This window comes from Aquarana catesbeiana, linkage group LG01 (assembly GCF_042186555.1).
Source record: "Aquarana catesbeiana isolate 2022-GZ linkage group LG01, ASM4218655v1, whole genome shotgun sequence".
NCBI classification, from domain to species: Eukaryota; Metazoa; Chordata; class Amphibia; order Anura; family Ranidae; genus Aquarana; species Aquarana catesbeiana.
The window spans coordinates 874,879,804-875,023,982 of record NC_133324.1 but is presented as its reverse complement, the minus strand read 5'-3'; the positions used below and the strand labels follow the sequence as shown (position 1 = coordinate 875,023,982).

Here is a 144,179-nt window from a genome sequence, read left to right as displayed (position 1 = left end):
ATTATGAAATCTGAAGACTACCAAAGAATTCTGGTATGCAATGTAGGGCCCAATGTCAGAAAGTTTGGTCCCTGTCAGAGGTCATGGGCCTTACAGCAGGACAATGACCCAAAGCATAGGTCAAAAAGCATCCAGAAATGGTTTAGGACAAAGTGCTGGAGAGTACTGAACTGGCCAGCAATGAGTCCAGATCTAAATCCCATAGAGCACCTGTGGAGAGATCTCATAACAGCAGTTGGTCCAAAATTCCAGTAGAGAGGTGTAAGAAACTCATTGATGGTTACAGGAAGCGACTGATTTCAGTTATTTTTTCCAAAGGGTGTGCTACCAAATATTAAATTGAGGGTGACAATAATTGTGTCCAGTCTATTTTTGGAGTTTTGGTTGAATGTGTCATATTTGGCTTTTTTTCCACTTTTTTGTGTCATACCAATACAAACAGAAGAAATAAACAGGAGAAAGCCTAAACATTTGCAATTGCATCAATTTTCTGGGTGAAGTGGTGCATTATCTGACAGAAATTCAGGGGTGCCAATATTTTGGTATGTGTCACATAGTAGGTGTCAGACATCCACAGTCTCTTAGGTTTGCTCACACCCCCTGTGGGTTTTATGTCAGCACTGTATAGCCACTATGATAAATGTGTAACTATCTAAAAATCAGCGCATATATATATATATATATATATATCTGCAGCCTTCCCCCAAAAAAAGGACTCCACAAAGTGGTGTCCTAAAAGATATGTGTGATAAGAACAGGGAAAAAATGCCCCCCCTGACCCAGTGGGGGTAAGGGGCAAAGGTGAGTGTTTACTAAATATACCCTAATGGGTTAATATTAATAACATCTGAATTCCAAACAAGTGTGAATTGCAATTCACTAGGCAGTGTATAAACGGCTAATAATGAATGAAAAAGCCTTTCTCACCAAAGAATGTAATACATGAACATACATATAAATAAAAATCAATTATAAAGTGAATCCTTGATCGCAAGATAAAGTGTCAAATGCAATTAATTGGTAATAAAAATCTGTGAATAATTCAAACTGGAAAAAATGTATGCAATATATATAACACTATAGAAAAAGAGAAAAGAAAAAAAGTCCATATATCAATATATAAATCCTTTCAGTGTCACATATGCATATTTCCATAAAAGTGTTTTGTGCTAATATCCAAATATGGCAACTTTATGTCCTCTTCTGTGCATCAAAATAAGGTGACTTATTGTGCTCCCCCTCAAGTATGTGCACTCACCAGAAGCCCCCACCCCTGCAGATGCATGATCTTATTACATCTTAGATGCATCGTATTACACGCTCTTTACCCCCGCAGGGGTGGGGGCTTCTGGTGAGTGCACATACTTGAGGGGGAGCACAAGAAGTCACCTTATTTTGATGCACTTGGTCACTTTATTTCATGCACAATAAGTCACTTTATTTTGATGCACAGAAGAGGACATAAAGTTGCCATATTTGGATATTAGCACAAAACACTTTTATGGAAATATGCATATGGGACACTGAAAGGATTTATATATTGATATATGTTTTTTTTCTTTTCTCTTTTCCTATAGTGTTATATATATTACATTTATTTTTTCCAGTTTGAATTATTCACAGATTCTTATTACCAATTGATTACATTTGACACTTTATCTTGCCCTGTTCTTATGACACACTATGATAACTGTATTCCCTAACATGCAGACAGTAGGTGATTATAATGATAATCCAGTTTAGTTTAGTTCCATATAAAACAATCTCCATGGAGCGAGCTGCACTATATGTCCTGTATTTGGAACGGTAAGAGAACTCCTCATCTCTGACACCCGCTCACAGCGCAGAGGTCTCCTCCCACCCGCCCAGCGTCCGGTTTCCATGGGGACCATCGCCGTGCTCACCCATACGTCACTTCCGGAGAACTCACTCCACAAAGATGGCGGCTTCGTTGGAGGAAGTAGATTTGGAGAATGTGCGGCGTCGGTTTGCCGAGTCCTTCCTGAGGGAGGCCGGGGTGACAGAGGCCGGTGTGTACACTCTCCCTCCTTACTATGACTGGGAGCTCTGACACTGCTGGGGCTTGTAGTGCCGGGTGGTGCAGCTCAGACCTTGGGTCACACAGTGCCAGTTGTGCAATTACTGGGGGTAGGAAATATCATTGGATATATGTGTTTGGTAGAATATAAAGAGCACATTATCATTTTTTTTCTGCTATGCATTGCTGGCTGGTTAAACTCTCAGATTAACCACTTCAGCCCCGGAAGAATTTACTCTCTTCCTGACCAGAACACTTTTTGCAATTCGGCACTGCGTCGCTTTAACTGACAATTGCGTGGTCGTGCGACGTGGCTCCCAAACAAAATTGACGTCCTTTTTCCCCACAAATAGAGCTTTCTTTTGGTGGTATTTGATCACCTCTGCGCTTTTTATTTTTTGCGCTATAAACAAAAGAAGAGCAACAATTTTGAAAAAAAAAAACACATTTTTTACTATTTGCTATAATATCCCCCAAAAATATATATAAAAAAAACAATTTTTTTCCTCAGTTTAGACCAATTTGTATTCTTCTACATATTTTTGGTAAAAAAAAACGCAATAAGTTATGGCGTTTACAAAATAGGGGATCGTTTTATGGCATTTTTATTAATAATTTTTTTTTTTTTTTTTTAAATAGCGGCGATCAGCGATTTTTTTAATTGTGTCTGCGACATTATGGAGGACACATCGGACATTTTTGACACATTTTCGGGACCATTGTCATTTATACAGCAATCAGTGCTATACAAATGAACTGATTCCTGTGTAAATGTCACTGGCAGTGAAGGGGTTAACCACTAGGTGGCAGTATAGGGGTTAAGTGTGTCCTAGGGGCATGTTTCTAACTGTGAGGGGCGTGGCTGTGTGTGACACGTCACTGATCTCTGCTCCGATGACAGGGAGCAGAGATCAGTGACACTGTCACTAGGCAGAACGGGGAGATGCTTGTTTACATCAGCATCTCCCCGTTCTTCCTCCCTGTGAGGCGATCACGGGTATCCCCCCGGCGATCGAGTCCGCGGGACCCGCGATCCGACTCACGGAGCTTACCATGGGCGCGCGCGCGCCCCCTGGCCGCCTCTTACAGGGGGATGTACAGGTACGTGATTCTGCATGGGTCTTGTTCACAGGGGCGTACTTAAGCATGTTTGCCTGCATGGGAGTGACAGGTGTTCAGTGTATCTGCATGCAGGCAAACATGCTTAAGTACGCCCCTGTGAACAAGACCCAACGCGGGCACAGACAGCAGTCAAAACCTGACAGGGGTTCTAACCCTCTCCTCTCCATCCAATACTAAAAGAAATGTATTTATTTATTTATTTTTTTGGGATGCAGCAGCTGCATGGACACAGTGCTCCCATTCTGACAGCCGTGCGAGTACATGTCCCTGAACACAGATGGTGTGCATTTGGGGACACACAGCCATCCAGTTTGACCCAATTGACATTATTGGAATTGCCTGGACACAGAACACCCGTGAATCCCATGTGATCAAACACGCTTAACCACTTGGCGAGCAGAAAGACAGCTACAGCGCAGGCTTAAAATGCCGGGAGGGCGTATATGGCGTACATGGATGTTCTCATGCACGCCCTGTGATTGGCATGTCCTTGGGACTCGGCTGATCACAGATCGTGATAAAGTACCAATCACGATTTTTCAAACGCTTTTTTTTTGGGGGGGGGGGGGAGTTTTGTGAATTTAAAAAAACGAAACAGTAAAGTTAGCCCAATTTTTTTGTATAATGTGAAAGATGATGTTATGCAGAGTACATAGATACCTAACATGTCACATTTTAAAATTGCGCACACTCGTGGAATGGCACCAAACTTCAGTACTTAAAAATTTCCATAGGCGAAGCTTTACATTTTTTTGCATGTTTAGAGTTACAGAGGAGGTCTTGGGCTAGAATCATTGCTTTTGCTCTAACGCACGCGGCGATAACTCACATGTGTGATTTGAACGCTGTTTACATATGTGGGCGTGACTTACGTATGCGTTCGTTTATGTGCGCGGTGACGGGGGCGCTTTCAATTATTTTTTCTTTATTTTTCTTTCTTTATTTTTCTTTTTTTCTTTTTATACTTTCTCTAAAAAAAAAAAATTGATCACTTTAATTCCTATTACAAGGAATGTAAACATCCCTTGTAATAGGAATAGTGCGTGACAGGTCCTCTTTATGGAGAGATGTGGGGTCAATAAAACCCCACATCTCTCCTCCAGGCTGGAAGGGCTGAGATAAAAAAAAAGAAAACAAAAAAACTCTGCCTTTCCAGCTGCGTCCTCAGCTTTGTTTACTTCCACTGGCCCAGACGTAACGTCATAACATCGTGCCCGGGCCTCCGACGGTCATAGAGATGACTGGGGGTCATCTGGTCACCAGAAATCTCTATGGTAAACTTCCAGCAGCGACTGATTCATTCTCCAGCTCACCAATCGCACGAGTGAGCCGGGAGAAGCACCAGAGGGCGGTGGGAGGAACGTCCTTTTCCGCCGACTGTAAGAACGATCAAGCGGCAGAACTGCCACTATGATTGTTCTTACGGTGCACAGAGTCACCGGCCGAAAAAGATGATATCTGGATGATGCCTGTAGCTGCAGGCATCATTCAGATATCCCCACTCAAATTCCATGATGTCAGATGATGTACCTTGGTCGGGAAGTGGTTAATGGCATCCCAGTCTTAGGCTCCATTCATACTAATGCGTTTTTTTATGCTTTTTGCAGAAATGCAGGGAATTTTTTTTAACATGGGTTCCTATGGAACACGTTCACATCAATGCATTTTTGTGCCTCTGCGTTTTTGGAAAGGGTCAGGGACTTTTTTTTTTTTTCTGCAAATTTTTTTGCGTGTAATAGACTTCAATAGACCCGCTTCCAAAATGCAAGTGCTGCGGTTTTACAGCGATTTGCGTGTTTTTTTTTTTTCTTTACATTAACTGTATATAGCTGATTGCTAAGGAGCGGGCCAGGAAGCCGACCATCGCGTCCTTAACTGATGAGTCATCAGCTGTCAGCAAGTTTCCCCACTGCCAGCTGAATGTAAAAAAAAAAATTGCCGGTTAAACAAAATTCTCAAAAAAAATGGTGTGGGGTTCCCCCCCTCCAAGACCATCCTGAAGGGTCTGGTATGGCTTTGGAGGGGACACCCCCACGCCAATTTTTTTAAAAAAATGCCGTGGGGTCCCCCCCAAAATCTATACCAGACCCTTATCTGAGCATGCAGCCCGGCAGGTCAGGAAAGGGAATGGACGTGCGAGTGCCCCTCCTTGCAAGCTGCCCCTGTGAGCCTCCAGTTCCACATGATATACCACGTTGGATGAGACTGGCTATCTTGACTTAAGCCTCGTACACACGTTTGGATTTTCCAACGGGAATTGTGTGATGTCAGGCTGTTGGCGGAAAATCCGACCGTTTGTACACTCTATTGGACAATTGTTGGATTTTCCATGGGCAAATGTCGGATGGCAGGCTTTCAAATTTTCCGCAGACAAATGTCTGTTGTCGGATTTTCTGAGCGTGTGGTGTCTACACAAGTCTCTCAGACAAAAGTCCAAAGTACAAACACGCATGCTCGGAAGCAGGGACGAGTCAGAAGCGGTCGGTCTTGTAAACTAGCGTTCGTAATGGAGAATAAACATTCGTGACGTGGCAAATTATGAAATCTCGAAATGCAGCGTACAATTCTCTTCTTCTTTAATGGGATAATAATGAAGCTGCATTGCTGGTGATACTAATGGAGTTATTGCAAACAAATTTTCAAAGGCTTTTTTTTTCTAATATCAAGAATAATATTATGCTTGTTTTTTTTTTGTTTTTTTGGGGGGGCAAGTTACCACAGCACCATTATCCCGTAGTTTTTAAGATCAGAGATACAACTATGTTGGTGTCCCTTGTTAATTTTACATTGTATTTTTTTAAAATATAACTGCCTACTCCCAAACTGTCATTTGAAGTAAAACACATAGCCAAGTATTATTCTCCACATTTTTTTTATTGTGCATTAAAAAAAGAAAGCAAATAAAATTAGACATGCTATCTGCCAATAGAACTTAACCAAAAAGTGCTTTCTATGCATCCAAAAATTATAGAAAATATACCAAATCAAATCATTATTCAACCAACAAATAAAATAAAAGCCTCATGCATGTGTCCTGCTTCCTAATATAGGGGGTCAACAATGCCAAGAGTTGGTAAAAGCAGGGGTCCGTCATCCAAGGATAATTAAAAAAAACATCCGGATTATTCTCCTGGAGCCCCCGCAGCAAAGGCATATGACATAATTGGTCACGATTAATAAAGCAACCAATTTTTGGTCCAAGAAATCCTCCTCCTGTTCCTGGACTGGACTTGGGTCAAAGCAATAACTCCAAGGCCAATAATAAATAACACGTTATCTCCTCCGATTCCACAACATGGTTGGTTGATGAACGGCCGTTCAGAAACAAACTGAAAAGCGTGAAATGAAAAGCGCGAATCAACACTCACCAAACTTCTACTAACACGAAATTAGCAGAATGAGCCCAAAGGGTGGCGCTACGTTCACGTTTGTTGGCGGACAATTGTGTGCGTTTGTATGCAAGACAAGTTTGGGGCCCTTCGGACAAAAGTCTGTGGAAAATCCGATTGCGTGTATGAGGCTTTAGAGTTTCTGTTGAAAAATTATCCCTGACTTGCTTTTCCTTTTTGGATGGCAATTCTCAGGTGAATGAAGTAAATTGGTGTGTCCTGTCCTTCTTGGGTATCCTTCTAGAGCTCTAAATTTAGTCCCCCTCCGTGCCTACCCCAAAGGCAGAGATCTACCTTATTTTTTTGGCCTGTGGTGTCACTTTTGGGGTTGGGTTGAGTGCCCTTTGTGAGCGGTGTGGACTGGATCTAGCTACCACTCGCTCTCTGGACTCTGGTTGATCTATGGCAGCAAAAATCCTTGTTTTTAACTAATGAGGATGTTTAGGATTCCTTTTTAAAAACCACATGATAGTATTGTTTTACCCATAACCACTCATCCCTGAAGAAGAGGAATAACGCTATATCTCGAAACTCGTTTGATATACTCTGTGTGTCCCACTACACAGAGCAAAGTGGTTATCTGTTTTGTAATTACTGTATATCATCACTGCACCCGCATTGATTGTAGTGTTTTAGCTTTACATTTTGATTCTCCTGTCTTACCATTTTCAAATAAAACATTTATTTTTATATCAATTACTCGATCCTTTTGGAGTTCATGCCCTTCAAAGTCCCACCAGAGGAATTTTTTGTTGCTTGTCTAATCTAGGGATGTGGGCATTCTCTCCTATTTTCCCCTATCAGCATTCATCATACCTTTAACTTTTTTTTTCATATAAGGGCGGTTACCAATCCAGGAAATCCCAGGCTAGTTCTTCACTAGCCTTCGGGTTCCCGTCACCAGCATCCTAACTGTGGGCAGCCGGCTTTGCAACTTTCGGCTGTGGCATGTGCGAGCCGCGTTGCACTTTGTGAATGATCTTGTAGTCTTCTGGGCCCTGTGACCTGTCCCAGAAGACTGCGGGGAAGGAGAACTTCAGCTCCAATCACCGAGGCGATCCAAGTGGGAGCGGGTACCTGTCAAAACCAGGTATTTGCTCCCCCACCAAAATAATTACATGCCAAATATGGGGGGGGGGTGGATTCAAAGGGGAACTTTTCCGTTTTGGTGGAGTTTCGCGTTTAAACAAAAAAATTTGTTGATGGAGTACGTATTTCCCACTCCCCTTGATAAACAATAAAGTTCTCTATTAGACTGAGGTCTTGTTTTTGAGAGGGCAATTGAGGCTTTGTGTGTCAAGCAATCTAGAGTCTTCTTGGGCATGTGTTTAGGGTTATTGTTTTGTGGATGGTGAACCTCCACCATAATTCTAGAGTAAAAATGTTTTTCTCTAAAATGTATCTGTATTTGGCTCCATGCTTCCTGCCCTCAAACCTGACCATTTTCTCAGTCCCTACAACTGCAAACATCCCTACAAACTGATTCTACCATCACCTTGTTTTTCCTTGAAGATGGTGTTCTCAGGGTGATGATTAGTGAGAATATATGGAGGAACCCATTGCAGACTCATCTTTTTGAAGATGTGCTCTAGAATTTCCCAATAGAGGGCTGCGCTGACTTTGGACTTGATAAAACTCAATGGGCCAACACCAGCAGGTGACATGGCTCCCCAAGTCATCACTGACTGTGGAAACTTCACACTGGACCTCATGCAACTTGGTTTCTGTGCCGCTCCACTCTTCCTCCAGACTCTGGGACCCTGTTTTCCAAATGAAATGCAAAATGTTCTACAGTCTGTGATGATTTGGGGAGCCATGTCATCTGCTGGTGTTGGTCTGTTGTGTCAAAAGACTTTTGACAAATTCCAAATGTGGATTTGACATATTTTTCAGTAGTGCTTTTCTTTGCATCATTCTTCCACAAAAGCTTGGCTATGTGCTGGGCCCAGGTTTTATCTGTCCCATTGATGGTTTCTCCCATATTTACTTTTGATATCTGCAGCTGCTTCAGCGTTAGTATTGGTGGCCTCTTGGTTGCTCCCCTGACTTCTTATTTTTTCTCCAGAACGTGATTCCTTTATCTGCTCCTGTTAAAGCATATCGTTGCATCATTTTATGAATTGTTCCATTCACCAGGAAAAAAGTTCAGGAGACCCATTGATTTTGGCTTATCCAGTATTACGGTCACTCCTCTGCACCGGTTGCTCATGAAACTTAGAAGTAAAAATTTTAATTTACACTGCAAGGATGCTGTTTTGTTGCGCTGGAATTTTTTGTTTTTAAATCTAAACATTGTAGTTATTATTTAATTTCTAGATGATGATGAAGATGATAAGAAAAAACAAAAACCTCTTCCTAGAATTAACATCCATTCCGTGTTTTGGATATTGGCGGCAGTTGCTGTTACGCACTATGTTGACTTCCTGCCGGCTGTCCATCTGAACTTACAAGAAGGCTGGTAAGATGTTTTATGTGAATAGCACTATACATATCATGGTTACTGTTGTGTGTTGGTGATAAAAATGAATGTTTGGATTAAACAACACGGATAATCATGTACTATGCTATGTATGTTTTTATTTTTTCCTTTGTGATATGAGGTTTTTTTTATACATGTATTTTTTTAATTAAAATTGTAAATAAACTAAACTAATGCGCAAACCAGTGTAGTGTATGTTCAATGAGTAGCTGCCAACATGAAATAGGTGTCTCCACGCAGTAACAATATATAAAGCAAGTAATGTGGCGCTTCCTCAATACAATAAATACATTAAAGTGCATAAACTAAAATAAATATACACATATACAATATATTAATCAAATGAAATGTCCATGTACACAATTCCAATGAAATACATAAAGTGCTCTGTGCAAAAAAAAAAGCTTCTGTGTAAACAATTCCAGTACAATATTAAAGTGCTCCTTGCAAAAATAAATAATCCTATAGTGATATCACCATCCACACATAAGTAATATTCAGAAATTCTTTCAAAGTGAGGAACTTCCACCATCCTTGATCATAGTGTGCCCCAGCTTCTCACCTCAGGGAAAGACCCCTACAGGTCTAGTCGCACTTCTAGTGTCGCTCTTTAGGTGTCAGCAGGCGCCACTATTCAGCTTCACTAGTATCATACTTCCGGTCTCGGTCGCGACCGGAAGTGACCGCACCCGGCACCTCCCAATGCGTTGCGTTATTGCTCACGTGACTTCATCAAGGATACCCTTGATGAAGTCATGTGGGCAGTGAAGCAACGCGGCGGGAGGTACCAGAAGTACCTGATACTACTGAAGCTGAATAGTAGCATTTTAAATGTAAGTTGATGCTTTTTAATAAAATAATTTTATTGTGATTCTGCACATGGGGATTCATTTTTATTACATGTGAGCTTCCTACGGAGGAGCGTGGAGGTGATGAGATATTAAGTATCCATTTGAATTCCCTGTATATATTGAGAAGCTGATGGTTGCTGAGTGTTTTAAGGAGAAGAAGCCGGCTTTTTTTTCACTGCCAACCATACAATAAACTGTCCTTTTTTTTTTTCTTTTTTTCTTTTTTTTTTCCCTCTGTTACTACTGATGTGGCACCCTTGCTATATTCAGTAGTTAAAAGTCAACAGAAGTTCTAATCCTCCCACACAACTAAAAAGAAAATAAGATTTTGGCCATAGTTGGGCTCACAGTATCCAAGAGCAGTCCACAATTGCATAGCTAGTGATGGATTTTCTTATTGCTTGCATTGAATACACTGAACAATTACAGGCAACCTGTTTTAAATGTTTGTAAAATAAGATTTTTTTTTTTTACAAATTCAATGTTAAAAAAAAAAGTTTCTATAATTATGGTATACAGTACAAATTAAAACCAATTTAAAAGTGTCAAGGACCCAACTCCAATTTTATATAAGAAAATCTTTGTGTAAATTAAAGCTGCCTACAATTACTGGGTGGGTTCTTAATATTGTCCCTTGGGGGTCATGATTGGAACATTATCCAAGGTGATGCATTGCTTTTGCTTATCGAACAATAATACCCATACGAAGGTCATTTTAGCCTCTCCATTGCAGCGCCTCACAGTATGCACATAAAGAGCTTTGTAGTAGCACATTAGCTGACAAGCTAATAGTAACTATTGAAGAAGGCCTCACTTCAACATAGAAATGCTGTTTTACTCTGCAAGAAGACATTTGTAAATTTGATCTGTAAAATATTTTATTTTTGACATATGTGCAATTAAATAACTGTTCTTTGTCTTGTAGTACATGGCTTCTTGTGGGCGCAGTGTCTCTGGTTGTCAGTATGTCCGTTGCTCTTTATTGCATCATTTATTTGGAATGGTATCGTGGGATTTGTGATTATGACGCTAAGTATCCGGAGCTTGTACCCGTTGCAATTCTAACTTTCCTAGTAGCTGCAGTATGGTGAGTTTCTATGCATGTGTAGAAAATAGTTATTGCTACATACAGCTAGAATGCACCCTAGTCTGACCAAAAAAAGAAAAAATGATTACATCATTTTAAAAAAATCCTCCCAGTTTATGATTAGCCAGTGTATCAGCAGTCTGCTCATCCATGTGTACTCTCCTGTAAATAAGCAGAGCAATAAAGCCCTAATTGGTTCTAATTCCAGACCCTCCCTCCTCTAGTCTGAGTGCTGCTGTACAGTTTCAGATATAAAAACAAATTGAATGAACACTGGATTAGGCCTCTTGCACATGAACATAATAATTTACTGATGTTTATACAAAGGATCTTGCTGGCAGAAACATCCTGAGTAAAAACCGCAAGTTATGTTGCGAAACTACCTTGCATATACATGTATACGTGCATAAAATCCATCTTCATCCTCTTCAAGCTGCCAGTGTTTCAATTGACATGTACATACTTGTGTGGTACTTCTGTGGGCATGTGTACACACGTAAATTACTGCAAGCAAGCTGTGAATGCATTGCTGCATTAGGGAACTTAGGGATACACAGCTGTGTGCGTTGTCCAATAGACCACAATGCACCTGTGTTCAGAAACTTAACAAATAAACATAAAAAACACAGCGTATTTTTCATCCATGTCAAGGGGCCATAAAGTGTGCTTTCTGTTATATCTGGTGGGAGTTGGCTTTTGCATTTACAAAAATGTTGACTTATTTACTGACATATTTAAAAGGAATTGTAATAATAACCTTTTCAGCTGAAACATCTTGTATGTGATCACGGTTGGTGCCTAATTACAGTTCATAATATCTATCATTTAGTCGAGGGCCAAGGGTGTTTAGATGAGTAGTTACCCTTTTCAACATTTGTGGCAAGTGTCACTAATAGTTTTCTTTATGTTTTCCTATCAGTTTCAATGTTTCCTTATGGCCGATGTGGTCATATTTTACCCCACTGATACTGTTTACACAGTTTATGGGTTTTGTCATGCTGGTCTCACTGCTTGGATGAGCACGCAGAAGGTAAGGAGATATTATTATATATGTATTGTATATTAAAGCAGAACTCTAGTTTGCAGCAATCTATATTTTTGTACCCCTTTCCCTAGCCTATTATGCTGCTTTCTGACTTTATTCTAACAACTACTGTATCTTGAGCTTTCTGCCTTAAAGCTAGAGGGACAAAGGGGTCCATGCATTTTTTTTTCTATGCATTCGTCTGAAGGAGGATTGAGGTGAGCTAGCACATCACTGCAGTAATGCCCACAGTGATTAACATTTTGCAGGCATCATGTCTTTTCAGCCTAATACCCACAGCTTTGCCTAAATGTGAATACATGATAATAAACCAGATGCTGTGTATTACATGTTTTATGCCACGTACACACGAACGGAATGTCCGACAGAAAGAGTCAAACGGAAGCTTTTCATCGTCTATTAAGATCGCGTGTAGGCCTCCTTTTTCCAGTCCCGTCGTACGTGTTGTACGTCACCACGTTCTGGACGGTCAAACTTTGGTGTGACCGTGTGTATGCAAGACCGCTTGAGCGGAATTCCGTCGGAGTTCCATCAACGGCAAAACCGGTCGTGTGTATGCGGCATAATGCCCTGTACACACGATCGGATTTTCCGACGGAAAATGTGTGATAGGACCTTGTTGTCGGAAATTCCGACCGTGTGTAGGCTCCATCACACATTTTCCATCGGAATTTCCGACACACAAAGTTTGAGAGCAGGCTATAAAATTTTCCGACAACAAAATCCGTTGTCGGAAATTCCGATCGTGTGTATACAGATCCGAGGGACAAAGTGCCACGCATGCTCAGAATAAATAAAGAGATGAAAGCTATTGGCCACTGCCCCGTTTATAGTCCCAACGTACGTGTTTTACGTCACCGCGTTCAGAACGATCGGATTTTCTGACAACTTTGTGTGACCGCGTGTATGCAAGACAAGTTTGAACCAACATCCATCGGAAAAAATCCTAGGATTTTGTTGTCGGAATGTCCGAACAAAGTCCGACTGTGTGTACGGGGCATAACAGTCCAAATCACAGTGCACAGCAAAGAAACCGCATAGTCTGCGCAAAATACCAAGTGCTATAGGGGAATTCCTGAGTCCCAACATTCATAACTTTCTCATGCAGAAGTATTTGGCCTCACAGAGGAGGCAATAGGTGTGATTGACACCCCCCAAAGCCCAGAGAATGTGGGTCTTGTGGGGAGGGTGGGCGTCGCACAAGCAGGAAATGTGCCTGCTGCAATTTAAAGTGGAGCTAAACTCTGCAATACTAAATGTAGAAAAATACATGGAGATAAGAAGGCTGCACACCCCAAATAATGTATTACAAAAAAGTAGAAAATTCCCCTGGGTTTTTTTTTTTTAGCAGCAAACAGATTATCAAATTTATATATATATATCTATCATGCAAAGAACAACAGGTATACTCAAAGCAAGTTTTTGGCAGTAAGTGATACCGCCCCAGACAAAAGCCCCAACGCATTTCGACCAAATAAGTCTTAGTCTTCTTCAGGGAGACTGTTATCTAAATACAAAGTTATATCAAACCTTGTAAGTACTGTACATGTTATCACAAAGCTTAGGATTGTCCATATGGATACACAAGGTATAATTACCTCCAATGGATGGGAGACAGCATTAAAACCAGAAACTTTCAACAGAGATTAATCCAGATTGCTCTTAGGTCATTTTAGCCACCCACATGGGTGCACTTTTTGCACCACCATGAGTTTACACATATATACTGTGAGAAAAAAAAAAAAATGTGTGCGTGTGTTACTTATCAAAATTTTTTTTTTTTTGAAGGGGGAAATGGTTCATCACTGGTGGCCCATTTCCATCCCCTTTTTGCTGCCAGCATGGTTTCTTGCAAGCCAGTCACATCTGGCCCCGCCAAGTGGGTGGCTAGAATGACCTAAGAGCAATCTTTGTTGAAAGTTTCTGGTTTCCATCCATTGGAGGTAATAATTCCTTGTGTATCCATATGGACAAGTCTAAGCTTTGTGATATCATGTACTTACAAGGTTTGATATACCTTTGTATTTAGGTAACACAGTCCCCCTGACTGCGACTTATTTGGTCGAAACCTGTTGGGGCATTTGTCTTGGGCAGGATCATTTACTGCCAAAAACTTGCTTTGAGTATACCTGCCGTTCTTTGCGTGCTATTATTATTAAGAACGATGGGTTATGACAAGAAACTTTGTAACCAGAGCTCATATTTTAATACCTTTTGTGGATTTTAAAAATTTGTACAATAAAGTACCTTTTTTATATAAGTAAATTTGTTTAATAATCTGTTTGCTGCTAAAAGAAAAACCCCGGGGGGAATTTCAACTTCGAAATACTTACCTTCCTTCAATGGTCCAACATCCTTCGCTGGCGCCAGCAATCTTCTACATGGTTTCTTCCGGGTGCTGGGCTCCGGCCGTCTTCTCCACTTGCTTTTGTCAGGTACATAAATCTGGCGTCATTGGCGACAATTTTTTAATTCCTGTGTCTTAAAAATTAGCCACAGGAGTTGATTTACTAAAACTGGAGAGGGCAAAATCTGGTGCAGCCGTGTATGGTAGCCAATCAGCTTCTAACTTCAGCTTGTTTAATTAAGCTTTGGCAAAAAAAAAATGGAAGCCGATTGGTTTCTATGCAGAGCTGCACCAGATTTTGCACTCTTCAGTTTTAGTAAATCAACCCCACAGTTTGCTGAGAAAATTTAGTAATAGCTGCATGATCTCATCGCTTCATCGTGAATCATAACTTGTCACCAGTGTTAATTTAGGTAACTAAAACGACTAAAACATTTTAGTCGACTGAATGAATACTATTTTAGTCGAATAAATACGACTAAAACTAAAACAATTGAGATGACTAAAATACGACTAAAACTAAAATGACTTTTTAGTCAAAAGCCTAAAATGGGACAAAAACTGAAATGGCATTTTAGTCAAAAGAATAAGACTAAAGCTAAATTTAAATTTGACTTCAAAATGAACACTGGTCTGTAGTGCATGTTCATACCTCAATACCATCAATAATAGCATATTAGATTTTTCACTCCAGCAGTATATAATAAGCTTGGAAATTGTAGAGAAATGTTAACTAATGCATTACAATTTAATTACACCCATTCAATTTTAGATGACTAAAATGTACTTGGAGATTTAGTCGACTAAAACAATTGCAGAAGACTAAAATGGGACTAAAACTAAAATGCCATTTTAGTCCTAAGACCAAGACTAAAACTAAATCGAAATTTGCTGCCAAAATTAACACTGCTTGTGACTTACATCAATCACAGTTTATAATTGTTGTCTTTTTTCATTTTGTAGCTGCGCCTAGAATTGGTGGACTTGGAATGATGTCTTATCCTTGCACTTGCAGTAGTCATCAATTTTTCTGATGATGTATCTATCGCTATCTGACACTTGAAGCAGATGATTCAGAAAAGCTGCAATCTCCCCTATGGGAATACCAATTACTGTTTTAAAGGAAGCCATTCATGGGCCAGTCCAAGTTGTATATACAGTGGTGGGATAAGTCCCTTTAGCACCCAAGGCATGCAAACAAAAGTGTGCTGCCCACCCAATAAGCTGTAAACTACTCCAGCGGTATAGGTTCGAGATCCTGTGCTTTTTGTTCCCCACTTCCTGCAAAGATACCCAAGGTAGCCATCTCTTCTGCCTATCCCTTATCCCATCCCTGCCCATATATACATAACCAATATATTGAAATGAATATTCAATTAACAGAAATGATACAGGTCCCTAAATGTGGAGTGGAAATTAAAGATTACTAAGCTGAACTCCAAGCTAAACACCCATGTGAAATGTATGCATTGGAAAATCCCCAGTTCTGTTTAACCAGTTTTATAATCCAAGAAACCCTACTAGACAGTACAGCCAGGTTCTGCACACTTTGCAGACTAAACTGCAGTTGAGCAAAGCAGCTTGGCCAGAACCTAGACCAGCCTGTGATTGAACAATGACAAATCAACATTCTGATGTTCTTACCACCTCTCATGATGTCCTTGCTGGGTGTCATTCATCCTAGAAGACTAAGAACTTCTCCAGGAGAAAAGGAATTACTGCGGGGGACGGTGTCAGAGTAGAGGTGCATTTTACAGCCAGAGCTGCTTTTTTATTCAACATCTTAAAGACTAAACCACATGAGCAAGTTTAATATTTGACTACTACTGAATTTAACCTCACCATGGCAATTGCCCCATTTGATATAAAAAATGTTACTACCCACTCAATATTGTGAGATTTGCAATTGTCCTTACAGCTGTCACTGTGAACAGTCCAACATCTTAGTAAAAATCCAGCAGAGATTGCTGTTAATTACAACTGCCTACTTCGTTGGCCCAAACTAATAAATACATAGTGAAAACTGGGGCGTCATGATTTATATTCTGTTTACTTGATTGCTTTTTTACAATAAAATTTGTTTTGGGAATATTGTTTACGGTTAATTATAAATTCTACTACGTTTTTGCAGATAAGATTGTATTTGATATAAAATGTTTTCTCAAACAAAATATTTTTATTTAGTTAATAAAAGTTTCAATGCATATGTATATGGTCAAATTTAATTATTGTGTCATAACGTTGACAGAGCTTGTCTGAAGTTCAATCACCTTATCCGCCCAAGCTCTCTCTATGCTGTGTATGTAATATATACGTGTGTGTGTGTGTATGTATGTGTGTGTGTATGTATATATAAATATAATATACACTCCCTACTATACAGGTGAATACATGAACCAATGCAGACATTAATTAAAATAGCTTTTGATTTGGTTCTGAATTTTTTTTAAATGTTATTTTAGAAAGTTTGTAAAATACATAGGGGTTGACTTACTAAAACTGGAGAGTGCAAAATCAGGTGCAGCTATGCATGGTGGCCAATCAGCTTCTAACTTCGGCTTGTTCACCTAAAGCGTTTAACCCCCCCCCCCAAAAAAAAAAAAAAAAAAACAGAGAGTGCGCATGCGCGCAGCGCCGAGGTCGGGCTTGCACTGACTAGGCTCCACACACCTCCGGCCAGAAAAGCTCTTAATTAAGAGATAGGGGACGAGCGAACCACCATCCGACCGATATCCGGAGCCCGGGAGCAGACGATGCAGCGGAGAGGGCTGGGAAGCTCAAACAGCTGCAAACCTCCACAGCAACTCAGGACATCCCACGCTTCTAAGGCCCTGCAGCAACCCCCCTCACCTAAGATGGCGCCGGGGAAGGGAGATACTGCACGCGGCGGCACACAAGCAAAGGGCCGAACCCCGCAATCCACAACGCAGCAAGGAGGGGGACATACAGAAGAAAACAATCCTCAAGCTCATTACCAGAACTGGGTGACTCAGCAGCCACAGCAGCAGCCGAAGCATGCAGCATCAGAGAAGGTTAGTCCCCAGACACAGCAGCAGCCCCTCCAGCCTAAGATGGCGCCTGACATAGGAGACTTATCATGTGAGGGAGGCCAGACACAGCAGAAGGAGCCAAACTACCCAGCAATTACCTTCCTAGCTGAAGTGCACAGAGACCCCTTCTCATCCCAATCCCAGGAAGGACCTCCATCCTCACAGAGTGAACACCCACAGATGTCCCCCTTTTCGGGCTCTTCGGACAGACCCCTATTGTTTACTGACTCCCCAGCCTCCTCCACAGATAGGCAAATGGCTGAAATTGCTGAAATAGCCATGAGCCAAAACAGTGGGACCTTTTCACAACCACCTGCCCCTACAACTGGGTATTCAGGAGACACAGTTCTCGCTAGATTTTCAGCACTCCTGCAACAGGAACTATCTAAAGCATGCACCATAATCACTACAGGTATGAAAGATGACTTTCAAAATCTAGGGGAGAGGCTGGACACAATCGAGTCTAAAATGGACGGGACAGTAAAGCGGGTGAACCAAAACTCCAAAATGATCACATCCCTACAGGACCAACTAGACCAAGCAAACGCAAAAATAGAGGACCTAGAAAACAGGTCTAGGAGGTATAACTTCCGCGTGCGGGGCCTCCCAGAATCAGAAATGGACCTGGAAGAATCGATCCATGACTTAATGAAACAACTGATACCAGACATTTCTCCTCACCAGTTAGAATTGGATAGGGTGCACCGGGCTCTGACAGCCTCTAGACCAGATGGCCTACCACGCGATGTGATAGTAAAGCCTCACTTTTACCACATCAAAGAAAAGATTATGCTAGAGGCCGGAAACCACAGGGACATAACTATCTCAGGACATTCGATTCAGATTTTTGCGGACGTAGCCCAGATAACGATTCAGAAGAGGAGAGCACTGAAGCCGCTTCTCAATCAACTCATCAACCGACAGATTAAATACCGGTGGTCGTTTCCATTTCGACTGTCATTCTCCTACAAAGGCAAATCCCATTCCTTCGCTACCTTCCAGTCCGATGAAGCTATACTCCGGGACTAGGGACTTCTATCATCAGAATCACAAGGGACCAGCGCCCAGATCGACGAGAGCCGACCTATTTCCCCCCTATTTTCTCAACAGGGAAGATCCAGAGCTAGGAAATCTCCGTCAGTTACCTGAATCCTACCCAAGAAGTAGCTTTAAACTTCGGTTCTTGAGGCCGAGCCCCTTATAGCTGGTCAATGACCAACCTTTGAAAACCCAGATACACATATCTGACTGTTCCTGCTGTTCCTGTTCTACACAGACTTGAAAGTAGATACTGTTTCAGGTTATAAGTTATAATGCCTATATCCCCCAGGAGGTAATTCTGCTACTGTCCGCGGAATTACCCCCCTCCCCCTTTTTATCTTTTTGTCTCTGATGTTCTAAGTTTTTATTTTTTATTGCTCATCTTGAAGAAGAAAGGGGGAGGACGACATTGCCTTTTGACCTCTTCGTTTTTCCCTTTCCAACCTTACGGCGGGTGGATCCCGCTCGTCCCTTCCGAAAGCTAGAAAAATAGTGCCGGAGGTGAACCACATGCCACTGGGAGTGAACTTGTCTCCACTGAAAGAGGGGAGACAACTTCACAACAACCACACAGGGGCTTGGTACCCCTGCAGCCACACTGCAATGCAGTGTGCAGGTGCCTTTTTGGTGCCCTTTTTTTTTTTTTTTTTTTTTTTTTTTTTCATTTATTTCTTTTTTCATCTTCTTTCATACCCTTTTGGTATTTTTTTTATTATTTACGGGTTTAACATGATATTACAACAAAAAACAGTGCTATATTATATGTGCTCCTATATCTCTAACTCTGTCCTTTTTCCTCCCCTTTACCCCTCCTATTCCCTGGATGCGCTCCTGCGCCACGCAAAGGTCCGAGAGTATGATCCTAAAGACTTCCGGACAGACCTCTTGAAACGTCCAAAACGTGAGTACAGCCTCCCGAACCACCATGACCTGTAGAAATCAACCTACCTACACTATACTGACACACAATACACAGGGCCTGAACTCCCCAATCAAACGGACTAAGGCTTTTCAGCAATATCACAAAATGGGGGCAGACATCCTGTTCTTACAGGAGACACACTTTTCACGAACCTCTGCCCCAAAGCATCTAAACGCAAGATATCCGACAGTTTATTTGTCTAATGGACCGGATAAAAAGAGAGGAGTAGCTATATGCATTGCCAAACGGGTTCCCTTTACTCCCACTAATGTGATAAGGGATAGAGAGGGCCGCTACATTATGGACGCTGGTAAGATCAATGATAGTGTGGTCACCTTTCTTTCTTACTACGCCCCCCAATGTAGGACAGTTAAATTTTTTTCACACAATGCTTGAAGTTATAATGCCCCATTTAGTGGGTCATGTGATGCTAGGTGGAGACAGCAAGGCTGATACAAAGACCAGGATTCCCGGAGAGTTTAACAGACAAAGGTGGTATACAATGGAGTAACCTGGTCAATTTGGAGCACATAGCTTAACCTGGAACAGTTGTAAGGATCGCATAAATCAGAGGAACGGCAGCAGAACTGGAGTGATCATCAACCACCCTAAGGCACCCACTCTGTTGCTCGGTACCCCTGTAGGGGTGATTATTTCTGGTGAGTGGGGGAGCACTGGGGGGTGAGCACTTCAAGTCACTACCTGAATTAAAACGCACAGAAGTCACTGGTGGATGCCCTCAAGGGCGAAATAAACAATATATATACTGAACTTAGTTTTTCCATCTGATTAAAAACTTTCTTACATGGATTATATATATATATATATATATATATATATATATATATATATATATATATATATATATATAAAACTTTTTAATTAAATAACTTTCTAGAAATGAACCATCACCTGCTATAAAAACACAAGAGACTGGAAATAATTGTTTATGCATGATATTTTTGGGATTGTATATTTATTGGATTTAATGCTCAGGGAGCGATTTACCTTGCATTTTACGTTATTAAGATTACACAAATAAGTAATTTTATTTCTAGCAGGCGCTCACCGTCACAATATTTTTGATTTTTGGGGTTAGTCACTACCCAATCTAACGTTTTGCAGAGAATATGTGAGTGGCAAAACAGACATTGCACTGACACCTTTATTCACTCATCTTTTTTTTTTTTACTAAATATAAACAAAAAATTTTTTTCTTAGCGCCATTTTGTCCCAAAACTTTTGAACTTTGGGGTCAATTTCAATTTTACTAATTGCACAGTTTATAGTATTATTTGTTTCACTATAGTCAGCACAATTTTACATGGCAGACAATATATTCTCACTGGGGTGACCTAGTTCTAATATTTATTAAGCAGTAATTAACATTTTTTGTATCAGTGGTGTTTTTATTTATTTCATTTTATTTTTTGGTCTGCTCCAATTATAAGGTCTTCTCTATCTTTAGACCGCATTACGGCATTTAGTGATGGAGTTCTTATATGTCATAGTCATTTGAATTTAGCGTGTAGTTTATGACATCCATACCTATAAACAATCAACATAGAGGGCAGCGCCTTTTATATCTCCTTGAAGTTATAATGCCCCATTTAGTGGGTCATGTGATGCTAGGTGGAGACAGCAACACCTCTCTTGATCAAATTCTAGATAAGTCCGAGCCCCGAAAGACATACTTGAAACATACCCCTAAACAAAGCAGTACCTTAGCACGTTTACTTCATAGTTACGATCTAATTGATCTTTGGAGAGACGCCCATCCTACAGATCGTGATTACACATTCTATTCACACGTACATAAAACATACTCGCGCATTGACCATCTGTTTACACTGTCCCCTTTGCTCTCATACATATCATCGACTAAAATAGTACCTATTGCATGGTCGGACCATTCTGCGGTCCAAGTCGTCTTAACAGATCTATGGTCTAAGTCAAGACAGCCTTCTTGGCGATTGAATGAATCATTATTAAGTGATCCTTTAATTGCCAAGGAAATTGAAACAGCCATACAACAATATTTCCAAGAAAACACCTCCTTGACCTCTTCCCCAGAGATAGTTTGGGCAGCCCATAAGGCTACCATACATGGCAAATTAATACAGATAGCTACCAAGGTTAAGAGGGAACGAACACAAACAATTCAACAACAAAAAGAGCTACATCGACTCACTCGCGAACAAAAATCTAACCCACATACTGATCTTAGGAACCAGATTGATATAGCAAGAACAGCGCTAAATTTGAGCCTCACTACCAAAGCAGAAAAATATGTTAGATGGGCTAAACACCGCTATTACACAATGGGAGATAAACCTAATAGACTACTAGCGGGAAAACTCAGTCCCAGGCCATATAACCCTGCGCTCCCTAAACTGAGACTGCAGACTGGACAAGTGACACAAAACCCTCAACTAATACTTCAGGAATTCTATACATTCTATTCTAAACTTTATGACTCCCCTAAGGACTTTAACGCAACTAAAGCAGAAGAATTCCTGAGGGACATATCACTCCCAACATTGTTTAATGACCATGCTGAGACGATGGAGGCAGAGTTTACGGCGAACGAAGTAGCGGCGGCTATTAAATCCCTGAACCCATCGAAGTCACCGGGCCCGGACGGATTCTCAGGCCACTATTACCGCAAATACACAGAAATTTTGGCTCCTCATCTCTGCTCTTTCTACAATTCACTAAGAAGGGGGTCCCCGTTACCACTCCATGAAAACAGGGCCTTCATACATGTTATCCCTAAACCAAACAAAGACCACGGAGACTGTACGAACTACCGCCCCATATTGTTGCTCAACGTCGACCTCAAAATACTGACAAAGATATTAACCATTCGCATGAACTTGTTCATATCGAAACATATTCATCCCGACCAGAAGGGATTTGTTCCACATAGACAAGCCCCAGACCAAACTAGACGCATCATTGACATAATTTCTGCTTTGAACTCGGGTTGGGATGGAGAGGGCCGGAGAGGGGCATTATTGGTCTCATTAGACCTGCACAAAGCATTTGATTCCCTATTCTGGGACTACCTCTTCTTTATTTTAGGAAAATACGGGTTTGGATCTCACTTCCTAACCACGCTTAAAACAATCTATAGTGACCCCACAGCAAATCTTGTAGTTAAGGGCTATCAATCTAAAAACATAAATATACTCAGAGGGACCAGACAGGGCTACCCCCTGTCTCCCCTATTATTTATTTTAGCCTTAGAGCCATTGGCCATCAAAATTCGTGAACATCAGGATATATTGGGAGTGAGATGTGGTGATCGTGAACACAAATGTGCAATGTTCGCGGATGATATCCTGTTACTCCTTTCCTCTCTGGTCACCTCCTTGCCCAATCTACAGTTAGTACTGAGACACTTCACAGAATTTTCCGGACTCAAAGTAAATCATTCTAAATCTCAGGCGCTTAACGGCTCTCTACAAACACACATAGTTCAAGCCCTGCAACAATCCTACCCATTTAAATGGCAGAAGGAGACAATGCCATACTTGGGCATCTTCCTGACTCCCACCCTTACAACACTGTACAAGCATAATTATCCCCCACTATTTAGGAAAATACTAGAGGATCTCAAAAAATGGTCGAATAATCCCCCGTCATGGTTTGGAAGGCTGTGCTCAATTAAAATGACTGTCTTACCGAAAGTTCTATATCTGTTCAGGTCTCTCCCAATAACAATAATAAGAAAAGATTTACAGAAATTCCAGACAAAGTTGTTAGACTATGTATAGGGACACAGGAGACCTAGGGTGAATAGGCGAACACTATATACACCAAAACTGAGAGGGGGCCTGGGTATGCCCGATTTACTTAAATATTTTCAAGCAGCACAAATGTCCCAGCTAATCAAATTCCACACAAGACAGCCTAGACCACTCTGGATGTCCATTGAATCCTCTCTATACCCTGATCGAGAGATTAGCCACTTCATGTGGATGAAGGCGAAGGACAGGCCGGTCATATTATGCCCGAGCTTGTCATTCTCCATGGATTTGTGGGATCAATTGCTGACAACCCATAAGTTTACGTCTCAACACGCCCCTTTAGCCCCTCTATTCGGAAACGCACTGTTCACCCCGGGTCTCCATCCCCAAAACTTCTTGTGGCGGACCAACAAAGGTTTAATGCGTATAGCAGATTTTTGTGATCAGAGGTGCTATATAGAAATCAGCATTACAGGAGAAATATAACTTTCCAAATTCAGAACTTTTTCGTTATACTCAGATAACACATTTTTTGGCGACACTGAATCGCACCTCCGATCTTACCACATTCACCCCAATGGAAAACCTCTGTAGGAATTTTGATAAGCACACTGGTCATATATCACAGATATATAACATCTTGCCCTTCGACTCCCCAAAAATTGTTCTACATGCACAAATGGGAGCAAGACATGGCCACAGATCTAGATATGGAAGAATGGAGCAAAATAATACAGAATGCATCTAAATCGTTTATTAATACCTCTTTGATAGAGGCTGTCACAGACAGAGCCAGAACAGAGGCTGTTGGAGAGGACTGTATGCAAGCCTGTTGCCCACCGATTATGGGCCCTAGCATTTGAGGTGAATGAGAAATCCAGTCTGAACTGTATTAATCGGACTCAGTCATGTATATATTGTATGGGGACTCCTTACTGTAGATTTGTGTCCCTGAAGAGGGAGGGGGGATTCCTCCAGCAGCCCCCTGCTGATAAGACTGATTCATTCTGCTGGGACACATCCTGTGAGGAGATGCTGGTGTTATCAACATGTGTTTATGTTAATTGAGAGAGCTGATCACATTAGCCACCAGCCCTGGCTAATAGACGAATGGTCTAGGCTGAGGAGGGGGGAGATTGTTGTTTGTATTGTTAATTGTATTAATGTGTGAAGCTCGGTGCCCACAAGACTGTCATCTGGTCTGGGTACATTTTGTAGTAAATTAGGTCATGTTAATTAGGTTAGCTTTGAGTCATCCCTGCTGTATAAAGGTCTGTGAGATCTCAAAATAAAGGTAGTTCTGATGTACTCCAAGACTGGTGTTGTCTAGTTCTTGGGGTTCCTATAGCCAGATCCATTGGACTTGTGTTCCAGAACTTAGGAAGCGGTATATGACGGAAGCACTCAAGCGGAGTGTGGGGCTTTCCGTGACAGAGGCAAACTATAAAGTATTGATGCGGTGGTATATGGTCCCAGAGAGGATAGCAACCTTCTTCCCAGGGGCGTCCCCCCGGTGCTTTAGAGGATGTAATACAGATGGCACTATGTTCCATACTTGGTGGACGTGTCCTAAAGTGAGGAGATTTTGGATACGTACGTATAATCTCATGCACTTCCTCACACAAGTGAATCTACTTAAATCACCTCTGCATGCGCTGTTGGGACGCCCAGTGGAGGGGGCATCAAAGCCAATGCGTAGACTCATCACATTCATATTTGTAGCGGCCAGAATTTCGATAGCCAAGTCTTGGAGGTCCCACGTGGTTCCTTTTTACTTACTAAAAGCTAAACTTTCATGGATAATGGTAAACAAATGCCTTTCGGCAATTTTGAAGGATAAGATCACTGGATTCAATAAAATATGGGATCCCTGGATCAGGTACCTTACCAATACGTAGGATATCTGGTAATTGAAGCATTTGCTATGAGACAGGAGTGCATCCACCCCACCTCCCTACCCCTTACCCCTCTTTATCTCTCGCCTCCCCCCCCCCCCCCTTTTGTTTTTTTCCTTTTCTCTCTCTTTTTCTCTTTCTCTTCTCAGGTCTTTTTCCAACACTGCTTCTTTCTTAACGGGTTGATGACTCGTCTCGAGTTCAACCCGTGTAGACGTATAATATAATGTATAAATTGGGTAGTACATAAGATTCAATAGTTTTATAATTCACCAGTAGAGTCTTATATAGGTACAAAATTCTTTATACCGGCAAAGACATTGGCATTTCCTTATCCTTGGTTTTGTTTGTGGGTTTAGTTGATAACATGAATAAAATACTGGTAGATAAATAAGTATTGACTTGTAAGGGCTGCACCTCCGCCAAGTTACAGCAAGCTCCATGGGGGTGACTGGTGGAGGAAGACAGTACCTCCTGCACAAGTTACAATCCCTACAAACCAAACAATTGTGATGTAACTGTAGGTTTAATGTACTACCTTGATAGTTGTTATCATTTTTATCAGTCTATGATGCCTGTTGAAGTATGACAAATACTGTTCACCCTTTTGTATATTCAAAATTTAATAAACATCATTGATTAAAAAAAAAAAAAAAAAAAAAAAACAGATCCTGTTCCCTTAAAGCATGTTATCCACTTGCCGACCGCCTCACGACGATGTACGTCGGCAGAATGGCACGGGCAGGCAGAATCGCGTACCTGTACGTGATCTGCCTCCCGCAGGCGGGGGGTCCGATCGGACCCCCCCCCCCGGTGCCCGAGGCAGTCGGCACTTGTCCCCCGGCGATCGGAGGTGAGGAGGAGGCCATCCATTCGTGGCCCCCCCTCCCGATCACTCCCAGCCAATGGGATCATTTCCCTGCCTCTGTATACTACACAGAAGCAGAGGAAATTATGTCATCTCTCCTCGGCTCGGTATTTTCCATTCCGGTGCCGAGGAGAGAAGACTGCAATGTGAGTGCACAACACTACACATCACAGTAGAACATGCCAGGCACACATTACACCCCCGATTCCCCCCCCCCCCGTCACACTGACACCAAGCAGTTTTTTTTTTCTGATTACTACATTGGTGTAAGTTTGTGACAGTGTGGTAGGGCAGTTAGTGTTAGTCCCCTTTAGGTCTAGGGTACCCCCCTAATAAAGTTTTAACCCCTTGATCACCCCCCGTCGCCAGTGTCGCTAAGCGATCGTTTTTCTGATCGCTGTATTAGTGTCACTGGTTACGCTAGTTAGGGAGGTAAATATTTAGGTTCGCCGTCAGTGTTTTATAGCATCAGGGACCCCCCTATACTACCTAATAAATGTTTTAACCCCTTGATTGCCCCCTAGCTAACCCTTTCACCACTGATCACCATATAACTGTTACGGGTGACGCTGGTTAGTTCGTTTATTTTTTATAGTGTCAGGGCACCCGCCGTTTATTACCGAATAAAGGTTTAGCCCCCTGATCGCCCGGCGGTGATATGCGTCGCCCCAGGCAGCGTCAGATTAGCGCCATTACCGCTAACACCCACGCACGCAGCATACGCCTCATCTGAAAGGATCAATATCTGATCCGATCAGATCTATACTAGCGTCCCCAGCAGTTTAGGGGTTCTCAAAAACGCAGTGTTAGCGGGATCAGCCCAGATACCTGCTAGCACCTGCGTTTTGCCCCTCCGCCCGGCCCAGCCCACCCAAGTGCAGTATCGATCAATCACTGTCACAACACACTAAACGCATAACTGCAGTGTTCGCAGAATCAGGCCTGATCCCTGCGATCGCTAACAGTTTTTTTGGTAGCATTTTGGTGAACTGGCAAGCACCAGCCCCAGGCAGCGTCAGGTTAGTGCCAGTACCGCTAACACCCACGCACGCACCGTACACCTCCCTTAGTGGTATAGTATCTGAACGGATCAATATCTGATTCGATCAGATCTATACTAGCGTCCCCAGCAGTTTAGGGTTCCCAAAAACGCAGTGTTAGCAGGATCAGCCCAGATACCTGCGTTTTGCCCCTCCGCCCGGCCCAGCCCACCCCACCCTACCCAAGTGCAGTATCGATCGATCACTGTCACTTACAAAACACTAAACGCATAACTGCAGCGTTCGCAGAGTCAGGCCTGATCCCTGCGATCGCTAACCGTTTTTTTTACAGCGTTTTGGTGAACTGGCAAGCACCAGCGGCCTAGTACACCCCGTTCGTAGTCAAACCAGCACTGCAGTAACACTTGGTGATGTGGCGAGTCCCATAAGTGCAGTTCAAGCTGGTGAGGTGGCAAGCACAAGTAGTGTCCCGCTGCCACCAAGAAGAAGACAAACACAGGCCCGTCATGCCCATAATGCCCTTCCTGCTGCATTCGCCAATCCTAATTGGGAACCCACCACTTCTGCAGCACCCGTACTTCCCCCATTTACATCCCCAACCAAATGCAGTCGGCTGCATGAGAGGCATTTTCTTTATGTCCTCCCGAGTACCCCTACCCAACGAACCCCCCAAAAAAGATGTTGTGTCTGCAGCAAGCGCGGATATAGGTGTGACACCCGTTATTATTGTCCCTCCTGTCCTGACAATCCTGGTCTTTGCATTGGTGAATGTTTTGAACGCTACCATACACTAGTTGAGTATTAGCGTAGGGTACAGCATTGCACAGGCTAGGCACACTTTCACAGGGTCTCCCAAGATGCCAACGCATTTTGAGAGACCCGAACCTGGAACCAGTTACAGTTATAAAAGTTAGTTTACAAAAATAAGTGTAAAAAAAAATAAAAATATATAGAATAAAAAAAAATTGTTGTTTTATTGTTCTCTCTCTCTCTCTATTCTCTCTCTATCGTTCTGCTCTTTTTTACTGTATTCTATTCTGCAATGTTGTATTGTTATGTTTTATCATGTATGCAATTTTTTATACTTTACCGTTTATTGTGTTTTATTGTTAACCATTTTTTTGTCTTCAGGTACGCCATTCACGACTTTGAGTGGTTATACCAGAATGATGCCTGCAGGTTTAGGTATCATCTTAGTATCATTCTTTTCAGCCAGCGGTCGGCTTTCATGTAAAAGCAATCCTAGCGGCTAATTAGCCTCTAGACTGTTTTTACAAGCAGTGGGAGGGAATGCCCCCACCGTCTTCCGTGTTTTTTTCTGGCTCTCCTGTCTCAACAGGGAACCTGAGAATGCAGCCGGTGATTCAGCCAGCTGACCATAGAGCTGATCAGAGACCAGAGTGGCTCCAAACATCTCTATGGTCTAAGAAACCGGAAGCTACCAGCATTTCATGACTTAGATTTCGCCGGATTTAAACAGCGCCATTGGGAAAGCATTTTATCACACCGATCTTCGTGTGGTCAGATGCTTTGAGGGCAGAGGAGAGATCTAGGGTCTAATAGACCCCAATTTTTTCAAAAAAGAGTACCTGTCACTACCTATTGCTATCATAGAGGATATTTACATTCCCTGAGATAACAAAAATGATAAAAAAAAAAAAAATGAAAGGAACAGTATAAAAATAAGATACAAAAGCAAAAAAATAATAAAGGAAAAAAAAAAAAGCACCCCTGTCCCCCCCTGCTCTCGCGCTAAGGCGAACGCAAGCGTCGGTCTGGCGTCAAATGTAAACAGCAATTGCACCATGCATGTGAGGTATCACCGCGAAGGTCAGATCGCGGGCAGTAATTTTAGCAGTAGACCTCCTCTGTAAATCTAAAGTGGTAACCTGTAAAGGCTTTTAAAAATGTATTTATTTTGTTGCCACTGCATGTTTGTGCGCAATTTTAAAGCATGTCATGTTTGGTATCCATGTACTCGGCCTAAGATCATCTTTGTTATTTCATCAAACATTTGGGCAATATAGTGTGTTTTAGTGCATTAAAATTTTTGAAAAGTGTGTTTTTTCCCCAAAAAATGCGTTTGAAAAATTGCTGCGCAAATATTGTGTGGAAAAAAAAAAATGAAACACCCACCATTTTAATCTGTAGGGCATTTGCTTTAAAAAAATATATAATGTTTGGGGGTTCAAAGTAATTTTCTTGCAAAAAAAAAAAAAAAATTTTTCATGTAAACAAAAAGTGTCAGAAAGGGCTTTGTCTTCAAGTGGTTAGAAGAGTGGGTGATGTGTGACATAAGCTTCTAAATGTTGTGCATAAAATGCCAGGACAGTTCAAAACCCCCCCAAATGACCCCATTTTGGAAAGTAGACACCCCAAGCTATTTGCTGAGAGGCATGTCGAGTCCATGGAATATTTTATATTGTGACACAAGTTGCGGGAAAGAGACAAATTTTTTTTTTTTTGCACAAAGTTGTCACTAAATGATATATTGCTCAAACATGCCATGGGAATATGTAAAATTACACCCCAAAATACATTCTGTTGCTTCTCCTGAGTACGGGGATACCACATGTGTGAGACTTTTTGGGAGCCTAGCCGCGTACGGGACCCCAAAAACCAAGCACCGCCTTCAGGCTTTCTAAGGGCGTAAATTTTTTATTTCACTCTTCACTGCCTATCACAGTTTCGGAGGCCATGGAATGCCCAGGTGGCACAAAACCCCCCCAAATGACCCTATTTTGGAAAGTAGACACCCTTAGCTATTTGAGAGGTATAGTGAGTGTTTTGCAGACTTCACTTTTTGTCACAAAGTTTTGAAAATTGAAAAAAGAAAAAAAAAATTTTTTTCTTGTCTTTCTTCATTTTCAAAAACAAATGGGAGCTGCAAAATACTCACCATGCCTCTCAGCAAATAGCTTGGCGTGTCTACTTTCCAAAATGTCGTCATTTGGGGGGGGGGTGGGGGTTGTGCCACCTGGGCTTTCCATGGCCTCCGAAACTGTGATAGGCAGTGAAGAGTGAAATCAAAAATTTACACCCTTAGAAATCCTGAAGGCGGTGATTGGTTTTCGGGGTCCTGTGCGCGCGGCTAGGCTCCCAAAAAGTCCCACACATGTGGTATCCCCATACTCAGGAGAAGCAGCTAAATGTATTTTGGGGTGCAATTCCACATATGCCCATGGCCTGTGTGAGCAATATATCATTTAGTGACAACTTTGTGCAAAGAAAAAAAAAATTGTCACTTTCCCGCAACTTGTGTCAAAATATAAAATATTCCATGGACTCAACATGCCTCTCAGCAAATAGCTTGGGGTGTCTACTTTCCAAAATGGGGTCATTTGGGTGGGGGGGGGGGTTTGTGCCATCTGGGCATTTTATGGCCTTCAAAACTGTGATAGGTAGTGAGGAGTGAAATCAAAAATTTACGCCCTTAGAAATCCTGAAGGCGGTGCTTGGTTTTCGGGACCTGTGCGCGGCTAGGCTCCAAAAAAGTCCCACACATGTGGTATCACCATACTCAGGAGAAGCAGCTAAATGTATTTTGGGGTGCAATTCCACATATGCCCATGGCCTGTGTGAGCAATATATCATTTAGTGACAACTTTTTGTAATTTTTTTTTTTTTTGTCATTATTCAATCACTTGGGACAAAAAAAAAATTAATATTCAATGGGCTCAACATGCCTCTCAGCAATTTCCTTGGGATGTCAACTTTCCAAAATGGGGTCATTTGGGGGGGGGTTTGTACTGCCCTGCCGTTTTAGCACCTCAAGAAATGACATAGGCAGTCATAAACTAAAAGTAACAAAATAATGGCCACCGCCCACACCCATAACTGGCCTTCACAGTAAGGAGCACATGGAGGGCATATACATACAAGAAAAAGACAATTCCATAGCTCAACTCACCAACCAGTCTGCTGACCAACCAAATTTACCTGTCTAACCGTATGTTAAAAGCAGGGGTTTAGTTAGCACACATTTGCAAACGCATGTGAAAGCTGCAAGGCCTCATCAAGGCACCCTGTATTACTTGCAGTCCTAACACTACAAAATTTATAAGTGTCTCCACAGTCAAAGCACATGCATTGAATGGATAGGTGTGAGACAGGTGAGCCAGGAGGCCGCCCTAGCCCCCTTAAAGGGACAGGAGAACACTGGACACCCAGCAAGAGCACAATGGCAGCAAAGGTGTCCAGTGTCCCCGACCCACATATACTAACAGTAACAAAATAATGGCCACCGCCCACACCCATAACTGGCCTTCACAGTAAGGAGCACATGGAGGGCATATACATACAAGAAAAAGACAATTCCATAGCTCAACTCACCAACCAGTATATGTGGGTCGGGGACACTGGACACCTTTGCTGCCATTGTGCTCTTGCTGGGTGTCCAGTGTTCTCCTGTCCCTTTAAGGGGGCTAGGGCGGCCTCCTGGCTCACTTGTCTCACACCTATCCATTCAATGCATGTGCTTCCACTGTGGAGACACTTATAAATTTTGTAGTGTTAGGACTGCAAGTAATACAGGGTGCCTTGACGAGGCCTTGCAGCTTTCACATGCGTTTGCAAATGTGTGCTAACTAAACCCCTGCTTTTAACATACGGTTAGACAGGTAAATTTGGTTGGTCAGCAGACTGGTTGGTGAGTTGAGCTATGGAATTGTCTTTTTCTTGTAGTCATAAACTAAAAGCTGTGTAAATTCCAGAAAATGTACCCTAGCTTGTAGATGCTATAACTTTTGCGCAAACCAATAAATATACGCTTATCGACATTTTTTTACCAAAGACATGTGGCCAAATACATTTTGGCCTAAATGTATGACTAAAATTGAGTTTATTGGATTTTTTTTTATAACAAAAAGTAGAAAATATAATTTCTTTTCAAAATTTTCGGTCTTTTTCCGTTTATAGCGCAAAAAATAAAAACCGCAGAGGTGATCAAATACCATCAAAAGAAAGCTCTATTTGTGGGAAGAAAAGGACGCAAATTTCGTTTGGGTACAGCATTGCATGACCGCGCAATTAGCAGTTAAAGCGACGCAGTGCCAAATTATAAAAAGTGCTCTGGTCAGGAAGGGGGTAAATCCTTCCGGGGCTGAAGTGGTTATACATCACAGTACTTGTGCTGTGTCATTTGCCCCCCTGTAACACCTGTATTACCTGGCTGACCCTGCCTGGCTATACCCTCCCCTCTGTAAACTGACCAGGATACATCATGGCTGCTGAACCCTGACATTGTGGTCAGTTTATGTGCCTCCGTCATCTGCAGCCCTGCTCTGTCTCCTCTCTGCTCCTGTGTCCTCCTCCCCCTCCCCTCCCTGCCTGTCTGCTTGTGTCAGCTCCTCCCCCCCCCCGGCTCCTGATGCGCTCATATTAAGTATAAAATGCTCCTATCCTCTCTGTAACATTACAATAAGTGCCTGTGTTATATAATAGATATGCTTTCTGTACCACTAAACACATAGGCTCCCGGGGATCGTGTGACTCCTTGGCTCTCTCTCTCTCCTCTCCCCAGCTGAAGTTAGCGGCAGTGCTCGGTCCCACCTGCTGGAACTGTCGGAGGAGGAGAGGAGGCATCTGAGCGCCGGGAGCTGATGTGTTATCGGTACAGATAAGCATATTTATTATATAACACAGGCACAGCACAGGGGAACATATTGTAATATTACAGAGGGGGTGGGAGCATTTTATATCAGTAGGTTAACAACCACTTTAAGCTTTGGCAAAAAGAAACCCGGAAGCTGATTGGTTTCGATGCAGAGCTGCACCCGATTTTCCACTCTTTAGTTGTAGTAGTTCAACCCCATAGGCTTTTGCCGCTATGTGCAGCGCTTGAAGGAGCCAAGAGCAGCGTTTTCTCTAGTGATAGTATTTCTTCCCTTCCCTTAGCACAAGGGACATAACTTACAGTCATTTAAAATGTGTTCCTTGTAAAGACTTTTCTGTTAGTGAAAATCTTCCTCTGTCCTGTTCCCACAAATCTAAAATTTTTCTAAAGAAATGCATATCAGTTGACAGAATGAACGCAGTTAGGCAGGCCATAGATTATGCAATTTTCTTTCCTTCCACCGTGGGTGGAAGGAAAAGAAATTGCTGGATTCCCCCATCAACACAGACAGTGTTGATGGGGAAATCTCTCCCACAGCGTTATTGTAGTTTGCTGGCAGGGAAAAAGACATTTGCCGCAACTGGCTGACTATACTGATTGTGGACCACATCTCTGATACATAGCGTAAAAGCAGGTTCCTTAAATTGGAACTTTAAACAGACCACAAATAGTATTGAGTAAAAATATACAAATTTATTGAACATTGATACCAATCGACGACATCAGAGTGGAAATAAAAACCACAAACACATATATTGGGAGCAGAAATGGAAGCAACTGCAAAGAAAGCCCAAAAACGGTCAGACAGAACTTCCAACGCGTTTTGAAAAAACAGAATGCAGATCTTCAGGGACAGAGGGCTTACGAGTTCCAAATCTGTAACTTATATCTATGATAACAAAATAGAGATATTATTAACGATTTATATAGCGCCAACAGTTTACGCAGTGCTTTACAATGTAGAGGGGGACAGCACAATTACAGTACAATACAGAAGGCCCCTGCTCGTAGAGCTTACTTTCTAAAGGGAGGGGGTGGTGGTACAAAAGGTAATAGATGTGGGGAATGATATGGTGGGGGGGTGGCTCAGGACAGTTGTTAGGTGGGTGTGGGATAGGCTTCCCTGAATAAGTGAGTTTTCAGGGATCTCCTAAACATGGACAGATTAGGGGCTGATCGGATATACTGGGGCAGGGAGTTCCAGAGGATGGGAGAGGCTCTGGAGAAATCCTGAAGACGAGCATGAGAGGAGTCCGTCAGAGCCGCGCACAGGCATCAGACCAGGAAGATAGCGACAGCCAGTGATCCACATAGGACAGAGTAGTCCCACTGAAGAGAGGCCAATAGCCTAGATAATTGACTGTGGTATATCTATATAGGTAAATGGATAAATTCACCAATTAGTTCAGATAAAATATCCTGAACTGTTGGCAAAAAATCGTGTTCCTAAAATAAATGTACAGGAACCACATATCAAGCAACAAAAACGTCATACCTGTACACTGACTCTAGAGGAGATGTACAGTAATTATCCCCCAAAAACACGGATCAGGTCGGTGCAGGATGCAATCTGTGTCTTGGATACAGGCATCCGAACCATCGCAGGCTATGAGCTAGTGCAGGGATCTACCTGATGGCTGGAGAAGCCCTATTGATCTAAAAATAGCCACAGAGAAAACTGTTGGCTACACAAGATACAAAAACTCCTCATGGCACTGTTATGCCCCGTACACACGGTCGGATTTTCCGATAGAAAATGTGTGATAGGACCTTGTTGTCGGAAATTCCGACCGTGTGTGGGCTCCATCACACATTTTCCATCGGATTTTCCGACACACAAAGTTTGAGAGCAGGCTATAAAATTTTCCGACAACAAAATCCGTTGTCGGAATTTCCGATCGTGTGTACACAAATCCAACGCACAAAGTGCCACGCATGCTCAGAATAAATAAAGAGATGAAAGCTATTGGCTACTGCCCCGTTTATAGTCCCGACGTACGTGTTTTACGTCACCGCGTTCAGAATGATCGGATTTTCCGACAACTTTGTGTGACCGTGTGTATGCAAGACAAGTTTGAGCCAACATCCGTCGGAAAAAATCCTAGGATTTTGTTGTCGGAATGTCCGATCAATGTCCAACTGTGTGTACGGGGCATTAGACTTGCGTTACAGTGACCCTCAAGTTAAATGAAATTAGAATGGCAAGCCCTAGCATCCCAAATGCATGATAAGCTTACCTTATATCCAAAATGGAATAGTTTGGCTGTTTGCGTCTGCTGGGTGGAACAGGGGCTGATAGAGACACTGGGCACTATATATGTATATTGGTAAATGATAGAGGATTGCAGACACCTGGGTCAGAATTGGGTCTGCTGGCAGGGAGCCTTTCCTGCTGACCGCACACGATTAGTCTTGCCAGCTATAGCCGGCGGCACTAATCTTTTGGGGAAAACCCGACAGGCTGGTTGTACACAAGTCGAATGATCGACTTGTGTACAACCAGGGTTTCCATACATGGATTGAAATTTGGCCAGTCCCTGCTGAACCAGCTGAATTTTGATCCATGTATGGTTGTCTTTATTTCTAAATAGCTGAAAAGCACTCTGCCTGACTCCTTTTATTTCGGTAGCAGACAGGAAGTTACCCATACTGTTGCGAGAACACCGCACCGCTTATTGTATGTGGTCACTGCTACAACAGTCCATTACTGCACACACAGTGACCTCATTGTTCTGTAATGGAAATAGTTGGTTTGGGCCAGCTTGGCTATTTTAACTGCTTAAATACAGGGCGCTTTCACCCCCTTCCTGCCCAGGCCAATTTTAAGCTTTCAGCGCTGTCACACTTTGAATGACAATTGTGCGGTCATGCAACGCTGTACCCAAATGAAATTTTTATCTTTTTTTTGAGAGGGAGCTTTCTTTTGGTGGTATTTAATCACCACAGGGTTTTTATTTTTTGCTAAAAAAAAAAAACGAAAAAAGACTGAAAATTTTGAAAAAAAAATTTCTGTTAGAAATTTTTGTAAATCAGTAATTTTTCTCCTTCACTGGAGGGCACTGATGAGGAGGCACTAATGAGGCACTAATATGCAGTACCGATGGGCACAGATAGGCGGCACTGATCGGCATCACTGCTGGGCACTGTTGGGGCTGCACTGATGATCAGTGCCCTGATTATCTGTGCAGGTCTTTCCTGAGAGGAAATGCCACTGATCAACTCTCCTCACACTCTGTCAGTGATAGGAGAGCCAATAACCAGCATTTCCCTGTTTACATATGATTGGCTGTGATTGAACACAGCTGATCACATGGGTAAAAAGCCACATCATGGACTCTTTACCGAGATCAGGGATGCACAGTCCCAGGGACACAGCACAATGCCGATCGCTGTGCTGTGTGCCAGGAGTGGGACGACGTCATATGACATTGTCCTAGAACAAGAGAGCCACCCACTAACCATCATTTGTCTATACAGCAGCCTGGAGGTGGTTGATATACATAGGAATCCTTTAGGGTTTCCTTTTGGCTTTGCTGTTATTTATTATATACGGTGTGCCCTTGACCGTGGTTTCTTTTTTTTTTTTTCCTTTTAGCAGTATTTTCCTTTTATGCCTTTATGTTTACCGACTGTAAATATATAGGTTGAGTCCGTGGAAGTTTATACATTAGTCTGGTGATACCTGTTGGGTAAGTAGTAAAGTGAGTAGTGAATCATGAACTATAAAAACCACACTTCAATTCTGGGATGATGGTGACAGCAGGTTCAATCAGCCACCAGCTTCTTATACCTTCCGGGGACCCCGATGGTGAGATTTCCTGCGCTAATTTGTGTCTCTCCCATTATAAAGGCCATAATGAATGCTGCTCTTTTATTTATTTGGTTTATTATTTATTTTTGTTTAGTCTACAAATTCTGATAAAGGAGAATTCATCATAGAGGTGTGACAAAGAAGGGATTCTGGTGAGGATATCCCATCACTGAAGTCACTAAAATAGGATTAGACAGCAGGTGACGCAAGTTGCCAGCCATGGCACAAAATGTAAATATCACGTGTGGGTGGAACTGACCTTAAGATTACTATAGTATTTAGAATACAATGGTATGTTCTGTTTTTAGGCTTCTGAATATTAGCTATTAACATGGTTTTTCTTGGCACAAGAAGGTAGTATTCATCACATGAGTAGCTGTACAGGAGTATATATATATATATATATATATATATATATATATATATATATATATATTGTGTGTGTTTATATACAGTGGGGACAGAAAGTATTCAGACCCCCTTAAATTTTTCACTCTCTGTTATATTGCAGCCATTTTCTAAAATCATTTAAGTTCATTTTTTTCCCTCATTAATGTACACACAGCACCCCATATTGACAGAAAAACACAGAATTGTTGACATTTTTGCAGATTTATTAAAAAAGAAAAACTAAAATATCACACGGTCCTAAGTATTCAGACCCTTTACTCAGTATTTAGTAGAAGCACCCTTACAGCCATGAGTCTTTTTGGGAAATATGCAACAAGTTTTTCACACCTGGATTTGGGGATCCTCTGCCATTCCTCCTTGCAGATCCTCTCCAGTTCTGTCAGGTTGGATGGTAAACGTTGGTGGACAGCCATTTTTAGGTCTCTCCAGAGATGCTCAATTGAGTTTAAGTCAGGGCTCTGGCTGGGTCATTCAAGAACAGTCACGGAGTTGTTGTGAAGCCACTCCTTTGTTATTTTAGCTGTGTGCTTAGGGCCATTGTCTTGTTGGAAGGTAAACCTTCTGCCCAATCTGAGGTCCTAAGCACTCTGGAGAAGATTTTCATCCGGGATATCCCTGTACTTGGCCGCAATAATCTTTTCCTCGATTGCAACCAGTCGTCCTGTCCCTGCAGCTGAAAAACACCCCCACAGCATGATGCTGCCACCACCATGCTTTACTGTTGGGACTTTATTGGACAGGTGATGAGCAGTGCCTGGTTTTCTCCACACATACCGCATAGAATTAAGGCCACAAAGTTCTATCTTGGTCTCATCAGACCAGACTCCAAACTCCATGCAGGCTTTCATGTGTCTTGCACTGAGGAGAGGCTTCCATCGGGCCACTCTGCCATAAAGCCCCGACTGGTGGAGGGCTGCAGTGATGGTTGACTTTCTACAACTTTCTCCCATCTCCTGACTGCATCTCTGGAGCTCAGCCACAGTGATCTTTGGGTTCTTCTTTACCTCTCTCACTAAGGCTCTTCTCCCCCGATAGCTCAGTTTGGCCGGACGGCCAGGTCTAGGAAGGGTTCTGGTCGTCCCAAAAATCTTCCATTTAAGGATTATGGAGGCCAATGTGCTCTTAGGAACCTTAAGTGCAGCAGAATTTTTTTTGTAACCTTGGCCAGATCTGTGCCTTGCCACAATTCTGTCTCTGAGCTCTTTAGGCAGTTCCTTTGACCTCATGATTCTCATTTGCTCTGACATGCACTGTGAGCTATAAGGTCTTATATAGACAGGTGTGTGGCTTTCCTAATCAAGTCCAATCAGTATAATCAAACACAGCTGGACTCAAATGAAGGTGTAGAACCGTCTCAAGGATGATCAGAAGAAATGGACAGCACCTGAGTTAAATATATGAGTGTCACAGCAAAGGGTCTGAATACTTAGGACCATGTGATATTTCAGTTTTTCTTTTTTATAAATCTGGAAAAATGTCAACAATTCTGTGTTTTTCTGTCAATATGGGGTGCTGTGTGTGCATTAATGAGGAAAAAATTAACTTAAATGATTTTAGCAAATGGCTGCAATATAACAAAGAGTGAAAAATTTAAGGGAGTCTGAATACTTTCCGTATATATATATATATATATATATATATATATATATATATAATTACAGGTCCTTATACAGCGCTATCATTTTATGCAGTGCTTTACATATGTATTATACATTCACATCAGTCCATACCCTCAAGGAGCTTACCATCTAAGGTCCCTAACTCACATTCATACATACTAGGGCCAATTTAGACCGAAGCCAATTACCTGCCAGCATGTCTTTGGAGTGTGGGAGGAAACCGGAGTAAGCCGAGGAATATTATTATTATTATTATTATTATTAATTTTATTTTTTTTACTAATATGTCAGGCACTGACAGTCAAATTCCACATTCCATGCTGGCAGACATTTATTGCAACAAAAACTGATTTACAGTATCTGATAAAGTCAGAGTTGAAAGCCAGACTTGCCTTCCATCTTACACAGTTGCACAGGCTCTTCTATACTAAAATTATTTATTCTGATTCCATTGTATTCTCTGGGTTTCTCATCCAAACTCGCACATTGAGATCACTGCGGTTGAACCTCAACCACAAGGAAAATGCTTGAGTGGTAGTTGTGACATGGTCCTGCAATGTAAAATTTCTGTTCGGCAGTTAAAAAACAAACAAAATAAAGAACAGCATCAGGAGGTGACAGTAGTACCTCTTGAATACCTGCCAGCCTGCTATACCACCATAGGTGTGCACAGCCTATTGCATTAGGGTGTGCACCCCAAAGCTCTAACACGTACATGTGTGTTTGCATGTGTATATATACTGACGGTGTCAATAGAGCAGTCGATGGTGTCATAAGGGCAGAGATTGGTGTCAGTAGGGCAGTGGACAGTGTCAATAGTTTTTATTTTTTTATTTTATATAATTTTTTTTACAATATTTTAGGAGAAAATAGAGAATGAAAGAGGAGATTTTATTTTTAATTTGTTGAAATTTCAGGGGTTTAAACAGGGGGAATATGCACCACACGGGGTGATTAGTGTGTGCCCAGGAACACCCTGTGCGCACGCCTATGTATACCACCCTCCACTGTGGACTACTTTTTAGAGGGTGGTACGCATTGCCACCAGTGTGAAAGAGCCCCTAAGTCTTTTGTGATAATGAGAAGCTCTGCACAGTGGTGGACATTTATCAAGCAAATTTGCTTTAAAATGTATACACAATTTGAGCTGCTTCTCAGTTCACAAAACCTATGCACCAGTTTTTCTGTGTATTTGCAACTCCTGTGCTCAGCACCTGGGCCAGACAGATTTGTACAGGTCTGTGATGGAATGGTAGACACCACTTAAAATGAGACAGATTTTCACTCAAAACAAATGCATGAATCACTTGTTCCCATCTTCGTAATGCGTATATTCAGCAGCACGGCAGGTGGTCTTTCAAAGCTACATACTGTATGTGTCTGTGTGGCCTGCTGTCCTATGCTGAGTGTGTGCTCACAGTACAGTGACCTAGCTGTCACCAACATAAAAGGGCCTTCAAAAAATACAAGGTTGAGGGATCATCATCAGCATTCAAACTTTATAAAGAATGCAACAAGAAATGTAAGGGTGCAATTAGGGCGGCTAAGATAGAACACAAAATACACATAGCGGAGGAGAGAAAAAAAAATCCCAAGAAATTCTTTAAGTATGTAAACAGTAAAAAAGGGAGGACAGATCATATTGGCCCCATAAAGAATGAGGAAGGACATCTGGTTACAAAGGATGGGGACATGGCGAAGGTATTGAATTTATTCTTCTCTTCAGTCTTCACGAGGGAATCGGGGGGGCTTCAGTAACCAAAACTGCAGTGTTTATCCTTGTGACACATCACAGGAAGCACCCTCATGGCTAACAGAGGACAGAATTAGAATTGGGAAACTTAACATTAATAAATCACTGGGACCGGATGGCTTGCACCTGAGGGTGCTTAGGGAACTCAGTCAAGTAATTGCCAGACCATTGTTCCTAATTTTTACTGACAGTCTACTGACTGGAATGGTACCAGCGTATTGGAGAAAAGCCAATGTAGCACGAATATTTAAAAAGGGCCCAAAATACATCCCTGGGAATTACTTGACCAGTTAGCCTAACATCAATAGTATGCAAGCTCTTGGAGGGGATGATAAGGGACTATATACAAGATTTTAGTAATGAAAGCGGTATCGTTAGCAGTATTCAGCGTGGATTCATGAAGAATCGTTCTTGCCAAACCAATCTATTAACTTTCTTTGAGGAGATGAGTTGCCATCTAGATAAAGGAAGGCCCGTAGACGTGCTGTATCTGGAGTTTGCAAAAGCATTTGACACAGTTCCCTTGGCGTGGACCATAGGGTGAGTACATGGATTGAAAACTGGCTACAAGGGCGAGTTCAGAGGGTGGTGATAAATGGGAAATCCTCGGAATGGTCAGGGGTGGGTAGTGGGGTCCCACAGGGTTCTGTGCTGGGACCAATCCTATTTAATTTGTCCATAAACGACCTGGAGGATGGGGTAAACAGTTCAATCTCTGTATTTGTGGACAATACTAAGCTAAGCAGGGCAAAAACTTTTCCGCAGGATGTGGAAACCTTGCAAGAAAATCTGAACAAATTAATGGGGTGGGCAACTACATGGCAAATGAGGTTTAATGTAGAAAAATGTAAAATAATGCATTTGGCTGACTAAAATATGAATGCAATCTATACACTAGGGGGAGAACCTATGGGGGAATCTAGGATGGAAAAGGACCTGGGGGTCCTAGTAGATAATAGGCTCAGCAATGGCATGGAATGCCAAGGTGCTGCTAACAAAACAAATAGAATATTGGCATGCATTAAAAAAGGGATTAACTCCAGAGATAAAACGATAATTCTCCCACTCTACAAGACTCTGGTCTGGCTGCACCTGGAGTATGCTGTCCAGTTCTGGGCACCAGTCCTCAGGAAGGATGTACAGGAAATGGAGCGAGTACAAAGAAGGGCAACTAAGCTAATAAAGAGTTTGGAGGATATTAGTTAGGAGGAAAGGTTGCGAGCACTGAACTTATTCTCTCTGGAGAAGAGACGCTTGAGAGGGGATATGTTTTGAATTTATAAATACCATACTGGTGACCCCACAATAGAGATAAAACTTTTTCATGGAAGGGAGTTTAACAAGACATGTGGCCACTCATTAAAATTAGAAGAAAAGAGGTTTAACCTTAAACTACATAGAGGGTTCTTTACTGTAGGGCCTCATGTACACTGCTGCTGGTAAACAGACGTTCAGAGGCAGTTGGATGCTTTTTTCAGCTGCCCTGAACTCATCCAGTGTTATCTTATGTGTACATTTACACAGGATTGTTTAATGTCGTTTTTAGGCAGGTGCCTTTAGAGGCTTTTCTTTGAAGGCAAAAAAATTAGTTTAGACTCCAAAGTTTCCGACATTTTAGATGCTAAACGCGGTACCAGCGTTTAGATGCGTTTTAGTTTAGAAGCGTTTTTAAAGGTGCCCTATTTTTTTACATTACAAAACTTATAAAATGATAGCAAATGATGACTTGATCAAACATAGTTGCATGAAATTTAATATCTGGCTTTTTTAATTTCTTCACATATGTTTATTATGGGATCCATAGTAAAAGCACTGAAACTGAGGTAGATACAAGTACACTGCTGCTCTCTCAGCTGCTGCTACTCACTCTGGTCTCACAGAATGGCTGAAATAGTTAAATAATACTGTTTTTTGTGCTTTGGGAGGGTCTTATGATGTTATCTTAAATAAACGCTCCTAGATGCGAACGAGGCAAAAGGCAGCTAAGCGTGACTAAACGCGTAATGCAAGCACGGCTAAACGGGCGTTTTTAGGCTGTCAAAAAAATCACTGTCGGTTTCAGGCTGTCAAAAAAATCATTTAGAAGAGGTTAGTAAATAAATAAATGTAGCGCTATGTGTAAAATTATAAATATAAAGTGCAAATCTCTAAAATAAATAAAACCTACATATAAATGAATAGTCCATAAAATGAAGAAATAAAACATGAAAAACTCTTCTTGTGATCAGTGTATCCACACAATTCCACCACAGTGATTGTTTGTCCTCAAAAGGAGTGCACACCACCACCAGTAAAAATGCGCGCTCACCTCCCAGATGAGTCAAAACTCATATGCGGATCTCCCCACGAGCACTTTGCTCTCACTTCCTCTTCCCAATCAATGGTGGGTAATCCAGATAGCTCTTTTCTTAATGGTAACTCAGCTCATTAATATCCAAAGAAACGGATCTCCCAGCTTGGCTCAAGATTCCATGAGTTGAGGACATGTAAAAAATAAGTATAGAGACCATAGTGTTCTCCATATACAAATTTATTCAAAGCCCCCAAACAGACAAGTTGCACTTACAAGATAAAAACTATTAAAATCACATAAAAACCTCCAGAGTAGCACCGCCGCGTCCACATACACAGTGCCTGGCTGAACGTGACTATCAGCTCCTCCCTTCTAGACGTGTATCAGCCAATCACAGGTCTTCCTCAGTAGCTACTGACAAAGAGAGTGGACATCAATAGGAGTAAGTAATTAGATAATAAATGTAACAAAGATTTGTTAAATTCTTGTGGGATATATGACTTGATCCAAGGATACCCGATTTTCTCACTCATGGATTTTATCGTGAAGAATGGCAGCAAGTTTTTCATTGGTCATGTAGCAAGGTCCCAGGTTTTCCTTTGATCTAATGAGAACCTCTAGGGCCAGGGATAGATGACATCCTTCTGTATGTAGTAGGTTGTGACTGGGCATGGTGGGTGTATAGTTGTTAAAGTTATTGGGCGCCAGACACTTCTTGGATGCAAAAGAAAGTATTTTTCTCTTCACAAACCTTTTTTGGGGAGAGAGGGTTAGGGCTGACTCTGAGATTTCAATAGGAGGACAGCCATGCAGGAAAAGGCATCCAGCAAGACGCCACATCTGCATATGTAGGAATGCTGTCTCCTATGGCAACAGTCTTTAACAGTTCCAAACACAAGGCTTAACAGTTCCTTTCACTTTCACTACAATCACTCCTTGTAGTTCTTCAGCAACCTGAGCTCCCGGTCTCTCACTAGACCCACTGATTCACTGCCACTGAATCCCTTAAGCTCCTTCAATCTTCACTGTGGTATCTTCCTTAAGAGTCACCCCCGCTTCTCTGCTTGGTCCCTAGCTTGACACACAAGGCTGCTCTGCAAGCGTTACCTCCGCTGAAGTTTCCCGATTCTTCATCGTCCCCGGTTGGCGAAAATACTGCTCCGGTATTTGCTTCAGTTACTCACTGTGGTCCCTGGTAATTAGGCGGATAGCCCCTTACAGGAGACAGCTTCCCCTTTACCTCCGACCACTACAGGTTCTCCGGCTGACAGAACCTTGGACTGCAAGCCGCAATCCCAACCCTACGCTGCTCTCTTGCTTCTAGATAGGCCCTCAGACAGCCTAGCAGCCAGATGTGCCCGGGATAGGCCCCATCTCCGGCCTAGCAGCCTGGGCAATACGACACACGTCCACCCAGATAGCCATGCAGGTGGCACAGAACATAGATCACCTGACCTCACCCGAATATATAGGCTCTCCCAGCAGGCCAAGGGATTTAAGAAAAACCATGCCCATTTCCTGAGATACCCCATATACTCATAACCTGACGTTGTGTTGCCCTTCTCGTATCTAGTACCAACAAGTACCCGACCACCTAGTGGTAAAAGAGAAAAGTGCAACAAGGCTAAACTTGGGGAGAAATCAATAGATCTCTAACAATCAACCAGGATAACTACTCCTGGCAAGTAAATGTGTGAGGAGCAACCCTGACTAAACTCCAGGGTGCTATATCCATTTACCACAACATCTTGGTCTTAAAGAGTAACTTCACTTTTGTTGAGAAAAAAACCTTCCCCTCTGGGTGAACTTTAATGGCATCCCAGTTTTAGTAGGGTTCGATATTGAGTTGGCCCACCCTTTGCAGCTATAGCAGCCTCAAATGTTCTGGGAGGGCTGTCCACAAGGTTTAGGAGTGTTTCTATGGGAATGTTTGACCATTCTTCCAGAAGCGCATTTGTGAGGTCAGGTGGCCTGGCTTGCAGTCTCCACTCTAATTCATCCCAAAGGTGTTCTATCGGGTTGAGGTCAGGACTCTGTGCAGGCCAGTCAAGTTTCTCCACCCCAAACACGCTCACCAATCTCTTTATGGGCCTTGCTTTGTGCACTGGTGCCCAGTCATGTTGGAACAGGAAGGGGCCATTCCCAAACTGTTCCCACAAAGTTGGGAGCATACATTTGTCCAAAATGTCTTGGTATGCTGACATCTTAAAAGTTCCCTTCACTGGAACTAAGGAACCAAGCCCAACCCCTGAAAAACAACCCCACACTATAATCCCCCCTCCACCAAATGATTTGGACCAGTGCACAATGCAAGGTCCATAAAAGACAAGGATGAGTGAGTTTGGGGTGGAGGAACTTGACTTGGCTGCACAGACTCAACCCGATAGAAAACCTTTGGGGTGAATTAGAGCGGAGACTGCAAACCAGGCCTTCTTATCCAACATCAATGCCTGACCTCACAAATGCGCTTCTGGAAGAATGGTCAAACATTCCCATAGACACACTCCTAAACCTTGTAGACAGACTTGAGTTGAAGCTGTTATAGCTGCAAAGGGTGGGCCAAATCAATATTGAACCCTACTGACTAAGACTGGGATGCCATTGAAGTTCATGTGTGTGTAAAGGCAGGCGTCCCAATACTTTTGGTAATGTAATATAGTGTATATACATTACAAGGATTTTAACAAACTTTGTTGCAGATTCCTACCTTTTGTTATTCTGAAGAAATCCCTGTGTGTTCCTCTGTGTCCATGTGGGAAAGTGAGTCTAATGGAAGTGGTTTCATAACTATCAATCAGCTGGGCACCTGCAGGGCTCTAATGAGGAAGGCTTCTGGGCCTGCATCCCTTTAGCCATGATTTCCTATTGAAAGAATCTCTCCAAAAATGACATTTTTGTTGCAGGGGATGTCTGAAATCTGACTTGTATCTTAGTGCAGACTTCTGGGAAAATTGGTGAGCCAATCAAACAAGCAGGACAATATGTTTCCTGGAGCTCAGCATGTCAGCCTATGGATGGGTCAGCTCCACCCCTCTGACCCCAATAGGACAACCCTCTGCCATAATAAAAGGAGGGCTTCCCTATACCCCCCTTGTTCCTTTTTTGTCCTCGCTCCTGGGACAGCTCTCCTGCTACTGGAAATACCGAAGAACCACCTACCTCTCCTAGCTGGTTTAGACTCGCCAGGTGGAAGGCTCCCGGACAGAGGTAAATCCTCTCTTGTAGGAGCGTCCTGTGCCCAGACAGATGTGGCAGCCTAAATTGTGCTGGTGATGGTCCAGGGTAAACAGGGGCATGGCGCCGGTTCTCTCCTCTCCTGGCGGGGCGGCAGTGGGGTTCTGTGCCCGGGCAGAAGGTTTCCCGGGTCTGTTCCCGTTGTCCTGTTCCAAAATGGAGCCGGTAGCGTTTCCTGTGATCTCACTTCCAGTGGGCGGAGTCCGTTCTAGGTAGATCAGCTTGGAGTGCACTCCGCCCTGGGGGAAGGGGGTTGCAGTTAAATAGGAAGTTGCCCAACTTCCCAGCCTTACACAAGTAAGTGGTGACAGTAGTGTGCGGCTGCCTGGTGGGGAGAGGGGGGGAGGGGGTTTTACCATGCTTACCTGTCTGTTAATTAGGATTGTGGACAAAGTTCCCCAAGACCTGAAGTTGAGGCACGAAGATCGGACAACTCCAGGTAGGGGGAGGACTGGATACGTTTGTTTGCTCTAAAAGAAAAATCAAAAGGAGTGCTGAGTCACCTACAGGGGAAAGGAGCACAAAAGGTGGAAAACAAGTCAAAATAAAGACATTCTTCACCGGAATCTTCTGGTCACCATTCCGCCTCCCGGCGGGAGGGTGGTCATGGCTCAGGGAACTCCCGGAGGATGCACTCTTGTTCTCCCGCTTGTCAATCATCAGAGTCGGCCAGACACTCATCCCCTAAGACAGCTGCAGGGGTCTGCTGGTCATGTGGTGCTCCAGCCATGCCATCAAAATTAGTGTGTGAGGAGTGCATTAAAGAAGCAGCATGTGACAGAGTGGTGGAGTCCAGTCATATGCCTTTAATTTTGCTCTAGTTCCTGAATTTGTCACGGCAGTGAAACAGGCAATTGCCTGTGAGGAGGAGCCTTCTCAGCCTCCGCAGAAGATGAGGAAATATTTTGAAGAAGGTGTTGCCTAATTTTCCCGTGATGTTTGAAATCCAGGAATTGATGGAAGAAGAATGGTGTGCTCCAAGGGTTGACGCATCTCTTCGAAGATTGGCACGCCATGTCACTTTACCACTCAATGATTCAGTGGCTTTTCGAGATGTGATGGATAGAAGACTGGACACGGAGCTTAAAAGAGTCTACCGCTCAGCAGGGGCAGCCTGTAAGCCTGCGGTGGCCTTGATGTCAGTAGCCGGAGCTTTAAGAGCATGAGTGTTGCATTTAAAAGAACTGGAGAGTGGGCAAAATGCCTTCCTTTCAACGATTGCAGATCTTAAGACAGCGGCAGATTTTGTGGCCGAAGCAGCAGTGGACCTTGTTCAGTTGTCATCCAGAGTGATGGCACATTCCATGGCAGCCAAGAGGGCTCTCTGGCTGAAGCACTAGACTGCGGATAGTGCGTCAAAGCAGGGCCTTTGCTCAGTGCCATATGTTGGTAAGGTCTTATTTGGCAAGACTCTAGAAGAAGTCATCCAGCGCGTAACAGGAGGAAAGTAGGGTCTTATCCCGCAAGAAAGAGGGAAGAAGCAGCAGTTGTTTCATTCCACAGAGAGGTCGATGGGACAGTTTCGGGACTGAAGGTCTTATCGACCAGGATAAGTCGACCAGTTCTGCGCCCTGGACATTCTCAAAGCTCCTGTTGGCGGTGGTTGCTCTTCTCCATTTAGAGAACGTAAGAATATTCCATTACCTCGACGATGTCCCCGTTAGTCCAGTTAGGCACACTGGAAGTGCTTCAAACCTTTGGTTGGCTAATCATCTCCAGCAAGAGTCAACTGGTTCCCTCACAAAGGTTGGAGTATCTAGGTATCCTATTCGACACCAGGATTGGGAAGGTGTTCTTACTGAAGGGGAAGATATCCCTCTTGATTTCAACAGCCCAAGCTCTGAAGAAGAGTCCTTCAAAATCAGTGAGACATTGTATGAGATTCTTGGGCCTAATGAACGCAGTAGTGCCTGCAGTACCCTGGGCACGTGTCAGGGCTGGGCTCAGCCATTCCTTCTCTGAGCTGGCCGCTCAGCTGTCGGCTAATTGCCAGCTCCCATCTCTCTCCACAGTTTCCCATCTGTTGTTGATTCTGCTTGTCAGTCCTGCCTACTTAAAGTCGTCCAGCTCACCTGATCTAAACCTTCGCCTTTGTCAACATCACAGAGACATTCTCCTGCGTTCCTGTTGAAGACTTGCTTGGCTGACATTTCTTCTGGCTCCTGATTCTGCTTCCTGTACTACTACGTTTATCTCTGGCTCTCTGACATTTGCTTGGCTGACTACCCAATCTGGTTACTGAACTCTGGCTTGTTTTGACTATGCTTACTCTGTTTACCTTATTATTTTTATTATTAAACAAGTGTGATTTAACTTTACTTCTGTCTCGGTCTGATTCATGGTTCCTGATAGCACGATGGCACAGCAGACACTGCAGTTTGCCTTCCTTCAGCAGTGGGACAGAAGTTCTGTCCCACATCAACAGATAAACCTACCTTTTTTTGTTAAGCAGACTTTGACGTGGTGGACAAAGCCAATCAACCTAGTGCAAGGCCTTCCGCTTTTTGTCTCACAAGTGATCACAATTACTTCTGAAGCAAGCCTAAAGGGTTGGGTTGCACACTGTCAATGAAGTGGCGCAAGGAAGATGGAAAGGTGTGATTCCCCATTCCTCCAGTCGCCTGGAATTGATGGAAGCCAAGGAAGCCTTGCTGGCTTTTGCTCCGCTACTGCAGGGCCATCATATGAGGTTACTAATGGACAACAGAACAGCAGTGGGATATGTGTCAAATCCGTGAGGAACAAGGAGCCTACCTCTTCTACAAATTGTGGCACAGATCTTTCAGTGGGCAGAGGGCAATCTATTGTCCTTGACAGTCTCTTATCTTCCGTGGTCGAAAATACGAGAGCGGACACCTTGAGCAGACATTTCCTAGACCGGAACGAGTGGATGTTAAATCAGAAATTCCTCCTGCCTCTATTTGCTCGGTGGGGAACATCAGAGGTGAATTTAATGGCATCCCCTCTCAATGCCCAGCTGCCTGTGTTTTTTTACCGGTTCTTCCACCCAAAGCCAGGGGTCAGGATGAGCTGTCCCTGCGCTGGAAGTTTCAGCTAGCAAGCATCCTTCCTCCAACTCCCCTAATCCTGAAGACGCTGCTCAAAATTCATCAAGAAGGACTGATGGCCATTGTGATTGCCCCATTCTGGCCCAACCGTCCATGGTTCCTGCTGCTGAAGCAGTTATTGATAGCCCCTCCAGTGGCGCTTCCGAGGGCCTGAGATCCTCTTCTCCAAGGCGGCATGCTTCACCCAATTATAGCTCGGCTCAATTTGACGGCCTGGCTATTGAAAGGCGCAGGCTAGCCCAAATGGGCATAACGGATAGAGTGCAGAATACATTACTGAGGGCTTGGAAAATATCCTCGAACACTACCTATTATAGGGTGTGGAAGAAGTTCCTAAATCTCCTTTATGGAATGATGTCTTGGAATTCTTGCAGTCGGCCCTGGACAAGGGTCTTAGCTACAGCATGGTCAGTGTTCAGCTGTCGGCCATTTCAGCTTTAACAGCAGTACAGTGGGCAGAAGATCCATTAATGATGCATTTTATGTGAGCAGCCCTGAAACTGAGGCCTCCAATCAGACCTTTCTTTCCAAAATGGGATTTGCCTTCTTAACCTTAAAGGGGGTCTTTTTAGCGGCAATTACTACGGCTAGTATGGATGGATGAAGAGATCTGGACAGCCGCACACCGGAATAAATAATGTTTGTCTTTATTTGTAAAACAGGATCATGGGTGGGCCACTGTGGGTGGTACAGAACAACAGCTGACGCATTTCACACTTACATTAAGTGCTTACTCAATTGCTATGGCTAGGCGAGTTTCAGAAATCCAGGCTTTTTCAGCTAGACCTCCATATTGTGAACTGTTTCAGGTCAGAGTGATTCTTCGACCAGTTGTCTTTTCTTTAAAAAGTGGCTTCCCTTTTTCACATAAATTGAGAAGTGGTTCTGCCTTCATTGTCTTCGGTGTCAGGGCAAGAAGACTGGTCTAAGGTGGACGTGTTCCAGGTCATTTCCACATATCTACACAGGGCAGAAGAAGTCAGAACAGTGGATCACTTGTTCGTCCTACCAGTAGGTCCAAGAAAAGGTCAAATGGCTTCATCTAGAATCCTTTCCTTGTTGATAGTCCAGGCCATAAGACGAGCTTATTCGGCTTCAGGTCTTCCCCCTCCGGAGGAGGTTCGAGCACATTCGACAAGGGCAACGTCAGCTTCATGGGCAAGTCATGCCAGAGTTCCTGCAGAAGTTCCTGCAGAAGTGGTTTATAAGGCTGCCAGCTGGAGGTCCCCTAACACTTTCATCTTGCATTATCGGTTGGACGTGATGTACGGCCCTTCACGGGCATTGGGCACTTTGGTGCTGGCTTCTGCTCATTCTGTTTGATGTTAATACAGTTTTTTTGCATTCAGTGGGTGTGGTGACTTATTTTCTAGTTTGATCCTGCCCTTTTTTTGTTGTTATGCTATTTATTTCCTATACGCAGGCTGACATGATGAGCTCCAGGAATATGGAAAATTGTTACCATACTTACCGTAATTTTCCTTTCTTGGAGACTCATCATGTCAGCCTAGGGTTTCCCGCCCTGGTGTTCCGTTGCGAGGAATCTTAGGAACAAGGGGGTATAGGGAAGCCCTCCTTTTATTATGGCAGAGGGTTGTCCTATGGGTGTCAGAGGGGTGGAGCTGACCCATACGTAGGCTGACATGATGAGCCTCCAGGAAAGCAAAATTACGGTAAGTAAGGCAACAATTTTCCGTATTCTGGGGGAATCTCCCGCTGGACTTACACTGATCAACAAAAGTTTTCCATCTTGTTCATTCTAAAGATTACCTCCTGTCAAGCAGGGACAGCCACACATTGTTTGAAATTTAGCTGATCCTTTCTGAATCAGCCAAATTTCGATCAGTGTATGGCCAACTTAAGTCTAGGAGGATATATGCTATCCGAGAGTATTAATATATGCCCTACAGTCACACTACTACACGTACTAGGGCCAATTTTCACAGGTGTCCAATAACCTACCACTATGTCTTTAGAGTGTGGAAGGAAAACCGAGTACCCAGAGGAAACTCATGCAGGAACAGGGAGAACATGTAGTGCCATGGTTGGGACTTAAAGTGGAGTTCCACCCACTTTTACAACTCTTCAGCATCCCTCACTAAACTGTGCACTGTAAACAAATTGGATATTTTTTAATTTTTTTTCTCAGCACCTACTGTATATCTGCTGTATTCATTTTTCACTTCCTCCTCCCTGGCTGCGGCCCATCGCATCATTTCCTGTTTGCAATGCCTTCTGGGAAGGAGCGGCAACTTCCTCTGAAACTGCCGTTGCTATGGAAACCTGACCTGAAACCTATTACACTGCTTGTGCTGCACTAAGCATGTGCGAGATCTGCAAGGATGAGATCCAGGAAGAAATACAGTCTGGCTTCAGATGCCCACACTTAAGATGGCCACGGCCTGCTGTAAGTTTATAAAATAACGAACTACTGCTATAAACTAACAAAACAGACCTTAATTTACAGACTAACTTTACTAGAATACATTAAGCTTGTGTATTATAGGGGTATTTTTATTTAAAAAGTATAATTTCTGCTGGAACACCACTTTAAACTGACTTTCCACATGATAGACTTCATCCTTGCCTCCTTTCTGTGGGCTTGAAAATATTGTAGACTAGCTCTTGCTAAGTTGCAACTTCCCAATGATGAACATCGGGTGTTTGTTCGTGGAACAAACGAACATATGGGTGCTTGCGGGACCTTTGCCTCATAATGCACTGTGAGATCGCAGTACATTGATGGCTGCTGACTGGCCAAAGCATGCACCTGACCTGTATGCTTTGGCCAATCACAGCGCAGGGTGCCTATGGCCAATCATGGCTCAGGGGCTAAGTTCACGTCCAACGCTATTTTTTATTTATTTAATTTATTTCAGGTACTTATATAGCGCCGTCAATTTACACAGCGCTTTACATATACATTGTACATTGACATCAGTCCTACCCTCAAGGAGCTTACACTCTAAGATCCCTAACTCACATTCATACATATTAGGAACAATTTAGACAGGATCTAATTACCCTACCAGCATGTCTTTGGAGTGTGGGAGGAAACCGGAGTACGCGGAGGAAACCCACGCAGGCACAGGGAGAACATGCAAACTCCAGGCAGGTAGTTTTGTGGTTGGGATTCAAACCAGCAACCCTTCTTACTGCTAGGCGGAAGTGCTATTTACTACACCACTGTGCCACCCGTATATGAGGCTGCTTACACGGTGGCCGTATGTAGTGTGTTTTAGTGGAGTTAGATTAGGCAGGTTAGTTAGTGGATTGAGCGTTCAGTGAGTGTAGTGTTTATAATACAGTGCAGGCAGTGTAAAATATATAATACAGTGCAATCAGCATAGAATATATATAATACAGTGAGGCAGTATAGTGTATATAATACAGTGCAGTCAGTGTAGAATATATAATACAGTGCAGGCAGTGTAGAATATATATAATACAGTGAGGCAGTGTAGTGCATATAATGCAGGGCAGGCAGTGTAGTGCATATAATGCAGTGCAGGCAGTGTAGAGTATATAATACAGTGCAGGCAGTGTAGTGTATGTAATACAGTGCAGGCAGTGTAGTGTATGTAATACAGTGCAGGCATTGTAGTGTATATAATATGGTGCAGTCAGTGTAGAATATATCATACAGTGCAGTGTATATAGTGCAGTACAGAGTATATAATACAGTTTATTGAAGGAGTTAAGGGAAACCCTATGACAGAATTAAGAGAAACAAAAACACGGAATAGGGTCCCCCCAAAATCCATAGGGAAACTCCATGCCAAAATTAAAACAAAAACCATACATCTTACCCCTACCCATTCACCAAAAAAGTGTTAAAAAAGGTAAAAAACCACAAGAGACAGTTTTTGACATATCCTTTATTAAAAAAGAAAAAAAAAAAAGTTCCGCGATGTAGATCCATCGTCAATCACGCCGCCCAACGGACGCGAAAAATAGCAAAAAATTAAAATGCTCCGCCCCCATGGGAGGCCTCCCATGTCTGCTTTCTCTTCACTTTGACAGTTCTTATATAGGCAAGGGCATGGTCACCCAGTTACATCACTTTGTACAATCTTCAAAGGCAGGCAGCACATAAGAGAACACAAAGTAGTTGCTGTTGACGTGATTCACACAAAGTCGTGCTTAATCATAACACGGAAGCTAGAGGTGTTACCTCTTAAATAGCTTATCTTATGCTATTCTCAGCTGCAAAAAAAACTTAGTAGAAAATGCTAATTATGCATCTGTGGTCAGTATTTTCCCATAAGTTATGCATGTATGTGTGTAAACGTATACATCCATATGTTCTGGAATTGAAAACTGAGGTGGATGGATAATTTTTTGGATGTGAACACTTTACAGACATTTACAGGTCTAAACGCGTGTGACCAGAAATACTTTATGAACCTTTGGGATACATTTACATGACCGAATAACAGCGGGAAGTTGTACTTGATAAGGGGATTTGTCCCAGAGCTTAGTGAGCTTAATGAGTGAGGTGAAGCTCTGCTGACTCCCATCATCCAATCACGTGCAAACAAAAATGCAGTTTTTTTTATTTTCCTTGAATGTGATTGGGTATCATTTGCAATGTGAAACTCTAACACATTAAAGTGTTACTAAACCCAGGACCCTACATTCACTATATCTGATCTCCCACAGTACACAGAACATGGAAATGCAATTATTTTAGTAAATATAAACTACTAGATACCCTTTCTCATCAGCAGTATATAGCAGTCTTGTGACTTCTATCAGTGCCCAGTCAAGCACTGGTTAAAGCTTGTAGGAGGAGTTTTCATTCTCCTCTGACTGTCCTCTGAGGCTGCATGACCGCTGACCCTCTGTCTGGACAGTGCTGATTGGCCCTGTGCTGATCACATGCTCCCTCCCCCCATAAAACAAAAAAACTCTCTAGCAATACACACCGAACTGAGCATGTGCAGAGTGCCTCCAAAGCTCTGTGCTATCAGCAGATGGATTGGGGACAGAGGAAAAAGGGGATGATCAGAGAAGATAGGATAAAACAGCCTTTTTACACAATGCAGAGGATTAACCCCTTAGGTTCCACAGTGAGTATAACAAGCATGCTTTACTGCATATACACACTGATTTTACTGTTGAAGGTTTAGTAACTTTTTTACTATGCTCTGGGCAAATTCCCTTGCAAAGTGTAAATGCCATTCCAAAGTGAACAGCCTATTTGCCTTTAGTAAATCAACCTCACTTTGTACAAGGTGCGGCCGCTGTTTGCATGCAACTGTTCGTACGAATGGTTACATGCAAATGGAGTATCCTATCGACCTTGCGTGCATCTAGGGTTGCTGTTCCTGCAGAGTTTTGGATGCATACAAACTGGCTGAAGCTAGTCAGCAAGTTTGTATGCGGCAACAGCAGAGAATGTTGCTGCATCCGCCTCTTAACGCAGCAATCTATCCGCGTTCCATCCCCCTGTGAATGTAGCCTTACATGCGTTTTTTCTACGCAGGATCTTTCTGCCATTTTAGATATCCATAGTTTATTACACTGTGCATGAGCCCTAAATGTGAGTCCTACTCTCTGCTCTATGACACTATGATTTTGTAATGCATGTGACAGCATTGCTTTGATGGACTTATTCATACCCTCTGTGCATCTCCCCTTCTGCTACATCTGTGCCCTATGTGACAGTGAGGAGGTCTGCACAATGTCAGGTCCAGCTGAGAGGGAGGGATAGAGGACTACCTCTGCTGTCTATGCTGCACTAAGGTGTGACAGGTGAAATTCTATCTGCCTGCAGGCTGGATCCTTCTGACGTCTACAGCAAAACCATCCCTATAAGAAGAATCAAAGCTTTAGCCTGGGACAAAATATCCCATTTGAGAAAATTAGACTCAGTCCTTGAGCTTCCTTCTGCACTGAGAGAAGTCATTGTTGAAGAACTAATAGATGTGGTAAGACGTATTCATGATTTTTTACCTGTTTGTATTCTTAACTGCCTTCCACTTTTAAAAATCTTTAAAAAATGCTTAAGGTATACATCAATTTTTACAACCCTGATGCCAAAGATTTTAATAACTTGCGGACCTTTTCTTGTGATGAATGAAAGCTCTGTATGTGAACTAACCAACCCAAAACAATAGATTAGCAATAATTAATAGATTAAATTACAACTCTTGCAAGATTTGACGGATCTCACGACTGACCGTGCTTTGATAGCCGGTAGAAGTTTCCAAAACACCAAATGAGAAACTTTAAGCTTTTTTTTTTTTTTTTTTTTTTTTCTCCTGCCTGTTTTTAGGGTATAGTAGTTCAATCTTCAATTTTAAAAATCTAATTATTTACAAAATATTATTTGACTAGATTGTAAACTCTTTATTAAGTATGAACCCTTTCTATAGAATTTTCTTTGTTTTGTTATTTCTTTTTTTTTAATTTTGTAAAGTGTGCCTTGCCCATCTGCGCAAAGAAAGAATTATTAATGAGACAAGGCAGAAATCTAAATGTCCTTTTTATATTTTATGACACCAATAATCAGTAATCAGTAGGGGAAGAACAGGGTTTCAATGCCTTACATTTAAGTGTCTTACACTGTGGCAGAAAGTTTTATACTAAGCTTCAACACCATTCTGCACACAGACGGTAATTATTCAACGTAGTGGCATCCACTGTAAATTTTGCATCAGGTTGTTGCATTAAATTCACCTTAAATTTGCATTAAATTACTATAAGAAAATGTACATCTGGTTGCAAAAATTAAGTTTTAAAGCCTAAGTTTTAACTTTCCTGGCACAATCTAATAATTACATTATACTTAATGTATTCTTTGTAGTTTAATAAGTACAAAAAAAGTTATGTATTGCCGCTTACAGAAACCAATCAAAAATAGCATTCATTAACTCAACTATAGCACTTCTAAAAGCTGATCTCTGGTTTGTTATTATAGAAAATGCCACATTCTTTGGCCATTTGCATGTCATCAAATACATTTTAAAATTAAATATTTAAAGGATCAGTTCACCCAAAACGAATGTTTCATGTTTGGGTAGATGCTGAAGGACTGATATAAACAAAAGCAAAATTACTATTACTTTTCATGGCAGCCCAACATGAGTTACCATGTCTGCTCACCTGCAGTGGAAATTATGGAGGAAGCCCTACCTTTTCATTTATTTTTATGTAAAATGAAGCAGGATGAGTAAGATTTAGGGCAGGGCAGGGGATTTTAACAAGAGATTTAGTAGTCTTAAGTAGACTTAAATAGTATTTAAATTATGCAGGCCACCAGCATCTACTCATAATCAAAACTGAACTTTTGGCTCAAATGGCTTTTTATTAGAAACCTGTTGTATTAGAAAACATTGTCTGCCATTGCTGAGCTGTCCTTCTGAAAATACTAGTTGCCTGGTTATTATACTGCCACATTCTTTAGTACTTTAAATGACTGATCTGAAACAAATATACAGATAAGGACTTCTCCAGGAAATTAGCATTTTCAGAAGGAGAAAATAAATGGCAGGCTCTGTTTTTATCCAATGGAGGGTTTACTTCATCTTAATAGTCTTTCCTGGTAATTTCTAGCTGTTTGCCTTCTTGCATTGCAGAAAAGAAAAGGATGGCCGAAGAGCAGAGATTAGACACATTGTCCTCCTCAGATCAAGCCCAGAAGGTGGAGGGGAAGAAATTACACTTTAATTTGATTCGTAACTATCCACAGAAGAACGCAGAGATCCTCAGCAGCCAGTATGGTTTCAATATCTTCCTAGCCGGGCTGTTGCTGATGTTCGCATGGGCCATCCATGCTGTTGGGATAACAGACAGAGATCTCCTCTCCTATCTGATAACATTAATGCTCATCCAGTTGGTCTGGATGCTCTGGTACATATTTGGGAGCTACACTCAGAGGAGAACGATTATAGAGAAGGATACAGATGCTGGAGCCAGGTGGCTACGATGTAAGTGACTGATATGCCTAATTATTTCTTTCAGGAATCTGAGGATCATTAAAACTGTCTCTAATAGACGCCACATAGAGGTGTTTAAAAAAGGGTGAATAACAGAAATATCAGTTATAATTTTGCCTAAAACATGTTAACCCACAACCCGCATTTAAAGTCTTCTTGTCCTGTAAGTCTTATACTAACCTTGGAACTAAGCATGTTACATTAAGGCTATTAAGGGTAACCAATATAGATGTTTATAGTGCTTATTGGAATTTATTTTCTAAGCAAATTTGTTAAAAACAAGATACATGTCGACTGGGTTCAAATAATAACAGCTTACATGGTCTAATCTCTAAACAGCTAATCTCTAAACAGCTTACATGGTCTAATCTCTAAACTTCCTTATCATCCAGAGGAAAGTAAAAAAAACCTTGAATCATGGTCAAGTTTGCTCTAGAACAGGGGTCTCCAAAGTTTCTGAACAAAGAGCCAGTTTACTGTCCTTCAGACTTTAGGGGGGGCAGATGTTGCTTTCAGTGAGAGGAGTAGTGTCCCATTGTTGGTGTTACTGGGAGAAATAGTGCCTCATCATTGGTATCATTGTGAGGAGTAGTGCTTCATCATTGGTGTCAGTGGGAGGAGTAGTACCCCATCGCTGGCATCAGTGAGGGGAATAATGCCTAATCGTTGGTGTCAGTGAGAGGAATAGTGCCGATTCATTGGTGTCATTGGGAGTATTATCACATATCATTAAGAGGAACAGTGCCCTAAGGGCTGGATAAAGGCAAGCAAAGGGCCATATCTGCCCCCAGGGCCGCAGTCTGGTGACCACTGCTCTAGAAGATAAACCAATCCCTTAAGGCAACTAGATAACTTATTTACTCAACCCTCTATGATGCCATCCCTGGTAGGTATTAGAAGCCCTTTTTTAAACAATCTACAGATGTCTAGAACTAGTTCCATTAGAAGACTATTCCACATTTTTACCTCTCTCACACTAAAGGACTTTTTTCCATGTGCTTTTTTTTTCTCCAGTCAAAAAAAAGTTTTCTTGTGTCTTTTGCAAGAAAAATCACAATGTTTAAAAAGATTTAAGCACTGTAAAAATTATAGGTAACCAATATAGATGTTAATAGTGCGTATTGGAATTTTTATTCAAAGCAAATTTGTTCAAAAAAAGAAAAACGAAACATGCCCATTGAGTTCAACTAATAACACCTTACATTTTCCAATGTCTAAACCTCCATATTCAAAAACCCTCAAATCATGGACAAGTTTGCTCTAGAATATAAACCATTCCTTCCCAATCCCTTAAGGCAATTAGATAACTTAACCTTCTAAGTCCAAGCCCTTGTAAGTATTAGAAACCCTTTTTTGAAACAATCTACAGTTGTCTAGAACTGGTTCCATTGGAAGACTACTCCATATTTTTACCTCTCTCACAGTAAGGGACTTTTTCCATGTGCTTTCTTTTAAAGTTAAAGTTTTTTAAGTTAAAAAAAAAATTGCAAGCAATATCACATTGTTTAAAAAGATTTAAACACTGTAAAAATCTACTGTATTTATTGGCGTATAACACTCACTTTTTCACCATGAAAATCGGGTGCAAATAGCGTGTGCGTGTTATACGCCAATACTTCAATTTCAGCTGCCTCGGAGGCAACGGGGGGGTGGGGGTGGCGGAACGAGTGCCCTCAGATTACATACAGTGAGAATCTCCTGTTTACTTGGCGGCCTCTGTAATAGGAAGTCAATAGATGGCAATGGTGAGGCTGCTGCATTGATGTCAATGGCGAGGCTGCTGCATTGATGGCAATGGTGAGGCTGCTGCATTGATGGCAGTGGTGAGGCTGCATTGATGGCACTTGTGAGGCTGCAGGTGGGCATTAATCAGGCTGCATTGATGGCAATGGTGAGGCTGCAGATGGGCACTGACCCTTATTTTGCTTCAAAGTTCCTTATTTAAAATTTAAGTTTTTTCCTGAAACTTCCCTCTTAAAATGAATGTGCGTGTTATACGCCTGTGCATGTTATATGCCGATAAATACGGTATTTACAGCTGTATTTCCAAGCACATTTTTTGGGAGCAGGTTGCTAATAATAATAATAATAATAAAACAATATATATATATAAATATATATGTATATATATACAGTGGGGACAGAAAGTATTCAGACCCCCTTACATTTTTCACTCTTTGTTTAATTGCAGCCATTTGCCAAAATCATTTAAGTTCATTTTTTTTCCTCATTAATGTACACACAGCACCCCATATTGACAGAAAAACACAGAATTGTTGACATTTTTTCAGATTTATTAAAAAAGAAAAACTGAAATTTCACATGGTCCTAAGTATTCAGACCCTTTGCTGTGACACTCATATATTTAACTCAGGTGCTGTCCATTTCTTCTGATCATCCTTGAGATGGTTCTGCGCATTCATTTGAGTACAGCTGTTTTCGATTACAGTGATTAGACTTGATTAGGAAAGCCACACACCTGTCTATATAAGACCTTACAGCTCACAGTGCATGTCAGAGCAAATGAGAATCATGAGGTCAAAGGAACTGCCTGAAGAGCTCAGAGACAGAATTGTGGCAAGGCAGAGATCTGGCCAAGGTTACAAAAAAATTCTGCTGCACTTAAGGTTCCTAAGAGCACAGTAGCCTCCATAATCCTTAAATGGAAGATGTTTGGGATGACCAGAACCCTTCCTAGAGCTGGCCATCTGGCCAAACTGAGCTATTGGGGGAGAAGAGCCTTGGTGAGAGAGGTAAAGAAGAACCCAAAGATCACTGTGGCTGAGCTCCAGAGATGCAGTCGGGAGATGGGAGAAAGTTGTAGAAAGTCAACCATCACTGCAGCCCTCCACCAGTCAGGGCTTTATGGCAGAGTGGCCCAACAGAAGCCTCTCCTCAGTGCAAGACACATGAAAGCCCGCATGGAGTTTGCTAAAAAACACCTGAAGGACTTCAAGATGGTGAGAAATAAGATTCTCTGGTCTGATGAGACCAAGATAGAAGTTTTTGGCCTTAATTCTAAGTGGTATGTGTGGAGAAAACCAGGCACAGCTCATCACCTGTCCAATACAGTCCCAACAGTAAAGCATGGTGGTGGCAGCATCATGCTGTGGGGGTGTTTTTCAGCTGCAGGGACAGGATGATTGGTTGCAATTGAGGGAAAGATGAATGCGGCCAAGTACAGGGATATCCTGGACGAAAACCTTCTCCAGAGTGCTCAGGACCTCAGACCGGGCCGATGGTTTACCTTCCAACAAGACAATGACCCTAAGCACACAGTTAAATAATGAAGTGGCTTCACAACAACTCCGTGACTGTTCTTGAATGACCCAGCCAGAGCCCTGACTTAAACCCAATTGAGCATCTCTGGAGAGACCTAAAAATGGCTGTCCACCAATGTTTACCATCCAACCTGACAGAACTGGAGAGGATCTGCAAGGAGGAATGGCAGAGGATCCCCAAATCCAGGTGTGAAAAACTTTTTGCATCTTTCCCAAAAAGACTCATGGCTGTATTAGATTAAAAGGGTGCTTCTACTAAATACTGAGTAAAGGGTCTGAATACTTATGACCATGTGATATTTCAGTTTTTCTTTTTTAATAAATCTGCAAAAATGTCAACAATTCTGTGTTTTTCTGTCAATATGGGGTGCTGTGTGTACATTAATGAGGAAAAAAAATGAACTGAAATGATTAATGGCTGCAATATAACAAAGAGTGAAAAATGTAAGGGGGTCTGAATACTCTCCGTCCCCACTGTGTGTGTATATATATATATATATATATATATATACACACACACACACACACACACACACACACACACACACACACACACACACACCTTTTTGGTTGCTTAATGATAATTTTAGTGGATTCTGAAGCCTTTATTCAAGTATACTGTTCAGGGATGTGATCCCAGAATTATCTTTTCTATAGGAAGACGTTTGTTGTATAAATATAGTAGATATACTAGCGAAAACAGAGACCCTCATTCTCTGTCCTTCTGAAATTACTAGTTTTCTGGCTATCATGCTGACACTTTGGAGTTTATTTTTAATCGCTTCAGCCCCAGAAAGATTTGCCTTCGTAATGACCAGTTAATTTTTTGCGATACAGCACTGCGTCATTTTAACTGACAATTGTGCAGTCGTGCAACATGGTACCCAACAAATAAAGCTTTCTTTTGGTGGAATTGGATCACCTCTGCGGTTTTTATTTTTTGCGCTATAAACAAAAACGAGCGAAAATTTTGATTAAAAAAAAAAATTGTAGTTTTTGCTATAATAAATATCCCCCGATTTAAAAAAAAAAAAATTTCTTCATCAGTTTAGGCCGATATATATTCTTCTACATATTTTTGGTAAAAAATCGCAATAAGCAAATATTGATTGGTTTGCTCAAAAGTTATAGCGTCAAAATAGGGGATAGATTTATGGCATTTTTATGATTTTTTTTTTTTTTTTTTACTAGTAATGGCGGCAATCTGAGATTTTTATCGGAACTGCGACATTGCGGCGGACAGATCAGACACCTTTGACACATTTTTGGAACTATTGACATTTATACAGTGATCAGTGCTATAAAAATGCACTGATTACTGTGTAAATGTCACTGGCAGGGAAGTGGTTAACACTAGGGGGCAATCGAGGGGTTAAATGTGTTCCCTCGTTTGTGTTTCTTACTGTGGGGGGATGGGACTGACTATAGGAGGAGACATATCGCTGTTCCTACTTTGTAGGAACAGACGATCTGTCTCTCCTGACAGAACAGGGATTTGTGTGTTTACACATACACACAAATACCCGTTCTGGCTCTCATGACCGCCAGCCACGCAAATCGGGTCCCCCGCCTGCTATAGCTGTTTAAAGGGCCGACGTACAGCTACGGTGATTTGCGGGAGAGAGACGACCTGCCGCAGTATAATGACGGCGGCTGGTCGGCTAGTGGTTAAGCTGGAGAGTGCAAAATCAGGCTCATATCTGCATAGAAACCAATCACCTTCTAAACTCAGTTTGTTCAATTAGGCTTTGGCAATAAAATCTGGGAACTGATTGGTTTCTATGCAGAAGTGAACTTGACTTTGCACTCTCCAGCTTTAGCAAATAAACCCCTTTGTTGCTTTAAATAACTGATCTAGAACATGTGTACAAAATTAAAGTGATTGTAAAGGTAAATAAAAAAATAAATAAAACAACAAACATCTCTATACTTACCTGCTCTGTGCAATGGAATTGCACAGAGCAGCCGCAAACCTCCTCTTTTCGGGTCCCCTGCCGGTGCTCCTGGCCCCTCCCCTCTGTCCAGTGACCCCATGGGAAGCTGCTTCCCATGGGGACACTCGTGTGCGCCCGCACCCGAGCCCCACTGCTGCGTCCATTGACACAGACAACTGGACTCTGCCCCACCCCCCGCTCCTTTGTCACTGGTTTTGATTGACAGCACTGGAAACCAATGGCTCCTGGTGCCCCAGCAAGGCCAGCGAGACCCAGAAGTGAGGGGAGAGAAGAGCTGCAGAGGTGCATGGCGCTGGATCGAATGAGGGCTCAAGTAGATAGAAGGGGGGTGAGGGGGGATGCTGACACCTAAACATTTTTTACCTTAAAGCGGTGTTCCAGCCATTTTTTTTTTTTTATAAAGTCAGCAACTACTGACACTGTAGCTGCTGACTTTTAATAAGGGCACTTACCTGTCCAGCAAGCCAGCGATGTCGGTCCCCCGAGGCCGATCCGTCCATCGGCTCGGGTGCCGGCGCCGCCATCCTAAGGGAAACAGGCAGTGGAACCTTGCGGCTTCACTGCCCGTTTCCTATTGCGCATGCACGAGTCGCGCGCCACTTTGTGAATGGCCCTGTCATCTTCTGGGACACACACAGGTCCCAGAAGACAATGGGGCAGCTCGCCGAAGAGGAGGAAGTAACCGAACAGCTCTGCGGAATAGGAAGGCAGATTAGGAAGACTGCATAGCAACAGGGGTTTCTGGTAAGTAAAAGATTTTTTTTCTATGTTTAATTTATTTCAAAGAAAATGTTAATGTATACATGTTTTTTTAGATTGGACCTCAGCTTTAATGCAAGGAATTATTTAAGGTAGAAAATGTTTAGGCTTTACAACCACTTTAACCACTTCTTCAACTTTTCTGATTTGCACACTTTACTGTTTATTTATATGGTGCACACAATTTATGCAATGCTGTTTATATACTGCAGATCATTCCCTGTCCTCAAGGCGCTTACAATCTAAGGTCCCCATTTCACATGCATACATACACATAGTAGGGTCAGTTAACCTGCTAGCAAGTCTTTGGGGTGTGGGATTAAACTGGAGTACCAGGAGGAAACTTGCACAAGCACAGAGAGACAAGGCAAACTCTCTCTCTGTAATGTTGGACTGTCTTTTATTGCATGGTCAAAACTGAAACCCTATGACTAATGTACATGAACTTCCAACAGAGAAGCAAGTAAAGAGTAAGGAAAGTATAGAACAAACCCGAACAATGGCTTGCTTTTGAAGTCAGTAGCAGGTCCATATGAAATCAGTTTGGGATGCATTTGAGATACAATCGATTTTGCATGGCAAAAGCAACAGCAAATGCAAGTTTATCCGCTTGCCGACCGCCTCACGCAGATATACTGCGGCAAAAGGGCTCGTGCAGGCAAAATCACGTACCTGTACGTTCCCCTTTAAGAGGCGGCCAGCGGCACGTGCGAGCGCCCGCGGCAAGCTCCGTGAGTCGGGTTGCGGGTCCCACGGACTCGATGGCAGCGGGGATACCCGTGATCGCCTCACGGGGAGGAAGAACGGGGAGATGCTAATGTAAACAAGCATCTCACCGTTCTGCCTAGTGACAGTGTCACTGATCTCTGCTCCCTGTCATCGAAGCAGAGATCAGTCACGTGTCACACACAGCCACGCCCCTCACAGTTAGAAACACGCCCCTAGGACACACTTAACCCCTAAACTGCCACCTGGTGGTTAACCCCTTCACTGCCAGTGTCATTTACACAGGAATCAGTGCATTTGTATAGCACTGATTGCTGTATAAATGACAATGGTCCCAAAAATGTGTCAAAAATGTCCGACATGTCCGCAATAATGTCGCAGTCACAATAAAAATCACCACCATTTAAAAAAAAAAAAAAATTATTAATAAAAATGCCATAAAACTATCCCCTATTTTGTAAACACTATAACTTTTGCGCAAACCGATCAATAATCGCTTATTGCGATTTTTTTTACCAAAAATATGTAGAATACGTATCGGCCTAAACTGAGGAAAAAATTTTTTTTTTCATATATTTTTGGGGGATATTTATTATAGCAAAAAGTAAAAAATAATGCGTTTTATTTCAGAATTTTTGCTCTTTTTTTGTTTATAGCGCAAAAAATAAAAAGCGCAGGGGTGATCAAATACCACCAAAAGAAAGCTCTATTTGTGGGGAAAAAAAGGATGTCAATTTTGTTTGGGAGCCACGTCGCACGACCGCGCAATTGTCAGTTAAAGCAACACAGTGCCGAATCGCAAAAAGTGCTCTGATCAGGAAGAGGGTAAATTCGGGGCTGAAGTGGTTATAAAATCCAAACACTGCATTCCTTATCTTTAAGCCCTCATTCACACGAGGCGGACTCCATTTCCACGGAGCCCGCCTCAGTCCGCCGGCTCAGCGGGAGATCAGTCCGTTGATCTCCGCTGAGCCGGCGGATGACAGGTCCCTCTCTGCTCACTGAGCGGGGAGGGGCTTGTCAGGCGCCGCTGGTTTCTATGGAGGGATCGGATGAAAACAGACAGCATGTCCGTTTTCATCAGATCTCACCCGATCCGATCCGCCAGCGACGGATCTGGACGTAGGGCCATCCGTCTGCTTTTTGTGGATCGGACCGGGTCGGATGTCAGCGGACATGTCTCCGCTGACATCCGTCGCTCCATAGGCTAACATGGAGCGCCCGTTCTGGTCCACCATCAAAACTGACAACGGTCCGATCGTGTGAAAGGGGCCTAAAAAATGCTTCACAAAATGTCCCTGAATACTGGCTGAAATCAGAAAGCTGTGCCTTGTTGGATTAATTTCCTTTTTTAAATCTATGTGTAGTGAGGCTCTATAGTGGGTTGGAAAAGTTTCGGGAACTTTCTAAACAACATCAGCGCCCACCTGTAGCTAAAATATCAGCTTTGGAGAGACTGACCTTTTAAAAATCAATTATTTTTAATGGAATTGAGGTTTATACTGTGGGGACTACTGCATGTATAATCCCTGCATTTGTGGCAGAGGAAAAAAAAAAATCTTTTATTTACTATTTCTCAGCAAAATAGCAAAGGCCATCAACACCTTTTACCTTACAACCACTTTAAATGCTGAATTGTCCAACTTCATTGAAAATAATCTGAAATGGTGTTTAAAAACAATTTCAGTATACTACAGAATTCCTGTTGCTTTCAAAACTGCATGCCACCTGTATGAAAACAGGGTAGGATTCCTTATTGCAGAGTGTAACCGATCTAAATGTAATTTTTATGGTCCAATTTTTAAACAAAATCAACAAGTAGTAAGAAATTTTACCTTTAACTTTTAATGTACTAAGCTAAAAGCCTAAAAAAAAAAAAAAAAAAAAAAAAAGAGAATATGACTGTTAAGTGTTCTCTCTGGTAGCGCAACTAAACTTAATATATCTTACATAAAACATGTAATAAAACACCCAAAATCGCTGTGTCTATAATTGTGAAGTCCAAAGAATACGTATAAAGTTCATAAATGCATGCACAAATCAATCTGTTATATCTTCATAGACTTAAACACTCAAGTATTCCTATTCAAATTAAAAAACTGCGCTAAAAGAGAATAAATGTCCAAAAAATGTTTTTCTGTGGGCATCAAACAAAGGCGCTAAGGATCTCCCAAACACCATAGTGTATGAAAAATATATAGTGAGGTGCCCGACCACCGTGACTGTAAATTGCGCTTACCAAACAGCAAGCAGTATGAGCAGATGGCTTAAAACCCAGCCCAGGCCTTTTGGGTGTAGTAAATACTTCCGCTCTCTCCAGGATCAGATCACCGTTCCCTCAGTACATATATACCAAAAGGAGAGAAAGAACAAGAAAACTGGCCATAGTGTAGTATGTCTGAGTATCACATGTGGACACTTAGTTGCAACAAACACCCTGATGTGCACGTAAAACAAAAAGTGATAACCCGACCACCGTAGCTGTAGAGTGTGCTTACCAACTCGCAAGCTTTAAACACAGATGACTTAAAACTCAACCTGGAATCTTTAAGGATGATGATAGGAAGTGAGGATATTCACCCACTTATTTAAGCATTGCTGTTCAGAGGTCACATGACATTTCCTAGGTCTTTCCCATCCTCAGGGAAAGATCCTCCTTCAGATCTTTCCCTGAGGATGGGAAAGACCTAGGAAATGTTGAGTAATGTTCATGACACTTCTTTTATTCCCACTAGCAGTTACATTTTCAGGACAAGCTTTCAGAGTTTACCCCCTTCTTCGAAGGTCCAAGCAGTACTAAAACAGAAGGTTTTAGCAATGTTAATTAGAAGGAAAGATTGTTGTCTTGCAGATTCCCCTTAACAATTTGCTAAACCTGTATCAGTACTGTCTATACCTTAGAGCAGGGGTCTGCAAACCTTCTAAACAAAGGGCCAGTTTACTGTCCTTCAGATTTTAGGAGGGCCAGACTGTGGCCATTAGAAGATCCTAACGTCTGTGTGCATTGAAAACTCACAGGGGAGTTGCAATGTCACATCTTTGGTGTCCTGGGAGGAATTGTGCCCATCATTGGAGTTATTGGATGCCATTGTTGGTGTTATTGGGAGAAATTGTGTCCTATTTTTGGTGTCGGTGGGAGGAATTGTGCCCCTTCATTGGTGTAATAAGGAGAAATTGTGTCCCATCATTGGTGTCATTGGAAGAAATTGTGCCCCTTCATTGTGTCCCATTCTTGGTGTCATTGGGAGAAATTGTGCCCGTTCATTGGTGTCAGTGGGGGGAATTATGCCCCATTATTGGTATCAGTGGATGTAATAGTGCCTTGAGGGCCAGATAAAAGCAAGTAGAGGGCCACATCTGGCCCCTGGGCCCTAGTTCGAGACCTCTGCCTTAGAAGGGGTATGCCCTGAAAGCTTGTCCTGAAAATGTAACTATTCATGTAAATAGAAAACAAATATCATGGACAGTGCGTAACTGTGTTACTGAATATAAATAGGCAAATGGACAAGGCAGTGGAATGATCCTTTGACTGTACGCTGTACAGAAAAAAGGTGAGGCCTATTGGATGAGGTGGAGCTTAGAGTGGCAAGAGTTATGTACCTAAATAACATCCAGTTATATAACGTCACCTCTTTGGATTCCTTTCTTAACTCTATCCTTTCCATTTCTTAGACAACAAAGCAATAAATCATTTATGTGTGGCTTACTGCAAAACTATGGGGTTGATTTATTAAAACTGGAGAGTGCAAAATCTGTTGGAGCTGTGCATGGTAGCCAATCAACTTTTACCTTCAGCTTGTTCAATTAAGCTTTGACAAAAAAAACTGGGAGCTAATTGGTTTCCATGCAGAGCTACACCAAATTTTGCACTCTCCAGTTTTAGTAAATCAATGCCTAAGCCTTCCAAGGAAGGTGGTGGGCATATTATGTCCATAAATTTGATGATGCACTAAGGCTCTCCTGTCTGTATGCTCCTAAACAGATCAAGTGAACATTCTTGTGTATTTAAAGTACAGGGAAAAAGGCAAGTAGCTGATGGTTGGGGGTGGTATTATCACCAAGTATGACAGAAAAATGGGTGAATCAAATGGCTGTTATCTCATGTTTATGAGTATTGTGAAGCTGGCTATTCCCAGCCAAATGTTGGTTTGTCAGATCATGAAATCAACAAAATTTACCAACTACTTTGCAGTATGAGGGCCTACCAGATCAATGCAGATTAAATTCAGTCATAAGATTCCCACTCATACTATATAGCTGTATTGAAATGCAGTTGATCTAACAGATCATAGCCTAATGCCGCGTACACACGGGCGAACTTTTCGACCAGACTGGTCCGACGGACTTTCGACGGATTTTTGACGGACTTTTGAACAAACGGACTTGCCTACACATGATCACACCAAAGTCCGACGGATTCGTACGTGATGACGTACGACCGGACTAAAATAAGGAAGTTAGTAGCCAGTAGCCAATAGCTGCCCTAGCGTGGGTTTTCGTCCGTCAAACTAGCATACAGACGAGCGGATTTTTCGACCAGACTCGAGTCCGTCGGAAGGATTTGAAACATGCTTCAAATCTAAAGTCCGTCAGATTTTGACCGAAATAGTCCACTGCAGGTCCGATGGAGCACACACACAGTCGGATTGTCTGCCGGATTCGGTCCGTCGGACCAGTCCGGTCGAAAAGTCTGCCCGTGTGTACACGGCATTAGTGTTTAAGGTCAGATTTATACCTCAGAATAGCCTAAGGTCAGATTTATACCTTAGATGGTACCAATGAAAGCTAAACTTTTGAAGTAAAGTGTATGTAAAGGCAATTTTACTTTAGTTCTGATGACCATTGTTCCCAAGACAGGAAGTGAAGGGAAAACCAAAAATGTTGAGTGGTTTCCAGAGTAGAAGATAAGGGAAAACCCTTAACTGGGGATACCTATGTCTGTGACAACCCTCTATAGGCAGGTGTTGAGAGGTTTTGGGATTGTGTTGATAGTAGCAGTTTGACATTAGTATGAGATGTTTCTGAGATCATTCAGAATTCATTGACAGGAGCATTGGACCTGCAGTTGATCTCCTGACCTGCATTTGAGCTGTTTAAAAGGGTGTTCCATTTCTACAGACTTGTATGGGAATCCAAACCCACTGTCATGTACCTGGTTAGAGGCCGAAGTGAGGGAAAGGGCTTCTCTTGTGGCTCTGGTCCAGATACCCATAGAGGTAGTGACTAGAAGAACAAGACCCGAAATGGAATGGATGCCAAATGTCCAGTTCACTAGTAGCTGCTCCTGGAAATGGTCAGCAGAGTAACTCTCTAGCTGGGATATGGGGGTCTCGGAGCGATCGTTGAGAAACACTAAAAAGGAGCAGATCAGGTAGCAGCTGGCAGGATGCTGACTCCCGAAGTAGTCAGACATTATGCAAGATAGGACCAACAAGGAAGAACTAAAAAATAGCAGTGTCGAGATCGAGGGCGAAGCCAAGGTCACACACATAATTTCAGTAGGATGTAGATGAGAGAGACAAGCTTGGAAGCCAGACCAAGGTCATACATGGGTGGTCCGTAGTATTGGAGATAATGGAGTGATCAGGAGACAAGTCGAGTTATACATGGTTGAGCAGTAGAGCAGTCCTTAAACGAGCTGAGGTCACATCCAGGTATCAGACAGAGGGAAATTCAAGGGAAGGCTAAGTCAGTAACAGGAAATCTGTATAAGCTTAAGATCAAGGAATATGGAAGCAGGGTTCATGGACTAACTAAGGATCATCCAGCAGCCATCTGTCGCTACTCCTTTCTTTAAAAAGGGCATTTGACACCAGTTATGGAATTGGATGTGTGTGCCTGCACATGTCCGAACAACAATCCGGCATGCGCTTTCACTCAAACAAGCATGCCCATGCAGGATACTGGCAGAAGTTCCTAGCCTACCAGTTGGCACATGTACACCCAAAGTTGTTGCATCCCCAAAGCACCACAACAGACTTGCATTTCAGCACACTAAGATACATAGATGTGAGGCACCTGTACATTGTAGTGCACTGTAAAAAAAATGTGCAGGTGCATTAAAAGTTTAGTTGTGGTGTGATAGCAGCCCATTCATTTGTGACATAATGCATGTATCAGTTTACTTGCAGTAATGCAGCAAATATGTGTGAATCCTATGCAGGTGGGAAAGATGACATTTAGTGGTATCTTCAAATAAGGAACTGCGTGCCTAATTTAAAGCGGTTGTAAACTGTGGATGTTAAAAAAAAAAAAAAAAAAAAACCCTGCAAGGCAATGGCATAATGTGCTAGTATGCATTGCATACTAGCATATTATGAAATACTCACCTTGGAATGAAGCCCTCCAGCGCTGTAAAGTCACCGCTGAGAGGGCTGACATGTTCCCCCTTTCTTTCTTCCGGGTTCGCGAGCTTGGTGCTGTGATTGGCCGGACATCACTCTCGCACATGCACGCGGGAGCCTTTCGATTTCAGCACGAAGCTCTGAAGTTCCGGCAAGGTATGCAGGACCTTCAGAGTGCATGCGCCAGTGATGTCACTGGCTTCATGCAGGGTGAATATCTCCTAAACGGTGCATTTTTTGGAGATATTCATTTTACCTACAGGTAAGCTTTATTATAGGCTTACCTGTAGCTAAAAATTACCAAGTGGGGTTTACAACTGCTTTAAGAGATAGGCTTAGGCTGAATATGGCCTTTAACTCTCCAGTTTAGTTAATTAACTAAATCTGCAATTAATTGAGCCACTCTCTGAGTAAGATAGAACAGATAATATGAGTCCTCTTTATCTGCCTACAGCTCTGCTTTAATATTTGAATGACATGTACACTATTTTTTTCAATTGCAGGTGGTATTACACTATTTGCAGTTATTACGCTTATTTTGGATTCATTCAAAATTGGCTACTACATTGGGTACTCTGAATGTTTATCCATAACAGAGGGGATATTTCCTGTGACTCACACCATCCACACTCTTTTACAGGTAGGAGAATTCCTATATCATTACCAATTAACACTAAAACCTGCAAGAGGTATGTGGAGATTTTTGTGTAGGTATCCTTTTTAATCTGCACATAAGAATCATGTCTGATTGTATCTAATCCACACAATAAATTGCCAATTGTTCTTGTAATTGAACCTTAATTGTTAGGTAGGCTATATTCCTATGACGTTGTCCTATCATTAGGCTTTTTATCTCCACATGTTATTACTGCCCAGTAGTTGCTTGTACTGTGTAATTATTTACCCCAAATTTATAGTATGGATATGAAGAGACAGCAGAAGGTTTATGTCTCTGGGTACTTTTTAATTAGTTCTTGTAGCCTAACATACCCATTGACTTTAGATTCTTATTGCTCAATCTACAGATTTTTGGCTCTTGCTGTGTGTCTCTTGGACCTAGCGAAGCCATCCTGTTGTGGAAAAATAAGGAAAAAGTGGGGACCACTGCGCCAAATGATATTTTATAGGCTGAAGCTGCCATGGCAGATTTCTCCTCTCAAAATATATGCTCTGTATAGGGTTGCCACCTCATCCCTTTAAACCCAAACATATATTGATTACACAGGTTCTGTGGCTGATTAAGGTGGTAATTAAACTCACTTGGTCACTCATCTGCATTAAATTGGCCTCATATGTGTTCAGTGTTAAAGGGATGAGGTGGCAACCCTAGCTCTGTAGCCCTGCCCATGCAAACTCTGCGTCCTTTTTCAACCTATTTCCATAGTGACAGAGTCTTGCCATGTCACACTGCCCATATGCATATATGAAGGCAATTCCTTAAAGCTGGCCATACAATCTGATTGTTCAATCTCTTTACAATAACACTTAGATTTACAAGTGTAATTTACATGTGACACATGAAGTGATGTCCTACCTAAACAATTTATTCAATTTGTGCACAATCTGGCAGGCCCTAGCACTGCATAGTTGTAGATAGATGTACAATCAGATTGTAGAATTGTGGTATCCACATCAGTACCGCATTGAGGAGGCATTTCTTTAAAAGTGCACCATTCCCATTGTGCATATAGCCATTTCTTGGCTTAACAAGACTGACTGTCCCTGCTAAGGACATTACAGTGTTTAAAGATCCTGTGGATAAAAGACTAGAAGCCCTTTCCAAAGCACTATTCTCCCTAGCAGGCCCTGCCATGCAACCTGTCCCTTCTGACATGTCCATCTTGCATAAATCCTGGGTGTATGGTCCAAGGACATGTCTAGAGATCCCAGATCAATCTTAAGTGGTCCTCTATTTTCTAGCAATTGGAACGTATGCGTGTTGCTCTGCACTACTGTGTTGATGGACATGCGGATATCATATGCCTAATACCTACAATGTGTCTCTGTGCAATGCAGAGGACCCTTTGGCTCAAATGCTGGTTTGCAGAATATCAGCGCACAAACACCTATTGTGTATACTCTTGATGGCAAGCGTTTTTATGGTGGACAACCCTACCAAGGTAGTCATAGGAAGAGAAGTGCCATGCACTGCACAAAGCTTCTATCCAGTGAGCAAGTCCTTCTTACAATGAGGAGATGCCTGCACTCCTTAATGTGAAGGGACATCTGTTAGCCTTTGCTACCACCTGGGCTGAACATACTGTTGGATACATGATTGAAGGACATGGTGTCCTGGGGCTACAAGCTAGAAGTTCAAGCTCTGCCTCCATCCAGCTTTATTTTTTCAATCTGCCAACATCATTAAAAGATAACCAGACCTCCATGCTGGTTTGCCTTTCTGGGAGTCATAGCCATGGTCTCAAAAAAAGCAAGATTTCAGGGTTTCTATTTGAACTTGTTCCTGAAGCAAAGGGGCTAAAGGAGCTCAATGTCTTCATTTAAGTGTGAACACTCCACTTGAAATCTATCCGGTCAATCATTGCTTTCCTCCTTCCAGAGGACTTTTTGGCCTCCGTGGACATAAAGGCTGCCTACTTGCATTTCCCCATCTTTTCAGTGCATCAACCCTACCTGCATTTTGCTGAGGACATGCATCCCTACCATTTCATTGCCCTTCCCTTTGGTCTGTCCACTACACGACCTTGGGCCTTCACTAAGGTGCTAGTCCCTGTACTTGCACTACTTTGTTCACAGGGCATACCCATAATGGGATACTTGAAAGGGGTCGTAATGTTTCAAGGTTTTTCACCTTAATGCATTGTATGCATTAAGGTGAAAAACCTGTGCTGCAGCTGCCCCCCGAGCCCCCCTTTTTCTTACCTGAGCCCGATCATTCCAGCGATGTGCACAAGCCCAGCGACTCCAGCCGCTGTCTCCGTCCTCATTGGATAGATTGATAGCAGCAGGAGTCATTGGCTCCCGCTGCTGTCAATCAACTCCAGTGACATCCCGTGTCACTGGAGTTGATTGACAGCAGCGGGAGCCATATCAATCTATCCAATGAGGACGGAGGGGGGGCGGAGGCCGAGTGCTGCTGTCTGTGTCAATGGATGCAGCAGCAGGACTCGTGAGCGCCCCCGCACCTGTGCCCTCCAGGGAAAGAAGCTCTCCGTGGGGGCACCCGATGAAGAGGAGGAGCCAGGAGCGCCGCGGGGGCACCCCAGGAGAAGAAGATAGGGGCTGCACAAAGCAGGTAAGTATAACATGTTTGTTATTAAAAAAAAACAAAAAAAACCCTTACAATCACTTTAACAAGCTTCTCCTGAGAGAACAGTCAGCACAGGGATAGTCTGCCAATGTCCATCAAACTGTTCAGACTCTGCAGCACTGGAACCAACTCTTTGCTTGGAGTATATAGGTCTCTTTCTAGATATTGCTTGGTCCGGGGTTTTTCTCCTGCCTCTCCATTCCCAAGTTTGGACTCTGGAGCCTAAGAGCTGACTAACCCTCTGTCTACGCATGAATGTTCTTGGCTTGATGGTTGTCTTCGTCAAGGCGAATCCATAAGCCTAATTCCACTCCCTACCATTGCAACTAAACTTTTGGGCTGGGTGGACCAAGTAGACACATTCCCTAGACAATCATATTCTTTTGATGCCCAGTACCAAGTTATCCCTGGCCCGGTGGCTCAGAAATTCCAGCTTTGAAATCCTTCTTTCTATGGTCCTGGAAGGTTCCCAAGATTAACGCCAGCCTGACAGGCTGGGGAGGAGTCTTGGACACCCTTTCAGTGTGAGAGACTTTGTTGCCAATGGAAGATTATCTCACAATTAACGTACTAGAACATTTGGAATTTCCTTCCCAGGAGGTACTCCATGGAACACATCCTAGACTTTCTCAGGTCTGGTTTGGATCAACAATTGGCCTAAGTACTGTTAAAGGTCAGATCATGGCCCTCTTGATTCTTTTCAAAGACGTTCCTTTTCTTCTTCGGTGAAAAACATTGTCCGGGGTGTAGCTCACACAGCTCCACTTTTACATCCACCAGTGACACCATGGGATCTCAGCCTAATCTGTCAGCTCTTCAAAAACTGCCCTTTGAAAATATTATAAAGATTCCTTTGCCCCACTCTCACTCCTTTCCTTGTAGCCATCACCTGTGCCAACTAGCAGATTTATCTCTTACAGAGCCTTTTCTGGTGCTACGCAGAGAGAAAGTTGTCTTGAGGCCCACAGCCTCTTTTCTCCTTAGGGTAGTTCTCTTTGACCTTAACCAGGACATTGCGCTCCATCTCCCTGCCATGTGCCAGTAAATACTATGGAGACATTTCTAGGTTGTCTTCATGAGGTGTGAGCTGTTAGAGTTGACCCCTTTTCAGTGAACTGACCCATTTTCTGTCACTCCTGAAGGTCCCTGTTAGGGACAACTTGCCTCTTGTTGCTTTATTTTTAGTTAGCTTAGGCAGCTCATTATTTAATTCTATAGGTTTAGGACCAGTGGCGGCCCGCCCATAGGGGGCGCAGTGCCCCCCCCCAAGCTACTAATCATAAAAAAATTAAAAATAAAAATAAAATACTGACCCTTTAAGTGTGTGCGGGATGCCAGACAAACAGGTGCATGGGAAGCATGACATGCTGCAATCACTAAAAAAAAATGGCTCTTTAAGTGTGTGCAGGGTGCCAGACACACAGCTGCTATGGGAAGCATGACGTGTTTGCAATCACATGATTGCAAAGAAGAAGCTTTATTGGCTTTCTTTAGAAAGTCCTCAGGGCGCTGAGCTCTCGCCCTGAACATTGCCTCTATAGCATTGTTCCTTGCTGAGGTGTGTGATTGGCGGGTCCTGTGCCTTCACTTCCGGTTTCTCTGACTCAACCCGACAAGTCCGAAGGTGGATGACAGGCGACTTGTGTGAGATCTGTGAGTACGAGGGGGTGAGGGGGATAGGGGGGACATCTGATGTAAAGGGGGGGGCTCTCATGGGGGCACCTAATGTAAAGGAGGACTCTGATGGGGACATCTGCTGTAAAGGGGGACTCTAATGGAGACATCTGCAGTAAAGGGGGGCTCTGATGGGGACATCTGATGTAAAGGAGGACCCTGATGGGGACATCTGCTGTAAAGGGGGGCTCTGATGGGGACATCTAATGTAAAGGGGGGCTCTGATGGGGACAGGACATCTAATGTAAAGGAGGACTCTAATGGGGACATCTAATGTAAAGGGGGCTCTGATGAGGAAATCTAATGTAAATGAGGACTCTGATGGTGATATCTAATGTAAAGGGGGGCTCTGATGGGGACTTCTGTAAAGGGGGACTCTGATGGTGACATGTGATGTAAAGGAGGACTCTGATGATGACATCTAATGTAAAGGGGGGCTCTGATGGGGACATCTAATGTAAAGGAGGACTCTGATGGTGACATCTAATGTAAAGGGGAGCTCTGATGGTGACATATAATGCAAAAGGGGACTCTGATGGTGACATTTAATGTAAAGGGGGCTCTGATAGGGACATCTAATGTAAAGGAGGACTCTGATGGTGACATCTAATGTAAAGTGGGACTCTGATGGGGACATCTAATGTAAAGGGGGACTCTGATGGTGACATCTAATATAAAGGAGGACTCTGATGGTGACATCTAATGTAAAGGAGGACTCTGATGATGACATCTAATTTAAAGGGGAGCTCTGATGGGGACATCTACTGTAAAGGGGGGCTCCGATGGTGACATGTGATGTAAAGGAGGACTCTGATGATGACATCTAATGTAAAGGGAACTCTGATAGGGACATCTAATGTAAAGGGGGGCTCTGATGGTGACATCTGCTGTGAAGGGGACTCTGATGGGACATCTAAGGTAAAGGGGGACTCTGATGGGGACATCTAATGTAAAGGAGGACTCTGATGGGGAAATCTAATGTAAAGGGGGGCTCTGTTGGTGACATCTGCTGTAAAGGGGACTCTGATGGTGACATCTGCTGGAAAGGGGGACTCTGATGGGGACATCTGCTGTAAAGAGGGACTCTGATGGGGAAATCTAATGTAAAGGGGGCTCTGATGGGGATATCTAATGTAAAGGGGGTCTCTGATGGGGACATCTAATGTAAAGGGGGGCTCTGATGGTGACATCTAATGTAAAGGGGGCTTTGATGGTGACATCTAATGTAAAGGGGCTTTGATTGGGATTTCTGCTGTAAGGGAGGACTCTGATGGTGATATCTAATGTAAAGGGGGCTCTGATGGGGACATCTGCTGTAGAGGAGGACTCTGATGGGGAATTCTAATGTAAAGGAGGAATCTGATGGGGACATCTAATGTAAAGGAGGACTCTGATGGGGACATCTAATGTAAAGGAGGACTCTGATGGGGACATCTAATGTAAAGGAGGACTCTGATGGGGACATCTAATGTAAAGGAGGACTCTGATGGGGACATCTAATGTAAAGGAGGACTTTGATGGGGACATCTAATGTAAAGGGAGGACTCTGATGGGGACATCTAATGTAAAGGAGGACTCTGATGGTGACATCTAATGTAAATGAGGACTCTGATGGGGAAATCTAATGTAAAGGGGGGCTCTGATTGTGACATCTAATGTAAAGGGGGCTTTGATTGGGACTTCTAATGTAAAGGAGGACTCTGATGGTGACATCTAATATAAGGGGGGGCTCTGTTGGTGACATCTGCTGAAAGGGGACTCTGATGGTGACATCTGCTGAAAGGGGACTCTGATGGTGACATTTGCTAGAAAGGGGGACTCTGATGGGGACATCTGGTGTAAAGGGGGACTCTGATGGGGAAATCTAATGTAAAGAGGGCTCTGATGGGGATATCTAATGTAAAGGGGGGCTCTGATGGTGACATCTAATGTAGAGGGGGCTTTGATTGGGACTTCTAATGTAAAGGAGGACTCTGATGGTGACATCTAATGTAAGGGGGGACTCTGTTGGAGACATCTAATATAAAGGAGGACTCTGATGGGGGACATCTAATGCAAAGGGGCACTCTGATGGTGACAACTAATGTAAAGGAGGACTCTGATGGGGACATCAAATGTAAAGGGGGGCTCTGACGGTGACATTGAATGTAAAGGAGGACTCTGATGATGACATCTAATGTAAAGGAGGACTCTGATGGTGACATCTAATGTAAAGGGGGGCTCTCATGGTGACATCTAATGTAAAGGATGACTCTGATGGGGACATCTAATGTAAAGGAGGACTCTGATGGGGACATCAAATGTAAAGGGGGGCTCTAATGGTGACATCGAATGTAAAGGGGGACTCTGATGATGACATCTGATGGGGACATCTAATGTAAAGGAGGACTCTGATGGTGACATCTAATGTAAAGGGGGGCTCTTATGGTGACATGAATGAATGATTTTTAAAGCGCTGCAAATGCGAACTGAATCGCCTCAAGGCGCTAAATGCGTTTTGTGTCTAAGCAGCTTCTTAGAAGAGGAAGGTTTTTAGTTTTTTCCTGAAGGCCAGATGGTTTTCTTCCATGCGGATGTGAGTCGGAAGAATATTCCATAGCCTAGGTCCCTGGACTGTGAATCTGCGTTCTCCCCTTGCTTTGTAGCGTTATTTGGGAACGAGGAGGAGGTTTTGGTTGGATGATCGCAGATTGCAATTGGGTGTGTAGTGTCTTATTTTCTCTCTGAGATATTGAGGGGCGTTTCCTTGTATGCATTTGTGGGTGAGGCAGAGGGTCTTGAATGTGATCCGATTCTTTACCATTAGCCAATGTAGGCTCCTCAGAGATGGGGAGATGGACTCTCAGGGTTTTTTTCCTGTTAGCAGTCTTGCCGCCGTGTTTTGAATGGCCTGTAGGCGCGCAAGCTGATATTGGGGTAAGCCTATGTAGAGTGAGTTTGCGTAGTCAAGACGGGAATTGATGATTGTTCCAACTACTGCTGCTTTGTCCTTTTCTGGGATAAAGGGAATGAGTCTGCGTAGCAGGCGGAGGAGATGGTGAGATCCGCTAACTACTGATCCTACTTGTGCATCCATTGTCATTTCTGAGTCAAAGATAACTCCGAGACTCTTGGCTTTGGTGCTCAGGGAGATGGTCTGTCCAAAGATGGTGGGAGGTATCCATGGAATCTTGGTTTTGGGATTTTGGTTAGTGTTTAGGAGGAGAAGTTCTGTTTTTGACCCGTTGAGTTTGAGGGAACTGATGGTCATCCAGTCATCTATCAAAGTGAGACATTGCTCTAGTTGATGATGGTGGTCTTTTTGTCCGGTGATGCAAAAGTAGATTTGGGTATCGTCAGCGTATGAGTGGAAGCAGAGGTCTGATTTTTTGATGATTTTGAGAAGTGGGCGGATGTAGATGTTGAATAGCACTGGCGACAAAGGTGAACCCTGGGGGACTCCACAGGAAGTTGTCTGGGTGTCAGAGGTGAATGCTCCAAGTTTCACTGTCTGAGAGCGATTCTCTAAGAAGGATGCAAACCATTTTAGACTCAAATCTGTGGCTCCTGCAACTTCTGTGAGGCGGACCAGTAGAGTATTGTGGTCCACTGTATCAAATGCTGCACTAAGGTCTAGCAGTATCAGGAGACATGATTCTCCGTCATCTGCAGCTTTGAGGGCATCATCCCATATTTTTAGAAGTGCCGTTTCTGTGCCATGGCCTGGGCGGAAGCCTGATTGTAGAGTGTCCAGAAGTTGATGTGTGTCCAGGTGGTGTTGTAACTGTTGTACTACCGCTTTCTCCATAATCTTGGAGATGGTGTTAAGGCTTGTTATTGGTCTGCGGTGGTTAGGGTCCTTGGGGTCGAGATTGGGTTTCTTTAGCAGGGGTTTGATGGTGCCCTGCTTGAGGGAGGTTGGCACAATCCCTTCTTTGAACGACTGATTTATGAGGTGTGTTATGGTGGGAGCCAGGATGTCGGAGCATTCTTTCAGGAGTTTCGTGGGAATGATGTCATTTGGTGATGTGCTGTCTCGAAGGCTTTTCATAATGGTTTTAGTTGTGTCAGTGGTAATCGGGGTCAAGAAGAAGTCTGGCGGTTGTGTGATGTTCGTGTTGATGTCCTCTTTTTGCTTTGCTTGGGTGAGGTTGGTTGTTTTTTTCTGTTGGATAGATTTTCGGATGTTGTCGATTTTGTCGATAAAGAAATTTGATAACTCATTGCAGAATTCTTGAGTATCGTTTGCTGGGGGCTCTAAGCAGGACGGGTTCATTGACTGGGCGACTATTTTGAAAAGTTCCCGCGGCCGGTTTTTGGCAGTTGAGATGATATTCGAAAAATGTTCTTGTTTGGCTGTGAAGATTGCTTTGTGGTATTTCACCGTTAGTACTTTGTAGTTTGTATGGTTTTCCTTGGTAGGATTCCTTCTCCACGCTCTTTCAGCTCTTCTACGTTCCTGCTTGAGTAGGGTGAGAGTGCAATTAAACCATCTTGAGTTTTTTTTGCGGATGAGTGTTCTGCGTTTTGGCGCTACTGAGTCTGCTGTTTGTAGTAGTACCTTGTTTAGGGAGTTGAGTGTTTGTTCCGTTGAGAGGTTTGAGTTTAGCGATTGTATTTTGTTTGATAATGTGGTTTTGAAGAGTTCAGAGTGCAGCCTCTTCTGAGATCTGTTCCAGTGTGTTGTTGTTGCGTGTTTATGTTTTTGGAGGGTGGTGTTAAAGGTGATTTTAAATTTAATAGCGTGGTGGTCCGTCCATGGTAGTGGTGTGTTGTCGAATATGTTGATGTCCATATTCTGTTGGAAGATGAAGTCTAGAGTGTGTCCTGAACCATGCGTAGGAGTATTTATCAGCTGTTGAAGACCTAGTTCTTCCAGTTGGTTGATCCAGGCGGTCACAATAGGGTCTTGGGTAGAGTTTGCCCAAAGGTTGAAGTCTCCAAGTACCAGAAGGTTTTTGGTTTTCAGGGTGTGCATTGAAATAAGTTCAGTGAGTGGTGTAGGGAGATTGGTCTTTGGTCCTGGTGGTCTGTAGCATAGTAATATGTGAATGGTGTCTTTGGGTGGTGTTTGAAGATGCAGAGGGAGCATCTCCATGAAAGGCACTGAGTTCTGTGAAGTTGGTTTGGTGAAGGCAAGGTGCGATTTGAAGATCACTGCTAGGCCTCCTCCTTTTTTTCCTATTCTATGCTCCGTTAGGATGCTGTAGTTCTCAGGTACCAATTCAGTTAGGATGGTATTGCAGTCGGATGTTAGCCAGCTTTCCGTAATGAAGAGGCAATCAATGTTGTTTTCGATGATGAAGTCGTGGATTTCCGGTCTGTGCTTGACTGCCGATCTGGTGTTGATCAGCTAGCTGTTGTAGTTGGATTGGTGTCTCCCTGTAATTGATGGTTGCTTGTAGGTTGGTCCTTAGTAATTTTTCTTTTTTTAGTCTTTTTTGAGTGGCGGTTGGTAGAGTTGAACCAGTTTTCAACCTATGGAGGGCCTCCGCTGTGTACTTGAAAATGCACATGGTGAGGGCAAAAGTTGCTGAAGGAAGAAGATGGAGGAGATGGAGGGCTACCTAACCACCCTCCCGTTGATCCAGAAGAAGGCGAAAAAACCCCTAGCTGAGCTGGCCAATTGCTTCAGTAGAGGAAAAATTCCTTCCTGACCCCCCGAGGGGCGATCGGATCCAAGGACCCTGGATCAACATTAGGTACCCTGGTGGCTTACCTGTACAGGATGGTCTGGAGGATGACGGTGGGGGGAGGGGGGGAGGGGTACGGGGGGTCTGGTCGCTACTTACTGGTTGGAATAGTGCTGCGGCTGGGTCTCGGAGGATTTAAGATGGGCGCTGATCAGGTCCAAAGTCTCTGGTGGTAGCCTGTGCCCACGTAGTGAGGTCCGGTGTAGAGGAGGGGGTGTTCCAGGTGTAGGGGCACGGGGGCCCTCTGGACAGGAGTGGGTGCTGGGTGGCAGGAGCTAGGCCGCAGCCGTGGTCTGTCCCCCGAGTCTAATAACTAGAGAGCGAGTGATTGGACGGCGGCTGCGGTTATGCTGTCTGGAGTAGGCCAGACAGGCCTGGTGGGGGGGGACCGGGTCCCGGTACTAACCTGCTGGGGTGGGTGTCCGGGATGAGCTCCGGGTGGAGGTAGTTGCGGCCGCACTGGGTGGACCAATATGGCCGACGGGCTGAGCCTGTGTCGTGATCTGTCCTGATGCACGACCTCGGAGGTGGCTAGGTCCTGTGGGTGGATGTTGGTGGGGTAGGTCCCGGACTACCTGCTAGGGGGTTGGGATGAGCTCCAGGTGGAGGTGGTAGCTGCCGAGTGGGTGGACCAAGATGGCCGATGGTCAAGGCCCGAGTCACGGTGGGTGTACTGTGGCGTGGGTACTGGTGCTGGGCTAGGGGGGGGGTCAGCTGGGACCGAGGTCCTGGTGGGTCCTACTGGGAAGTGTGGGGATGGTCTCCGGGTGGCCGGCGGAGTGCTGAGGCCTTGGGAGGACCAAGATGGCCACCGGCTAGGCCCGAGCCGCTGGGTGCCCGGCTGCTCGGATCCCGGTGTGGCTACCAGTCCGTCCGAGGGTAGTGATGTGGGAGGATGTATCCGGTAGGGCGGTATGCGGGCCTGCTGGTCGAACTGCCGATCGGGCTGTGGGGAGAGAAGCGGCGGGTCGGCGCTGGCCGGAGCTAGGCCGAAGCCGCGGAGTGTCCTGAGGGGGGAGGCCGAAGCTGCAGCGTGTCCGGCGTGTCCTGTGCGGAGGGCCTATGGAGCTGGCGGCTGGCCCGAGGCTTCCAGATGACAGTGCCGCTCGGTGCACAGGTGGGGATCCCTGTGCAGCTCCACTGGGAGGTCCGAGATGAGTCCTGGAAGGCTGGAGGCCGGATGGTTGGAGCTGCTAAACACGGATGTCTGCTCTCACAAGTAAATATAATCAGTGAGCTACTAGGAATCCTTGATGATGACATCTAATGTAAAGGATGACTCTGATGGGGACATCTAATGTAAAGGAGGACTCTGATGGGGAATTCTAATGTAAAGGATGACTCTGATGGGGACATCTAACGTAAAGGAGGACTCTGATACGGACATCTTATGTAAAGGAGGACTCTGATGGGGACATCTAATGTAAAGGAGGACTCTGATGGTGACATCTAATGTAAAGGATGACTCTGATGGTAACATCTAATGTAAAGGGTGCTCTGATGGTGACATCTAATGTAAAGGAGGACTTTGATGGGACATCTAATGTAAAGGAGGACTCTGATGGGGACATCTGATGTAAAGGAGGAATCCGATAGGGACATCTAATGTAAAGGAAGACTCTGATGGGGACATATGATGTAAAGGAGGACTCTGATGGGGACACCTGATTTATGGGGGGATACTGATGGGGACACCTGTTGTAAAGGGTGACTCTGATTGGGACACCTGATGTAAAGGGGGGGCGCCTGCTGTAAAGGGGGACTCTGATTGGGGCACCTGAAGTTTAGGGGGATGCTGATGGGGACACCTGTTGTAAAGGGGGACTCTGATTGGGACACCTTACATAAAGGGAGGCACCTGCTGTAAAAGGGGACTCTGATTGGGACATCTGATGTAAAAGGGGGCTCTGATGAGGACACCTTATGTTAAGTGGTTTTATTTTCTTTTACTTGAAATGTTGATGTGATTGGCCTACTTTGATGGGCACAGTGAGGCTGCAATTGATGGGCACAGTTTTATCTAGCAGTAATGATACATAATCACCAGATAAATGGATATTTACAGTCCTACATTACTAACAGTTTAATTTTTCATTTTGTTTGCACCCCCAAAAATTTTGAGCACCAGCCGCCACTGTTTAGGACAAGATTAGATCTTTTTCTGTGAAGTGCACTCCACTAGATCAATGAATGCCTTTTGGGCTTCGGGATCCAACATCTTTTTCTCAGGTTACTCATTGGTGAAGTTTTACCAGGTAGATGTTTTTTGCCTTTTCTTATGTCAGCTGCAGACGTAGAGTCCCTTTGGCCAGCTCCTGAGCTGGAAGCTACCCCAGATTTTTTCCTGTTGTTGAAGGACTTGTTAGCATTTTGTTGCTCTGTTGTCCACCCCTCAGTAGAACTGCATTTTGGACATCCTACTGAACCCATGTCCTTATTTTAACAACAAGAAAACTATAAAATCTTTTTCTTGGATTTTTTTTAAGGGGTGCAGATCCCACCCCTCTTTATCTTTAAGATTCATGATGGAGCATGATAAAAGTTATAGTAAGGATATGTTTGTTTGCTAGTGTCTAATCTTCTTTGGAGACAGTATAACTCACTTGTCTCAGAATTAATTACTGTCAAGTCACTGTCTCTATGCCAAGAAGCTGTCAGTATCATTAGTGCAAGAGAATTATAGGATAAACCACTAAGTACATAGCTTTCATTGATAGCGTGCTAACAGAGCTCTGGCCATAGGCTGAGAAGTAAAATACCTAGAGTAAAAAGCAAAGTATGTGCTATATATAAAGCCATACTGTATGAACCATTAGGCGCTCTTGGGCCTGTGTTGAGGGCAGCAGAAAGAGAAGCTGTAAAACAGTTCAGTCCTAAAAACTTTAACAACTCATTAAAAACAACATTAAGATATCAACAAATACCAATATTAAACAAGTATTACAAATGCATAAAAACAAAATGAACAGTGGCTAAAAATATAAATGTTAACACAAGGACAGCAGGCATCAATATTTTGTAATAAAAGAATTTAAATCAACATCTGTATTCAGACCAGCAGGATTTAAAGCATCTAGTGTATAGATCCACGTTGCTTAATTTTTTGAGATTTCTCATACCCGAGCCCCATCATTTTCGGTATAACCTGATCAATACCACAAAATTCTAGATCTCTTGGGCTTTTATTACGATGTAAGAGGAGACACGGTGTTTGCCAATACACTTCATAATATTATTTTGTGTGCTCTCCATTTCTCACCAATAATTTTCTAATGGCACAACTAATAAACCTACTGAAGACCACAGGGGCATTCTAACACATACTCTAAGTAATGCAAGTAGTGTTTGATTTAAATTAGATCCTCTTTCTTGGGTTATTACCTATACTTCCTACAGGAAACACATCACCTACAAAAGTAGAAACATATTCCATCTAAACATGTGGATAGTCTCTAGCTAATCTAGTTCAAGATGGGGCTTTTATCTATATAACATCTAAGGTTTTTGGTAACAAAGGCCCCAAAATGTTATCCTTTAACAAGATTGGCTAATGTTTTTGAATACTTTGCTCCACACATTTATATTGTGTTTTAAAGTCTGTAATAAAGGAAACATTTTTATTTGACTTAAGGGTATACACATTTCATTTTAAAAGATCCCCTCTATTTCTCTCAGCTACTTTTTAGCATATATTCTCTATAATATTTTGCCTGTATGTCTTCTGTTCAAACCTACTTACTGTACTATTATACTTTTTTGAGCATTACAATCTTTCACTAACTTCTAACTACTAACTTTCTACCGATGCTTAACTTTTGATGTTTAGGGATATTCGCTATCCATCTCGGATGATGGCATCTTGAAACTGGAATAAACCTATTCCTGTCAGTTTCCTTAAAATGGGTATTTTTGCATATCTTAATGGTACTCTTAAAAATAACAAGAAAGAAATCCCATTAATAATCCTATTAATCATTTGAATAAATTGCTCTGCCAATTCTCTTGTACCATTCCATACAAACAATCATCAATCATCTATAAATATCTTCTATAAAACCAAATCTGGTGTACAGGACGCCAAGGATGGGTCCTGGACAGGTGCTATGTGGCACCAATATTTGGGTTGTGGTCCCTTTAAGGGGGATAGGTTGTTGTAATCAGGAGTCTCTCCGTACAGGGTGATGCATTCCAGGACAGTTGTACATAGAGGAGGACTGACTTGCAGTCTTCTCAGGTTTAGTAGTGGCTTATAAAGGACTTCCACTCCTGAGTTAGGGGACTCTGGTCTCTACGGGGTTAAGCAGCCTCCAGGAAGCAGCACATAAGGCAGGAAGCTCCAAGTGCTAGTGGGTGGAGTAGAAATTGAGAGTCCTGGCTGTGTGTTGCACATGTGCTGACAACTGACAAATATCTGAAGCTGGATGCTGATAACCCTGGAATAAATCCCGTATATGATTTTTATGTTTCTTATATTAGTGCTGAAGATAAGTGGTCTTTTGTGTTATATCTTCTGGAAAAAAAAGTCAGCTCCGTGTTGCTGCTGAAAGTTCTGTTTGTTTGACAAACGGCTTTGCACATAGTCCCGTGGTGCTATGCCCCTGAAATTTACACTGGACAGACATTCTCTTTAATAAATGCCTTCTCCCACGTGTACATAAATATATTTGCTACATTGGGTGCAAATTTTGCTCCCATAGCTACTCCCTTGGTTTAGTAGATAAAAACAATCTCCAAACCAAAAAAAGTTATGATTCTAAGCAAAATCAATCCATTTCAAAATGCCGTTTCTGTTTTTCTAATAATTCAGAATTATCTTCCAGTGTTCACTTTACTGCATTTAGCCCATCGTTTAATTTAATATTTGTATAAAGCGAGGTTACATTCTATATAATAAATATTTAATTCAATTTGCTTGGTCTCCATGGCTGCACTCTCCGTTGGTTCGAATCGTACCTATCTCATCGCACCTTCAGTGTCACTTACAACTCCACTTCCTCCTCTCCAACTCCTCTTACTGTTGGGGTCCCCCAAGGTTCTGTCCTTGGACCTCTACTATTCTCGATCTACACGGCCTCCCTGGGTCAGCTGATAGCCTCCCATGGCTTCCACTACCATTTATATGCTGATGACACCCAAATCTATCTCTCTGCCCCCCCCTGATTTCTCTGTCAAGATCAATGGCACATCTATCAGTCCGTCCCCACATGCAAGGGTGCTAGGGGTAACCTTAGACTCTGAACTGTCCTTTCAGGCCCACATACAATCCCTGTCCAAATCATGCCACCTTAGCCTCCGCAACATTTCCAGAATACGCCCCTTTTTATCTAATGACACCACCAAGCTTCTAATTCACTCCCTGATTATCTCTCTCCTCGACTACTGCAACTCCCTCCTCATTGGATTACCTTTACATAGACTATCCCCCTTCAGTCCATAATGAATGCCGCTGCAAGACTCACCCACCTTAACAGTTCAGTGTCCTCCACCTCTCTCTGCTGATCCCTCCACTGGCTTGCACTCACCCAACAAATAAAATTCAAAGTACTAACAATAATTTACAAAGCCATCCATAACTCTGCCCCCAGCTACATCACTAATCTAGTGCCAAAATACCAACCAAGCCGATATCTTCGGTCCTCCCAAGACCTCTTGCTCTCTAGCTCCCTTGTCACCTCCTCCCATGCTCGCTTACAGGATTTCTCCAGAGCTTCTCCCATCCTTTGGAACTCCCTACCCCAATCTGTCTAACTGTCCTCTGATCTATCCATCTTTAGACGATCCCTGAAAACCCTTCTCTTATGAGAAGCCTATCCTGCTTCTAACTAACACCGTTTTACTTCCTCCATTAGCTCATCCCCCACAACTATTACCTTTTGTATCAATTGACCCTTCCTTTTTAGACTGTAAGCTCTAATGAGCAGGGCCCTCCGATTCCTCTCGTACCAAATTGTAATGTAACTGTAATGTCTGCCTTTATTTTGTTAAGCGCAAACTGTTGGCGCTATATAAAACCTGTATAATAATAATAACAATATAATAATAAATCTATAATTATCACTCCAAGATACACTATATTGCCAAAAGTATTGGGACGCCTGCCTTTACATACACATGAACTTTACTGCATCCCAGTCTTATGTCCCGTACACACGGTCGGATTTTCCGACGGAAAATGTGTGATAGGACCTTGTTGTCAGAAATTCCGACCGTGTGTAGGCTCCATCACACATTTTCCATCGGATTTTCCGACACACAAAGTTTGAGAGCAGGCTATAAAATTTTCCGACAACAAAATCCGTTGTCGGAAATTCCGATCATGTGTGCACAAATCCGAAGCGCAAAGTGCCACGCATGCTCAGAATAAATAAAGAGATGAAAGCTATTGGCTACTGCCCCGTTTATAGTCCCGACGTACGTGTTTTACGTCACCGCGTTCAGAACGATCGGATTTTCCGACAACTTTGTGTGACCGTATGTATGCAAGACAAGTTTGAGCCAGCATCCCTCGGAAAAAATCCTAGGATTTTGTTGTCGGAATGTCCGATCAATGTCCGACCGTGTGTACGGGGCATTAGTCTGTAGGGTTCAATATTGAGTTGGCCCACCCTTCGCAGCTATAACAGCTTCAACTCTTCTGGGAAGGCTGTCCACAAAGTTTAGGAGTGTGTCTATGGGAATGTTAGACAATTATCACAGAAGCGCATTTGTGAGTTCAAATGTTTACATACCCTGGTGATTTTGGCCTGATAACATGCACACAAGTTGACACAAAGGGATTTGAATGGCTTTTCAAGGTAACCATCCTCACCTGTGATCTGTTTGCTTGTAATTAGTGTGTGTGTGTGTAAAAGGTCAATGCGTTTCTGGACTCCTGACAGACCCTTGCATCTTTCATCCCGTACTGCACTGATGTTTCTGGATTCTGAGACATGGAGGAAAGCAAAAGAATTGTCAAAGGATCTGCGGGAAAAGGTAGCTGAACTGTATAAAACAAGAAAGGGATATAAAAAGATATCCAAGGAATTGAGAATGCCAATCAGCGGTGTTCAAAGTCTAATCAAGAAGTGGAAAACGAGGGGTTCTGTTGAAACCAAACCACGGTCAGGTAGATCAACTAAAATTTCAGCCACAACTGCCAGGAAAAATTGTTCGGGATGCAAAGAAAAACCCACAAATAACTTCAGGTGAAATACAGGACTCTTTGAAAACTTGGTGTGGCTGTTTCAAGATGCACAATAAGGAGGCACTTGAAGAAAGATGGGCTGCATGGTCGAGTCGCCAGAGTAAAGCCAGTACTACGCAAATGCCACAAAGTATCCCACTTACAATATGCCAAACAGAACAGAGACAAGCTTCAAACCTTCTGGCACAAAGTCATTTGGAGTGATGAGACCAAAATTTAGCTTTTTGGCCACAACCATAAATGCTACATTTGGAGAGGCGTCAACAAGGCCTATGATGAAAGGTACACCATTCCTACTGTGAAACATGGAGGTGGATCGCTGATGTTTTGGGGATGCGTGAGCTACAAAGGCACAGGAAATTTGGTAAAAATTGTTGGGAAGATGATTGCAGTATGTTATCAAAAAATACTGGAGGAACATTTGCATTCATCAGCCAGGAAGCTGCACATGGGACGTACTTGGACATTCCAACATGACAATGATCCAAAACACAAGGCCAAGTCGACCTGTCATTGGCTACGGCAAAATAAAGTGAAGGTTCTGGAGTGGCCATCTCAGTCTCCTGACCTCAATATCATTGAGCCACTCTGGGGAGATCTCAAACGTGCAGTTCATGCAAGACAGCCCAAGAATTTACAGGAACTGGAGGCTTTTTGCCAAGAGGAATGGGCATCTTTAACATCTGAGAAGATAAGGAGCCTCATCCACAAATACCACAAAAGACTTCAAGTTGTCATTGATGTTAAAAGGGGGCAATACACAGTATTAAGACCTGGGGTATGTAAACTTTTTAAAGTGCTAGTGCTAAAAAATATGACAACATATCAAAAAATGTGCAATGTGCCAATATTAAATATCACATATCAACATGCAAAAAAAATGTCCTCAACATATGCATAAACACTACAGCACACTTGATGTCCTCAGTGAGTGATCACTTCTGTGCAATGACGTTCCTCAATATATTGTGCTCCTAATTCACCACTTATGCACTGAGTCCTGACCTCAAGCCGATAGAACACCTTTGGGATGAATTCGAGCGGAGACTGCGAGCCAGGCCTTCTCGTCCAACATCAGTGCCTGGCCTCACAAATGCACTTCTGGACATATTGTCAAACATTTCCATAGACACACTCCTAAACCTTGTAGACAGCCTTCCCAAAACAGTTGAAGCTGGTATAGCTGCAAAGAGTGGGCCAACTCAATATTGAACCCTACGGACTAAGACTGGGATGCCATTAAAGTTCATGTGCATGTAAAGACAGGCGTCCCAATACTTTCAGTAATATAGTGTATATATGTATATATTTACATCATAATATTATACATTCATTTTAATTATAAAAGACTGTGCTCTGCTTTCTCCTAGGTATACTTTTTATGGTTCCATGCAAAAGATGTCATCCAGTCCTTTAAAACTCTTGAAAGGTAATGATCACTTGGTTGAAATTGTAAAGGTAAACTATATGATCTTTTGCACATGAATGTAATAATTTACTGATGTTAATACGCAGGATCTTGCTGGCAGAACGTTCTTGAGTTAAAAACGCAAGTTATGTCCTGTAAAGACCTCACGTATACATGTGCTTGACACACAAGGCTGCTCTGCAAGCGTCACCTCCCCTGGCTGGGTCCCCGGCTTGATACCCACTGAAATTTCCCAATTCTCCACTGTCCCCGGTTGGTGATAATACTGCTCCGGTACTTGCTTCAGATACTCACTGTAGTCCCTGGTAATAAGGTGGATGGTCCCTTAGTGGCAACAGCTTCCCCTCTACCTCCGCCCACCACAGGTTCTCCAGCAGGCAGAACCGTCACTTCTGGTTGAACTGCATGCCGCAATCCCTACCCTATGCTGCTCTCTTGCTTCTGGATAGGCCCTCAGATAGCCTAGCAGCTCGATGTGCCCGGGATAGGCCCAATCTCCGGCCTAATGGCCCAGACAGTACAACACACGTCCTACCAGACAGCCATCCAGGTGGCACAGAACACTGATCACCTGACTCCACCCAGATATATAGGCTCTCCCAGCAGGCCAAGGGATTCAAGAAAACCCCTACCCATTGGCTGAGATACACCATATACCCATAATCTGACCTTGCATTGCCCTTCTCATATCTAATGCCACCAGGTACCCAGCCACCTAGCAGCAGAGGAGAAAAGTGCAGCATTGCCAGACTTTGGGAGAAATCAATTGATCCCAACAATCAATTGACCAAGGTACAATTAGCAATTAGCCAAGGTAGTTACTCCTGGCAGGTAAATTTAGGAGCAACCCTGCCTAAACTCCAGGGTGCTACAACTTTTTTTGTCCTGACCATAATAAACAAAATAAGGAAATATATTTACGACTACTATACAGTACCTTCCCTTCAATTGTTACATTTCTTTCACAGGTGCAAGGGTCTCATACAGTGCCTTGAAAAAGTATTCACACCCCTTGACATTTTCCACATTTTTGTCATGTTACAATCAAAAACTTAAATGTATTTGATTGGGATTTTATGTGATAGACCAACACAAAGTGGCACATAATTGTGAAGTGGAAGAAAAATGATCAATGGTTTTCAATATTTTTTGCAAAAAAATATCGGAAAAGTGTGGCGTGCATTTGTATTCAGCCCCCCTGAGTCAATACTTTGTAGAACCACTTTTTGCTGCAATTACAGCTGCAAGTCTTTTTGGGGATGTCTCTACCAGCTTTGCATATCTAGGGAGTGACATTTTTTTCCCATTCTTCTTTGCAAAATAGCTCAAGCTCTGTCAGATTGGATGGAGAGCATCTGTGAACAGCAATTTTCAAGTCTTGCTACAGATTCTCAATTGGATTTATGTCTGGACTTTGACTGGGCCATTCTAACACATGAATATGCTTTGATCTAAACCATTCCTTTGTATGGAATCTGGCTGTATGTTTAGGGTCCCAGTCCTGCTGGAAGGTGAACCTTCGCCCCAGTCTCAAGTCTTTTGCAGGCTCTAATGCCGCATACACACGGCTGGACTTCCCGACAGAAAAAGTCCGATAGGAGATTTCAGTCGGACATTCCGACCATGTGTATGCTCCATCGGACTTTTTCTGTCGGCATTTCCGACGGACTCAGATATAGAACATGTTCTAAATCTTTCCGTCGGAAATGCCGATGGAGTTTAGCCCGTTGGCAAGTCCGGCCGTGTGTACGCAGCATAACAGGTTTTCTTCTAAGATTGCCCTGTATTTGGCTCCATCCATTTTCCCGTCAACTCTGACCAGCTCAGTGGCGTAGCGTGGGTTGTCAGCACCCGGGGCAAGGCAAATAATTTGCGCCCCCTAACCTGCGGACTTTTAGCTATCCCTGAGTCCCTTCAAATACAATAGTACTGACCTACCTGATTACTATACTGACCACTACACTGAGAACTACACTGTCCACTACACTACATTGTCCACTACACGGACCACTATACTATACTGTCCATTATACTACACTGACCACTATACTGACCACTATACTATACTGTCCACTATATTACGCTGACCACTATACAGACCACTATACTGTCCACTATACTACACTGACCACTATACTACACTATACTGACCACCATACTACACTGTCCACTATACTACACTACACTGTCCACTATACTACACTATACTGTCCACTATACTACACTATACTGACCACTATACTACACTACACTGTCCACTATACTACACTGACCACTATACTACACTATACTGACCACCATACTACACTGTCCACTACACTACACTATACTGACCACTATACTACACTACACTGACCACTATACTACACTACACTGACCACTATACTACACTGACCACTATACTACACTATACTGACCACCATACTACACTGTCCACTATACTGACCACTATACTACACTACACTGACCACTATACTACACTACACTGACCACTATACTACACTGACCACTATACTACACTATACTGACCACCATACTGTCCACCATACTGTCCACTATACTACACTATACTGTCCACTATACTACACTATACTGACCACTATACTACACTATACTGACCACTATACTACCCTACACTGTACAATATACTACATTACACTGACCACCATACTACACTGTCCACTATACTACACTATACTGACCACCATACTACACTGTCCACTATACTACACTATACTGACCACCATACTACACTGTCCACTATACTGACCACCATACTACACTGTCCACTATACTACACTGTCCACTATACTACACTATACTGACCACCATACTACACTACACTGACCACTATACTAACCACTATACTACACTGACCACTATACTACACTGACCACTATACTACACTATACTGACCACCATACTACACTACACTGACCACTATACTACACTATACTGACCACCATACTACACTGTCCACTATACTACACTACACTGTCCACTATACTACACTACACTGACCACTATACTACACTGACCACTATACTACACTATACTGACCACCATACTACACTGTCCACTATACTACACTACACTGACCACTATACTACACTACACTGACCACTATACTACACTACACTGACCACTATACTACACTACACTGACCACTATACTACACTACACTGACCACTATACTACACTGTCCACTATACTGTCCACTATACTGTCCACTACACTGACCACTACACTACACTGTCCACTATACTACACTATACTGACCACCATACTACACTGTCCACTACACTACACTGACCTCCATACTAAACTACACTATACTAACCACTATACTACACTACACTGACCACTATACTACACTGTCTGTTATACTACACTGTCCACTACACTACACTGTCCACCATACTACACTATACTGGCCACCATACTACACTATACTGACCACCATACTACACTGTCCACTACACTACACTGACCTCCATACTAAACTACACTATACTGACCACTATACTATACTGACCACTATACTATACTGACCACTATACTATACTACACTGTCCACTATACTGACCACCATACTACACTACACTGACCACCATACTACACTACACTGACCACCATACTATACTACACTGACCACTATACTATACTGACCACTATACTACACTACACTGACCACTATACTACACTGTCCACCATACTACACTACACTGTCCACTATACTACACTGTCCACTATACTGACCACTATACTACACTACACTGACCACTATACTATACTGACCACTATACTACACTACACTGTCCACTGCACTAACCACCATACTAACCACTATACTACACTACACTGACCTCCATACTAAACTACACTATACTGACCACTATGCTAACCACTATACTAGACTACACTAACCACTATACTGTCCACTATACTATACTACACTATACTGACCACCATACTACACTGTCCACTACACTGCCCCCCATACTGACCACTACACTACACTGACCTCCATACTAAACTACACTATAATGACCACTATACTAACCACTACACTACACTGTCCTGCCTACAGTCTCTCTCTCGCCCCCCCCCCCGGCCAGTAACATGACTCTCACTAACCTTCTTATCCTGGCCTGCATCGATCCGGATGAGGAGGAGAACACAGCGGTGGCTCACATGCTTCTCTCCCCTGCGCTGTGCTTGCTGCCATGTTCAGTGTCCAGCGCCCTGTGATTGGGCGTATGGGGAGTCATGTGCGGAGGCGGGACTTCAGGAGCGATCGAGGACAGGCCAGCCCTACGCCTCACATGACCCCCATACGCCCAATCACATTGCGCCGGAGCCCGGGGACACAGGAATTAGAAATTAGGAGGAGGCAGCCAGTGACACATACTGGCGCCCCCCTAAATGTCGCGCCCGGGGCCACAGCACCCCCTGCACCCCCCACGCTACGCCACTGGACCAGCTTCCCTATCCCTACTGAAGAAAAGTATCCCCTCAACATGATGCCATCACCATTTTACACGGTGGGGATGGTGTGTTCAGGGTGATGTGCAGTGTTAGTTTTCAGCCACCCATGTTTTGCTTTTAGGACTCATCTGACCAGAGCACCTTCTTCCACATGTTTGCTGTGTCCCCCACATGGCTTCTCGCAAACTGCAAACAGGACTTCTTATGGCTTTCTTTCAACAACGGCTTTCTTCTTGCCACTCTTCCATAAAGGCCAGATTTGTGGAGTACACAACTAATAGTTGTCCTGTGGACAGATTCTCCCACCTGAGCTGTGGATCTCTGCAGCTCCTCCAGAGTTACCATGGGCCTTTTGGCTGCTTCTCTGATTAATGCTCTCCTTGCCCGGCCTGTCAGTTTAGGTGGACGGCCATGTCTTGGTAGGTTTGCAGTTGTGCCATACTCTTCCCATTTTTTAATGATGGATTGAATAGTGCTCTGTGAGATGTTCAAAGCTTGGGATATTTTTTTACAACCTAACCCTGCTTTAAACTTCTCCACAACTTTATCCCTGACCTGTCTGGTGGCCTTCATGATGCTGTTTGTTCACTAAGGTTCTCTAACAAACCTCTGAGGGCTTCACAGAACAGCTGTATTTATACTGGGATTAAAGCGGAGTTCCACCCAAAAATAGAACTTCCGCTTTAAGTGATGGTATCCCCCTGACATGCCACATTTGGCATGTCATTTTTTTTTTAGGGGGGGGGAGCGGGTACCCAGTTTTTAAGGGCACCAAGCTCCCACTTCCTCCTCTGGCTCCATGGCGCTGGAAGGAAGTTTACCTCTCCCCCCTCACTACCTGCAATCTTCTGGGACACATCACAGGTCCCAGAAGATTGCCCGGGCATGCACAGCGCGCAGCGTGGCTTGCGCATGCGCAGTGTGGCCACAGCCGGGTGCCCACAGTTAAAATGGCGGCGCCGCGGAGAGGAGGGGGGGCTTCGTACACCCGCATCGCTGGACTATGGGACAGGTAAGTGTCTAATTATAAAAAGTCAACAGCTACACTTTTTGTAGCTGCTGACTTTAAAATGTGTGGAACTCCGCTTTAAATTACACACAGGTGGACTCTATTTACTAATTTGGTGACTTCTGAAGGCAATTGGCTCCACTAGATTTTAGTTAGGGGTATCAGAGTACAGGGGGCTGAATACAAATGCACGCCACACTTTTCAGATATTTATTTGTAAAAAATTTTGAAAACCATTTATCATTTTCCTTCCACTTCATAATTATGTGCCACTTTGTGTTGGTCTATCACATAAAATCCCAATAAAATACATTTACGTTTTTGGTTGTAACATGACAAAATGTGGAAAATTTCAAGGGGTATGAATACTTTTTCTAGGTACTGTATGATCCTGGTTCTCAGGTGGCTTATTTATATTAGCAATGCTCAATAATAGCTGGCAGATGTGCTTTCATGCACACACCAAAATGACACACATTCTTATGCATATGTATTTATTTTTGTCAGCATCTTCTTTGAAACTGTTTTGCATTTCCAAGCAAATTATTACCCATAAGCACATGTAACAAGCATGTAGATGAATGTGAACACTCAGCACAATGACTTAAAATGATATTAAAGGCTCTCTTTAAAAACAATGAAAAAAAATAACAAACATGTTATACTTACCTGCTCTGTGTAGCGGTTTTGCACAGAGCAGCCCCTGATCCTCCTCTTCTCCCATCAGCCCTTCTGGCCCCTCCCTACTGCAGAGTGCTTCCAGAGCAAGCAGCTTGCAATGGGGGCACTCAAGCAGGTTCATTCCTGTGCATGTCCATTCACACACACTGCCACGGCTTGGCCCCACCCCCTCTTTCTCCCCAGTGGCTCACTGGCTGTAATTGACAGCAGAGGGAGCCAATGGCTCTTGCCGCTGTCTCAGCCAACGAGGAGGCTCTTAAGTAAATCGCTGGATCAAGTTGGGTCTTAGGTAAGTATTAGGGAGGGCTGGGGGGACTTCTGCACAGATAAGGTTTTTTACCTTCATGCATATGTAGCAAGGTCCCGGGCCTCTTTAGGCCCAATAGTTACCTCCAGAGTTAGGAACAGCTGACATCCTTCTATGTAGAGTGAGTTACAAGACATGGTGGGTGTAGAGCAATGTAGATTCATGTGCCCCAGACACTTCTTGAATGCAAAGAGATTTATTTTCTCTTGAACAGAACTGTGGGAGAGAGGCATCCAGCAAGACACCACATCTGCATGAGTAAGATCGCTGTCTCCTATGGCACAGTCTTATAACAGTTTCTAACACAAGTTGTAACAAACTTCTGTACTTCCTCTACAATCGCTTCTTGTAGATCTTCACTCCACTGAGTTCCCAGTCTCTCTCACTAGACTTGCTGATCCGCTGCCACTGGATCCCCCGGACTCTTCCAACCTTCTCACTTCCTCAAGCGTCATCCTCGCTTCCCCGCTGGGTCCCTAGCTTGGCACTCACAGATACTCCTCAAGCGTCATCCTCGCTTCCCCGCTGGGTCCCTAGCTTGGCACTCGCAGATACTTCTCAATCATCACCCCACTGGCCTACTCAATCCCTGGCTTGGCACACAAGGCTTCTCTGCAAGCATCAGCTCCGCTGGCTGGGTCCCTGGCTTGACACCTGCTGAAGTTTCCCAGTTCTTCACCATTCCCAGGTTGGTGAGAATACTGCTCCGGTACTTGCTTCAGCTACTCACTGTAGTCCCTGGTAATAAGGTAGTTGGTCCCTTAGTGGCAACAGCTTCCCCTCTACCTCTGACCACGACAGGTTCTCTGGCCGTCAGAATCATCACTTATGGTTGGACTACGCTGCTCTCTTGCTTCTGGATAGGCCCTCAGACAGCCTAGCAGTGAGATGTCCCTGGGATAGGCCTCAGACTCTGGCCTAGCAGCCCGGGGCAGCACAACACATGTCCACCCAGACAGCTGTCCAGGTGGCACAGAACCCCAATCACCTGACCTCACCCAAATAAATAGGCTCTCCCAGCAGGCCAAGGGACCTAAGAAGATCCCTGCCCATTGGCTGAGATACCCTATCTATGCCTAATCTGTTCTTACAATGCCCATATCTTTTCTAATGTCACCAGATACCCGGACATCTAGTGACAGAAGAGAGAAGTGCAGCAATTCCAGAATTAGGGTGGAATCAATTGAATTCCTATCAATTGGCCAAGGCAACTATACCTGGCAGGTAAACTTACTAGCAACCCTGCCTAACCATCAGGGTGCTACATCCTCCCACTGCCTACAAAACTACGTCTCTGAAAAAAAATAAAATAATTTGAGCTCTCAAGCCGGAGAGCGAATGTCCTGGCAAAAACTGGGATGGGTGGGGAAACAAGAAAAGAATAATAACAGCAAGTAATGCACATAGCATTTCACAGAAAAAAAAACATGCATGAGCGAATGGTAGTTCACACAGGGTAGATAAATAACAGGAATTATATATATAGTTTAATGTGTGGTGTACCACACAACTAGTTAAGGGAGAATATCAACATTAGCCTTATATCCTATCTATCTAATATGTAATGTAATAAAGGGAGCATGAATGGTTAGCATTATCATCCATGTTGGATCACTGTCTCTCTTTGTTCAAGGAAGACGCAACGGTGCAGGAACACCTGAAAGAGAAATAAACAGCAATGCAAATGCATCCTATCTCTATAATAACATAGTGCAATATATACATGAGTGGTTAAGTAATTGTTACTTGTTCTTAGCCAAGGTCAGCATAGCAATGTAAGTTTACCCCCTTTAATAGGTCTGAACCATATACATATGGAAGTGGGCCCCATTCTCAGCAGAGAATGCCACCCCCTTTCCATTGATCTAAAGAACTTTACTTAGCATGTTCTATTAAATACTCATAATATGAATAGAGGTTCACTCAGGTCAGCACCGCTCACGCCACCTGGTGACCAACACTAGAAACAGTTCTGATGCGTGGGTTAGTCCATTATTCACATGGAAGGTAAGAATTTTCCCCTTTGCCACAGCTCATTCTACCTGACTAGTTAAATACCCCATTGTCCTTGACGTATCACAGTCTATCAAAATTTTCACTTGGGTGTGAACAGTATTTCCCAGCAGTTCCCTTTCTTCTTTAAGAGCAACTCCGGGGACAAAGGCACGGCTGCCTTCCGGCAACAAGCAGCCAGGCCATCATGCAAGGGACTGCACTCTTGAACACAGTTCCCTTGCAATAGTAGCCTTAGTCTGTCCGCATGACAGCAAGGGACTGAGGAAGACTCTTTAGCTGAGGAACAAACTTGCTGACTGTCACATCAGCAGATTTTTCAGAGGGAGGCACACTGGCAACTTTTAGAACACTGGGCAGTATGACTCAAGTGGGCACTCCCTGTATCTGCCAGCAGCATTCAGTCCAGCAAAAGCTCAGCAGTACAGCCAGCAGGAATGTTCTCCACAGCAACAACTTTTGTGAAGAAATGAAGTGGCTTCCTGCAAAGGGTCCTTAACTTTACACAGTACATATTTGTAATCCACAAAGTTTAGTGAAAGACATACTTTCATGGAATTTACCAGTAGTACCAGGGATCTGCCAAATCTTCTCCTTTTGTATTTACTGTGACGACATGGTGTTTAATGTCCTTCCTGTTAGGTTAACATTATTTAAATCAGTCCGACAGTCATATGTATGAACTGGTAACAGTGAGGTTCTTAGACCCCGGCTACTAAGCCATTTTCAACAATAACAACTCTTTCGTAGGACACTTTAGGCAGCGCTATCTTAGCGATTCCTGCCAACAGCAACAATACTTTTCCTGTAGTGTTAGGAAGGTGAACAGTACAATCTGGACATTTTGCTATCCTGTGCATCTCAACAACTTTATGCAACAGTCACGCTACTCATTCCGTGCATCTTCCACTCCTGTTTCACTCACCAGCTTCAGGAACTGCCGAGGCTGAACACGAGACCGGCCACCCTGCACGAGATGAACGGACATATTGAGCCAGACAAGTGAGGGCAACAATCCTCCGTGGTGGTGACACCCGGTGCGGTAGTTGAATCTGACACTGGAATTTCCTGAGGAGGGAGGCAAGGTGCCAGTACCAGGTACTCCGGGCTAGCAGTGGCTGTGGGGAGCCCAGAGTGAACGGTGGCAGTGGGAACTGAGACTTGGGCTCCAATGGAGAAGAATCAGCCCAGGTAGGAATAGGCCTACCAGAGTCAGCGGCGGTGGTGCTTAATGTAGGTTCCTCCACAGTAGCATACCCGCGGGCCCAATCCGCCTTCATTACCTGCGACGGCAGTGGTAGTCTGGCAGCCACCAATAGCAATTCCCCCGCAGCGGTAGCACCGACTCGAAGGACGCAAGAACACGGCAAAACCAAAGCATCGTCGGCAGACAATCCCCATGGCTGCAGAATTGTGGGAGATATACAATGCTATCTATCCCCTAGGCACCATCCGAATACCCGTATCAGTAATTGTCTCTCCAGAAGTGAAGAAACTGGCAATTTCCCATGGGTCATATTCAGCCGATATGGGGTAGAGAGCCCCAAACCCAGGAGTTCCTGGATACGCCATCTTTCTCTCAAGGTCACAGATACTCCTTAAGCATCACCCCACTGGCCTGCTCAGTCCCTGGCTTGGCACACAAGGCTGCTCTGCAAGCGTCACCTCCGCTGGCTGGGTCCCTGGCTGAAGTTTCCTAATTCTTCACCATCCCCGGTTGGTGAGAATATTGCTCCGGTACTTGCTTCAGCTACTCACTATAGTCCCTGGTAATAAGGTGGTTGGACCCTTAGTGGCGACAGCTTCCCCTCTACCTCCGACCATGACAGGTTCTCCGGCCGGCAGAACCATCACTTATGGTTGGACTGCAAGCCGCTGCTCTCTTGCTTCTGGATAGGCTCTCAAACAGCCTAGCAGCCAGATGTGCCCAGGATAGGCCCAATCTCCGGCCTAGCAGCCTGGGCAATACAACACATGTCCACCCAGACAGCCAACCAGGTGGCGCAGAACATTGATCACCTGACTCCACCCAAATATATAGGTTCTCCTAGCAGGCCAAGGGATTTAAGAAAACCTCTTCCCATTGGCTGAGATGCCCCATATACCCATAATCTGACTTTGCGTTGCCCTTCCCATATCCAGTACCACCAAGTACCCGGTCACCTAGTGGTAGAAGAGTAAAGTGCAACCAGGCCAACCCTGCACTACTTCTGGATAGGCTCTCAGATAGCCTAGCAGCCATATGTCCCCGGGATAGGCCTCAGACTCTGGCCTAGCAGCCCGGGGCAGCACAACACACGTCTACCCAGACAGCCATCCAGGTGGCACAGAACTCGATCACCTAACCTCACCCAAATAAATAGCAGACCAAGGGACCTAAGCCTGCCCATTGGCTGAGATACCCTATCTATTCCTAATCTGTCCTTGCAAATCCCTTGCCTTAACTAATGTCACCAGATACCCAGCCATCTAGTGACAGAAGAAAGAAGTGCAGCAATTCCAGAATTAGGCTGGAATCAAGTGATCTTCTATCATTTGGCCAAGGCAACTATACCTGGCAGGTAAATTTACTAGCAACCCTGCCTAACCATCAGGGTGCTACACATAGAATGCATGAAGGTAAAAAAAACCTTTAGAACTACTTTAATCTGAATGACCCCTGTTTAAAATAATATGCTTTTTCATGTTTAACCAGTTGCCCACTGGGCCATAGCCAAATGACGGCTACAGCACGGTCGGATAATATAGGAGGGTGTACTATGACACCCTCCCAAAATTGCGCTCCTGCATGCCCCCTGCTGCAATCACTTGTTACCAACTTTTGGCTTGTTTACCAACTTTGCTTCTGCTTGATCCCTACCTGCTACATCTGCGACTGGAACCCCAGCTTGCTTACCTCCTGGTGGACGATTATGATGACCGTGACCTGGTACTAACACACAGCAAAACCCATCTCCACCATAAGAAGCTCTGGGGAATACCGGTTAGTACTTAGACCCCCCACTATGGGTGAGCCCACGTCATCCACCAGGGTTACCTGTTTGTATACCTGTCCTGCTGGTTGGTGGGAGCCTCTCTACTGCTATAGCTACTGGTCTCCGAGCCTGACCACTGACCATGACACCTTGTAATATTGAAGTGCTGTTGAAATTAAAACTGTGTACAAGCTTAAAGGCTGGTTATAGAGCTTTTATTGATAACAACATACTAAACATGATGGATTATTTAGCACTACACTCTTGACTTCTCATCAATAACTCTATTTGCATAGAGTTTCTATGTTTTGCTTGTGTTCTGTGGATTTCCTCCAGCTAATCCAGTTTTATCTAAAAAATATGATGGTAGCTTCACTACTTTCAAAGTAAAACTATCCTTCATGTGCAGGTACACCAATGACTACAGTAAAAAAATGTCGTCCTTTTTATTATTCTGTTTTGTTAACAATGTATGGATGTGTATATGTAAACAATACTACAAAATGCTCTGATTAATAATGAAACATGGTTTTATTGGAATGCTTTCCAATTCTCTCAGGAATACTGTGTTTACCTTGCTCAATGACCTATCACTTCACGTCAAATTGTGGTCTGGGAGGTTTCTTCTTCAGTAATCTTGTTTGCAGTAGAGGTGGTGTGACCACTAGGGATGGACTTTATGTTCGGGTTGAACATGAGTTTGACTCGAACATTGGCTTTTCGCCAGTTTGCCGAACAGTGAACAATTTGGGGTGTTCGCGGCAAATTAGAAAGCTGCGGAACACCCTTTAAAAGTCTATGGGAGAAATCATAAGGGGTAATTTTAAAGGCTTATATGCATGGTATTGTCATAAAAAGTGCTTGGGGACCTGGGTCCTGCCCCAGGGGACAATTATCAATGCAAAAAAAAAGTTTTAAAAACGGCCGTTTTTTTGGGAGCAGTGATTTTAATAAAGCTTAAAGTGAAACAATAAAAGTGAAATATTCCTTTAAATTTCGTACATGGGGGATGTCTATAGTATGCCTGTAAAGTGGCGCATGTTTCCCGTATTTAGAACAGTCTGACAGCAAAATGACATTTGTAAAGGAAAAAAAGTAATTTAAAACTACTCGTGGTTATAATGAATTGTCGGTCTGACAATACACATAAAAGTTAATTGATAAAAACGGCATGGGGAAATTTTAAAAAAATGGCGTGGGGGTCCCCTCAAAATCCATACCAGACCCTTCAGCGCTGGTATGGATTTTAAGGGGAACCCCGCGCCAAAATTTAAAAAAAAATGGCGTGGGGTCCCCCCAAAAATCCATACCAGACCCTTATCTGAGCACGCAACCTGGCAGGCCGCAGGAAAAGAGGGGGGACGATAGAGCGCCCCCCTCCTGAACCGTACCAGGCCACATGCCCTCAACATTAGGAGGGTGCTTTGGGGTAGCCCCCAAAGCACCTTGTCCCCATGTTGATGGGGAGAAGGGCCTCATAACCACAACCCTTGCCCAGTGGTTGTGGGGGTCTATGGGCAGGGGGCTTATTGGAATCTGGAAGCCCCCTTTAACAAGGGGACCCCCAGATCCCGGCCCCCCCTGTGTGAATTGGTAATGGGGTACAAATGTACCCCTACCATTTCACAAAAAAAGTGTCAAAAAAGGTTAAAAAACACAAGAGACGGTTTTTGACAAGTCCTTTATTAATTTCTTTTTCTTTCATCTTCTTTCTTCTGATCCTCCTTTGGTGTCCTTCTTCTTCCTCCATCTATCTTCTTCTTCTCCATCTTCTTCTTCCTCTGCTCTTCTTGTTCCGCATCTTCCTCCTGCTTCTTCTCTGCTCCATCCGCACGATCCGCCTCAGTGGGAGTCTTCCGCCGTGTGACGCTTCGGTTCTTCTGACACTTCTTATATAATGGAGGGCGGGGCCACCCGGTGACCTCGCCCTCCTCTGACGCACAGGGACTTCGAGGGGACTTCCATATCATAGGGAATTTAAAGATCTCTACATATGTTATTTAAGGTGCTGCTTAACAAGTCAGCTTTAAATAGATCGAAGTATAAAAAAAGTTCTAATAAACGTTTATAAATACAAATTCTTTTTTATGGTCAGGAAAAAAAAAGTGCAGACTTTACTGATTATTTGGGCCTGGGTTTCTAAGTTGTCTTTGCTGGTTATTTTTTCTTTTAGGTTTGGTTTGATCCATGCTGTGTTTACTAACCTTCTTCTCTGGGCTAATGGCGTACTAACGGAATCAAAGCACCAACTGAATGAGCACAAGGAAAGGCTCATTACCCTTGGCTTTTCCAACATTACAATGGGTAAGAATAGTGCTTATTAAAACTATTTATAACCTACTTATTATTATTGTTATATGTAGTTGCTGCTTCCTCTAGTTAAAAAGTAATTTTGGTATTCTGCTTGGATGCTCTTTGGTAGGCTTCTACTGAAGACATGACAATCTAGGATTAAGCCTTGGGGCAGGCTCAGAAGACATTGAATGGATTTTATTAGCCAAATATCCTGAAAGTGACTTATAATTCACCAAAAAGAGCTTGAGCCTATTGTCAAGTAAAGTAAAGTCTAAGTTTGCCAGAAGCCTCTGTATGCCAACACACTTGAATGATCAAAAATGTAATCTTACACTAGAAAACTCAGCTAATTCATTCAATGTTTTTTTTAGTTGTAGAGTGTTGTACCATGTTAATAGAGAAGTTCGGGGTTCTTAAAAAAACAAGCCTTATACTCACCTAGGTGAATACAGCATCAATTTGATGCTGCATCTGTCCCCCCGCCGCCTCTACAGGGAGAACTGATCGATCAAACAACGCTGATCATTCAGTTCTCCCCTTCCACTCTGAACAGAAAGACGTGACTGTCAATCACGGAGCGTTGGGCTGGGGAGGGATTGGCTGGCTCAGTCTCTCAGCTGCGCAGCTGAGAGACTGAGCCAGCTGTCGATCCTGGCATGTTGGTGGATCCCAACTTTTGGGATCTTTCCCCAGCCTGGACTGGCTTAGTGACGTCTTGGCTGAAAATAGGTCACAGGAGTGCATGGCCATACTTCTCTAACCATTGATTATTTTTTGGAGTTTAGGTAATTATTTGTTGGCTGATCTAACTTGTTAAAGATGTGAGTTTTCAGGATAACTTAGATCCATTCTTCATCTTAAAGGCATGGGGTATCCCAGATCTGGTACATATTTTAAGGAGGATCCCATGCAAGAAAAAAAACAACTGCAACAACCCGCCCTTAACATTCAAAGTACCTGTGGTGATGAGGATAAGGGCATCCTCCCCACAAGCCCTGGCTTATTGGAATCTGGAAGCCCACTTTAACAAAAAGGAATGACAGCCAATATATTATACTGTACAAAGGGGCAGGGTCTCCCGGATGATGTCATTGATCATATGTGGAGATGACCATATATGGTAAATGATGCCACTGGTAGTAGCCCTACTCTTTAAAAAAAAAAGTTAAGTTTGTTCGTTTAGGTTGAATGCCCCAAATATTCATTCTGCTCATCTCTGCTGGGAACCACCAACTCCAGAGCTGACCACCTTCCAAAAATAAAATGCTCCTGCTGAGGCAGAATTAATTATTCTGACCACTCATATGCTGTTGATGAAGTTTATCCCCCACACTGCTACCCCTTCCCAGACAACCGTGGCACCACCTGTCTATAGACATTATTACAGCCACCCGTGTTCCTGTCCCTTCCATACCTTTTGAGTCCCGGTGTCTTCAATGACCTCTGAGTTCCAATCTTCTACATGCCTAAGTCCCAATGTTTCCCATGCCTTTTGAGCTATCTATGCCGCTAACGCACCTGTGTGCATCTGTGCCTTCAACTGTGTCCTTTGTGCTCCTGTATCTGTAGTGCACCCCTGTGTGCCTCTGTGTCAAATGCATCCTGATGTCTCCAGTACACAGCCATGACTCTAAGTGCTCCCTTAGGCACCCCTGCCCCTTCAGTGCATCTCTGTACACCCCTGTGCTTCCAGTGTGCTTCTGTGTGCCTCAGTAATTCCAAGACGCCATATGCACCCTTCTGCACCCTGGTTTCTCCTGTACATATATGTGCACCCCTGTGCTTCCAGCATGCTCTTGTGCACCCCTTTGCCTCTTGTGTGCCCAAGCAGCCTCCATTATGCTCCACAATTGCCTGACTTGGTATGCCCCACCAAGGCAACCTGCTGCCTCTCTACCTTCAGTTACGCTTCTTCTAGACTGGGGATAAGTGGGTTTAGGTAGTAACACTCACCTCACCTAAGATCCAGCACCATGGCTTCCTCATCCCCCAGCACTTCCACCTTGAGGCCTTGCACCTCAGAGAGATAGCTTTGCACAGAATTTTGCTGCATGCTAGGAATGCCATAGCTCAGTCACACTGAACAACAGAACTTAAGGTCCTTTTATATCCATTGGCCTTATTTATCAACACATCTCAGCATGGCTAACGTGACGATTCTGAACTTTGCTAGAAAATTACAGATGATGAGTGAAAGTCTTGAATCTGATTAGTAGCCACAGTACAGCCTGTTCTGGATAGGTAAATGTTGATAAATCCAAACAGAAGATCACTTTTGAAGCTTACATTCCATTTTTTAATTTCTTTACAGATCACCATACACCTGAATGCAACTGCACATCAAATGTGTGTTCCATATTTTCACAAGGAATATACTACTTATATCCATTTACTATTGAGTATCATATATTAGCCTCTACAATGCTCTATGTCCTGTGGAAAAATATTGGGCGCCATGTAAAACACCAACAACAGCAGAAGATTCACTTCAAGTTCCATGGTATAACAGCCGGCACCATACTGGGGCTGATAGTTCTTACAACCACCATTGCTGTCCTGGTTGTTTATCTCATCCAGATTGGACGTTCCAAGAGCAAAAGTGAACTGGCCCTAACCATGTTTTATTTATTTGCGATCACAGTGTTGACACTCATGTGTACATCTGGGGTTATTGGACTTATCATATACAGAATGGAGAATAAGTCATTAGATGACACTGAAAGCCCAGCCAAGAAGTTGGACTCAGATCTTCTGGTTGGATCAGCATGTGGGTCGTGGTTAATCTCATGGGGATCTATCTTGGCTATTATTTGTGCAGAGACTCGTCCTGAATACTCATGGTACAACTTGCCTTATTCCATCTTGGTAATTATTGAAAAATACATACAGAACCTTTTCATCATTGAGTGCATACACCGAAAAGAAGAAGAGCCGATAGATGGTCGAACTCTTGAAAGAATCTTTTCCATGTCTGGCAGAAGTACTTTGTCCCTGACACCTTCATATGAAGTTTTCAGTGAGTCTGTCACTATCTGCAACAAGGAATTTCCTTACATGTCTAATTCAGAGCTGTCTTTAGGAGAAGCTTCAGCAGAGGACAAAAAATGTCCTGAAAACAATAATTCCATTAGACTTTCTCCATCAGCTATTGCTATGCAGGCAGCAAGATCGGAGAAACTTAACAAAAAAAGAAGAATCCTCAAAAACATTGCAGCCTTTCTCTTCCTTTGTAATATTTCGGTAAGATAGTTTTATACATTTTTATTTAACTTGTTTGCTACCTAGTACAGTATGCCTACTTACAGTCACTGTACAGTATATATAGGCAGAAAATAGAGGTTGAACATTAGAAAACAATCTGAGAGTTAGGAAATTACCTTTATGAACATTGGTCCATAAAATGCTCACTTGTCTGTGAACAAAAGGATGTATAAGCGCTGCACAAAACCTGTAGCATACTGAGGGCAACAGCATGCTATCATCAGTAGATTTACTCCAATGGAAAGTCTGCAAAGAGTGTGTAGTGAGGTTTGCAGTAGTATTAAAATGTGGTAGATAAACTTTGCCCTAGACCATTTCTTAAACTTCTTGTTACAAAATCACTATCCTTAGCATTTTTGTTGCTAGAAAAAAATGTCCATGTTTTGTAGCTCATTCACTGAGCATTTGACTTTCTGTGTCATTTGAAGCTAGCTACACAATCACTAGTTTCAGTAGCTACTCATGTTATCCAGTACAGCTGCCAATGTCTATGGCACACCAGTAATTTTCAACTGTATACAGTAGGTAAAGAATATGTTACCCCAACATTTCATGTTTCTGATACAGTATGTGTCTGCTGTACCATGTACTTGTACGAAAAAAATCCTGTTCTCTTTCTATTGCTGAAATCAGAACACAACATGGTCAGTTTTCTGGCTGTGCTGGGAACTCAGCCTGCTCTCATCCAATGATCATACCTGTGCTGACATTAACTGGGAAGACCAGTGTGCTACTGTTTCTCCACCCCTAGCTCTATAACTTACTTATGCAGCTGAGAACTGGGGTTATGTGATCACTCATAAAAAAAAAAAGGGGAAAAAAAGGTTTTTTTTAATGCTTTTATATTTATACAAAATGTTTTGCCTTTTATTTCTATTTTAAGCAGAATGGGTTGTTTTACAAGGTGAAGGTTCACACATACAGTGGGGAAAATAATTTTATGATCTACTTCAGATTTGGTAAGTTTGCCCACTTACAAAGAAATGAAGGGTTTATCATTTTTATCATAGGTGTAATTTAAATGATAGAGACAGAATATCAACAATAAATCCAGAAAAAACACACAATACAAATGTTATAAATTGTGTTGCAGTTCAGTGAGTAAAATAAGTATTTGATCTCCAAGCAAAACATGACTTAGTACTTGGTGGAGAAACCCTTGTTGGCAAGACCAGAGGTAAAACGTTTCTTGTAGTTGGTTACCAGGTTTTTACATATCTCAGGAGGGATTTTGGTCCATTCTTCTTTACAGATCTTCCTTAAATCCTTAAGGTTTTTGGGCTGTCGATTGGCAACTCAAAGTTTCAGCTCCCTCCATTAATTTTATATAGGATTAAGGTCTGGAGACTGGCTACGCCACTCCATGAACTTAACCACTTAAGAACTGGAAGATTTTCCCCCTTAATGACTAGGCCATTTTTTGCGATACAGCACTGGGTCGCTTTAACTGACAAATGTGCGGTCGCACGACGTTGTACCTAAACAAAATTGACGGTTTTTATTTTTTGCGCTATAAACAAACAAAAAAAAACCCGACAATTTTGAAAAAAACAATATTTTTTACTTTTTGCTATTATCCGAAAAAATAAATAAAAAAACGAATTTCTTCACCAGTTTAGGACAATATGTATTCTTCTACATATTTTTGGTAAAAAGAAAATCGCATATAGCGTATATTGATTGGTTTGTGCAAAAGTTATAGCGTCTACAAAATAGGGGATAGATTTATGGCATTTTTATTGTTAATTTTTTTTTTTTTTTTTACTAGTAATGTCAGTGATCAGCGATTTTTAGCAGGACTGCGACATTGAGGTGGACAGATCAAACACTTTTGACACTTTTTTGGGACCACTGACATTTATACAGCGATCAATGGTATAAAAATACACTGATTACTGTATAAATGACACTGGCAGGGAAGGAGTTAACACTAGTGGTGATCAAGGGGTTAAATGTGTTCCCTGGGACGTGTTTCTAACTGTGGGGGGGAGTGTACTGATTGGAGGAGGAGAGAGATCGCTGTTCCTGATCACTAGGAACAGATGATCACTCTCTACTCCTCTGTCCTAACGGGGATCTGTTTGTTTACATTGACAGATCCCTGTTCTGGATGTTTGTGAAGCGATCGCAGGTGGCCGGCGTACATCGCGGCCACCGGCCATGCGCATTGGTTCCCCCGCCGTGCAGCATGCTATAGCTCTTAAAAGAGCCAAGTTACATACGATGATTTGTGGGAAGGAGCCGACCTGCTGCAGGATAAGGATGGCAGCTGGTCGGCAAGTGGTTAATGTGCTTCTTCTTGAGCCACTCCTTTGTTGCCTTGGCGGTATGTTTTGGGTCATTGTCATGCTGGTAGACCCATCCACGACCCATCTTCAGTGTTCTGGCTGAGGGAAGGAGGTTCTTATCCAAGATTTTACATTACATGGCCCCGTCCATTGGCCCCTCAATGCAGTAAAGTCGGCCTGTACCTTTAACAGAGAAACAGCACCAAAGCATAATGTTTCCACCATCATGCTTGACTGTGGTGTTCTCAGGGTTTTTTTTCTCAGAAAAAAGGTGCAGGAACTCACCCCCCCTCCTAGGTCATGCCCCTACTCGTCCCATAGAACCGCCCCTCCTATGTCACGCCCCTAGAACCGCCCCCCCTAAAATCACCCAGTCCAGCAAGAGACATCCCAGTCCAGCAATAGTTAACAGGAGACTAGCGAGGAGGAGAATAGGCTACCTACCCACACCAGCCATCCAGGGCCATCTTTAATATTGATTGGACCCTGGGTGAAAATTTTCTTTGGGCCAACCTGAATGCAATTTTGCTCTCCACCTGCTGTAAACTTACAATAAATAGCAGCTAAACTCAGTTTAGTGTAGCAGATCAGGCAGCAATTGTGATTGGTTGCTAGAGGTTACAGCATAATATTACCACTTACTGATTAGTTGCTAGAGGTTACAGCATATCATTTCTGCTTTCTGATTGGTTCCTAGAGGTCACTGCACATCACACCGCCCCTAGCCCCAGAAACCAATGGGTGTGCGGTGATGATTAGTGGCAGTGCGGGGGTGGGGGGTTAGAATGGTATTAATGGCAGGGCTGGGGGGAGGAAGGTGTGATCATTGGCAGTGCTGGGGGGTTGATGGAATCAGTGGCAGTGCTCGGGGGATGGGATCAGTGGCAGTGCTCGGGGGATGGGATCAGTGGCAGTGCTGGGGGTGGGATGAGTGAAGACAGTGCTGGTGCGGGTGGGATGAGTGGAAGGGCTAGTGGAGAGATGGGATCAGTGGCAGTGCTTGGGGGGGTGGGGGAATCAGTAGCAGTGCTTGGGGGGAGGGGGAGATTGGTAGCAGTGCTTGGGGGGAGGGGGAGATCAGTAGCAGTGCTTGGGAGGAGGGGGAGATCAGTAGCAGTGCTTGGGGGTAGGGGGGAATCAGTAGCAGTGCTTCGGGGGAGGTGGAGAATCAGTAGCAGTGCTTGGGGAGAGAAGGGGGTGAATTGGTAGCAGTGCTTGGGGAGGAATCAGTAGCAGTGCTTAGGAGGGGGGGATTAGTAGCAGTGTTTGGGGGGGAGAATCAGTAGCAGTGCTTGGGAGGGGGGTAATCGGTAGCAGTGCTTGGGAGTGGGGGGATCAGTAGCAGTGCTTGGGGGAGGGGAATCAGTAGCAGTGCTTGGGAGGGGGGGTCAGTAGCAGTGCTTGGGAGGGGGGGAATCAGTAACAGTGCTTGGGAGGGGGGGAATCAGTAGCAGTGCTTGGGAGGGGGGGGGATCAGTAGCAGTGCTTGGGCGAGGAGGGATCAGTAGCAGTGCTTGGGAGGGGGGGGGGAATCAGTAGCAGTGCTTGGGAGAGGGGGGGTCAGTAGCAGTGCTTGGGAGGGGGGGAAATCAGTAGCAGTGCTTGGGAGGGGGGAATCAGTAGCAGTGCTTGGGAGGGGTGGAATCAGTAGCATTGCTTGTGAGAGGGAGGGATCAGTAGCAGTGCTTGGGGGGGGGGGAATCAGTAGCAGTGCTTGGGAGGGGTGGAATCAGTAGCATTGCTTGTGAGAGGGAGGGATCAGTAGCAGTGCTTGGGAGTTGGGGGGAATCAGTAGCAGTGCTTGGGGGGGGGGTGGAATCAGTAGCAGCTCTTGGGAGGGGGGGATCAGTAGCAGTGCTGGGTGCAGATCAGTGACACTCACTTTTCCACTCAGTTCCCCCTGCCTGCATGTGTAAGAGAGATAGAGGTCACAGAGAGGGTGGGAGAGGGATGAGAGAGATACCCAGTACCTTCCATAGGAGATTCATTCTGGCCAGCAGCGGGCAGGGCCCATTCTCCTTCTGGGTGACGTGCTCTGCTCCTTCAGAGAGTGCTCTAGCGGAGGTGCCCCAGTGGTGGGGAGTGCTCTGGCGGAGGTGCCTCTGCGTTTGATCCCTCCACAGCCGTCAGTGCCTAATTAAAGGCAGAAGCGCAGCAGGCTTCACAGATTTGGACACATGAGTTCTCTGGCGGAGGTGCCGGAACGGCGTTCCAGCACGTTCCGGCAGAAAAAAAGCCCTGGGTGTTCTTAGGGTCATAGGATTTTTCTTCCTCCAAACACAGCAAGTCGAGTTAATGCCAAAGAGCTCAATTTTGGCAAACTTCAGAGGGGCCTGTATATGTACCTCCTTGAGGAGGGGGATCTTGTAGGCACTGCAGGATTTCAGTGATCAAAACCATTGTGTTACCAATGGTTTGTTTGGTGACTGTGGTCCCAACTTTCTTGATATCATTCACAAGCTCCTCACGTGTAGTTCTGGATTGATCCCTCACTTTTCTCATAATCATCCTTACCCCATGAGCCAAAATCTTGCATGGAGTTCCAGACCGAGGGCGATTGGTTACTTTGTATTTCTTTCATTTGCTCCAACAGTTGCCTCCTCACCAAGCTTCTTGCTGATTGTCCTGTAGCCCATTCCAGCCTTATGCAGGTCTACAATCTTGTATTATCTATTACTAGGCATTTAATACTTTGCTCTGTATTGTCTCTCACCCTTCAAGTCAATTCTTTTTTCCCATTTTATATGTAATGATTGTTCTAACTGTTGTTGTTTTTTAACACACTATATAAAATAATTGCCCAATAACTGCTATCTCTTCAAACCTCTCCTCCTTCTTTTTCCTAGATGTAATTTTTAAATCCCAACAAAAACCTTGGGATTTAAACTTCTGGAATTCTTTGGTGTGGACCCCTAGGACACCTAGGGGTATATTTATTAATGTTTTCACATTAGATTTGCACATTTTCTAATTGAATCCTATTTAAAAACCTGTGAATCTTGGATAAAAGTTGGGTCAATCATGGGTTAAACCATTGATAAATAGACCCCTGAATGACCATTGTGTTTGTCAGTGCAATCAAATATAACACTTAGCCTAGCAGGTTTCAACAGAAGCTAAGCTTGCAAATGCACTAGCAGGGTATAGAAAATGGAAAGTGACAAACTGGCCATGTGGGCTACAGACTACAGACCAAAGCTTCAGAAACCCCATTACTTTTTCAATCTTGTGAGAAGCAAGGACAATATTGGTTGTGTTCAGCCAACACACCATACAGTCATTAATTTAAAACTCATGCCTCATGTCTCATGCTGTGTGCTTTTTAAAAGAGAAGTGTGGGATCGGAAAAAAACTCCATATATATTCAGCTAGGTGGATGCAGCATCAATTTGACGCTCCATCGGTCTTCCACTGCCTCTACACTGAGAACTTTGGTGAGCAGAGAGCCGGTGACTGTCACTGGAGCACCAGGCTTTGGAGAGGCGAGAGTGGTTTGCTCAGGCTTTCAGCAGTGCGCCAAGTGGCTGAGCCAGCTGAGAGGTAAACGAGAAATCCTGGAGAGCCACACTCAAAAGTAATCTTCGATCTTTATTTAAGTATAATTATAAAAATACATGCCACAGCATCACAAAGCAGCAAAGCTGACGTGTTTCACACTGTAGTCAGTGCTTAATCATAGTTATGATTAAGCACTGACTACAGTGTGAAAAGCGTCAGCTTTCCTGCTTTGTGATGCTGTGGCATGCATTTTTATGATTATACTTAAATAAAGATCGAAGATTACTTTTGCGTGCGGCTGTCCAGGATTTCTCGTTTACCTCTCAATTACCAGCATTGCCTGCACCTGTTAATTCCAGCATGGAGAAAATGTTTGTTCCTCACAGACCTCTTTCAGAGCGGTGATATTTTTCTCTCTTGGCTGAGCCAGCTGCCGGTCAGGTATCTTTGCAGATCCCGACATTATTGGCGATCCCTGCAGAACCTCGACTGGCTCTGTGGCGTCAGACGACAGTGAGTTTTAGCCCACTGTCGGCTGACTCTGGGTTACAGAGTGCAGAACTAAGTGCACTCCTGTGACCCACAGGAGAACTATGTCCAAAAGAACTTTGGCCATATTTCTCCTTTAAAGTGGTTCTAAAGGCTCAAAGTTTTTTTACCTTCATACATTCTATGCATGAAGGTAAAAAACCTTCTCTGTGCAGCATCCCCCCCCGCCCCCCATGCACTGCACGAGTGCCTTGGCTCTCCGTGGCCTCCTCATTGGCTGAGACAGCGGCGGGAGCCACTGAGCCCAAACAGGAGAGAGAGGGGGGCAGGGGAGAGACATGGCTTTGTGTGTGAATGGACATGTAGAGCCACAGCTTGGGAGCAAGCCTGCTTGGGTGCCCCCATTGCAAGCTGCTTGGTCTGGGGGTACTTGGTGGGAGGGAGGGGCCAGGCTGCTCTGTGCAAAACCACTGCACAGAGCAGGTAAGTATAACATGTTTGTTATTTTTTTATTTTTTTAAAAGATACTTTAATATCACTTCGACTAGTGTAATAGTCCCTAGCAGATTTAAGTGCAAAGAAGATCATTAATTAGGCCTCATTCACGTATCGCTTAGGGTAAACGCAGATTCCTGCTAGCAACTTGAAAAGTGGTCACGCGCTCTTCTGCTTGTCGCACATTGGGCCTGCAAGGCAAGATTTGACACACACATTTTGCCACGACAATCGCTCCTTATGATGCCGACAATTGCAGCTAAATTGCACTGTGTGTGAGGTGCCATTCAGGATAAATGGCAGCCCAACGTGCTTCATATGTTTTGCCATAGTTTGGAAATGGTGTGATTCTCTCTGCGATCCATTGTGAAAGGGGCTTATGAATATTAGCTATAGGTTATTGCATTTTGCATTTTGTATTTGTAAAAGTAGACCTATACCGAAATTTTAACTTACAGTTAACAGCTTTGTTGGGGTAGATAAATAACAGGTAATAAGAGACCACTTACATGGAGAATCAGAGTATTGACAATTGCAGTTTAGGTGGCCCAGGACCACGCATTATACCTACTTAAGCAGTTCAGTTTGTAGCATTGCTTTCAAAGCAGGATTGGTAAAGAGGCACACAATTTTTATCTTATTATATGATGTTATGCTGCCTATGTCTTCTGAGACCATGTCAAGTTTTTTGAAGCACATCCATGAGGGTTTTTTCAGGATGTCCGAAAATGTGGATTTTGGCTAGATCACTGGTTGCACTATAATTCTGCTACAGTGCCTTGAAAAACTATTCATACCTCTTGAAATTTTCCACATTTTGTCATTACAACGAAAAACATAAATGTATTTTATTGGGATTTTACGTGATAGACCAACACAAAGTAGCACATAATCGTGAAGTGGAAGGAAAATGATAAATGGTTTTCAACATTTTTTACAAATAAATATGAAAAGTGTGGCGTGCATTTGTATTCAGCCCCCCTGAGTCAATACTTTGTAGAACCACCTTTCGCTGCAATTACAGCTGCAAGTCTTATGGGGGATGTCTCTACCAGCTTTGCACATCTAGAGAGTGACATTTTTGGCCATTCTTCTTTGCAAAATGGCTCAAGCTCTGTCAGATTGGATGGAGAGCTTCTGTGAACAGCAATTTTCAAGTCTTGCCACAGATTCTCAATTGGATTTAGGTCTAGACTTTGACTGGGCCATTCTAACACATGAATATGCTTATATCTAAACCATTCCATTGTAGCTCTGGCTGTACGTTTAGGGTCATTGTCCTGCTGGAAGATGAACCTCTGACCCAGTCTCAACTCTTTTGCAGACTCTTAACAGGTTTTCTTCTAAGATTATATAACAAAAAGCCCCTCGCTGACGAAGTCCATAGTGACGTAACGCCGCGTACGGGGGCGGAGCTACAGTACCGACGTCACCCGCTGCCATCTCTTGCCAACAGCTGTTCGGACGCGAACAGCCTGTCTCCTGCCGTAGCCGGCCTGATTTGTGATCCATCACTTGGCACAGTTAGATGCCTTTGCCACCTTTTATATACTCATGCATTAACTTTTAATAAAGTCTGAAAGTATTCAATGACGGATCGCTCTTAGATTCCTTTTTACTTTCACTTTCTCCATGTGAAATCACTGCTGAGCACTCTGCCAGTTCACATACGGATCCACCTTTTGCCTGACGGGATTCCCCGCTTTCTGGATGGATATCTCCTGGCTGATGACCACTAGCCCAGCTGTTTCTCCTTGGGTTCATTCATGCTGTTTCTGACCCCCTGTAATTAAGGGGTCCACCGGAGCTGGTAAGCACAATCATATATATTGATTTACTTCTCCCTATCCATCGGGTGGAAAGAGCTATCTGTCTGTTCCCAGAAGAATTTTGTTTGCAGTTTTTATGGACTTCAGTTTATCATTTTAATAATTCTAATACTGTTCCATGATTATTGGACTCTGCATACATTTTAGCCTTGATATATTTTGTGCTGCACTTATTACTATTTAAGATTTCTTCTAAGATTGCCCTGTATTTGGCTCCATCCATCTTTCCATCAACTCTGACCAGCTTCCCTGTCCCACCTGAGGAAAAGCATCACCACAACATGATACTGCCACCATCATGTTTCACAGTGGGGATGGTGTGTTCAAGGTGATGTGCAGTGTTAGTTTTCTGCCACACATAGCATTTTGCTTTTAGGCCAAAAAAGTTACATTTTGGTCCCATCTGACCAGAGCACCTTCTTCCACATGTTTGCTGTGTCCCCCACATGGCTTCTTGCAAACTGCAAACGGAACTTCTTTTGGCTTTCTTTCAACAATGGCTTTCTTCTTGCCACTCTTCCATAAAGGCCAGATTTGTGGAGTGCATGACTAATAGTTGTCCTGTGGACAGATTCTGCCACCTGAGTTGTGGATCTCTGCAGCTCCTCCAGAGTTACCATGGGCCTCTTGGCTGCTTCTCTGAATAATGCTCTCCTTGCCTGGCCTGTTGGTTTAGGTGGACAGCCATGTCTTGGTAGGTTTGCAGTTGTGCCATACTCTTCTCATTTTCCGATGATGGATTGAACAGTGCTCCATAAGATGTTCAAAGCTTGGGATATTTATGTATAACCTAACCCTGCTTTAAACTTCTCCACAACTTTATCCCTGACCTGTCTGGTGTGTTCCTTGACCTTCATGATGCTGTTTGTTCACTAAGGTTCTCTAACAAACCTCTGAGGGCTTCACAGGACAGCTGTATTTATACTGAGATTAAATTACACACAGGTGGACTCTATTAATTAGGTGACTTCTGAAGGCAATTGGTTCCACTAGATTTTAGTTAGAGGTATAATGCCGCATACACACGATCAGGATTTTGGTCGGAAAAAGATCTGATGGCTTTTCCGACGGGATTCCCCTCAAGCTTGCCTTGCATACACACGGTCACACAAAATTTCGCTGAACTTTTGACCGTCAAGAGCGCGGTGACCTACAACACTACGACAAGCTGAGGAAATGAAGTTCAATGCTTCCAAGCATGTGTCGAATTGTTTCCAAGCATGCGTAGGAATTTTGTGCGTTGGAATTGCTACAGACGATTGCTTTTTCCAACCGAAAAATTGAGAACATGCCCCCAATCTTTTGCTGGCTGGAATTCGGCCAGCAAAAGTCCGATGGAGCATACACACGGTCACATTTTCCGACCAAAAGCTCTTATCGGTCTTTTGCTGGCCAAATTTCCGATCGTGTGTACGTGGCATAAGAATATAAAAGGGGCTGAACAGAAATGCATGACACACTTTTCATATATTTATTTGTAAAAAAATTTGAAAAACATTTATCATTTTCCTTCCACTTCACAATTATGTGTGTGTTGGTCTATCACATAAAATCCCAATAAAATATATTTACGTTTTTGGTTGGTTATCATGACAAAATGTGGAAAATTTCAAGGGGTATGAATACTTTTTCAAGGCACTGTATAAACCCCTTTGCTGCCATGGTCTGTGCATTTCGTACCTCAGATGCTCAAATTGGTGTTACTATTATCCTTTAGTAAACTTGCAAACATTTTGATAAACCTTTGTGTACTGCTTTAACTGTTATCGTAAAGAAAAAAAGCATCACGGTAACTTGGTTGGAAAATAGTAAAAATCAAAGATATGTAAAACTGTAAGTAATTGGCTCACACTAAAAGCTGCAACTATTTCACACTGCTCAAAAAAAATTAAAGGAACACTTTGAAAACACATCAGATCTCAATGGGGAAAAATATGCTGGATATCTATACTGATATGGACTGGGTAATGTGTTAGGAATGAAAGCATGCCACACCATTTGATGGGAATGAAAATTATCAACCTACAGAGGGCTGAATTCAAAGACACCTCGAAAATAAAAGTAAAAAAATGATGCAGCAGGCTAGTCCAAACTGGTATTCGGTAGTTTGTATGGCCCCCCACGTGCTGTATGCATGACAACGTCGAGGGCATGCTCCTAATGAGACAAAAGATGGTGTTCTGTGGTATTTCCTCCCTGATCTGGACCAGGGCATCACTGAGCTTCTGAACAGACTGAGGTGCAACCTGGTGGCGTCGGACCGATACATAATGTCCCAGAGGTGTTCTATTGGATTTAGGTCAGGCAAGCATGGGGCCATTCAATGGTATCAAATACTTTATCCTGCAGGAACTGGCTGCATACTCTCGCCACATGAGGCCGGGCATTGTCGTGCACCAGGAGAAACCCAGAACCCACTGCACTAGTGTAGGGTCTGACAATGGGTCCAATGGTTTCATCCCGATACCTAATGGCACAGTCAGGGTGTCATTGTCTAGCCTGTAAAGGTCTGTGTGTCCCTCCATAGATATGCCTCCCCAGACCATCACTGACCCACCACCAAACCGGTTATGCTGAACGATGTTACAGGCAGCATAACATTCTCCATGGCTTCGCCAGACCCTTTCATGTCCGTCACATGTGCTCAGGGTGAACCTGCTCTCATCTGTAAAAAACACAGGGTGCCAGTGGCGGACCTGCCAATTCTAGTCTTCTATGGCAAATGCCAATCAAACTCCATAGTGCCGAGCAGTGAGCACAGGGCCCACTAGAGGACCTCCGGCCCTAAGGCCACCCTCATGAAGTCTGTTTCTGATTGTTTGGTCAGAGACATTCACACCAGTGGCCTGCTGGAGGTCATTGTTTAGGGCTCTGGGAGTGCTCATCCTGTTCCTCCTTGCACAAAGGAGCAGATACCGGTCCTGCTGATGGGTTAAGGACCCTCTACGGCCCTGTCCAGCTCTTTTAGAGTAACTACCTGTCTCCTGGAATCTCCTCAGTGCTCTTGAGACTGTGCTGGGAGACACAGCAAACCTTCTGGCAATGGCACGTATTGATGTGACATCCTGGAGGAGTTGGACTGCCTGTGCAGCCTCTATAGGGTCCAGGTATCGCCTCATGCTACCAGTAGTGACACTGACCCTAGCCAAATAAAAAAACAGTGAAAAATAGATTAGTAGGGGAAAAAAAAATCAGTGGCCTCCACCTGTAAAACAATTCCTGTTTTGGAGGTTGTCTCATTGTTGCCCATCTAGTGCACCTGTTGTTAATTTCATTAACACCAAAGCAGCTGAAACTGATTAACAACCCCCTCTGCAACTAAACTTACCAGATCAATATCCCAGGTGTTTAATTGACTTGATGCTATACTCTGATTAAAAAGTATTCCTTTAATTGTTTTAAGCAATGTATTTAGTAAAGTTTTAAAAAGTAAAATGTAAACAAAATGCAATATATAACAACTAACCAAAAAATATAAATTTTTGATTTTATGGAGTTGAGTTTAGGAGCTTTGGCAAAAAAAAAGGCCAAAAGCTCCTAAACTCTAGTTTAGGAGCTGCCAGTTTAGGCTAGTGTACATGAAGCCTTAATGGGGGAATCCCTCCCATTGTGCTATTGTTTTATGACAGAAGGAGGCTTCCCTGCCATCAGAATATGATCATTGCTGCTGGCTATAGCCAGGGACAATGATTATACAATAAAAACTCGCCAGGCTGGTTGTACTAAGGTCGTTTGTTTAAATTACACGAACTTTGGCAAGCATGTCTTCTGCAAAGCCTGGGCGAAAAAAAAAAAGCCCAGCATTATGAGTGATCCACGCTACATTGCATATTAGCTGGGTTGGATGGTGCATTTATCATCACAGGAACGAGAGTGCTCCTTCTTCCACAAATCTGCACCTGTAGTGTTCCTGTGATGATGGGGTTGCACTCAACACACCATCCATCTTAACCAAAGCTCATTTTCTCTATGTTGCATTGTAGTTTTGGAATCAGGCTCCCTTAACTGCGCTGTAAATGTTATAAAGATGAACTAGCCTTTTAAACCCTTTAAATTCCATGATGTAAAGTACAGCTATGATGTACTTTATTAAAATGTTTGGAAGGAAGCAAAGGGAAGTAAGCATAAGTAGCAGCTGGGGCCTCATTTGGCAAAGCACAGGTAACAGTATATACAGCAATATGGCTTGTCAACGCTATAAGGTTCCATTTCCCATAGCTGCATAGTTTGAACTGTGGCTGCCTTTTGTTTTCTACGACTTTTCCAGTGGCCCACGTATGGACAGAACATTTCTATACCTGCCACATTTCAGAGATGAGAAAGAGGGATACTTTCTAGCACAATATATTTAAGAAATGGACACACCCCCAATGTATCTAGGCAATGGACACATCCCTGCCATGCTAAGGAGAACATTAAGAATGTATATGTCAAAAATTTGTAGAATAGTTTTTTCCACCATTACATTTCCTTAATTCTGGCTTTTCAAAATTGCAAACAAGATAATTAAGAAATAGGATGAAGGCTTAGTGCAGAATAACACTTTTAATAGTTGAATAGTACATTTTCATGGACATCTGTATGTCAGACCAAATAGAGCGACAACTGAAGAGGAAAGAGGAATTGGTGTGCAGTTAGGGAGATGGAGTAGACCAACTTCAATCAAAGGTTTATTCCACAGGTATTTAAATACAGGAAAAAGATTCCTTCTGGTATACTGATCCATTTAATTATACAAGAGTCTACATTTTAATTGTGTTAGTACTGATTATATCTGTTTGCATAGGCTCATGAATTCACTTTAGAAATCTGTAAATTAACATTATTTAAATCACCTATGTGTTCTTGTTATAGCTCTGGATCCCACCTGCCTTTGGTTGCCGTCCTCAGTATGACAATGGCTTGGAGGAAGTCGTGTTTGGTTTTGAACCTTGGATAACAGTAGTTAACCTCGCCATGCCCTTCTCAATTTTTTACCGGATGCATTCAGCCTCTTCGTTATTTGAAGTCTATTGTAAAGCATAGGATATGCAACACATGGAAAAGACAATCTAACACGTCACATTGTTGCCAGACAGTTGCCCACTCCTTGTGGGTGGTGCACTTTTTGGGACTTTTGAATGGGACTGAAAATGACTTTGATTTTTTCCTGGAAACATAAAGCCACATGAAAATCAATTGTTTTGCACAATATTTTTAAACCAGCATTGTGTTATATACTGTATAATGTGTAGAAGATAGTGGTGCTTCTAAGATTTACTTATTGTTACTGTCTACTTGCTTTTATGGAGAAACAACAAGGGCATTCAAAATGGAGTGTACAGATATTAAAGTGTATTTGCCACACAGTTCTAGGGAAAGTTGCCATTTTGTAACAGAACCCAATGTTTCAGAGCTTGCAGCTTACAAATTTATTAATATCTAGTGATATTCTGTCAACCTGATGTGCCGTGTATCTCACATATTACAAATTCAGTACTTTAGAGCAAACCTTACTCCTAAAAAGCAAAGTCAGCAGTGTACATTTGCCCTCTCCTTGTATAACCATGGTAAGAGGTAGTATTGGGGGCATTAGTGGTAGGTTGACTAAAGCACATAAACCATAAACCCGAGGTATGTATAGTAACAAGTCCTATTTGCAATCTCAGAACACCCAATAAAAGGACAGCATGCGACCTGTCTAAACTACGTGGCATGTTCACCAATGCCAGGAGCCTGGCGGACAAGATGGGTGAACTAGAGATACTGTTGAAGGAGGAGGATATAGATTTTGTGGGAATTTCAGAGACCTGGTTCAACAGCTCTCATGATTGGCTGGCAACCATTCAAGGGTATTCCCTTTATTGCCGGGATACAGAAGGTAAAAAAGGGGGAGGGTATGCCTATATATCAAGAATAATGTACAAGTGAATGTGAGAGATGACATCAATAAGGGAGCTAGGGAGGAGGTGGAATCCTTATGGGTAGTGCTCCAAAGGGATGAAGCTAAGGGGAAAATAATACTGGGAGTAAGCTATAGGCCCTCTAACCTGAGGGAGGAGGAGGCGGACCTCCTATCACAATGGAAGTGTTATCACAATGGGGCATTTTAATTATCCAGACATAGACTGGGTGCAGGGAACCATGCATTCGTCTAAGGCCTGCCAGTTCCTAAATGTCTTGCAGGACCATTTCATGGGTCAGATGGTAGACGCACCAACTAGAAACAAGGCGTTACTAGATCTACTGATTACCAAAAATACAGACCTGATCATGGATTTGGAAATACGGGGCAATTTAGGAAACAGCGATCACAGGTCATTTGGCATCAGTATAAATCACACAAATGGGAAACACAAGCGGAATACAAAGACACCGAATTTCAACAGAGCCAACTTCCCTAAAATACAAACCTTGCTAGAAGATATAAATTGGGATAAAATCTTAGAAATAAAGAACACAGAGGAGAGATGGGTTTGCTTTAAGAGCATATTAAATAAGGGCATTAGCCAGTGCATCCCATTGGGAAATAAATTTAAAAGAGCTAACAAAAGTCCTGGATGACTTAACTCTAATGTAAAAATGCATATAAAAGCAAAGGAGAAGGCCTTCAAAAAATACAAGGCTGAGGGATCAGCATTAACCACTTCAGCCCCGGAAGGATTTACCCCCTTCCTGACCAGAGCACTTTTTACAATTTGGCATTGTGTCGCTTTAACTGCTAATTGCGCGGTCATGCAATGCTGTACCCAAACAAAATTTGCGTCCTTTTCTTCCCACAAATAGAGCTTTCTTTTGATGGTATTTGATCACCTCTGCCGTTTTTATTTTTTGCGCTATAAACGGAAAAAGACTGAAAATTTTGAAAAAAAATGATATTTTCTAATTTTGTTATAAAAAAAATCCAATAAACTCAATTTTAGTCATACATTTAGGCCAAAATGTATTCGGCCATATGTCTTTGGTAAAAAAAAATGTCAATAAGCGTATATTTATTGGTTTACGCAAAAGTTATAGCGTCTACAAACTAGGGTACATTTTCTGGAATTTACACAGCTTTTAGTTTATGACTGCCTGTCATTTCTTGAGGTGCTAAAATGGCAGGGCAGTACAACCCCCCCCCCAAATGACCCCATTTTGGAAAGTAGACACCCCAAGGAAATTGCTGAGAGGCATGTTGAGCCCATTGAATATCAATTTTTTTGTCCCAAGTGATTGAATAATGACAAAAAAAAAAATTACAAAAAGCTGTCACTAAATGATATATTACTCACACAGGCCATGAGCATATGTGGAATTGCACCCCAAAATACATTCAGTTGCTTCTCCTGAGTATGGGGATACCACATGTGTGGGACTTTTTGGGAGCCTGGCCGCATACAGGGCCCCGAAAACCAATCACTGCCTTCAGGATTGAAGGCCATAAAATGCCCAGATGGCACAACCCCCCCCCCCCCCCCCAAATGACCCCATTTTGGAAAGTAGACACCCCAAGCTATTTGCTGAGAGGCATGTTGAGTCCATGGAATATTTTATATTTTGACACAAGTTGCGGGAAAGTGACAATTTTTTTTTTTTTGCACAAAGTTGTCACTAAATGATATATTGCTCACATAGGCCATGGGCTATGTGGAATTGCACCCCAAAATACATTTAGCTGCTTCTCCTGAGTACGGGGATACCACATGTGTGGGACTTTTTGGGAGCCTAGCCGCATACGGGGCCCCGAAAACCAATCACCGCCTTCAAGATTTCTAAGGGCGTAAATTTTTGATTTCACTCTTCACTGCCTATCACAGTTTCGGAGGCCATGGAATGCCCAGGTGGCATAAACCCCCCCCCCAAATGACCCCATTTTAGAAAGTAGACACCCCAAGCTATTTTCTGAGAGGCATGGTGGATATTTTGCAGCTCTCATTTGTTTTTGAAAATGAAGAAAGACCAGAAAAAACATTTTTTTCTCTTTTTTCAATTTTCAAAACTTTGTGACAAAAAGTGAGGTCTGCAAAATACTCACTATACCTCTCAGCAAATAGCTTGGGGTGTCTACTTTCCAAAATAGGGTCATTTGGGTGGTTTTGTGCCACCTGGGCATTCCATGGCCTCCGAAACTGTGATAGGCAGTGAAGAGTGAAATCAAAAATTTACGCCCTTAGAAAGCCCGAAGGCGATGCTTGGTTTTCGGGGTCCCGTACGCGGCTAGGCTCCCAAAAAGTCTCACACATGTGGTATCCCCATACTCAGGAGAAGTAACAGAATGTATTTTGGGGTGTAATTTCACATATTCCCATGGCATGTTTGAGCAATATATCATTTAGTGACAACTTTGTGCAAAAAAAAAAAAAAATTGTCTTTTTCCCGCAACTTGTGTCACAATATAAAATATTCCATGGACTCGACATCCCTCTCAGCAAATAGCTTGGGGTGTCTACTTTCCAAAATGGGGTCATTTGGGGGGGTTTTGAACTGTCCTGGCATTTTATGCACAACATTTAGTAGCTTACTGTATGTCACACATCACCCACTCTTCTAACCACTTGAAGACAAAGCCCTTTCTTACACTTTTTGTTTACATGAAAAAATTATTTTTTTTTCAAGAAAATGACTTTGAACCCCAAACATTATATATATTTTTTAAATAAATGCCCTACAGATTAAAATGGTGGGCGTTTCATTTTTTTTTTTCCACACAGTATTTGCGCAGCATTTGGGGAAAAAACACACTTTTTTAAATTTGAATGCACTAAAACACACTATATTGCCCAAATGTTTGATGAAATAAAAAATATGATCTTAGGCCGAGTACATGGATACCAAACATGACATGCTTTAAAATTGCGCACAAACGTGCAGTGGCGACAAACTAAATACATTTTTAAAAGCCTTTACAGGTTACCACTTTAGATTTACAGAGGAGGTCTACTGGTAAAATGACTGCCCTCGATCTGACCTTTGCGGTGATACCTCACATGCATGGTGCAATTGCTGTTTATATTTGACGCTAGACCGACGCTTGCGTTCACCTTTGCGCGAGAGCAGGGGGGGACAGGGGTGCTTTTTTTTTTTTTTTTTAATTATTTTTTTGCTTTTTTATCTTATTTTTAAACTGTTCCTTTCATTTTTTTTTAAAATCATTTTTATTGTTATCTCAGGGAATGTAAATATCCCCTATGATAGCAATAGGTAGTGACAGGTACTCTTTTTTGAAAAAATTGGGGTCTATTAGACCCTAGATCTCTCCTCTGCCTTCAAAGCATCTGACCACACCAAGATCGGTGTGATAAAATGCCTTCCCAATTTCCCAATGGCGCTGTTTACATCCGGCGAAATCTAAGTCATGAAATGCTCGTAGCTTCCGGTTTCTTAGGCCATAGAGATGTTTGGAGCCACTCTGGTCTCTGATCAGCTCTATGGTCAGCTGGCTGCATCACCGTCTGCATTCTCAGGTTCCCTGTTGGGACAGGAGAGCCAGAGAAAAACATGGAAGATGGTGGGGGGGCATTCCCTCCCACTGCTTGTAAAAGCAGTCTAGAGGCTAATTAGCTGCTAGGATTGCTTTTACATGAAAGCCGACCGCTGGCTGAAAAGAATGATACCAAGATGATACCTAAACCTGCAGGCATCATTCTGGTATAACCACTCAAAGTCCAGCAACATACCAGTACGTTGCTGGTCCTTGTTGGGCATATATTGTAATCTTTTTTTTTCATGCAGCCTGTGGGCTGAACGAAAAAAAGAGATTGATCGGTGGGTATGCCCACCATTAGAATACCTCCCTTCATCCACCCACTTCTAATGATGGGCATACATGCACCATTTATATATGCCGAAGCATGGGGGCATCCTCCCGCAAAAGTTAGGAGCAAATCGCTCCTCCGCCCCTGCTGCCCCCATGCTTCAGCATATATCACCTCCGTTGGAGTCACTGTGAAAGTGTGCCTAGTCTGTGCAATGCTGTACGCTAATACTCAACTAGTGTATGGTAGCGTTCAAAACAATCACCAATATATCGTGGGAGCAATTGCTGTTGCTGTCAAGATAAATAAATCCGCGGTGCAGCTGAATGGCGTACCTGAAGAAAAAAAAAAATGGTTAACAATAAAACACAGTAAACAGTAAAGTATAAAAAATTGCATACTTGAAAAACAAACATGATAAAACATAATAACAATAAAACATTGCAGAATAGAATACAGTAAAAAAGAGCAGAACAATAGAGAGAGGATAGAGAGAGAGAGAACAATAAAACGACAACTTTTCTTTTTTTATTTTATATATTTTTTTGTGTTTTTTTTTTTTTTGTAACTGTAACCGGTTCCAGGTTCGGGTCTTTAAAAATGCGATGGCATCTTGGGAGACCCTGTGAAAGTGTGCCTAGTCTGTGCAATGCTGTACGCTAATACTCAACTAGTGTATGGTAGCGTTCAAAACAATCACCAATGCAAAGACCAGGATTTATCAGGACAGGAGGGACAATAATAGCGGGTGTCATGCCTAGATCCGCGCTTGCTGCAGACACGACATCGTTTTTGGGGGGGTTAGTTGGGTAGGGGTACTCGGGAGGACATAAAGAAAATGCCTCTCATGCAGCCGACTGCATTTGGTTGGGGATGTGAATGGGGGAAGTACGGGTGCTGCAAAAGTGGTGGGTTCCCAATTAGAATTGGTGAATGCAGCAGGAAGGGCATTATGGGCACGACAGGCCTGTGTTTGTCTTCTTCTTGGTGGCAGCGGGACACTACTTGTGCTTGCCATCTCACCAGCTTGAACTGCACTTATGGGACTTGCCACGTCACCAAATGTTACTGCAGTGCTGGTTTGACTATGACCGGGGTGTACTATGCCGCTGGTGCTTGCCAGTTCACCAAAACGCTACCAAAAAAACTGTTAGCGATCGCAGGGATCAGGCCTGACTCTGTGAACGCTGCAGTTATGCGTTTAGTGTTTTGTAAGTGACAGTGATCGATCGATACTGCACTTGGGTGGGCTGGGCTGGGCCGGGCGGAGGGGCAAAACGCAGGTGCTAGCAGGTATCTGGGCTGATCCCGCTAACACTACGTTTTTGGGAACCCTAAACTGCTGGGGACGCTAGTATAGATCTGATCAGATCAGATATTGATCCGTTCAGATACTATACCACTAAGGGAGGTGAATGCTGCGTGCGTGGGTGTTAGCGGTACTGGCGTTAACCTGACACTGTCTGGGGTGACGCAGACCCTATCTGACCCTAAAACCTAACTTATATCACCGCCGGGCAATCAGGGGGCTAAACCTTTATTAGGTAATAAACGGCGTGTGCCCTGACACTATAAAAAATAAACTAACTAACCAGCATCACCCGTAACAGTTATACGGTGATCAGTGGTGAAAGGGTTAACTAGGGGGCAATCCAGGGGTTAAAACCTTTATTAGGTAGTATATAGGGGTCCCTGACGCTATAAAACGCTGACAGCGAACCTATATATTTACCTCCCTAACTAGCGTCACCAGTGACACTAATACAGCGATCAGAAAAATGATCGCTTAGTGCCACTGGCGACGGGGGGTGATCAAGGGGTTAAAACTTTATTGGGGGTGTTAGGGGGGTACCCTAGACCTAAAGGGGGCTAACACTAACTGCCCTAACACTGTAACTGTCACAAACTGACACCAATGCAGTAATCAGAAAAAAAAAAAAAAACTTGCTTGGTGTCACTGTGACGGGGGGGGGGGGGGGAGGGGTCATTGGGGGGTAATGGGGGGGGTATGCCTGGCGTTTACTACTGTGTGTGTGTGTTGTGCACTCACATCGATGTCTTCTCTCCTCGGCGCCGGAACGGAAAATACCGAGCCGAGGAGAGATGACATCACTTCCTCTGCTGCTGTTTACTATACAGCAGCAGAGGAAGGATTTAATTGGCTGGGAGCGATCGTGAGGGGGGGGCCACGAATGGATGGCCTCCCCCTCACCTCTGATCGCTCCCAGACAGAAGCCGACCGCCTCTGGCACCAGGGGGGGTTCGATCGGACCCCCCGCCCGCGGGGACAGATCACGTATATCGTCGTGAGGCGGTTGGCAATTGGTTTAGACTTTACAAAGAATGCAACAAGATATGTAAGGGTGCAATTAGGGCGGCTATGATAGAACACGGAAGACACATAGCGGAGGAGAGCAAAAAAAATCCCCAAAAATTCTTTAAGTATAAAAACAGTAAAAAAGGGAAGACAGACCATATTGGACCCATAAACAATGAGGAAGGACATCTGGTTACAAAGGATGGGGAGATGGCGAAGGTATTGAATTTTTTTCTTCTCCTCAGTCTTCACGAGGGAATCGGGGGCTTCAATAACCAAAACTGCAGTGTTTGTTCTCATGACACATCACAGGAAGCACCCTCATGGCTAACAGAGGACAGAATTAGAAACAGACTTGGGAAACTTAACATTAATAAATCACCGGGACCAGATGGCTTGCACCCGAGGGTACTTAGGGAACTCGGTCAAGTAATTGCCAGACTATTGTTCTTAATTTTTACAGACAGTCTACTGACTGGAATGGTACCAGCTGACTGGAGAAAAGCCAATGTAGCACCAATATTAAAAAAAGGGCAAAAATGCATCCCTGGGAATTACAGACCAGTTAGCCTAACATCAAGAGTATGCAAGCTTTTGGAGGGGATGATAAGGGACTATATACAAGATTTTAGTAATGAAAATGGTATCATGAGCAGTAATCAGCATGGATTCATGAAGAATCGTTCTTGCCAAACCAATCTATTAGCCTTCTATGAGGAGGTGAGCTGCCATCTAGATAAAGGAAGGCCCGTAGACGTGGTGTATCTGGATTTTGCAAAAGCATTTGACACAGTTCCCCATAAACGTTTATTGTACAGGGTTCTACAGTAGGCTTCTGTGCTGGGACCAATCCTGTTTAATTTGTTCATAAATGACCTGGAGGATGGGGTTAAACAGCTCAATCTCTGTATTTGCAGATGACACTAAGCTAAGCAGGGCAATAACTTCTCCACAGGATGTGGAAACCTTGCAAGAAGATCTGAACAAATTAATTGGGTGGGCAACTACATGGAAAATGATGTTTAATGTAGAAAAATTTAAAATAATGCATTTGGGTGGCAAAAATATGAATGCATTCTAATTACTGGGGGTGAACATCTGGGGGAATCTAGGATGGAAAAGGACCTGGGGGTCCTAGTAAATGATAGGCTCAGCAATAGCGTGCAATGCCAAGCTGCTGCTAACAAAACAAACAGAATATTGGCATGCATTAAAAACGGGATTAACTTCAGGGATAAAGCGATAATTCTCCCACTCTACAAGACTCTGGTCCGGCCTCATCTGGAGTATGCTGTCCAGTTCTGGGCACCAGTCCCCAGGAAGGATGTACTGGAAATGGAGCGAGTACAAAGAAGGGAAACAAAGCTAATAAAGGGTCTGGAGGATATTAGTTATGAAGAAAGGTTGCGAGCACTGAACTTATTCTCTCTGGAGAAGAGAGTCTTGAGAGGGGATGGGATTTAAATTTCCAAATACCATAATGGTGACCCCACAATAGGGATAAAACTTTTTTGCGGAAGGGAGTTTAATAAGACACGTGGCCACTCACTAAAATTAGAGGAAAAGAGGTTTAACCTTAAACTGCATAGAGGGTTCTTTACTGTTAGACCCCTTTCACACGGAGGCATTTTTCAGGCACTTTTGGGTTAAAAATAGCGCCTGTAAATCGCCTGAAAAACAGCTCCCTTGCAGTCTCAGTGTGAAAGCCCCAGTGCTTTCACACTGAGGCGATGAGCTGGCAGGACGTTATAAAAACTCCTGCAAGCAGCATCTTAGGAGTGGGGAAGGAGCAGTGTATACACCTCTCCTCCACTGCTCCTGCCATTGAAATGAATGGGCAGTGCCGCCGAACCGCCGGCAAAGCACCACTGCAGCACCGACAAAGTGCCCCGCTAGTGGCCGAAAACCTCCACAAATACGACGGTAAAGCGCCGCTAAAAATAGCGGCACTTTATCGTCGACGCCCCAGTGTGAAAACAGTCTAAGAGCAGCAAGGATGTGGAATTCCCTTCCACAGGCGGTGGTTTCAGCGGGTGGGGGGCATCAATAGTTTCAAAAAACTATTAGATAAGCACCTGAACGACCGCATCATACAGGAATGTATAATGTAATACTGACCTATAATCACACACATAGGTTGGACTTGATGGACTTGTGTCTTTTTTCAACCTCACCTACTATGTAACTATGTAAGAGAAAAAAAATATATATATTTACCTTTTCCCTGACACCTGCAGTACGGAACAGCACAGTGGATAAGTGGTTGGCACTTCTGCCTAGCAGCACTAGGGTCATTGGTTCAAATCCCAACCACGCAGGGCTTGTGCAAGGGTTTTTGACACCCTAGGGGAAACCTAATTTTGCCCCCCCCGCTAGGAAGCAGGCCCAAGCGGAGCAAGCTGGGTACAGACCTCCTGTACGGGGCCCAAGTCCCATCAGTTCAGCAGAGGGGCCGGGCAGAAGAAGGAATCTGACCATTGAAAAGGGGTGGTGACTGGTGCAGCAGGGGGAAAATTACAGGAACTGATCCCCTGTATAGCTCTCCCTGCAGCAGCTGAAAGCTGGCTTCTCCTCCTCCCCCTCCTGCTGGCTTTCAGGTGTTGCAGGGAGAGGCATACAGGGCATTGGTTCCTGCAATTGCCCCCCTGTGCCCTGATCACCTCCTTCTGTCCATGATCAGATTACCCCTTTACCGTGCTGCCTGGGTCCCCTTCTATGCACCCCCCTTCCTCGCAGCGCTACTGGCTTCATCTCCTCTGCCTCCCACCAGTTTTCAGTTGCTGCATGAGGGAACAACAGGGGATCTGTTCTAGTAAATGCCCCCCCTACACCACTGTTGATAACCTCCTTTCCCCTGCTGCCCTTTGTGCCCCTCCAGCAGCGCTGACGGCTTCTCCTCCTTTTCAGGTCAGGTAGGCTGAACTGGGACCCATGATTTCTAACAGCAGCCATAGCTGTGGTGGTGAGGGGGTTGGAATCAGTGGCAGTGGTGGTGGTGAGGGGGTTGGAATCAGTGGCAGTGGTGGTGGTGAGGGGGTTGGAATCAGTGGCAGTAGTGGTGGTGAGGGGGTGGGATCAATGGCAATGGTGGTAGTTGTGGGGGGTGGGATCAGTGGCTGTGGTGGTGGTGGGATCAGTGGCAGCAGTGGTTGTGAGAGGGGTGGGAACCACAGCACTACCTGCCTGGGATTTGCATGTTCTTCATGTGCCTGTGTGGGTTTCCTCCCACACTCCAAAGTTACAGTATGTTGGTAGGTAAATTGGCCCCAGTATGGGTACCCACCTTATTAATCCTTCAGTTGCTTGTGGTCTATTTTCTGTGTACTATCATAAAGCAGTCAAATACTAACGCCTAAATTACACAGGTGTGAGTAATCTATAACCAGGTCAGTAGGGACCAAGCAGTTTCAAGAGTCGAGGCAGAGAACAGAGGACCCAACAAACCAAGCAGCTCCCGCGGGGTTTAAACGCTACACTAGAATCAATAAATTAATTTCTTTCCGTTGCCTGATTTTGTTGTTTTGAAGCTAGAGTCTTGTGTTTCTGTGTGCTCAAAAACAACATTCTTTAGAACCATCTAATAGATCCTTTAAAAAAAAAAGCTATATGGCTGAATTCTTGTAGGGATGCTTTAAGACTTCTTGGAGGCTACCACTTATACTATTCTAATATTAACTTGATGTACTGTATATTTTTACCACTTTTGAAAGGATGCAGATATATTTAGACACCACTAGATGTCACTCTTGGATAAAAAAAATATGTTTTTGGGTGTTTCTTTGGTTATCAAACGATTCATCCCATACCAGAAAGGTTTTAGATAAGAAACCTACAGTATATTTGAATTGTTTACTTTTGAAGCTGAAATCCAGTCTTGCTCAGCTATACAGGCTTCTCTTTTAAACTGAAATGCTTAGTCTTCTCACAGTGTGCATTAGAAGCTGAAACAGGTCCTATATTGAGCCTGCATTCATTCCGGCTCGGAGGATGTCCAGCATCTTCAAACATCATCTAGCTCTTTCATCCCCAGCTTGACTGTCCCTGTCCTGCTTTAATTAGTCTGATTTCAGGCGTTTCAGTGATGGAAGCTCAGCATCACATGTTGGCTAGGGCAGTCTGTGGGCAAATGTTGTTGGACAGTGTCATTTTTCTTTCCATGTCTACTTTACTCTAAAACCTAATTATAAACAGGTGTGCCTGCCATTTTTGTTAATAAGAGAAATACTGAGGCAAAATGTTGTGATGTTTTCTTGATGCTATGTAAAACACTGTCCCACCACCTGTGATCTACCTGCATTGCATAGAGGAGCACAGAGAACAAGTAATGATGTCACTGGGTGTCTAAAATAAGGTTTGTAATACAATGTAAAGGTTTTATTTAGCAATTTTGTTATCATGGGGAGGGGGTACAGGGAAACCATGGAAGGCAAAACACTGGCAGATTAAACTTTAGCTCTAAAGCACCACAGCATTTCTTTGTATCATGACTGACTAAATATACAATAGAAAACATGATACTGTATACACCTACAGATAAGTACAAAATGATCAACTTGTTGATCAATCAATCAACTTGGGTACATTCAGTCTGCTAATACATGGTTCGAATTGTGGCCCGTTCAGTAGGAACTGTCTATGGCCGGCTTTCAACAAATAAAGTATGTGGTGAAACCTAGCTAATGCGCATTAGAAGATAGCCAGCATATCAAAGTAGAGTAGGAAAGGAATTGCTTTATGTATATACTGTATCATGGGAGTCAGCCACTTTTTTTAGGAGATTGTCCCCATCAGACAAAATTATCTCTCCAAATGCAGCCCTAGATAGATAAGTGTTTCATTGGACCCTCAATTTAGGGTGTGATTACGTTTATCTATTTATGCTCTCACTCAACATTTATTATCCTTTTTACCCCACAGCAAGCCCTAAAATAATTTTCAGGTCTCTGGGAAGCATTATTTATCGGGGATCAACAGAGAAATTTCTGTATATACTGGTGGTCAGTAGGAATGACCCGAAAACCCCCCCCAGCGAACAGGCAAAAAATTTGTTCTAACACGCGAACACCGTTAAAGTCTATGGTACACGAACATGAATAATCAAAAGTACTAATTTTAAAGGCTTATATGCAAGTTATTGTCATAAAAAGTGTTTTAAAAACGGACGTTTTTTCGGGAGCAGTGTTTTTAATAATGCTTAAAGTGAAACAATAAAAGTGAAATATTCCTTTAAATTTCGTACCTGGGGGGTGTCTATAGTATGCCTGTAAAGTGGCGCATGTTTTCCGTGTTTAGAATAGTCCCTGCACAAAATGACATTTCTAAAGGAAAAAAGTCATTTAAAAGTACTTGCGGCTATAATGAATTGTCGGTCCCGGCAATACAGATAAAAGAAGTCATTGAAAAAAACAGCATGGGATCCTCCCACCCAGTCCATTACCAGGCCCTTTGGGTCTGGTATGAATATTAAGGGGAACCCCGAACCAAATTATAAAACACCGTGTGGCCCCTCAAAGCAAAGAGGAGTCATACGGCGGGTGCCTCCCATGGAGGCGGGTTGGTCGCAGCTTTGTTTTTTATTTTCTTTTTCGGTTCGTCGGCGGAGCGAGAGAAGATGAATGGACTTCGTGGGACATTTTTATTTTTTTATTTTTTAATAAGGACTTGTCCCAAGCCGTGTCTTGTCATTTGTACCATTTTGACACTTTTTTGTGAAATGGTAGGGGTACCCTGTTACCATTTCACACAGGGGGGAGGCCAGGATCTGGGGGTCCCCTTGTTAAAGGGGGCTTCCAGATTCCGATAAGCCCCCTGCCCGCAGACCCCCACAACCACCGGGCAAGGGTTGTGGGGATGAGGCCCTTGTCCCCATCAACATGGGGACAAGGTGCTTTGGGGGTTACCCCAAAGCACCCTCCCCATGTTGAGGGCATGTGGGCTGGTATGGTTCAGGAGGGGGGGCGCTCTCTCGTCCCCCCCTCTTTTCCTGTGGCCTGCCAGGTTGCGTGCTCGGATAAGGGTCTGGTATGGATTTTTGGGGGGACCCCAACGCCCTTTTTTTTTAAATTTTGGCACAGGGTTCCCCTTAAAATCCATACCAGACCTGAAGGGTCTGGTATGGATTTTGAGGGGGATCCCCACGCCATTTTTTTTATTTTGGCACGGGGTTCCACTTAATATCCATACCAGACCTGAAGGGTAATGGACTGGGGGGGATCCCATGCCTTTTTTTTTAATGACTTCTTTTATCTGTATTGCCGAGACCGACAATTCATTATAGCCGCTAGAACTTTTAAATTACTTTTTTTCCTTTAGAAATGTCAATTTGTGCAGGGACTATTCTAAACACGGGAAAAATGCTCCACTTTACAGGCATACTATAGACACCCCCAGGTACGAAATTTAAAGGAATATTTCACTTTTATTGTTTCACTTTAAGCATTATTAAAATCACTGCTCCCAAAAAAATGTCTGTTTTTAAAATTTTTGTTTGCATTTATACATGTCCTCTGGGGCAGGACCCAGGTCCCCAAACACTTTTTATGACAATACCATTCATATAAGCCTTTAAAATTAGCACTTTTGATTTCTCTCATAGACTTTTAAAGTGTGTTCCGCGGCTTTCAAATTTGCCGCGAACACCCCAAATTTTCACTTTTCGGCGAACTGGCGAACACCCGAACATCGGGCTCATCCCTAGTGGTCAGTAGCAAGAATGCAGCCCTTATAGTGGTACGATTTCCACCCATATGGACAGCTAAATAGATAATTAGTGTCACGCTGCTGGCTTTGCCAAGTGGCACTGGTCCTAGAGCAATGCAGGTACCCTCAAATGGGAGGTCAATCAGCCATAGGTCGAAAAACCACTAGCAACCTCTGGAGGAACCAAAGCAACCTCTGGAGGAACTCAGGGAGGTGTTCTCTATTTTCTGGTATGTATATGGCATGAAAAGATCATATGAAACAGACCTTTTACAACAATCTTAAAGAAGCTAGTAGAGTTCACTGTAGTAGGGGTGTCTACTTTAGTGATTTTCAGTTTCTAAAGGGATCCCACTAGGGTTGCTACCTGTCCAAGATTCCCCCAGACAGTCTGGGGTTTGTATCGTGTTCAGGTTTTAGACTGTCTGAAACCCGGACACATTATTGAGACTGTGGCTTCCCAAGTAACTGAGTACACATAGGCATGCACTCGGGGTGTGCCTGGGCACACCCTAATCACCCTGTGTGGTACAGATTCCCCCTGCTGGCTGAGCCACCCCTCTCCACATTGCTTCTGGCTTTCCCCCTCTCCTCCCTCACCATCTGCTTCTGTGAGCACCCAGGGGGATGTTTCAGGATGGAGAGCGGGGAAAAGGCGCCAGTAAATATTTAATTTAATCTGTTTAGACCCCTGATATTTCACCAAAGCATAAAGAAGAAGAATAAAAAAAGAATTAGGTAAAATAAATTAAAAAATCAATAATAAAATTACTGACACCCTCCACTGCTATACTGGCACTGTTCTCTGCTCTACCAACACCGTCCATTGCTCTATCGCTCTACTGATTGACACCATCCACAGTCCTATTCACACCAACCTCTGCTCTATTGACACACCCACTTCTCTACTGACACCATGCACCACTCTACTAACACCGTCCACTGTCCATGTTTTAATACATTTTACAATTTTCTTTTACATTTATTTATAAGAGTGTGCGTGTGTGTGTGTCTATATATATATATATATATATATATATATATATATATATATATATATATATATATACGCATAAGGAGCTGCTCTTGAACAAATAAAAAATGTAAAATAAATTTAAAAAAAGACCATACAGTGGTTTAACAGGACAGGTTCCACTCAGAGCAGGCCTCTCCATGGTCGGCCAAAGAAGTTGAGTGCTTGTGCTCAGGGTCATATCCAGAGGTTGTCTTTGGGAAATAGACATATAAGTGCTGCCAGCATTGCTGCAGAGGTTGAAGGGGTGGGGGGTCAGCCTGTCAGTGCTCAGACCATACACCGCACACTGCATTAAATTGGTCTGCATGTCTGTTGTCCCAGAAGGAAGCCTCTTCTAAAGATGATACACAAGCAAGATCACAAACAGTTTGCTGGAGACAAGCAGACTAAGGACATGGATTACTGGAACCATGTCCTGTGGTCTGATGACCATCTGGTTCAGATGGTGTGAAGCGTGTGTGGCAGTAACAAGGTGAAGAGTACAAAGACAAGTGTGTCTTCCCTACCGTCAAGCATGGTGGTGGGACTGGAACTGGTGGGGGGACTGAGGGAGCTACAGTTCATTGAGGGAACCATGAATGGCAACATGTACTGTGACATGCTGAAGCAGAGCATGATCCCCTCTCTTCGGAGACTGGGCCGCAGGGCAGTATTCCAACATGATAACGACCCCAAACACACCTCTAAGATGACCACTACCTTGCTAAAGAAGCTGAGGGTAAAAGTGATTGACTGGCCAAGCTTGTCTCCAGACCTAAACCCTATTAAGCATCTGTGGGGCATCCTCAAACGGAAGGTGGAGGAGCGCAAGGTCTCTAACATCCACAAGCTCTGTGATGTTGTCATGGAGGAGTGGAAGAGGACTCCACTTGCAACCTGTGAAGCTCTGGTGAACTCCATGCCCAAAAGGGTTAAGGCAGTGCTGGAAAATAATGGTGACCACACAAAATATTGACACTTTTGGCCCAATTTGGACATTTTCACTTAGGGGTGTACTCACTTTTGTTGCCAGCGGTTTAGACAATAATGGCTGTGTGTTGAGTTATTTTGAGGGGACAGCAAATTTACACTGTTATACAAGCTGTACACTCACTACTTTACATTGTGGCAAAGTGTCATTTCTTCAGTGTTGTCACATGAAAAGATATAATAAAATATTTACAAAAATGTGAGGGGTGTACTCACTTTTGTGAGATACTGTATATACACACACACACACACACACACACACACACACACACACGCATGTGTATTTGAGTACCACAACCGCTGAGTGCATAGATGTACGCACAGTCACACCCTAATCACCATCGCCGTTTACCTCCGCATAGATGGGAGAGGAGAGAGGGGTTGATCTGCTCCTCTTCCAGCCCCTACCCCTCTATGTCTGCCCACCCACATTTCAATCCCTGGCTTGCTGTTCCTCAAAAAAGGGTATTATGGACGGGAGTTTAAAACAACAGCTAGCAGACACATCTTGGATGAAAGGTGCCGATGCCTGAGCCTCCATCCTCGTGCGAGTGAGCTCTCCATCAACTGTGACTGAAATCTCCCCCCTCCCTTCTCCCTCTGAGCGAGTGAGTACATTAAGGTAAGGGGGACTCAGATGTAAGGGGTGCTTTGTGGACTCTGATGTAAGGAGGGCTCTGGGAACTCTGACATAAGGGAGGGCTTTAGTGAGCAGAAACCCCCTTACATACATCCATCATGAATGCCGCTGCCAGACTCATCCACCTTACCAATCGCTCTGTGTCTGCCACTCCTCTCTGTCAATCCCTCCACTGGCTTCCGCTCGGCCAAAGAATTAAATTAAAAATTCTAACAACTACGTACAAAGCCATCCACAATTTCTCCCCCAGCTACATCACTAGCTTAGTCTCTAAATACCAACCTACTCGTTCTCTTCGTTCCTCTCAAGACCTCCTGCTCTCTAGCTCCCTCGTCACCACCTCCCATGCTCGCCTCCAGGACTTTTCCAAAGCCTCTCCAATCCTTTGGAATGCCCTACCCCAATCTGTCCGCTTATCTCCTACTCTATTAGCTTTTAGACAATCCCTAAAAACCCTTCTCTTCAGAGAAGCCTACCCTACCCACACTTAACAACTGTATTTTCATTTTTCCATCAGCTCATCCCCCACAGTTATTACCTTTGGATTCCACTTGACCCTCCCTTCTAGATTGTAAGCTCTAACGAGCAGGGCCCTCTGATCCCTCCTGTATTGATTTGTATTGTAAGTGTACTGTCTGCCCTCATGTTGTAAAGCGCTGCGCAAACTGTTGGCGCTATATAAATCCTGTATAATAATAATAATACATTAGAGTTCCCCTTTACAACAGAGTCCACAGTGTTCCCCATTAAACGACCATGTGTCGCTATAGCGTTCAGGTTTGGCTTGAAGTAAAGGTGGCAACCCTACATCCCACAGGTATGATATATATTGTACATAGTTACATTGGTCCAACAGCTGTATATTACATGGTGTGTCCTTAACTCTGGCAGAGGATATTTATCATGTTTCTTTTTGACATGTTAGTTTACAATAAACAAAGGGTTTTTGAAACTATGATAATATTCAATGCATTTAAAACCATGCAGTGAAATGTGCCGCATACACCACTTGGTGGCACTGTATGCTTTAAAACTAAAGGTTTCATCATTTAACTGAAGGAGTGAAGTTTTTTATCTTACTGAAGCCTTATAAATGCAATGACCTTCAGAAACATTCTCCTTGATGAGCAAAAACAAGAGCTTTGGAGTTCAATATAAGTATATAGGTAATAGGTATATAGGTAGTATAGAGGTAAGTATATAGGTTCGCTGTCAGTGTTTTATAGCGACAGGGACCCCCATATACTACCTACTAAAGGTTTTAACCCCTAGATTGCACCCTTTCACCAGCGATCACCGTATAAGTGTTACGGGTGACGCTGGTTAGTTAGTTTGTTTTTTATAGTTTATTATAAGTTTAGGGCACCCGCCGTTTATTACCTTATAAAGGTTTAACCCCCTAATTGCCCGGCAGTGATATAAGTTACGTTTTTAGGATCAGATAAGGTCTGCGTCGCCCCAGGCAGCGTCAGATTAGCGCCAGTACCGCTAACACCCACGCACGCAGCATACACCTCCCTTAGTGCTATAGTATCTGAACGGATTGATATCTGATCCGATCAGATCTATACTCCCCAGCAGTTTAGGGTTCCCATAAACGCAGTGTTAGCGGGATCAGCCCAGATACCTGCTAGCACCTGCGTTTTGCCCCTCGGCCCAGCCCTGCCCAGCCCACCCAAGTGCAGTATCGATCGATCACTGACACTTACAAAACACTAAGCACACATAACTGCAGCGTTCGCAGAGTCAGGCCTGATCCCTGCGATCGCTAACAGTTTTTTGGTAGCGTTTTGAATCAGTCGCTAACAGTCAGGAGCTTTTTTGCCTGTGAGTCTCACTAGTGTACCCCTAAATTTAGAGCCCAAAATGGCAAATCGAAGGTACACTAGTGAAGAGGCCTACACGTTTCTTAGCATGACAGATAGTGAAGAGGAAGTCACTCATCTGTCAGATTCAGGCTCAGAATACGATCCTGTAGAGGACAGCGGCTCCATGACAGATAGCTCTGACAACGGAGTTGTGGTCCCTGCTAAGGTCAGGCAAACCAGACCCCAATCTTCTTCTTCTGTCCTTGAAATGCAAGAACCGCAGGTCCCTCGTATGGAGCAGAGAAGTACTAGCGCCGCTATTCCTTCTGGTGAACTGGCAAGCACCAGCGGCCTAGTACACCCTGGTCGTATATCCAGCACTGCAGTATCACATGGTGACGTGGCGAGTCCCATAAGTGCAGTTCAAGCTGGCGAGGTGGCAAGCACTAGTAGTGTCCCGCTGCCACCAAGAAGACAATCACAGGCCCGTCGTGCCCATAGTGTTCTTCCTGCTGCATTCGCCAATCCGAATTGGGAGCCCACCACTTCTGCAGCACCCGTACTTCCCCCATTCACTGGCCAACCCGGAATTCAGGTGGAAACAGTTGATTTTACGCCACTGGATTTTTATTCGCTGTTTTGTAGAAGATCTCTATAGATCTATTGTGGACCAAAGCAATTTATACACTGGTCAACACATCGCCGCTAATCCCCAGTCCTCCCTTGCCAGAGATTGGAGACCAATTACGGTCTCCGAATTTAAGATCTTTCTGGGCCTTTCCCTCAACATGGTCATAAATAAAAAGAGTGAGTTGCGGTCATATTGGTCCACTGACACAATTTACCATGGGCCGTGTTCTCTGCTTCCATGGCCAGGGCACGATACGAGCAGATTTTGCGGTCCATGCACTTCAATGACATTGAACTTTGTCCTCCTCGTGGAGACCCTGGATACGATCGGCTCTACAAAATTCGGCCCCTCGTAAACCACTTCAACGTTTTGCAGACTTGTTTACTCCCCATCAAGTTGTCTGCGTTGATGAGTCCCTGATTAAATTTTCTGGCCGCTTGTCATTCAAACAGTACCTTCCCAGCGTGCCAGATACGGGGTCAAGATGTAAGCTCTGTGACAGGGCCACAGGCTATACATGTAGTTTTATAGTTTACGAGGGCAAAGATAGTCACGTAGAGCCGACAAACTGCCCTGACTACATAGGAAGCGCTGGCAAGATAGTGTGGGACTTGGTGTCACCCTTATTCGGAAAGGGGTACCATTTATATGTGGACAATTATTACACGAGCGTGCCACTTTTTAGTCACCTTTTTGATCATCAGATTGGAGCATGTGGCACCGTGCGACCTAATCGCCGGGGCTTTCCCCAGCGGCTTGTAGATTCCCATCTTAGGCTGGGGGAGAGAGCCTGCTTGCAGTGTAATAATTTGCTCGCTATGAAGTGGAGGGACAATAAGAATGTTTTCGTTCTTACCTCCCTTCATGCAGACACGACGGTCCAAATTACTACGGCGACTGGTGTTGTGGAGAAACCCCTCTGTGTCCACGAATATAACCAAAATATGGGAGGGGTGGACCTCAACAACCAGTTGTTGGCACCGTACCTAGTTGCCCGTAAGGCCAGACGCTGGTACAAAAAAGTGTCTGTTTATTTATTTCAATTGGCTTTGCTGAACGCTCATGTGCTATACAGAGCTTCAGGATGGACTGGATCCTTCCTTAAATTCCAGAAAGAGATCGTCAGAGCCCTTCTGTATCCAGACGGTGCTCCACCTCACCTTCCCCAACCAAATGCAGTAAGCCAGCTGCATGAGAGGCATTTACCTTATGTCCTCCCGAGTACCCCTACCCAACGAGCCCCCCAAAGAAGATGACGTGTCTGTAGCAAGCGTGGATTTAGGCGTGACACCCGGTATTATTGTCCCTCCTGTCCTGACAATCCTGGTCTATGCATTGGTGAATGTTTTGAACGCTACCATACACTAGTTGAGTTTTAGCGTAGGGTACAGCATTGCACAGATTAGGACACACTTTCACAGGGTCTCCCAAGATGCCATCACATTTTGAGAGACCCAAACCTGGTACCAGTTACAAAAAAGTTAAAGTTACTAAAAAAAGTGTAAAAAAAATAAAAAAAAAATAAAAAAATAAAAACACAAAAAAATATAAAATAAAAAAACCAAAAATAGTTGTTGTTTTATTGTTCTCTCTCTCTATTCTCTCTCCATTGTTCTGCTCTTTTTTACTGTATTCTATTCTGCAATGTTTTATTGTTATTATGTTTTACCATGTTTGCTTTTCAGATATGCAATTTTTTTATACTTTACTGTTTACTGTGTTTTGTTGGTAACCATTTTTTGTTTTCAGGTACGCCATTCAGCTGCAGAGCGGATTTATTTATCTTGACAGCAACAGCGTTTGCTCCCACGATACATAAAGCCATGACTCCAGCGCTGTCGGAGGTGATTTCACCACCACAGTTGCATACTTCAGCATATATGCTGAAGCGTGGTGGCAGCAGTGGGTGGAGGAGCGATTTGCTCCTGCCTTTTGTGGGAGGATGCCCCCATGCTTTGGCATATATATATTTTAGGCACAGGTTGCGTTAAATGTTTTTTTTTTTACTATGTTTTTTTTGTATTTGCTTTGCAGGTATGGTAAGTCTTACTGTTATACTGTAATGTTACTTTGTTTTATTGTTAACCATCATTTGCTTAGCAGGTACGCCATTCAGTTGCTGCGCGGATTTATTTATCTTGACAGCAACAGCGTTTGATCCCACGATATATAAAGCCGTGACTCCAGCGCTGTCAGAGGTGATTTCACCACCACAGTTACATACTTCAGCATATATGGCAGCAGTGGGTGGAGGAGCGATTTGCTCCTGCCTTTTGCGGGAGGATGCCCCCATGCTTCGGCATATATATATGGTGCATGTATGCCCATCATTAGAAGTGGGTGGATGAAGGGAGGTATTCTAATGGTGGGCATACCCACCGATCAATATCTTTTTTTCGTTCAGCCCACAGGCTGCATGAAAATTAGGTTTACAATATATGTCCAACAAGGACCAGCAACATACTGGTATGTTGCTGGACTTTGAGTGGTTATACCAGAATGATGCCTGCAGGTTTAGGTATCATCTTGGTATCATTCTTTTCAGCCAGCGGTCGGCTTTCATGTAAAAGCAATCCTAGCGGCTAGACTGCTTTTACAAGCAGTGGGAGGGAATCCCCCCCACCGTCTTCCATGTTTTTCTCTGGCTCTCCTGTCCCAACAGGAAACCTGAGAATGCAGCCGGTGATTCTGCCAGCTGACCATAGAGGTGATCAGAGACCAGAGTGGCTCCAAACATCTCTATGGCCTAAGAAACCGGAAGCTACGAGCATTTCATGACTTAGATTTTGCCGGATGTAAACAGCGCCATTGGGAAATTGGGAAGGCATTTTATCACACCGATCTTGGTGTGGTCAGATGCTTTGAGGGCAGAGGAGAGATCTAGGGTCTAATAGACCCCAGTTTTTTCAAAAAAGAGTACCTGTCACTACCTATTGCTATCATAGGGGATATTTACATTCCCTGAGATAACAATAAAAATGATTTTTAAAAAATAAAAATGAAAGGAACAGTTTAAAAAGAAGATAAAAAAGCAAAAAAATAATAAAGAAAAAAAAAAAAAAAGCACCCCTGTCCCCCCCTGCTCTCGCGCAAAGGCGAACGCAAGCGTCGGTCTGGCGTCAAATGTAAACAGCAATTGCACCATGCATGTGAGGTGTCACCGCAAACGTCAGATCGAAGGCAGTAATTTTAGCAGTAGGCCTCCTCTGTAAATCTAAAGTGGTAACCTGTAAAGGCATTTAAAGGCTTGTATTTAGTTTGTCACCACTGCACGTTTGTGCGCAATTTTAAAGCATGTCATGTTTGGTATCCATGTACTCGGCCTAAGATCATCTTTTTTATTTCATCAAACATTTGGGCAATATAGTGTGTTTTAGTGCATTAAAATTTAAAAAAGTGTGTTTTTCCCAAAAAAATGCATTTGAAAAATCGCTGCGCAAATACTGTGTGAAAAAAAAAATTAAACACCCACCATTTTAATCTGCATTTGCTTTAAAAAAATATATATAATGTTTGGGGGTTCAAAGTAATTTTCTTGCAAAAAAAAATTATTTTTTCATGTAAACAAAAAGTGTCAGAAAGGGCTTTGTCTTCAAGTGGTTAGAAGAGTGGGTGATGTGTGACATAAGCTTCTAAATGTTGTGCATAAAATGCCAGGACAGTTCAACCCCCCCCCCCCAAATGACCCCATTTTGGAAAGTAGACACCCCATGCTATTTGCTGAGAGGCATGTAGAGTCCATGGAATATTTTATATTGTGACACAACTTGCGGGGAAAAGACAAATTTTTTTTTTTTTTTTTTGCACAAAGTTGTCACTAAATGATATATTGCTCAAACATGCCATGGGAATATGTGAAATTACACCCCAAAATACATTCTGTTGCTTCTCCTGAGTACGGGGATACCACATGTGTGAGACTTTTTGGGAGCCTAGCCGCGTACGGGACCCCGAAAACCAAGCACCTCCTTCAGGCTTTCTAAGGGCGTAAATTTATGATTTCACTCTTCACTGCCTATCACAGTTTCGGAGGCCATGTAATGCCCAGGTGGCACAAAACCCCCCAAAATGACCCCATTTTGGAAAGTAGACACCCCAAGCTATTTGCTGAGAGGTATAGTGAGTATTTTGCAGACCTCACTTTTTGTCACAAAGTTTTGAAAATTGAAAAAAGAAAAAAAAATGTTTTTCTTGTCTTTCTTCATTTTCAAAAACAAATGAGAGCTGCAAAATACTCACCATGCCTCTCAGCAAATAGCTTGGGGTGTCTACTTTACAAAATGGGGTCATTTGGGGGGGTTTTGTGCTATCTTGGCATTTTATGGCCTTCGAAACTGTGATAGGTAGTGAGGAGTGAATCAAAAATTTACGCCCTTAGAAATCTTGAAGGCGGTGATTGGATTTCGGGGCCCCGTACGCGGCTAGGCTCCCAAAAAGTCCCACACATGTGGTATCCCCGTACTCAGGAGAAGCAGCAGAATGTATTTTGGGGTCTAATTCCACATATGCCCACGGCATGTTTGAGCAATATATCATTTAGTGACAACTTTGTACAAAAAAAAAATTGTCACTTTCCCGCAACTTGTGTCAAAATATTAAATATTCCATGGACTCAACATGCCTCTCAGCAAATAGCTTGGGGTGTCTACTTTCCAAAATGGGGTCATTTGGGGGGGTTTTGTGCCATCTTGGCATTTTATGGCCTTCAAAACTGTGATAGGTAGTGAGGAGTGAAATCAAAAATTTACGCCCTTAGAAATCCTAAAGGCAGTGCTTGGTTTCGGGGCCCCGTACGCGGCTAGGCTCCCAAAAAGTCCAAAACATGTGGTATCCCCGTACTCAGGAGAAGCAGCAGAATGTATTTTGGGGTGTAATTCCACATATGCCCATTGCATGTTTGAGCAATGTATCATTTAGTGACAACTTTGTACAAAAAAAAAAAAAATTGTCACTTTCCCGCAACTTGGGTCAAAATATAAAATATTTAATGGACTCAACATGCCTCTCGGCAAATAGCTTGGGGTGTCTACTTTCCAAAATGGGGTCATTTGGGGGGGGGGGGGGTTTGTGTCATCTTGGCATTTTATGGCCTTCAAAACTGTGATAGGTAGTGAGGAGTGAAATCAAAAATTTACGCCCTTAGAAATCCTGAAGGCGGTGCTTGGTTTTCGGGGCCCCGTACGCGGCTAGGCTCCCAAAAAGTCCCACACATGTGGTATCCCCATACTCAGGAGAAGCAGCTAAATGTATTTTGGGGTGCAATTCCACATATGCCCATGGCCTGTGTGAGCAATATATCATTTAGTGACAACTTTGTGCAAAAAAAAAAAAAATTGGTCACATTCCCGCAACTTGTGTCAAAATATAAAATATTCCATGGACTCAACATGCCTCTCAGCAAGTCTACTTTCCAAAATGGGGTCATTTGGGGGGGGTTGTGCCATTTGGGCATTTTATGGCCTTCAAAACTGTGATAGGTAGTGAGGAGTGAAATCAAAAATTCACGCCCTTAGAAATCCTGAAGGCGGTGATTGGTTTTCAGGGCCCCGTACGCGGCTAGACTCCCAAAAAGTCCCACACATATGGTATCCCTATACTCAGGAGAAGCAGCTAAATGTATTTTGGGGTGCAATTCCACATAGGCCCATGGCCTGTGTGAGCAATATATCATTTAGTAACAACTTTTTGTAAATTTTTTTTTTTTTTTGTCATTAAAAAATTAATATTCAATGGGCTCAACATGCCTCTCAGCAATTTCCTTGGGGTGTCTATTTTCCAAAATGGGGTCATTTGTGGGGGTTTTGTACTACC

The 144,179-nt window shown here is 43.4% G+C and overlaps 2 protein-coding genes across 2 annotated transcripts; both read left to right on the top strand.

Annotated features, from left to right (window-relative positions):
• Positions 1-1,902: 1,902 nt before the first annotated feature.
• TMEM128 (transmembrane protein 128) lies at positions 1,903-16,568 on the top strand. Its single transcript, XM_073610171.1, has 5 exons — positions 1,903-2,030; positions 8,866-9,007; positions 10,805-10,966; positions 11,886-11,996; positions 15,322-16,568. The coding sequence occupies exons 1-4, from the start codon at positions 1,940-1,942 to the stop codon at positions 11,983-11,985; spliced, it is 495 nt and encodes a 164-aa protein (XP_073466272.1). The 5' UTR covers positions 1,903-1,939; the 3' UTR covers positions 11,986-11,996; positions 15,322-16,568.
• Positions 16,569-54,381: 37,813 nt separating this feature from the next.
• Positions 54,382-121,391, top strand: LOC141117341 (proton channel OTOP1-like). Its single transcript, XM_073610157.1, has 7 exons — positions 54,382-54,623; positions 56,274-56,624; positions 70,202-70,338; positions 88,866-88,924; positions 102,571-102,701; positions 105,004-105,932; positions 119,407-121,391. Exons 2-7 carry the CDS (start codon positions 56,285-56,287, stop codon positions 119,575-119,577), a joined length of 1,767 nt encoding a protein of 588 aa, XP_073466258.1. The 5' UTR covers positions 54,382-54,623; positions 56,274-56,284; the 3' UTR covers positions 119,578-121,391.
• Positions 121,392-144,179: the final 22,788 nt, after the last annotated feature.

Bases quoted from the DNA above. Each gene is read 5' to 3' on its own strand.
- TMEM128 (XM_073610171.1), top strand. From the start codon at position 1,940: ATGGCGGCTTCGTTGGAGGAAGTAGATTTGGAGAATGTGCGGCGTCGG. The intron at 2,031-8,865 runs GTGTGTACACTC...TTTAATTTCTAG, and splicing joins GGCCGGGGTGACAGAGGCCG to ATGATGATGAAGATGATAAG. The intron at 10,967-11,885 runs GTGAGTTTCTAT...TTTTCCTATCAG, and splicing joins TTCCTAGTAGCTGCAGTATG to TTTCAATGTTTCCTTATGGC.
- LOC141117341 (XM_073610157.1), top strand. From the start codon at position 56,285: ATGGCCGAAGAGCAGAGATTAGACACATTGTCCTCCTCAGATCAAGCC. The intron at 102,702-105,003 runs GTAAGAATAGTG...ATTTCTTTACAG, and splicing joins CTTTTCCAACATTACAATGG to ATCACCATACACCTGAATGC. The intron at 105,933-119,406 runs GTAAGATAGTTT...TTCTTGTTATAG, and splicing joins TCTTCCTTTGTAATATTTCG to CTCTGGATCCCACCTGCCTT.